The sequence below is a fragment of the Bufo gargarizans genome, chromosome 2 (assembly GCF_014858855.1).
Source record: "Bufo gargarizans isolate SCDJY-AF-19 chromosome 2, ASM1485885v1, whole genome shotgun sequence".
In the NCBI taxonomy this organism is placed as follows: Eukaryota; Metazoa; Chordata; class Amphibia; order Anura; family Bufonidae; genus Bufo; species Bufo gargarizans.
In genome coordinates this window covers 169,723,685-169,867,863 of record NC_058081.1, presented here as the reverse complement: position 1 = coordinate 169,867,863, position 144,179 = coordinate 169,723,685, and the positions used below count along the sequence as shown (strand labels likewise).

At 42.4% G+C, this 144,179-nt stretch overlaps 1 protein-coding gene across 1 annotated transcript; it reads left to right on the top strand.

The window, feature by feature from the left end:
* Positions 1-27,517: 27,517 nt before the first annotated feature.
* ZNF280D (zinc finger protein 280D) lies at positions 27,518-141,066 on the top strand. The gene is made up of 21 exons (XM_044279684.1): positions 27,518-29,261; positions 39,731-39,878; positions 65,755-65,817; positions 65,903-66,261; positions 69,095-69,209; positions 70,846-71,061; positions 71,663-71,848; positions 72,446-72,555; positions 91,806-92,035; positions 97,339-97,496; positions 103,221-103,321; positions 105,066-105,212; positions 105,397-105,531; positions 116,415-116,728; positions 121,217-121,357; positions 121,541-121,603; positions 122,570-122,688; positions 122,832-122,871; positions 127,034-127,079; positions 134,804-134,847; positions 138,731-141,066. Exons 2-21 carry the CDS (start codon positions 39,734-39,736, stop codon positions 139,272-139,274), a joined length of 3,276 nt encoding a protein of 1,091 aa, XP_044135619.1. The 5' UTR covers positions 27,518-29,261; positions 39,731-39,733; the 3' UTR covers positions 139,275-141,066.
* Positions 141,067-144,179: the final 3,113 nt, after the last annotated feature.

Below are 144,179 nucleotides of genomic sequence, written 5' to 3'. Positions count from 1 at the left end.
ATACATCCCATGCTGTGGTACACATTTACTCTAATGGTCCTTTCAGATGGACCATTGTTTCAGGCCATTATCGAGAATGAATCAAACGTTCCCGATAATTGCCTGATGGTCTGCATAAATGTAAGCTGCATTTACATGCAGCAATCACCTCCGCTGTATGGTAACAAGCGATCACTACGGCAATCTCTTGCCCCTACAAAGAATCATTGTGTCTGTTCATACAGGACAATCTGCTGCACAGAAGCAATGAGTTTTGGCGTTGGCTGAATGACACAATCACCCAATAAATGAGCAATTGGTCTTTCATCGGGTGATTGCTGGCACTTTTACACAGGTCAACTATCAGGAACAACTCTCGTCCCAGATAATTGGTCCAATGATCAGTCGGTGTAAAAGGACATTTAGGGGGTCACTTATGAAAAAATAAATTAAAAAAAGCCACTTTTTGGCATATTTTAGGCACAGATTTTTGTTGCAAATGGGGTTTTGTGACAAACAAAATCTGCACCTTTTCCCAGCTCACAAAATTTTTCCAAGGTGGTGAAAAAAGGGATGTTGTGTGGGCAGGGAAGAGGGCGGGTCGGCCGTCTCATTTACCATTTTCTATGCTGCTTTATGGAGTGGAAAATGGTCTTAAACTATGCCAGCAAAGGAGCTGGCATAGTATATACCATGTCACAAGGCCGATGGAAACAAGCGCCAAAGTTATGTAGTTGCCCGTGCCTCTACATAACTTAGGCGTATCTGCCACCAGCGCAGGGGTATTCAGACCAGTGTATAAATCGCCGGTCTTAATAAATGACCCCCTTAGTGTTTCAATATAATTATTATTGGTATCGAATTGTATAGTGTTACTGCTAACATCCACTAAGGTGCTGGGAGTAATACAAGCATAAAAGACATTACAACATTAAGGTTACCTTAATATGTAGCGGATTATAGTGCACTTTTTCAGTGTGGATTTTCGTGCATAAAATCCGAAGCATAATACAGTACCTGCAAAGTGAAGGAGATTGAAAAAAAATTTGGCTAGCAGAAATTGACCAGCATTTTTTATATATTTTTAGAGCAGATTTCAAGCAGATTTTCTGCATACAAATCTGCACAGTGTACAGGTACCCTAGTAACACACAAAGAACAAATGACTGCAGGGAAATGTATTATTGTTATCATGTAGAATCTGACATCTGACCTGTAATTGACTAAAATGTCTTTTATATAAATTATTATAACAGTATTGTTGTAGCTTCATTGACATTATCACCATAAACACATAGTGTCAACCCCTCTAATAATATGATACAACAATGTAAAACAGGGTAATTAAAAAAAACTATAAAAAAAAATAAAAAAATAAAGATTTAAATGGACTTTAAAATGTCCTTGTGACACCATTTACCAACAATGCAGATATACACAACCATCTAAGGCTACTTTCACATTAGCGTTTTCCATTCCGCTATTGAGATCAGTCATAGGATCTCAATAGCCGAAGAAAACTCTTCCTTTTTGTCCCTATTCATTGTCAATGGGGACAAAACTGAACTGAATGAAATGGAATGCACCAAAATGTATTCCGTTCGGTTACGTCCCCATCGCGGACAGAAAAACTCTGCAAGCGATGTGGTGCGGAGCAAGACGGATCCTGACACACAAGGTAAGTCAATGGGGATGGATCCGTTTTCTCAGACACAATAGAAAACGGATCCGTCCTCCATTGACTTTCAATAGTGTTTATGACAGATCCGTCATGGCTATATAGGACATAATACAACCAGATCCGTTCTTGACGGATGCATACGGTTGTATTATTGTAAAGGAAGCGTTTTTGCAGATCTATGACGGATCCGCAAAAAACGCTAGTGTGAAAGTAGCCTAATGTGCAAGGAGGCCTACTACTGACTTTCCCCTGCTAGAGATAAGCTGCCAATGGAGGAGTCTGGCAGCAGCCTACTCCACTCTACCTATTGAGATCAGCTGAGCATGCATGTGTATAGGCTATTTTTATGGGGGGGGGGGGGCACAGGAATACCGTAATGTGTATCCAGGGGTGTAGCTAAAGGCTCATAGGCCCTGGTGCAATAGTTCAGCTTGGGCCCCCGTCCCTCAGTGCTTGTTGGCAAGGGGCAGGGGAGCACATATCCTTCCTGCTGCCTGAGGCAAACATTGAAAGGGCACCCCCTCATGCCAAATTCTTGACCTAACCCCTTCCCTCCAGCCAGAGGTGGTAATTAACGGCATGCACTTTCTATAATGCCAGTGTCTTATGTGGCACAAGGGTCTTTGGGCCTCCTCAGGCTCCTGGGCCTGGTAGCAACTGCTACCTCTGCACCCCCTATAGCTACGCCCCTGTGTATGACCAGCCCATGTGTCTTTATACATTAAGATACACCTGTCCAATATCTATTCAGTCAGACCCATACCAGTCTAAATTTATGTGTGCAAGTGGTTTCATCTGCCAGAAAACTGATCTGACGTGCTAAAAAAAAATCCGCCTGCAGGTGTGGTAATTGAACGATATCGGAACCATATCCAAAGGAGATCTCATTATCGGATAGCAAACAGTTCTACAAAATACCAGGGTGTGTAAATAGCCAAGTCACAGCAATTTCAACATCTCTAGGATCGGCCTGATTGCTGAGATATCTTTGTACGTAAATGTGCACACACAGATCAACCCTACTTATAGTGATGCTGACATGATCTTTAGGCCTCAGTTAGAGGGTTGTAATGTGAGCGCATTTTAACTTTCATATTACAGCTGCAAATCTAGGCCTAACCACAGGTCTAATAATCCAAACTAATAGCATCATAGGGATCTGTAATGCTGTAAGCCCTGTTCATTAGACCAGTGGTCAGACCAGGATTTTCGACTTTAATATGAACATTAAAATGTGCACACATTATAGTGAATAAATGATCGTGGATGAGCAGTATATTTAATGGCATGGACAAATCAGATTCTACGAGATAAGGAAAGGCCTTTTTAAATCTCAATTTTTGACAGGACATAACCTCATCCATGGTTCTAAACTGAGGCTTTGCTAGGATCTAAGAAGATCAGGTGCATAGGCCCCCAGTAGAGCTGGGTGATTTTACATTAAAGCGGTTTTCCGGGAATTAAGAAAAGGAAAATACTTAAATATTACTTTATTTTTAATATATTCCCAAATACCTTTCATTAGTTATAATGGCTCATTTTGTCTAGAGAGCAATCATCAGGGGAAATAAAATGGCCGCTATCCTATTAGTACACACAAAACCTGTCCTAATCACACAGCAGGACAAGTTTCTTCACAACACTGAGCTAAAAAGCTGCCTCCTCTCTGTACATCATGTCTCCTCATGAACTCCATTCCTATGGCGATTCAGCTGAAGATCGTATCATCTGTATTTAGGATCATATTAGCACACACCAAACCTGTCCTAATCACACAGCAGGATGAGTTACTTCACAACACTGAACTAAAGAGCTGCATATCCTCCTCTCCTACTTGTCAGGTATTATGACCTGACAAGTAGGAGAGGAGGATATGCAGCTCTTTAGTTCAGTGTTGTGAAGTAACTCATCCTGCTGTGTGATTAGGACAGGTTTGGTGTGTGCTAATATGATGGCGGCCATTTTATTTCTCCTGATGATTGTTCCCCAGACAAAACAAATCATTATACTGTAACTAATGAAAGGTATTTGGGAATATATGTATAATAAAGTAATATTATTAATAATAAGTATTCTCTTTTTCTTAATTCCCAGAGAACCCCTTGAAGGGGATATTCTGGATTCATGGATCCAATGCCCTATCCTGATTATAGGTAATTAATTTCAGATTTGTGGAGGTGCGACGCTCGGCACCCACATCGATCAGCTTTTTGAAAGGGCTGCTGTGCTATTGTGAGAGCTACGTTCTCTTCAGTGTTTACCTGCAGGCTGTCTCCCTTGCAGGGGCAGTGCAATGTAATTACAACTGTTCATCCCATTCAAGTAAATGGGAGAGGAATCTGTAGTTCTACTGCACCACCACTACAATGTAAACGGCGCACAGGTAAACACTGAAGAGAACACAGCTCTCACACTAGCTCCCCAGTCCCTTCAAACATATTATCAGCTGGGGTGTCGAGAGTCACACCTCCACCGATCTGATATTGATGACCTATTACTTAGGATAGGACATGAAAATCACTGCATAATTTACAGTACCACCAAAGTGCATGTCATTTTACAAAATCTCATTCACACAAAATGGAAATTTACCTATTTTAAAGAGCCTCTGTCAGCATGATCAACCCTATTAAACCTGTCATACTGCCTGGTAGGGTTTATTATGTTGATTAAAACGATAGCCTTTACAGAGGAGGTAAAGATGGCTTTACAGGGCATTACTAGCACAGTGGACATTACTACTATTAAAGGGACACAATGGGCATTATTACTGTGAAGGGGTAACAATGGGCATTATTACTATAAAGGGGGCACAGTGGGCATTATTATGAAGAGGGCACAATGTGGATTATTACTATGAAGGGGGCACAATGTGGATCATTACTATGAAGGGGGCTCAATGTGGATTATTACTATGAAGGGGGCACAATGGGGATTTTTACTGTGAAGGGGGAAAAAAGAGGGCATTACAACTGTGAAAGGGGAACAGAGGGCATAACTACTGTGAGGGGGCACAATGTAGGCATAACTACTGTGAAGGGGCACACATCTGTACAAAACTACTGTGAAGGTTGTACAATGAGGGCAATACTACTGTGAGGGGGTACAATTTTTATAATGGATAGGGGGGATGCCAGAGAGGAACCGCCCTGGTGTGCCAAACACCCTAGGCACGCCACTGAGCAGGAGCCCCTCAGCTATGCTCTCCAGTTCCTGAGCTATGCTCTACTGGAAGCATAGCCTCTGAGCAGCTACTTTTTCATTAAACAAAACACTGGCAACTACCCTAATGGCCCAAGCCTATCCTCACCATCAGAGGCTCTAGTGAAGCCCAGGTAGTTGCTTAGTCCCTCCAGAGTAAAGCCAGTCAGTGGCACAGTGGGTCCACACCTGCATAACAAATCACAATGTATAAAGTCATGTTGCGGTAAGAAAGTGTTTTAATAAAACAATTTTATGAGGTATCACTATCCGTCTTAAAAGCAGAGAACCTCAGAATAGCTTGGATAAGTAAAAGAATTCCAAAATAATTACCACATAAATTGACATGTCAGAGGTGCAAAAATAGCCAAGATTGTGAAAAATGGCAGGGTCCTGAAGGGGTTACGTTCCATTTAAATAGATTACTTATATCATAGTAAGAAAAAGCTTGATGTTGTCATTTCCTAGAGTAAATTTGTGATTACTAAAGTATTGGCTAATTATGAAGGAGTTGTAGTGTGATAAAATGCGGGAGTCGGAGTCAGAGCCTTGGCTTACCGACTCCAAAGGCCCTGGTGGGAACACTATGAAAAGTCCGCTCACCTAGTCACTGACCTTAGCGGTAACCCACCTCAGCCAGCGATTGGCTGAGAGGGGATATCCAAGATTTTCCAGTGTGTGGAGTTGGGACAGTAACGCTTCCTTGTTATTTGTAACATGTTCTACACCCCCCCCCCCTTTTAAATTATCTCCAGAAAACCCCTATAGCTGTGTGTGAAAGCATCCTAAGGGTGCTTCTTTTTTGGAGGTGAAGTCAATTTAGTCACCTAATGTGACTAAGTCAGGGGAATATGGAAGCTCCTTAAAAATAATTTTAGGGAACTAGGAGAGAAGCTCAAGTCCAGCACTTGTTTTCTGAAATACCATCAGTGACACGAGCGTCATCAGACAGACAGTGGGAACTTAGAGAGTTAAGTAAGTGGCTCAGAAGCTGGAAGGAAGGTTTTCTGTTTATTGAGAACTGGGCCGACTTCTCTGTTGGCTACAGGCTCTACAGTAGGGATGGGCTGCACCTTAAGCAAAAAATGGTTAGACGGTTGGAGGAGCTTTGAAACTAGGATCTGGGGGTTCTAACTAATAAGGAGGTAGATAGTGTAGATAGCATGTGGGATCTAGGAGGGGACAGTGGGGATTTAATGGGGGCTGTGGTTAGTGAGGTAAAGCAGGTAGGTACCATCATGAAAAACGAGCTGCAGGTAACATGAACCTGTTAGAAGGTACCCCAAAAATATACAGAAGTTCACTTTCTGGGAACTGAATGTGAGACATTAAATAGTAATTTAAAATGTATTTTTCTGGAGGCTATGGTACTAGAGCAGGCAATGCCGTTCCACAATGTTTTGGAATGGATCCGAACGTGTGAATGGACCCTAATAATGTATATTCCATTAACTTACTGTAGATATGGTCCAAGCCAAGTTAAATGTGAACAAGGTTCTGGGTCCAGATAGATTACACCCTAAAGAGCTCACTCGGTCATTGCTGTGCCCCTGTTCATAATTTTTTTTAGATTCTTTAGGGACTAGTATAGTGCCAAGTGACTGGCACAAAGCATATGTGGTGCCCATATTCAAAGCAGGCTCAAGGTCCTTCACAGTTAAGGCTACTTTCACACTAGTGTTTTTTGCGGCTCAGTCATGGATCTGCAAAAACGCTTCCGTTAGAATAATACAACCGCATGCACCCGTCATGAACGGACCCGGTTGTGCTATGTCTTCTATAACCATGACAGATCTGTCTTGAACACCATTGAAAGTCAATGGGGGACGGATCTGTTTTCTATTGTGCCAGAGAAAACAGATCCATCCCCATTGACTTACATTGTGTGCCAGGACGTTTGGCTCCACTTCGTCAGGCGGACAGCAAAACGCTGCAGGCAGCGTTTTGGTGTCCGCCTCCAGATCGGAATGGTGAAAGGAGGCAAACTGATGCATTCTGAGTGGATCCTTTTCCATTCAGAATGCATTAAGGCAAAACTGATCCGTTCTGGACCACTTGCGAGAGCCCTGAATGGATTTCACAAACAGAAAGCTAAAACGCTAGTGTGAAAGTAGCCTAATTATAGACCAGTAAGTTTACTTCTGCTGTGGGAAAAATGTTTGAAGGAGTCTTAAAGGACTATATACAGGAGTATGTGACTGCTAATAATATCATAAGTGATAACCAGTATGGGTTTACTAAGGACAGAAGTTGTCAGGCTAACCTGATTTTTTTTTATGAGGAGGCGAGTAGAAGCTTGGACAGAGGGGCGACTGTGGATGTTGTGTTCTTGGATTTCGAAATGAGGAGGTGAGTAGAAGCTTGGACAGAGGGGCGACTGTGGATGTTGTGTTCTTGGATTTCGAAATGAGGAGGTGAGTAGAAGCTTGGACAGAGGGGCAACTGTGGATGTTGTGTTCTTGGATTTCGAAACTGTCCCTCATAGACGTTTAATAGTTAAAAGAAGATCTATTGGCTTAAAAAGTATAGTTTGTAATTGGATTGAAATCTGGCTGAAGGACTATGTCCAAAGAGTTATGGTCTATGATAGAAACATAGAATGTGTCAGCAGATAAGAACCATTTGGCCCATCTAGTCTGCCCAATATACTAAATACTATGAATAGCCCCTGGCCCTATCTTATATGAAGGATGGCCTTATGCCTATCCCATGCATGCTTAAACTCCTTCACTGTATTTGCAGCTACCACTTCTGCAGGAAGGCTATTCCATGCATCCACTACTCTCTCAGTAAAGTAATACTTCCCGATATTACTTTTAAACCTTTGCCCCACTAATTTAAAACTATGTCCTCTTGTAGCAGTTTTTCTTCTTTTAAATATTCGCTCCTCTTTTACCTTGTTGATTCCCTTTATGTATTTAAAAGTTTCTATCATATCCCCTCTGTCTCATCTTTCTTCCAAGCTATACATGTTAAGGTCCTTTAATCTTTCCTGGCAAGTTTTATCCTGAAATCCATGTACTAGTTTAGTAGCTCTTCTCTGAACTCTCTCTAAAGTATCAATATCCTTCTGGAGATATGGTCTCCAGTACTGAGCACAATACTCCAAATGAGGTCTCACTAGTGCTCTGTAGAGCGGCATGAGCACTTCCCTCTTTCTACTAGTAATGCCTCTCCCTATACACCCAAGCATTCTGCTAGCATTTCCTGCTGCTCTATGACATTGTATGCCTACCTTTAAGTCTTCTGAAATAATGACCCCTAAATCCCTTTCCTCAGATACTGAGGTTAGGACTGTATGACTGATTTTATATTCTGCTCTTGGGCTTTTACGCCCCAGGTGCATTATCTTACACTTATCAACATTAAAATGTAGTTACCAGATTTTTGACCATTCCTCTAGTTTTCCTAAATCCTTTTCCATTTAGTGTATCCCTCCAGGAACATCAACCCTGTTACAAATCTTTGTGTTATCAGCAAAAAGACACACCTTACCATCGAGGCCTTCTGCAATTTCGCTGATAAAGATATTAAACAATATGGGTCCCAGAACAGATCCCTGAGGTACCCCACTGGTAACAAGACCATGGTCTGAATACACTCCATTGACTACAACCCTCTGTTGTCTGTCCCTCAGTCATTGCCTAATCCATTCAACAATATGGGAGTCGAAGCACAAAGAGTGCAATTTATTGATAAGCCTTTTATGTGGGACAGTATCAAAAGCCTTACTAAAGTCTAGATAAGTGATGTCTACTGCACCTCCGCCATCTATTATTTTAGTCACCCAATCAAAAAAATCTATAAGATTAGTTTGACATGATCTCCCTGAAGTAAACTCATGCTGTTTTTCATCTTTCAATCCATGGGATTTTAGATGTTCCACAATCCTCTCCTTAAGTATGGTTTCCATTAATTTCCCCACTATTGATGTCAGGCTTACTGGCCTATAGTTGCCCGAGTCCTCCCTACTACCTTTATTGTGAATGGGCACAACATTTGCTAATTTCCAATCTTCTGGGACAACTCCTGTTACCAGTAATTGGTTAAATAATTCTGTTAATGGTTTTGCTAGTTCACCGCTAAGCTCTTTTAATAGCTTTGGGTGTATCCCGTCAGGCCCCTGTGACTTATCTGTATTAATTTTAGACAGCTGACTTAGAACCTCTTCCTTTGTAAAGACCCATGCGTCAAAAGATTAATTAGTCTTCCTTCCTAACTGAGGTCCTTTTCCTTAATTTTCCTTTGTAAAAACTGAACAGAAGTATTCATTGAGGCAGTTAGCTAGTTCTTTATCTTCTTCCATATACCTTCCTTCTTTAGTTTTTAATTTGGTAATTCCTTGTTTTAGTTTCCTTTTTTCATTTATGTATCTTATCGCCTAGTTTCACTGAATGAGCTAATTTCTCTTATTCCTGTGCTTTAGAAGCTCTTATAACTTGTTTGGGCTCTCTCTGCCTAATCTTATAAATTTGCCTGTCATCCTTTTTTTTTTTTTTTTTTTTTATAATTATTAAATGCTATTTTTTTTAGTTTTTTAATGATTTGGGCCACTACTGCTGAGTACCACAGTGGTCTCTTCCTTTTTTGCTTTTACTGACAAGCCTAATGCTATTATCTGTCGCCTTCAATAGTGCCACTTTTAAGTAGTCCCATTTCTCCTGGACTCCATTGAAACTGTTCCAATCTGATAGGGACTCGTATACCACTAATCAAATTTTAGAAATGTCTGTTTTTTTAAAATCTAAAACTTTTGTTGTTTTTGTGTGGTGTGACTCAGTCACTGTACTTACAGTAAACCACACTGACTGGTGATCACTAGATCCCAAGCTTTACCCTACAGTAATATCAGATACCAAATTCCCATTTGTGAATACTAAATCTAAAATGGCCCCCTTCTGGGTTGGCTCCTCAACTACTTGCTGTAGAGATAATCCCAGTAGGGAATTTAGAATATCTATACTCCTGGCACAACAAGCTATTTTGGTTTTCCAGTTTACATCAGGAAGATTAAAGTCTCCCATAATGAGAGCTAAAATGACATTGAAAGGGGAAGTTATCAACTAGTAGATCATCTAATTCTTTGACTTGGCTAGGTGGTCTATATATCACACCTACACGAGTTACCTTATGATTATCAAGCTACAAGGTAACCCAAACTGACTCTAAATTGGTCTTGCTAAGTTATATTAAATTAGACTTTTTGCTATCTTTCACATACAGGGCCACCCCTCCCCTTTCTTGCCTTTTCTGTCTTTCCTATATAGAGAGAACCCTGGTATTGTTACAGTCAGGTCCATAAATATTGGGACATTGACACAATTCTAACATTTTTGGATCTATACACCACCACAATGGATTTGAAATGAAACTAACAAGATGTGCTTTAACTGCAGACTGTCAGCTTTAATTTGAGGGTATTTACATCCAAATCAGGTGAACGGTGTAGGAATTACAACAGTTTGGATATGTGCCTCCTACTTGTTAAGGAACCAAAAGTAATGGGACAGAATAATCCTAAATCAAACTTTCACTTTTCAATACTTGGTTGCAAATCCTTGTAGTCAATTACAGCCTGAAGTCTGAAACGCATAGACATCAACAGACGCTGGGTTTCATCCCTGGTGATGTTCTGCTAGGCCTCTACTGCAACTGTCTTCAGTTCCTGCTTGTTCTTTGGGCATGTTCCTTTTAGTTTTGTCTTCAGCAAGTGAAATGCATGCTCAATCGGATTCAGGATCAGGACATTGACTTGGCCATTGCATAACATTCCACTTCTTTCCCTTAAAAAAACTCTGGTTGCTTTTGCAGTATGCTTTGGGTCATTGTCCATCTGCACTGTGAAGCGCAGTTCTGAAGCATTTGGCTGAATATGAGCAGATAATATTGCCCGAAACACTTCAGAATTCATCCTGCTGCTTTTGTCAGCAGTCACATAATCAATAAATACAAGAGAACCAGTTCCATTGGAAGTCATACATGTCCACGCCATGACACTACCACCACCATGCTTCACTGATGAGGTGGTATGCTTAGGATCATGAGCAGTTTCTTTCCTTCACCATACTCTTCTCTTCCCATCACTCTGGTACAAGTTGATCTTGGTCTCATCTGTCCATAGGATGCTGTTCCAGAACTGTGAAGGCATTTTTAGATGTTGTTTGGCAAACTGTAACTTGCCCTTCCTGTTTTTGAGGCTCACCAATGGTTTACATCTTGTGGTGAACCCTCTGTATTCACTTTGGTGAAGTCTTCTCTTGATTTTTGACTTTGACACACATACACCTACCTCCTGGATAGTGTTCTTGATCTGGCCAACTGCTGTGAAGGGTGTTTTCTTCACCAGAGAAATAATTCTTCGGTCATCCACCACAGTTGCTTTCGGTGGTCTTCCGGGTCTTTTGGTGTTGCTGAGCTCACCGGTGCGTTCCTTCTTTTCAAGAATGTTCCAAACAGTTGTTTTGGCCACACCTAATGTTTTTGCTATCTCTTTGATGGGTTTGTTTTGTTTTTTCAGCCTAATAATGGCTTGCTTTACCGATAGTGACAGCTCTTTGGATCTCATCTTGAGAGTTGACAGCAACAGATTCCAAATGCAAATAGCACACTTGAAATGAACTCTGGACCATTTATCTGCTCATTGCAATTGGGATAATGAGGGAATAACACACACCGGGCCATGGAACAGCTGAGAAGCCAAATGTCCCATTACTTTTGGTTCCTTAACAAGTGGGAGGCACATATGCAAACTGTTATAATTCCTACACCGTTCACCTGATTTGGATGTAAATACCCTCAAATTAAGGCCTCATGCACACGACAGTTTTTTTTCACGGCCCGCAAAAACGGGGTCCGTGGGTCCGTGATCCGTGACCGTTTTTTCGTCCGTGGGTCTTCCTTGATTTTTGGAGGATCCACGGACATGAAAAAAAAGTCGTTTTGGCGTCCGCCTGGCCGTGCGGAGCCAAACGGATCCGTCCTGAATTACAATGCAAGTCAATGGGGACGGATCCGTTTGACGTTGACACAATATGGTGCAATTGCAAACGGATCCGTCCTCATTGACTTTCAATGTAAAGTCAGGAGTCCCTTTACTTTCACACTTGTGTTCATAATGCAGACGGTGGCTCCGTTCAGAGCGGATCCGTCTGCATTATATTGTTAAAACATTTCTAAAGTGTGAAAATAGCCTCAGACAGATCCGTCCAGACTTTACATTGAAAGTCAATGGGGGACGGATCCGTTTGAAAATTGAGCCACAGTGTGTCATCTTCAAACGGATCCGTCCCCATTGACTTACATTATAAGTCTGGACGGATCCGCTTGCCTCCGCACGGCCAGGCGGACACCCGAACATAACTTGAAGCGTCCCCATCACCATGGGAACTCCTCTATGTTAGAATATACTGTCGGATATGAGCTACATCGTGAAACTCATTTCCGACAGTATATTCTAACACAGAGGCGTTCCCATGGTGATGGGGACGCTTCAGGTTAGAATACACTGAAAAACTGTGTACATGACTGCCCCCTGCTGCCTGGCAGCACCCGATCTCTTACAGGGGGCCGTGATCAGCACAATTAACTCCTCAGGTGCCGCACTGTAAGAGATCAGGGCTGCCAGGCAGCAGGGGGCAGCCCCCCTCTCCCCAGTTTGAATATCGTTGGTGGCACAGTGTGCGCCCACCATCGGGCCCCCCCCTTCCTCCCTGTATAGTTAAAAATCGTTGGTGGCACAGTGTGCGCCCACAATCGGCCCCCCCTCTCCCTATAGTAGTAACAACCATTGGTGGCAGTGTGCGGCCTCCCATTCCTCCCCCCCCCCATCATTGGTGGCAGCGGAGTTCCGATCGGAGTCCCAGTTTAATCGCTGGGGCTCCGATCGGTAACCATGGCAACCAGGAAGCTACTGCATCCCTGGTTGCCATGGTTACTTAGCAATAGTACAATTGTAGAAGATTCATACTTACCTTCTTGCTGCTGCGATGTCTGTGACCGGCCGGGAGCTCCACCTACTGGTAAGTGAAAGGTCTGTGCGGCGCATTGCTAAAGAACTGTCACTTACCAGTAGGAGGAGCTCCCGGCCGGTCACAGACATCGCAGCAGCAAGCAGGTAAGTATGAATCTTCTACTGTGGTGGGGGCGGGGGGAATGGGAGGCCGCACACTGCCACCAATGGTTGTTACTACTATAGGGAGAGGGGGGCCGATGGTGGGCGCACACTGTGCCACCAACGATTTTTAACTATAGAGGGAGGAAGGGGGGGGGCGATGGTGGGCGCACACTGTGCCACCAACGATTTTTAACTATAGAGGGAGGAAGGGGGGGCGATGGTGGGCGCACACTGTGCCACCAACGATTTTTAACTATAGAGGGAGGAAGGGGGGAGGGGATGGTGGGCGCACACTGTGCCACCAACGATATTCAAACTGGGGAGGGGGGGGTGGGGGGTCTGCCCCCTGCTGCCGGGCAGCCCTGATCTCTTACAGGGGAATATGATAGTACAATTAACCCCTTTAGGTGCCGCACCTGAAGGGGTTAATTGTGCTATCATATCCCCCTGTAAGAGATCGGGTGCTGCCAGGCAGCAGGGGGCAGTCTTGTACAAAGTTTGCAGTGTATTCTAACTAGAAGCGTCCCCATCACCATGGGAACGCTTCTGTGTTAGAATATACTGTCGGAAATGAGTTTTCACAAAGTGAAAACTTAGATCAGAAAAAGCTTTTATGCAGACGGATCTTCGGATCCGTCTGTATGAAAGCAACCTACGGACACGGATGCCAATCTTGTGTGCATCCGTGTTCTTTCACGGACCCATTGACTTGAATGGGTCCGTGAACCGTTGTCCGTCAAAAAAATAGGACAGGTCATATTTTTTTGACGGACAGGATACACGGATCACGGCCTCGGCTGCAAAACGGTGCATTTTCCGATTTTTCCACGGACCCATTGAAAGTCAATGGGTCCGCGGAAAAAAACGGAAAACGGCACAACGGCCACGGATGCACACAACGGTCGTGTGCATGAGGCCTAAAGCTGACAGTCTGCAGTTAAAGCACATCTTGTTTGTTTCATTTCAAATCCATTGTGGTGGTGTATAGAGCCAAAAATGTTACAATTGTGTCGATGTCCCAATATTTATGGACCTGACTGTATATCCCAGTCATTACTCCCATTGAACCATGTCTCAGTAACAGCCACTAAATCTACAGTCCTGATCAAAAGTTTAAGACCACTTGAAAAATGGCAAAAAAAAATCATATTTAGCATGGCTGGATCTTAACAAGGTTCCAAGTAGAGCTTCAACATGCAAAAAGAAGAAATGGGAGTGAGACAAAGAAAATTTGAGCATTCAATTTAATGAAAACAATGAATAAACTGAAACAGGCTGTTTTTGAGCTGATCAAAAGTTTAGGACCACACCTCCAAAAAAAAAACTAAACCCCCCAAAACAGAAATCCAACTTCCAAACAAACTCAGTAATGAGTAGCTCCGCCGTTATTGTTTATCACTTCCAAAATTCGTTTCGACATGCTTGATGCAAGCGTTTCCATGAGGCGAGTGGGAACATTTCTCCAAGTGGTGAAGACGGCCGCACGAAAGCCATCTACTGTCTGGAACTGTTGTCCATTTTTGTAAACTTCCCTTGCCATCTATCCCTAAAGGTTCTCAATTGGATTTAGACCAGGGGAACACACAGGATGGGCCAAAAGAGTGATGTTATTTTCCTGGAAGAAGTCCCTTGTCCTGCGGGAATTGTGTACTTTAGCGTTGTCCTGTTGAAAAACCCAGTCGTTACCACACAGACGAGGGCCCTCAGTCATGAGGAATGCTCTCTGCAACATCTGGACATAGCCAGTGGCCGTTTGACACCCCTGCACTTCCTGATGCTCCATTGTTCCACTGAAAGAAAAAGCACCCCAGACCATTATGGCGCCCACTCCACTGTGGTGCGTAGAAAACATCTCAGGTGGGATCTGCTTGTCATGCCAGCAACGTTGGAAACCATCAAGGTAAATTTTTTCTCAGAGAATAAAACTTTCTTCCACCATGTTTGGTGCTCTCTTGCAAAGTCCAAACGAGCAGTTCTGTGGCGTTCAAGGAGACGAGGTCTTTGAAGACGTTTATTGTTTTTGAAGCCCTTCAGTCTCAGATGCCGTCTGATGGTTATGGGGCTGCAGTCAGCACCAGTAAGGGCCTTAATTTGGGTCGAGGCTCATCCAGTGTCTTGACGGACAGCCAATTGGATCCTCCGGCTCAGTGCTGATGACATTTTTTGGGGTCTTCCACGTGACTTTTTTGTTCCATAACCCTCAGGATCATTTAAGAAATTCAAAATGACTCTCTTACTGCGTCCCACCTCAGCAGCGATGGCACGCTGTGAGAGACCCTGCTTATGCAGTTCAACAACCCGACCACGTTCAAAAAGGGAGAGTTTTTTTGCCTTTGCCATCACGTGTGACTACCTGACAGAAAATGACAATGAATCTACATCTTTGCCCAGATTTGGCCTTTTAAAGGCATGTGGTCCTAAAATTTGGATCAGCTGAAAAACAGCCTGTTTCAGTTTAATTCTTATTTTCAATTAATTGAATGCTCAAAAAATGTTTTGTCTCACTCTCATTTCTTCTTGTTGCATGTTGAAGATGTTGTTAAGATCCAACAATGTAAAATATGATTTTGTGCCATTTTTCCAGTGGTCTTAAACTTTTGATCAGGACTGTATTAGCTTGCCTAAATATAGCTTGCTGCATTCTCAAGTGCTGCATTTATAAGTGCAGCTGAGATATTCAGGAGATACTCAGGAGGTAATCCGGAGGTGGATACAATCTAAAAAAGTAAGATTTGTTTGTTTAAAATCTTTCCCCTCACTGAGGCTGCTGCCAGGACACCGCGCTGGCGCTGACCAGTGGATTTAGGGCACATGTGCGATATTATGGCGTACCATCGGCGATGAGAGAAGTGCATAATTAGCAGTGGGGCGGCACTGGGCTACGAGATAAGGGGCGCGGCTGGGCACAAACGGCCGTTGGAACAGCCCCTTGGGCACGCTAGTAAGGTAATTAGCATATTAATAAAACCGATTTTTATCCAAAATGAAAGGACAGGTGGTGGTAAAACCAGTATATTTTTAATTAGATAATGGAGACTGAGAGGATGATATGAACAGCTCCATATTGAAAATCTTGATGACAGAATCCCTTTAACACCTGAATCACCTATGCTTATTTGCAATCAGACAATAGCAAGAACCTGTCTAACAAATTCCTTACCTGTTTTGAAGCACAGTGTCTGAACATCCACCAAAAACACAGCTGAAGTTCTGTTTTGAAGCACAGAGTCTGAGTATCCAACAAAAACACAGCTGAAGTTCTGCTACAGTGGAAAACTTCTAAGTTAGTCTCCTGAATATGATTCCTATTCTTAATGGTCCCGGGTTATAAGTGGTGTAGCCCAAGGTTCAGCGCTGGTCCCCTATTATTTAAAATATTAATGATAACGAGGGTGGGATTAATAGCACCATTTCTATTTTTGTAGATGACATCAAGCTATGTAGTACTGTGGAATAGGTCTATGGAAAAATGTCCAAAAACTACAAGCTGTGATTGGGCATCAACTTGGCAAATAAGGTTCAATGTGAATAAATGTAAAGTTATGCATCTTGGTAGTAATACTCTCCGTGCATCATATGTCCTAGGGGATATAACACTGGGAGAGTCACTTATAGAGATGGATTTGGGTGAATATGCAGTTCAGTTCTGGGCACCAGTCCACAGAAGGGATGCCCTGGCACTGGAGAGAGTACAAAGGAGAGTGACTAAACTGATAAGGGGCATGGATGGTCTTAGTTATGAAGAAAGATTAAAATAATTAAATGTATTTAGTCTTGAGAAGAGACGTCTAAGGGGGGGAAATAATTAACCTATATATACACTCACCTAAAGAATTATTAGGAACACCCGTTCTATTTCTCATTAATGCGATTATCTAGTCAACCAATCACATGGCAGTTGCTTCAATGCATTTAGGGTTGTGGTCCTGGTCAAGACCATCTCCTGAACTCCAAACTGAATGTCAGAATGGGAAAGAAAGGCGATTTAAGCAATTTTGAGCGTGGCATGGTTGTTGGTGCCAGACGGGCCGGTCTGAGTATTTCACAATCTGCTCAGTTACTGGGATTTTCACGCACAACCATTTCTAGGGTTTACAAGGAATGGTGTGGAAAGGGAAAAACATCCAGTATGCGGCAGTCCTGTGGGCGAAAATGCCTTGTTAATGCTAGAGGTCAGAGGAGAATGGGCCAACTGATTTAAGCTGATAGAAGAGCAACGTTGACTGAAATAACCACTCGTTACAACCGAGGTATGCAGCAAAGCATTTGTGAAGCCACAACACGCACAACCTTGAGGCCCCAACAGCAGAAGACCCCACCGTGTACCACTCATCTCCACTACAAATAGGAAAAAGAGGCAACAATTTGCACGAGCTCACCAAAATTGGACTGTTGAAGACTGGAAAAATGTTGCCTGGTCTGATGAGTCTCGATTTTCTGTTGAGACATTCAAATGGTAGAGTCCGAATTTGGCGTAAACAGAATGAGCACATGTATCCATCATGCCTTGTTACCACTGTGCAGGCTGGTGGTGGTGTAATGGTGTGGGGGTGTTTTCTGGGCACACTTTAGGCCCCTTAGTGCCAATTGGCCATCGTTTAAATGCCACGGGCTACCGGAGCATTGTTTCTGACCATGTCCATCCCTTCATGACCACCATGTACCCATCCTCTGATGGCTACTTCCAGCAGGATAATGCACCAGGTCACAAAGCTCAAATCATTTCAAATTCGTTTCTTGAACATGACAATGAGTTCACTGTACTAAAATGGCCCCCACAGTCACCAGATCTCAACCCAATAGAGCATCTTTGGGATGTGGTGGAACGGGAGCTTTGTGCCCTGGATGTGCATCCCTCAAATCTCCATCAACTGCAAGATGCTATCCTATCAATATGGGCCAACATTTCTAAAGAATGCTATCAGCACTGACAATGCAAAACGGATCTGCCCCCCATTGACTTTCAATGGTGTTCAAGAAGGATCCGTTTGGCCAATGTTAAAGATAATACAAATGGATCAGTTTTGAACGGATGCATGCGGTTGTATTATCGGTGCGGATCCGTATGTGCAGATCCATGACGGATCCGCACCAAATGCGAGTGTAAAAGTAGCCTATGGGCCATACAAAAATATGCTGAAAAGCTGTTCCATGTAATATCCCCTCAGAAGCGTCAAGGCTTATTTACTGTATTAACTGTGAATCTGTCGAATAGATTACCTCTGGACATGGTCACAGCAGGAACAGTTGACGGTTTTTAAAAGGGCTTAGATGAATTCTTAAAGGGGTTGTTCGAGTTATTTTTTGTTCTTTGTATGTTTCTAACTAGGCAACTATAAGGACTTTACAATTCACTTAATTTATCTCCAGTTGCTGCTTTCTCAGATTTCACTGAGGGTCACATAACCTCTGATGTCAGCTTCTCTCCCTGCTCTGATGAGATTTTGTGCACAAGCCTGAGAGAGCAGATATGTGTCTGTACACAGGGGTGTAGCTAAAGGCTCATGGGCCCTGGTGCAAGATTTCAGCTTGGGCCCCCCTTCCCTCAGTCCTACGCCCCTGTCTGTACAAGAGATGTCACTGTGCTGGCCACACCCCTCTGCACTGCCATCTGCTCTCTCTCTGGATTCTTAACCCCTTCAGCAGCACAGACTCAGGGCTGAAGGCTTTACTGAGTAGCTGCAGGCAGTGAGGAGACAAATGCTGGGCACAGGAGGTGACAGACTAGAGGAGTTCTGCAGAGAATTGCAGGTAGGGAAAATATCCTGTGTATATTAGCAGTGTAATTGTACAGCTGGGACTTGTCGTCCTACACATACATGCTGCTGAGTCTCCCAGCTGTCAGGCATGTCACTCAGGGCAGCAGTGTTATTCACTCCCTTTGCAGAGCAGGAGGAGGGGCACAAATATTCATGAGGAAAACCTCAGAGATTGTTGTTATTGCAGGTAAACAAAGGGCCAGAAGAGAACCAGGGAAATTATGAAATATATATATGTTTTTTTGCCTAAAACTTGCTTATGTAGTTATATATTGCTGCTCGTCAGATTTACAGTGCTATATATATTTTTGCCATAACTTCGACAACCCCTTTAAATCCAGAGGAAAAAAAAAGAAGTCTAGTTTGAGAGCTGTACTTATACAAGCAGACAAACAACGCAAGTTTATGAGCGTTCGCATGTTTGATTTCCAGTGTGTGTTTGTATTAAGTGTGTGACTTTAGATTACGTGACTTGAGATTCAGGGACTTTAGGAGGGGACTACAGTAAGTAGTTCTTATCACTGCACTATATTGTATTTTCTCTCTTTTCTAGCGTAATCCCCATTTAGTATGTGTTCCATTATTGACAACGCAGTCCAGTGCACATATTGTCTAATGTATGCAGTCCTGGAACAGCCGTTTGAGGGTGCATATCTTTGTTCAAAATGTGAGCAAATTGCCTGTTTGGAATCGCACATCATGTCTACAACCGGGCGTGTTTCAACACTGAGAAGCGTAGACTATATGGAAAAAGAGTTTGCTGCTCACTGAGCAAGCACTCTATGAGGTAGATGTGGAGGAGGGTGGTAGCGAAGAGGCTCAGGAAAGTGAGGTAGGTAGCTGGATAACAGTTAGAAAGCAGGGTAGAGGGAAGAGTGCCAGGGAGGCTAGCTCTGATCTGACACACCCCAACAAGTTTGCAAGGTTGGCAGATGAGTCAGTCAGTCAGGGGAATGTCAGCTCCTGTAAGCAGGGTACCAGGATAGCAGGGCAGGCCATACAGGTGCTGGTAGTGGGAGACTCAAGTATTAGGGGCTCATAAACATCATAGTAAGCAGCACTATATACCCCACTATAGGGAAAAGTACAATTGTATCCGGTACCAATAATCAAGGTCCAAACGTGGTGCTCGCAGATCAAGATCCAGGCTAAGGGTCCCTTAGTATAGCACAAATTAAAAGAATCGGCAGCACTCTTACCGACCGCACCGAGACAGAAAAGAGAGAAGAAGAGACTCTAGGGGATGAGGGAGTAATGTCCCTATTATCTCACCCTGGTCTCACTCAGCCCAGGGACGCCCCCTGATGGTGGGGACTCCCTGTCCTCAAACCTAAGCTGGACTATCCCTGGCCTGACCCTCAACAACTGATATTGAAGAGATAAGGGGTTAATAATAGACTCTATAGGTGCTGTATGGTTGAAAGTTAGACAAACGGATACATACAAAAACTACAAGGACACACGTAAAAAAGACCCTATTAATAAAGGGGTCTAGCAATGGACTGTGTATACAACCCTTGGACTGCTAATTATAGCCAGTTAGGTACACTGTACATTCTACTAATACTAACAGATAACACTCCAAGACACACAGAATTACCCTGTTAATAAAAAAGGGTCTATGATTAAACTATGAATAATACCCCAACGCGTTTCCCCCACGTTGTGGGATCATCAGGGGGTAGGTATAACAAAAGTTATCTAGAATCCATCTAATGATGTCCTAGTGACGTATACAGAACACTAATTGGTGCATGTCCTTGAATACAGTGATTCCTGATTTTGACATGTATATCCACCTATAGATACATAGTGCACTGTTAGTGAATGCATCAGTTCTTAGCAATCACTCTTGCATGATCCTGTTCAAATGAATCAGATAAATAGAAAATATGGGGGGGGGGGGGGGGCACTACGGCATGATGTCACATATAGTCACAGACCAGGATGCATGAATGGACATATATTAGAGTCCGAGGTCAATTTAACTGGATTCCCGTATCGGTACCTGTGGAGAGAAAGTGCATATAGTATCCAACGTACGATGTTACAGAGTTATGACCACCATCAGCATTCCCCAGTGGCAAGCTTAGACTCACAGTAACAGGACCAGCTCCAAGCCTCAGCATGTATATCAATTGGCCTCATGCCAAATACATGTCACGGAAGGTGTACAGAAAACTAGAAGACACAAAATGAAGATCCGACTGACTGGATCCAAAACTAAGGAACAAAAGGGAGAGCCCTGCAACAGACCTGGGTCTCTCCCTAACTGCTCAGCCTATGCAAAATTCTCAATGGTAGATGATCGCATATCCTCGTACCTCGACTGTATAACACCTGAACACCCTATAATAGTGAGGGGACACGACCACTGGCTCCCTACACTTGATACGGAGGGAGTCAGGGTCACCTGGGATCCAGCAAACAGGAAAACACAAATGAATGAACAAAACTTATCTGTAGAAGACTCAGTAGTAGCATCCAGCATGCACACACTCCAGGAAGTTGTATAAACCGCAAAGTGATGCAGTATGGGAAGGGATTTAAAGGGAAGCAATCAGTGCAACTACATGACAGCTGAGAGAGGCTAACGAGATGAGAAAACGAAAGCAAAACAAAAAGGAACCTCAAGGAGGAGGTTCTGAAGAACGTCTGTCAGAGCTTCTCAGATGTCTGGTGGTGACAATACATCTGGCCTGTTAACATTAGAGACCGTGGTCACCAAGGAACAAAAGCAAGGGCTGGTAAAAATTAAATCCAGATAAAATCATCTTACTCACAGTTAGTTGTCCATGTGGTGAGGTAACCGCCCCCCTCTTGTCAGAGGACCACGTATCCCTATGCCGAGTGCCCCCTATTTATACTAACACCAATCTGTTTTGAATTTACCCCCTGTAGCAATCACCTGTTACAGACGCGCTCATAAGGCCCCGCCCCTTCCGGTCTGTGGATGCGCCTACTTTCGGTAAATAGAACGCAGGATGCCATCCACCGCCGGTCAACTAGTGCGGATGCGCCCGTGTGGCTCCGCCTCTTCCGGCCTATGGAGTGATTAGTTCCGGTTGGTGGAACGCATGCCGGCGCTCCGCTACAGGGGGACTCCTTAAGAATGCGCTTACCTAGAGCGAAGTGAAACTCAATGTTGTAACATATGGCCCGTTGATCCTATAACGCAGGTAAAGGGGCAGTTTGACAGAGACTCAATAAACAAGACTTGCCCCAAGTTAACCCTGTATGCTACGTAACTTGTACTATGGGCCAGATTGTACAGGATGATTGCGTAGATAAGACTACGAGGGAAAGAAAAAATGCATAAAGATGTTAAATAAGATATAATAGCAGATATGTTGTTTTTAAGATTTATAACACCCAGATATAGTCTTGTCCACCAAAGCATACCCTTGACATAAAGGGATGTGCTAAAATCAAAGAAGTTATACAATGTGTAAACATTCGGATGCTTTCTGCACCCAGGCCAATTAGGGAACACTGATAAATCAATTAATACCGGCCCAAAAGTTCCAGTGAAGAGAACTGGACCGGCCAGACAGGAAAAAGGAAAAAAAAAAAAATCTATGAATTAATTAGACAAAGGCAAGCAAAAAGAGAGATGACTGAAAAATAGGCCTGCTCACTGTGTTTACGGATTTAGTCAAAGAAAACAGGAGAAGGTGAGTCTCTCATTAATTCCGAGGGGGGACTGGGACCGAAACCGATTAATCCATTCACACTCCTTTTGAAGGATTTTTCTGTCCCAGTCACCCCCGCGGGGAGACAGTGGTACCAATTCAAGGACAGAGAATCTCAAGCAATTGGGATCCCCACCATGGCAGTCGTTAACATGTGAAGCCACGGGTGTCACGTTTTTCTTAACAATATCATTGATGTGTTTACACACCCTTCTCCTGAGTTCCCTGACTGTTTTGCCTATGTAATATAGCCCCCTTGCTTCTGCAGTTGACAAAATCTCTCACCGCAAAATTCTGTTTGGTTACGGAACACGTGATGATCTTAGCGGTCGATATATAATTGCATGCTTTACAAAAGCCACAACGGAAGACACCTATTGGTTTGCGGTCTAGCCAGGTCCCTTTCCCTGCTGAAGGTGTAAAATGACTGTGTACAAGACGATCCTTTATACTCCTCCCTCTACGATAAGTGATTGCGGGATACTCAGTAAGGAAGTCAGATAAGTCACAGTCCATCCGCAGGATAGGCCAGTATCTCCTCAGGACAGTCAAGACTTCATAATTAGCTACGTCAAAGGTGGAAAGGATATGCATGGGTTGACTGACGTTTATCCATATTCCTGGGTTTCGGAGCAAGGAGGTCCACACGGTTACTCTGTTGCACGTTTTTGAAGGCCTCATTTAAAACCGTTTGTGGATACCCCCTTCCCCTAAACCTGTCCTAGAGGTTCCTTGCTTCACTGAAAAAAGTACCATTCTCCGAGCAGTTTCTTCTGACACAGAGATATTGACCCCTTGGGATACCTCGTTTAAGGGGGGGGGGGGGGGGTCGGGTGGTGACTCTTCCAGTGGAGCAAGGAATTCGTGGCTGTGGCCTTTCTGAACATATTGGTCACAAGCCTGTCCGTCTCCTTCGTGACACATATATCCAGAAAAGTAATTGTGTGGGGGTCTGACTCGTAGGTGAAGTGAATGCCAATTTTGTTGTCATTAAGTCCAGAGATGAACCTTTAATTGCCCCCACCCCCCCCTTTCCATACCAAAAAGAGGTCGTCAATATATTGTGTCCAAAAAATAATATTTTCTGCCCACCAGACTGGTTGGTCGGGGAATACATGAGTGTCCTTCCACCAGCCCAGGAGGAGGTTGGCATATGTGGGGGCACAGGGGCTGCCCATAGCCGTCCCCCTGAGCTGGTGGTAGAAACAGGCATTAAACAGAAAAAAGTTGTGTGTCAAGGTGAACGCCAACAACTGCAAAATAAAAGTCATTATGTACCGCATATTGTGTCCCCCTTGTCTTCAAAAAATATTCCACAGCAATAAGACCATAATTGTGTGGAATGGAACTGTCGAGTGACTCTACGTCGATGCTGGCTAAGATACAGTCTGAGTCCAAATTAAGGGTATCTATCTTGTTCAGGAAGTCCATCGTGTCCCTAGTGTATGCTGGTAGGGACACGACAAATTGTCCAAGAACACGATCAAGGTAAACCCCACAATTTTGTGTGAGGGAGTTTACCCCCGACAGTATTGGTCGTCCCTTTAATGGTGTCGTGCCCTTATGTATCTTGGGGAGCCCGTAGAAAGTCGCTGTACATGGGTGTAGAGGAAAAAGAAAATCAAATTCAGATGGGCTAATAACCCTATTATTTAGGCCTCCCAGTAATACCCTCTTCAGGTCTTCAGAAAAAGGCAGAGTCGGATTTGATGCTAGTATTTCATATCCTCCTCTGTAACAGGGTTACAGTCTGTTTAGAAAGGATCGCCAAAACCGGAGAGGGGTCTGCCTTTATGTAAAGTCCTGTCTAAAGCCCACAGTGCGAGAAGACATAAGTGAGGGACATGAACATGGGTAGAGATACATGGAGGCAAAAACTATAATAAAATACTAATAGAAGTTTATTATAAACCATCTAATATACCAGAGTCCACAGAAAATCTACTACTAAACGAGACAGACGAGGCGGAAAATCATAATGAGGTGGTTATTATGGGGGACTTCAACTACCCAGATATAGACTGGGAAACTGAAACCTGTGGATCTCATAAAAGAAACAGGTTATTGGCAATAACCAAAGGCAATTACCTTTCCCAACTGGTTCAGGACCCGACTAGAGGGACGGCCATACTGGACTTAGTATTAACCAATAGACCTGACAGAACAACAGATGTGCAGGTTGGGGGACACTTGGGAAATAGTGACCATAAAGTGATAACCTTCCAATTGTCATTCAAAAGAGCGTTTCTACAGGGAGGAACAAAAATACCAAACTTCAAAAAAGCTAAATTTAGCCAACTAAGAGAGGCCATAGACCTAACTAACTGGGACAAAGTTCTCAAAAATAAAAATACAGCCACAAAATGGGATATTTTTAAAAGCATCCTAAAATCTCATTGTGAGAGGTACATACCTTACGGGAATAAAAGGTTAAAGGAACAAGAAAAAAAAAATGTGGATAAATAGAACTGTTAAGAAAGCAATAAATGACAAAAAGAAAGCATTTAAATCACTACAACAGGAGGGTAGCGAGGAAGCACTGAAAAACTAAAAGGAAAAAAATAGAATATGTAAAAAACTAATAAAAGCAGCCAAACTAGAGAACGAGAGATTAATTGCCAAAGAGAGCAAAACTAACTCTAAGATGTTCTTCAATTATATAAATGGTAAAAAGAATAAATCTGAAGGTATTGGCCCTTTACAGAGAGCGATGAGGAGAAAGCAAAGCTATTAAAAATAAAAAATCTCCATTGTCGTGGGCAAGTCCACTTTCACACTCGCGTTTTGGCACTTATTCGCGTTTCACACTCACAAGCAGTCCAAAATGGATCAGTTTGCATTCTAATGCATTCTGAATGGAAAAGGATCCGCTCATAATGCATCAGTTCAGTCTCCATTCCGCTTTGGAGATGGACACCAAAACGCTGCGTCTGATGAAACTGAGCCAAACGGATCCGTCCTGGCACACAATGTAAGTCAATGGGGACGGATCAGTTTTCACTGACACAATCTGACAAAAGAAAACGGATCCATCCTCCATTGGCTTTCAATGGTGTTCAAGACGGATCTGTCTTGGCTATGTTAAAGATAATACAAACGGATCTGTTCTGAATGGATGCAGACGGTTGTATTATCTGAACAGATCCGCACAAAACGTGAATGTGAAAGTAGACTAAACTGTTTGAATGTTTTCTAAGAGATGCCATCTTGAAGTACCTCAAGGAAAATAAGCAAATAACACCATATCAGCATGGCTTCATGATCAGTCATGTCAAACTAATTTAATCAGTTTCTATGAGGAGATAAGTTCTAGACTTGACAGCGGCGAATCAATGGATGTCGTGTATCTGGACTTCTCCAAAACATTTGACACTGTACCACATAAAAGGTTAGTATATAAAATGAGAATGCTTGGACTGGGAGAAAATGTCTGTATGTGTGTAAGTAACTGGCTCAGTGATAGAAAACAGAGGGTGGTTATTAACGGTACACACTCAGATTGGGTCACTGTCACTAGTGGAGTACCTCAGGGGTCAGTATTGGGCCCTATTCTCTTCAATATATTTATTATGATCTTGTAGAAGGCTTGCACAGTAATATATCAATTTTTGCAGATGACACTAAACTGTGTAGAGTAATTGACACGGAAGAGGACAGTATACTACTACAGAGGGATCTGGACAGATTGGAGGATTGGGCAGAGAAGTGGCAGATGAGGTTTAACACTGACAAATGTAAGGTTATGCACATGGGAAGGAATAATGCAAGTCACCCGTACATACTAAATGGTAAAACACTAGGTAACACTGACAAGTGTGGTAAAAGGACCTAGGAATTTTAGTGAACAGCAAACTAAGCTGTAAAAAACAGTGTTAGACAGCTGCTGCCAAGGCCAATAAGATAATGGATTGCATCAAAAGGGGCATAGATGCCCGTGATGAGAACATAGTCCTGCCATAAATCACTAGTCAGACAACACATGGAGTACTGTGTACAAAAGTGTACTAAAGTAATAACTGGAATCAAAATTCGGGTTATTTACTTTTGAAAAAAGAAGACTGAGGTGAGATATAATACCTATATATAAATATATAAGGGGTCAGTACTGAGACCACTCCCATCATCTATTTATCCCCAGGACTGTGACGAGGGGACATCCTCTGCGTCTGGAGGAAAGAAGGTTTGTACACAAACATAGAAGAGGATTCTTTACGGTAAGAGCAGTGAGACTATGGAACTCTCTGCCTGAGGAGGTGGTGATGGTGAGTACAATAAAGGAATTCAAGAGGGGCCTGGATGTATTTCTGGAGCGTAATAATATTACAGGCTATAGCTACTAGAGAGGGGTCGTTGATCCAGGGAGTTATTCTGATTGCCTGATTGGAGTCGGGAAGGAATTTTTTTCCCCTTAAGTGGAGAAAATTTGCTTCTTCCTCAGTTTTTTTTTTTTTTGCCTTCCTCTGGATTAACTTGCAGGATAACAGGCTGAAGTGGGTGGACAGATGTCTTTTTTTGGCCTTATAAACTATGTTACTAAATGACAGTAATGCATATGAAAATGGTCTCACTCCCCTTTTTCTAAAATTAGCATCCTCTCCTATCCCCTGGTGGACTTATGTCTTTTTAACTGTATTAACTATGCAAATATGTTTTTGTGGCATTTTTTTCAGATGTTTACTTTTCCAGAAGTATGCTGCCATTACCGAAAGCCAACAGGAAATATCTGGAGCTGGTGTTTTTACAGCAAAAAATGAAAAATGTAGAAATCTGGGTCTTACTCCACTTTTTCTAAATTAGTGTCCCCACCTATCCCTTGGTTGAACTCGATGGACTGATGTCTTTTTTCAACAGTATTAACATACATTACATAAACTATGTTTTTGTGGCATTTTTTTCCCCAAATGTTTACTTTTCCAGGAGCATGCTGCTATTTAAAAAAAAGCAACATGACGCCATGATAAAAACCCACTACAATTGTATAAAAAAACCTCCATAAAACACCTTTTCTAACATGATACATTTTTTCATAGTGGAAACTTTGTAAAACTAAAAGTGAAATTACATTTTTTTAAATCTGACACAGAAAAATTGTGATGTTCAACATTTTTAAAATTTATTTTGGACAATTAATGTCTTTCATGTTCCATCTTCATGTTGGGGATCATGGGTGTGGAGGGAACGATGTGGCATAGTCATGAAATCTAAGTTGGAAGATTCCATAAACTTCTGATAAAGATATAAAGTAAACTGTCACAGAAATTGAAGAAAAGGTTGCAAAGAGTGCAAATCACATTGCCCTAATGCATTAACTCAACCTAAATATGTGAAAAAGTATGTGTGTTACTATGACATTGAAAAACCACAAGCAGCTTCCAACAACTTTTAGAACGAACGACAAGCGCCCTCCGACAACTTGGAAAACCACAAGCAGCTTCCAACAACTTTTAGAACGAACGACAAGCGCCCTCCGACAACTTGGAAAACGACAAGCGCCCTCCGACAACTTGGAAAACGACAAGCGCCCTCCGACAACTTGGAAAACGACAAGCGCCCTCCGACAACTTGGAAAACGACAAGCGCCCTCCGACAACTTGGAAAACGACAAGCGCCCTCCGACAACTGTGAAAATCATTAGCGCCTTCCAACAACTTTGAAAACTAGAAGCGTCTTCCAACAACTTGAAAAAGTACAAGCGCCCTCCAACATCTTTGAAAACTACAAGTGCCCTCCGACAACTTTGAAAACTATAAGCGCCCTCCAACAACTGTGAAAATCATTAGCGCCTTCCAACTTTGAAAACTAGAAGCGTCTTCCAACAACTTGAAAAAGTACAAGCGCCCTCCAACAACTTTGAAAACTATAAGCGCCCTCCAACAACTTTGAAAACTATAAGCGCCCTCCAACAACTTTGAAAACTATAAGCGCCCTCCAACAACTTTGAAAACTATAAGCGCCCTCCAACAACTTTGAAAACTATAAGCGCCCTCCAACAACTTGGAAAACTATAAGCGCCTTCCAACAACTTGGAAAACTATAAGCGCCTTCCAACAACTTGGAAAACTACAAGCGCCCTCCGACAACTTGGAAAACTACAAGCGCCCTCCGACAACTGTGAAAATCATTAGCGCCTTCCAACAACTTTGAAAACTAGAAGCGTCTTCCAACAACTTTGAAAACTATAAGCGCCCTCCAACAACTTTGAAAACTATAAGCGCCCTCCAACAACTTTGAAAACTATAAGCGCCCTCCAACAACTTTGAAAACTATAAGCGCCCTCCAACAACTTTGAAAACTATAAGCGCCCTCCAACAACTTTGAAAACTATAAGCGCCCTCCAACAACTTTGAAAACTATAAGCGCCCTCCAACAACTTTAAAAAATATAAGTGCCTTCCAACAACTTGGAAGACTATTAGCACCTTTCAAAAAACAATCACCAACAAATTCAAAATAGTTTCCCAGTAAAATATATCTAAAAGTAATGCTGGGACCAGGTAGACGCCACATCAGTGTCCCAGGCTGCTGCTTCTTCCAGCTGGTGCCCTCAGTCATGGCGTCCTGGCAGTCTGTGGGCTCCACATGGGGCTGGTGCACTCCCCTTTCCATCGCACTGCGCCTCCAGCCTACAAATGGCGCTGTGCCGGGGCAGGACGGCACATGCTCCCCGGCCTGCGCGCCTCCAGCACACAAACAGCCTTGTCCGACCTACCATTACCCAGCATTCACCGCAGCGAGTTCACGCGAACTCCCCGTTAGCAGCCCCAGCGCGGTTTGCAAGCGCGTTATCTTCCAAGCAGCCCGAGCCATTGTGCCCTGCTGGCCGCCATAGCTACCACGGTAAGCCTGCTTTCATTCCATCCCCGCTGCAGCCGCCCGTCTCCGTGGCCGTTGCTCTAGGCCTCCGCTGGAGTCGCCGAGCTTAGGCACATCGCAGGGGGAGGTGGGTAAAGACCAGAGATGGTTTGCCGACCAGCGACTATGTCGGACGCCATCTTTGGTGAGCCGTGCCTGTTGTTGCCGCTGCCTGTACACACAAGGCTGTGTGTGGGGAGAGATTATTAAGCGTCACACGGACGAATTTCCTGTCATTAAGTTGACGTGCGTTATGTGTGGCGGCCGCCGCCGCTCGCCCTCCGAGCTGTCCGTGGTGGTGCTGCCGCTGCCGCCACACAAAAGGAGGATGGTGGCTGGCAGCGGAAGGCGAGGAGCTCCCCTCCCAGGCTCTGCTGTGTGTGCTACCTGCGCCTCTTGTTGACTGCTTCTTAATAAGTCGCAGCTCATCTGCTGCCAGCTACTGTACATAATAATAGTAGTAATGCGTGATTTATACAATCTCAGTTGCTGAGGAGATGTGGAGTCACAGTCCCGCCCTCCAGTCACAGCAGACTCAGGAGCACAGGGAGGTGGCACCGTGCCACATCAGGCTGAAGGAAAGTGCCAACCTGTCAGCTTATCTTCTGCCACTTTACAGCAGATACTAGAATACCTGTTATATTCTGTGCAAATGTTACAAAACTATTAAAGGACGTTTTCTCATCGTTCTGAACAATTTATTCCATGTATTTCACGTTTACCCGATAATAAATGTCTCTTGTTTGCACCCACCAGTTATCGTTTTCCACTTAGTGATACCTTTAGAAGACCACCTCTTTAAGAAGACCACCTTTATCCAGACCAGACAGGTTTTCAGTTCCACCATGTATTATACATAGGGGCCATCTTCCCTCAAAGACCACCCCCCCCCCCCCCTTATCACGACCAGACAGGTTTTCAGTTCCACCATATATTATACAGAGTGGCCATCTTCCTCGAGAAGACTACCCCCTTATCCCGACCAAACTGGTTTTTAGTTCCACCATATATTATACAGAGTAGGGGTGCACCGAAATGAAAATTCTGGATGCCCTTGACCGAAAACCGAAACTGCCTTTTTGCCCAAATACTTTTAAAATACTTTTTTTTTTTTTTAATGATTTTATAACAGTGCCATCCACAGACCTCCTCCCAGTCCCTCCCCGCTGATACATCGCAGCCTGCGATGCTGGAGCATGGCAGGCTGCGATGTCAAAAGGTGGCGGAACGCCGTTCCGGTGCGTTCCGCCAGAAAAAAAGCCCTGTATATAACCAACCATATTTTCTGCCGATATGTACCAATATCGGCCGAAATGGATTAGGCCCATTTTCGGCCGATATTTTCGGCCGCCGGAATTTCGGTGCACCCCTAATACAGAGTGGCCATCTTCCTCAAGAAGACCACCCCCTTATCCCGACCAAACTGGTTTTCAGTTCCACCATATATTACACAGAGCGGCCATCTTCCTCGAGAAGACCACCCCCTTATCCTGACCAAACTGGTTTTCAGTTCCACCATATATTATACAGAGTGGCCATCTTCCTCGAGAAGACCACCCCCTTATCCCGACCAAACTGGTTTTCAGTTCCACCATATATTATACATAGTGGCCATCTTCCTTAAAGACCACCCCGTGATCCAGACCCAATATTCGAAAATACATTTCTCTTCCACCATATATTGTACATATTGGCCATCTTTCCTCAAAGACCACCCCCTTATTCGGACCAGACAGGTTTTCAGTTCCACCATATATTATACATATTGGCTATCTTCCTCGAGAAGACCACCTTTTTCCAGACCACACAGGTTTTCAGTTCCACCATATATTATACATATCATACATACCCAATTTTCCAACAAAATTTATCTTCCACCATATATTATACATGGTGGCCATCTTCCTCAAAAACCATGCCCCGTATCCAGACCCAATTTTCAAACAAAATCTTTCTTTCACCATATTATATATATTGGCCATCTTGCTCGAGAAGACCACCCCCTTATCCAGACCCAATTTTTTTAATGAAATTTCTCTTCCACCATATCAAAGACCACCCCCTTCTTCAGACCAGGCAGGTTTTCAGTTCCACCATATGTTATACATAGTGGCCATCTTCCCTGAAGACCACCCTTTAATCCAGACCTGATTTTTCTATAAGGCCATGTTCACATTTCCGGCAGAGAGCAGCCTGTCAGATTTCACCGAATCTGGCAATGCTGGATTCTTTACTTCACTGCTGGATTCCCATTGACTGCAATGATGCCTGGCAATGATCTGGGCACTTAACGGCATAAATACCAGATTTCAGACGGATAAAAAAAACGTTGCATGCTATGGGTTTTGGTCCGGCCAACTGCCGTCATTTGTGCCAGATCAGGCAGCTGGAGCAGCTTGACCAAAATGTTAACGCAGCCTCAAATTTTTAGTTCCACCATATATTATACGTAGTGGCCATCTTCCTCAAGAAGACCACCCCCGTAGGGTCCATTCACACGTCCGTATGTGTTTTGCGGATCCGCAAAACACTGACACCGGCAATGTGCGTTCCACTTTTTGCGGATTGCACATCGCCGGCACTCTCATAGAAAATGCCTTTTCTTGTGCGCAATTGCAGACATGTTCTATTTTTTTGCAGGTCCGCAAATGTGGATGCGGACAGCACACTTCAGCCCCATTGAAAATGAATGGGTCCGCACCTGTTCTGCAAAATTGTGGAACGGATGCGGACCCATTTTGCGGACGTGTGAATGGACCCTTATACAGAGCCAATTTTTCCAACAAATCTCTCTTCCACCATATATTTTGCATACTGGCTATAGTATTTGAGAAGACCCCCTTCCCCCTCTAAGAACACCACTTTTCCATGTAGTTTTAGTTTTCTTAAAGGGCTTCTCAGGGAATTTATAAAAATTGTTAAATATTACTTTATTAGTATTAGAAATATATTCCCAAATACCTTTCATTAGTTATAATGGCTCATTTTGTATGGGGAGCAATCATCAGAGGAAATAAAATGGCTGCTGTCCCTATTAGTACACACAAAATCTGTCCTAATCACACAGAGGACAAGTTACTTCACAACAATGAGGTAAAAAGCTGCCTCATCCTCCTCTCTGCTCTACTTGTCAGGGATTATGGGATTATGATCCTGAATACAGTTTAATATTATCTTCAGCTGAGTCTCTGTAGGAATGGAGCTCATGAGGAGACAGGGAGGACGGACAGGACAGATTGGGGGAGATTTATCAAAACTGGTTTAGTTGCCCATAGCAACCAATTAGATCAATCACCAGTTTGGAATTTCCCCCCACTGTAGTAATGTGGGGCTGTGGTAATGAAGACTGCATTCAAGTGCTGATGCTCAATACACTCAGCGTCCTCTCTGTGCTTCATGTCTCCTCATGAACTCCATTCCTACAGATTCAGCCAAAGATCATATTAAACTGTATTCAGGATCATAATCCCTGACAAGCAGAGCAGGGGGAGGGCAGCTGTGTAGCTGTACCCTTAAAGGGGTTGTCTGGGTTCAGAGCTGAACCGGGCTCTCCATGGGGCTGCTTTCATTAATGATTCCACTACTCCCTTAAAAGACAGTTGCTATGGCTTGTCTGTTTCTGGCTAGGAAGACAGAGGGGCGGTCCTTCACACTGCATGCCTGCATTAGACTTCAGAATGAGGAGGCGTGTCTCTGAGTAATCCAATCTGATTGGCTGGCAGAGAGCTGCTGGCTACAGCAAGTGTATATGGGAAATGAGGGAAAGCAGTTTTGGCCTCAGAGAACTGGCAGAGGAACCATCTTGAGAAGGTCCTCATATTGTAAATGTTTAAACAGCTGTAAATAAGGGAAACACTCAAGGAAAAGAGTGGTGTGTGAAGAAACTAAAGATTGCTTTATGCATAATACTGCAGCAGTAACATATGGACTGGACACATTTGTCTCAGGCTTGGAATATTGGTCTAGAGACAAATATTAAAGGGGTTATCCAATACTATAAACTGCCCCCCCCCCCCCCCCCCATATGCCAGGCCCCTCGCAGGGAATATACTGACCCTGCTGCCTGTGCCGCTCCTGTTCCCAAACTGCTGCTGCTTCTCCCCGTGCGTGCGCCAATGAAAACATTTTGGGGGGGGGGGGAAGCAGGCAGAGGCTAGCCTCCCTAGGGCCACCCGTGATGCTAGGAAGGCTTGTCCCCATCCCCACCTGCCATTGGTTGCTCCCCTTCCCCCGGATGTTATCATCGGTGCACGGGGCGAAGCAGCAGAGGCAGTGTGGGGACCAGGAGTGGCGCAGGAAGCGCTGTAAATATATTCCCTGTGAGGGGCCTGGCATATGGGGGGGGTTTATAGTATTGGATAACCCCTTTTAACATTTAGGCTAGGACTTTACATCAGTTTTATATTTTTCACCACAGGCTCCCATGACTTCTAACTTGTGTGTGGTGACATTGAACTCCACAACAATTTCAGCCCCTTCTGGTCTAGTTAAGCTTCTGGTCTGCTAGTGCTGTTGGCAAAAATAATGCTGCATGCAGGAATTTGCCAGCCGTCGGGGCCGGACTGGGACTGAAATTTATCCCTGGCATTTTAAAACGGACAGGCCCACTTCCTGTGTGGTGCACTCCACCCCAGTTGATGGACATTACATTCAGAGCTATCACACATACAGGAGCATACAGCACTACATTACATCCAGTGATGCCTCCTCTAATGTAGATGTTCTCATTCCTCGTCTTCTCCATTAAAAGCAGACCGCCATGATGACATCTTTCCGCCACATCTTGTTTCTGCAGAGTTCATCACACTCATTGAAAGTTCGCTCATTTGGGTTTCTCTCCTCTCTTTGTGGGCATGTGACTAGTGATTGGCTTGAAGGGGGTTGTCTGACACAGTTCAATAACTTCTCGGTCATGGCTGATGCAGACAGGGAAGGCAGCGGGCTTGGTTAATGAACTGAGCGAGATAGCCAGCCATCTTCAGGATAGGTGTCTAATGTTTTATGGCCAGATTTAGAAACTGGCAGAGAAGCCGACCCTCCTACAGCATATTTGGGAAATTGGACACCTGACGTGTAACTTTATGTGGTAATAACTTTTGGATGCTTTCACTTATCCAAGCCATTCTGAGACTGGTTTCTTGTGACAATTGTACTTTATGTTAATGGTAAATTTGAGTTTATATAAACCACCTTTATTTCTAAAATCAAGTACCGTAGTAATTTTCTGAATTTGAATTTCTCTTCTTTTAACGCAGCTAGTGATACCTTATTATTACTTTACATTTCCCATATTTCTACTTTATACTGACATAGTTTTGAAAATGTCATTTAAATTTTTTAAGACATTAAAAGGCTTTGAATTTTGTGAAGGCTTAGGCTACTTTCACACTAGCGTTCGGGCGGATCCGTTCAGAACGGATCCGCCCATAATAATGCAGACGGAGGCTCCGTTCAGTACGGATCCGTCTGCATTATTTTAGCAAAAAAAAGCTAAGTGTGGAAATAGCCTGGGACGGATCCGTCCAGACTTTCAATGTAAAGTCAATGGGGGACGGATCCGCTTGAAGATTGAGCCACATTGTGGCATCTTCAAACGGATCCGTCCCCATTGACTTACATTGTAAGTCTGGACGGATCCGCACGCCTCCGCACGGCCAGGCGGACACCCGAACGCTGCAAGCAGCGTTCAGCTGTCCGCCTGTCCGTGCGGAGGCGAGCGGAGCGGAGGCTGAACGCCACCAGACTGATGCAGTCTGAGCGGATCCGCCTCCATTCAGACTGCATCAGGGGTGGACGGCTGCGTTCGGGTCCGCTCGTGAGCTCCTTCAAACGGAGCTCACGAACGGAATACCGAACGCTAGTGTGAAAGCAGCCTTAGATCTTTGTTAACCCTTCAGTAGTTCCACGAGAATTAAAGGAAAACTGAGATTACATTTCTAAATTTCACTTTTTTGGCTGATTTTTCATTTTAATCAATTGTTTCCTGTAACAGCAAGGGTTAACAGCGAAACTAAACTCAATATCTATTACCCTGATTCTGCAGTTTACATAACCACCCCATATGTGGCTGTCGACTGCTGTATGGGCACACGGCAGAGCACGTAATGGCTTTTGGAGGGCAGATTTCACTGGCATAATCTTCAGGCGGTGTGTCGCATTTGAAGTTACTCTGAGGTACCCCAGTGTGCCCACGCAAGTTGGAGAATCCTAAGCCACCATTACCTTTCCCAAAAAGCTATACCAGTCTTACACATGTATGTTCAGCAGAAGGTTGGGCCACTCTATGGGCATCTCTGTGTCTGGTAGAGTTCATGGAGTGGCTGGGTTTGGGGTGGCTCCAATGCTACACTGGGTGCTCCGGACACTGTCGAGGTGTCGCCATGTGTTGCTGCTCTCCGGAAGGGATGGTAAGACGTGGTGTACCCCAATGGGAATTGAGTCCATAGAGTCAGGGTCTGCAGGTAGCCAGTGTACTTCTTTACCGGAGGAATTCAGGTGCACAACAATACAGGCGAGGCTTCTCTAGTCTTTTCCCTGTCAGAAGAAGGGTTTGATGCTGAGGAAAGGCCCGAGCTAGCTGTCCCTCTCTTAGAAGGCTGATACCCTGGCCAAAGGCTGGAGGCCCACGGTCTGTGTCTCAGTAGTCTGGGTGGCTCCTTGTTCACAGGGCTGGTGACCCATGGTGTGTGGCTCAGCGTCCCCATCTTAGCATCTTTTTCTGGTCACTCATGCAGATGGCAGTCTTTCCCTCTAAGAACTGTTCCCTAACTGCAGAACACTAGGGGCTCTGACTGCTCTCTTTATATACAATTTCTAGCTAGACTGGAACCTTCTAGTAAGAGGGGTGGAGTGGAGAAACTCAGCACAAACAATTACAAAGTTACCACTCCCATCTGTCATAGACTTACATTAGAGCTTCAATGACATTCAATAGCAACAACACAGCAGTTTTTTCCCACCAAAAACAAGATTCCAGACGTAACAACAGAGCTAAACCAGACATTCAAAAGGTCAGTCTGTCTGGTTTAGATGGTAAACAAGTCTGGCTTTTCCCCTCCAAAACATTCTCTTCGACTTAACTGCACCCCTGCTCCAGGGCATTACATTCACCCTAGCGCTGACGTATGGAGTTGTAACTATGGACAAAGACAATATGTCATTCACAGCCCACTGGGTAAAATTCGTTCCAGCCCAGGCCTTGCTTGTCATCATGGGATTTCTGTACCAATGTCCTACTCTGTCTCCTCATCCTCCACCTTGTCCTCACCCTCCCCTCTAGGCACAGTTCACAGTAGTCCTCCATCATGTCACCTATGCAAACCTAGGCATTGTCATGCTGTTCTGCACCTTGTCACACTGGGGAGGATCTGCTCCACGTCATCAATAAAGGAATCGAATACTGGCTGTCTTCTCCCTAACTGAAGATAGGAACCATGGTTACTGATTACGGGAAGAACATTTTGTCTGCGCTACATCAGGGAGGGCTTATCTATATGCCCTGCATGGGGCACATCTTTAATCTGGTTGTCATTCGGTTTCTCAAGTCTTTCACTGAACTGCAAGAGTTGTTAAAATTGTCTGGGAAACTGTGCATGCTCTTCAGCCACACTTACCGTGCAAAACACGCCCCCTTGAGCTGCAAAGGCAAAATGCTGTTCCCCAGCATTGCCTGAAATGCGACGTTTCCACCCATTGGAACTCCACGCTCCATATGTTAGACAGCCTGCATGAGCAGAGGAGGGCGGTCAATGATTTCTTAATGCAGCAGACAGACAGGTTTACTCCCCAGTGTAATTTCCATCTTAGCCAGTGGCAGCTCATGCATGACACATGCTGTTTGCTCAGGCCCTTTGAGGAGGCCACTTTATCTGTCAGTCGGCAGAACTACGGGATGAATGATGTAATTCCACTCCTTCACATCCTGGAGAGGATGCTGAGAAATACAATTGGCGAGGGGACAGAAGTCGTGGCACCTACATCTCACAGCCACCTGAGCCCTGAGGAGGAGGACATACATGCCCAGGAATTTTATACACACCTAGCTGGTTTATCTGCCCAAGGGACAGGAGAGCGGTGACAAAGACAACGCAGATGATGCTGATATACTATGGCAGTATGCAGTGGAGATGGAGGCAGAGAGGACTCGCCTTTCCTCCAAAAATGAGAAACGAACCTTCATAAAAATTAATCAAGCGTGGATCAACCTGAATTTCCAGACAACGGTGCCTGATGCCACTAATAATCATACTGTAGTGTGCTAGCACACTGGAATATTTTGCAAAATGAGCCGTTACTTCTGGTCACGTGTTGCTGCCACCATTCTCATGCTGCCACCCACCTGATGCCACCCAATTTACTTTTTGTTTTGTTGCATTATCTCCCCCAAAAAATTGAAAAAAAAAGTGATTAGAAAGTAATATACACCCCAAAATAGTATCAGTAAAAAGTACAGATCACCCTGCAAAAAGTGAGCTCTCACGAAGCTTTTTTAGACTTAAAGGGGTTTTCCGAGATTTTTATACTGATAACTAGGGATGAGCGAATCAACTTCGGATGAAACTTAGCAGTATTGTCATGTTCGCCCCCAATAACAAATCCCAAAAAGCAATGGCAGAGTTGCCACATTATCTGTATCCTGCTTCCCAAAAAGTTAACTAAGAAGTGATCAAAAAGTTGTATGTACCTCATAAAAGAACCAATGATAAAGTTCTGTGGAGGAAAAATAAAATGTATGGTTGTCAAAAAAAAAGGCTGTACTGGTGTCCAGCACAGAAATCTGACCTCCAAAAACCATATGGCGCTCCTTCTCTTCTGATCCCTGCCGTGTGCCCATACAGAAGTTTATGATTACATATGGGGTGTTTCTGTAAACTGCAGAATAAGGGTAATAAATATTGATGTTTGTTTGGCTGTTAACCCTTTATGGCTCCTGTATAACAGAAACAGGACGGATCCATTATGCTGGCCATAGACTTGTGTTATGAAGGAATGCATAACGGAATGCCTCTAAAAGCATTTTGTTATGCATTCCGTCATGGAATTGTATTATGGTCTGTGGTAATTACTTCCATAATTCAGCATATACCCGAACTTCAAAACTTGAAGTTCGCTCATCACTAAATAAATTGTAATATCTGGCAAAAAATGAAATTTAGAAATTTTACTAAATTTTCCTTTTAATTCTTGTGAAAGAGATAAAGGGTTAACAACGTTTATCAAATCAGTTTTGAATAACTTGCGGAGTGTAGTTTCTAAAATGGGGCCATTTACGTGTGGTTTCTACTATGCAAGACCCACAAAGTGACTTCCAATCTCAATTGGTCCTTTAAAAAAGTGGATTTTGGAAATTTCTTTAAAAATTTGCTTCTAAAAATCTAAGCCTTCTAACGTCCTTGAAAAATGACATTCATAAAATGATGCACTCATAAAGTAGACATATGGTGAATATTAATTAATAACTACTTTGAGATATCACTATCCATCTTAAAAGCATAGAAATGAAAATTAGAGAATTTGTTCCAAATTTTCAGTAAATTTAGAATTTTTTTTGTAAATAAAGGTAAAACATTTTGACCTAAATTAACCTTGCACATAAAGTATATTGTATCACGAGAACATTCTCAGAATCGCTTGGATAAATAAAAGCTTTCCAAAGTTATTACCGCATAATGTAACACATGTTAGATTTGCAAAAATAGGCTTGGTCAAGAAGGCGAAAACTGGTTGTGTCCTGAAGGGGTTACAGGGGTTGTCTCGCATTATACACTGCTGGTTCCCATGGGTTGTGGCCACTGCTGTAGTGCAAATACGAGTTGGCCAGGCCGGGAGTTGCTGCGCATGCGTGTCTATGCATGGCACGGTCCTGGCCACCAGAGAGACCGGCTCCTTTTCTTATAATGTGGAAGCACAAAATCCACTGCTGGATTGCAGGGGGGTCATAACCCCTGGAAATGACAAGTGTCTAATGTGATGGCAAAATGAATCCAGCCAGCAAAGGAGACAATATGGACATTTACAATACATTAGTAAGTGGCTTGTGTTAAATTTGTCTGCATGATAAATGATATTTGCTGAAGTGAGACAACTGCTTTAAAGTTATTTATGTTCTGTCTTGTGATGTTTCATCCATCCATTCATTGACACTTGTATTATAAGCTAGGGCTGTATGTCATCTACCATGAGTTATGGTGGCCATCCCCCAAATTCCATGTTTCCCTAAAAATCCTCACCTTGTTATCCTTACAAAACAAGCGTGCACAGTAGAGCCCTGGACTAAATGGAATGGAATGTACTTTGTTGACAGGACAAATAGTGAAGCATACTGCAGAACCTCCATGGCCTATCTTGGCCTAGAAATCCATTATCTACAAATGTTTTTTAAAAATGGTAAAATATTTAATACTGCAGAGTTACTCGGTAGAATTCTTAACTCTTTCATTGTGTTTGTTTTTTAGTGAATGATGGCCGAATTGTTAATGGAATGTGAAGAAGAAGAGCTTGAACCGTGGCAGCAAAGATCTAAAGCAATTGTCATTGATGATGAAGATGACGATGAACCAATTTTTGTACGAGAGATTAGTGTTTCTAAAACTACCAATACAAGTAAGGCTTCTCTCTGCCTCTCCTCTCTCTTAATCCAGTTACATAAGTATTTGTAGAAAACATAGCACAAGAAGTGGATTCTTATGGTGGGTAGGTGAGAGGGACACTGCAACTTACGCTCATCAGCTTCTCTTTTCAAAAGCTGTGATAGTGAATAGTGTAAAGATGGCATTTCAAGCCTGTTTGGTAGCATACACATAGCTGTAAAGATGGATAGATATACTTAAAAATGGAGAATACTTGATAGTTAAGTACAATTAGCACAATTCATGTTCATTAACCACTTAATTTCTTTAAATATATATATCCACAATAAAGTCAAAAAGTAGAGACAGCACTTCAAAAATTAATGGACCCGCTTTTTTATTTTTGATCTACAGAGCTGTATGAGGGCTTGTTTTTTGGGACACACTGTAGTTTTTATTGGTACCATTTTTGGGGTACATACAACTTTTTGATCAATTATTAAACTTTTTTTGGGTTGACAAAATGACAAAAAAAAATTGTCTTAACCAAAACAAAACGACAAAGTTTTTATTGTCTTAACCATTATGGTGTTCAGAGCACAGGAACATTTTTCATATTATACAGCTGGCACCTGCAATGGATGGAGCAGGCTCACCGCAGCAACCCGCATTTAATTCCCTGCTCATAATGCCGTAAATGTATGGTACTATACGTTAAAGGGTTAATGGGAGGCATATGGTGTTAATTTTAAACCTCCATGTGTCTCATAATAATACTAAGTGACACCATAATTAACCGCATGTTGCTCATTACATGATGGGGTCACTTGCTTTCATTGTGAGGCACATGGAGGTATTACTGTAATAAGATCCTGGGCCTCACATTAATACAGGCACACAGCATAAAGCACATACCTGTAAAACTGTATGAAACCTCCTGCAGCAAGATCTTCCTGGATCCTGATAAGTTAAAGGACCTTTGATGTCATTACCATCTAACCAGTAACAAGTGAATGTTATTGGTCACATGGTGATGACATCATAAAAGGTCCTATAACTTATCAGGATCCAGGATCGCGGTGAATGGCTCTCTCCCCTGTCCTCGTATTGCCCACTGCCGACAGTCCCCCATCAAGCTACTATGTTATTTCATTGGTGGCAGTGGCTGGCCGCATTGCAGTGAGGAGGAAGGGACGTTTTCCTTCCTCCTCCACGGTGTGCACTGAGCTTTGCGTGCGCCATGTTCTCTTATAATAAAAGATTCAAAGGGTGGGTTCACGTTTGCTGCCTCCATTTAATGTATACGTAAAAAAAAAAAAGATACAAAAATGCAGCACACCATGTTCTTGTATCTTGCACAGTCCGGTAAAAAAAACTTTTTTTGCAATGGTTAAAAAAAAGTATACTTTTTTTTTTTATTAGAATTTTTTTTTTTTTTTTTTTTTTTACAATGGAACTGGTGAACAGATGCCACTGTATGGCATTAGTCTGAGGCATACATTTAAGGCAGGGGTGCACAACCTTTTTTTGGTCTGGGGGCCGCATTGTCACATCAGTCTATTTCAAGGGTCCGCAAATAAAATAAATAATTAAATAAATGTCATCAGCGCTCATATGCATTGGCCTTTTACACAAACCAGTGCAAAGTGACTGTGGAGGAATGATCACTATCACAGTCCTTCCTCCTTCATTTAGTTATATTGATAATTGATAGCCCATTCCTGATTACACAGGGAGATGTGCTGCAGATAATCGTACATCTTTCATCCTGATAAAATATGCAAATCAGCCGACAAACGAAAAATTCCTTGCTTATCGACTGATCAACTGCACGATTATACCGGCCAGATATGAGCGCTCCTATGAACACTTCCCAGTAATTGTCCTGAATATTGTGCTGCAGCGTGGCCCCTGAAACCAAAGAGTTAAACTTACCTGCTCCCCACTACTCTGGTCCTCCGAACTGTCCTTGAGCTGTTTACGCCTGGCAGTGCATGGACATGGTCACATACACCTCTCCAGCCAATGACTGGCTTCAGCGGTAATGTGGCCACAAGCAGCATATAACCACTGAAGCTAGTCATTGAATGGAGCGGTGTATGTGACCATGGCCATGCGCTGCCAGGTGTAAACGGCATAGGAACCAGAAAATGGAGGCAGCGGGGGCAGTGCAGACAACCGGAGCCTCATGGAGCAGCTAATTATGAATCTTCTATTTCAGGGGCCATGCTGCAGGAATTTGTTAAAAAATAGCGGAGACATTTCCTTCCATCCTGCCTCCTATTCCTTCCACCCTGCTTTCCTCTACTGCAGGGGACAGAGCTCACTGGTTATTACGGCTCCTCTTCATCTCCGGGTCCGGCGTCTCGCTCCCCTGTCTTCTCCGGCCCGTGCTGCACTGTCACCTGAAAGCGTGCAGCGTCAGGTCATAGTGCGCGCACTACATCCTGACGCTGTACGGGATCAGGACAGTGCAGCGCGGGCCCCATCAAAGAAGACCAGGGGTTGAGTATCGGAAGCGCTTGCTGCGCTTCTTCCCCGCTCCCGACACCTGATGCATACTAGTGCGCGCTTCTATAATGGAAACGCTCACTAGTATTCGCTTTATACGCATTATCGGTATATCAGCAAGGTTAGATGCTGATATCGATAATGTACAAAATCCTGAATATCGGCTGATAATATCGGTACTTACGATAATCTGTCGATCCCTAGTAAGCACTTTACCTTGCTAGTGGGGAAAACACTCATTGGTTAACGCTTTAGGCTGAGTTCACAGTAGGGTTGAGCGGTATACCGGTGGCAACGATATACAGCGGTATTAAAGAACAGCGATATGCCGATATCACTGTTTTCTAATAACCGCTGTATTTTTTTACGTCATAGGAGTGGTCATGTGCGCTGACCGCTTCTAAATCTGCGTCCGCCCGCCCCTGCACCTTGCATAGCGCTGAGAAGTACAACACATTACTTCCCTTCCCGCCACTTGCTCTTGGCTCCTTCTTGCTCCGCCTCCCATATTCAAGTCTCCAGACTCCATCCACAATCTGACATCACCGCCCATGACCCACCCGGGCCGGTTCTATTGTATGTGGCGAACTCTGTGTGAGTAGGGTGTCTCTGGAGATACCCTCGCTCGTGTGCTCTGATGACAAACGTATTACTTCCTGCAGCGGGCCGTACCCTGCTCTCCCTCCTTCTTGCTCCCATATTCAAATCTCCGCCCACCGACATCTGATGTCAGAATCAGAGCACACAAGCGAGGCAGCCGCGAGAAAAGTTTCTCCAGACTCCCTGCGAGCAAGAGTTCGCCACTTCGCCTGACTCCTGGCCTGCGAGGAGTGTCCAGGCAGAGGAACAGGAGTGAGTGAGAGACCCTAAAAAGCATAGAATAGTGTCATAAATAAAGGTGGTATGTCAGACTGTCTATGTCTTCTGTGTCCCTGGCCTGGTCCTTCCCTTCCTGCCTGCAAGCTGCAGTTAGTCTCAGCACATTGATTTATAATAGCAGGCATTAGGGAATAATGAGTCCCCAAAACATGAGCAACAAGAAGACATTACTGTATGTATGGTGGCCTGTGGCCACAAGACTTTATTATAACATCTCCTTGTGGCTGCCCCCATACAGTGTAACGTCTCCCTGTGGCTGCCCCATACAGTGTAACGTCTCCTTGTGGCTGCCCCCATACAGTGTAACGTCTCCTTGTGGCTGCCCCCATACAGTGTAACGTCTCCTTGTGGCTGCCCCCATACAGTGTAACGTCTCCTTGTGGCTGCCCCCATACAGTGTAACGTCTCCTTGTGGCTGCCCCCATACAGTGTAACGTCTCCTTGTGGTTTTTTTCTTTTAAACGGGTATTTATCGCAATATATATATATCGTTATCGCGATAAATTTCTTAATATCGTTATTGTCTGAATATTTTTGATATCGCCCAACCCTATCAGCGTTCAGCCTTTACGTTCTCCTGCTTCGTTTAAGAGCAGGAGAATGGAAAGGACGGATTCGGCACATAACTGAGCCGAACGAAGCCTACAGACCCCATAGACTATAATGGGGTCCGTTAGGTTTCCTCTCAGAAGATGATTTTGGAGCGGAGACAAAAGTTGTGCGCGCACAACTTTTGTCTCCGATTCAGATAGGTTTCCGCTCAGAGAAAGATAACAGACCCCATTATAGGCTCAGTTATGTGCCGAATCCGTCCTTTCCATTCTCCTGCTCCTATAACAGAGCAGGAGAACGTAAAGGCTTAACGCTGATGTGAACTCAGCCTTAATGGCCAGGCCTGAAAAGGCTCAATGACCAGACACTTTTTTTTTGTGATTTAGCGCCTGTGGTGGTTCAAACTGTTGTAACTATCTTATTTGTTGGACTACCAAAATAATTTTTGCAACAATTTTTTACGTTATTTTTTTTCAAACTATAGCTCCTTATTCTTTAAATATGCAAACGAACACCAAAATAAATTATTATAATTTAGTTCCTTATTTTGTGTAGGCTGTTTTGTTATATAATATGTATAGTTTCACGTGAATTGGGCGGTGATAGTGACGGTTTTGGTGTGGGTGTTTTTTCTTTTATGTAGGGCTGCAGCTAACGATTATTTGAATAATCGATTAGTTGCCGATTAATTTCTACGATTAATCGGGAAAAACGACAAAATTACAAAACAGAGAGGTTTATATGATCTTACTTGAAAAATGATGTTCAAAGGCCATATTAAAACAAATTGTGGACGACACTATTATGGGGGATCTGTGGACGACACTATTATGGGGGATCTGTGGACGACACTATTATGGGGGATCTGTGGACGGCGTAGTTATGGAGAGGGGGATCTGTGGACGGCGTAGTTATGGAGAGGGGGATCTGTGGACGGCGTAGTTATGGAGAGGGGGATCTGTGGACGGCTTAGTTATTGAGAGGGGGATCTGTGGACGGCGTAGTTATGGAGAGGGGGATCTGTGGACGGCGTAGTTATGGAGAGGGGGATCTGTGGACGGCATAGTTATGGAGAGGGGGATCTGTGGACGGCATAGTTATGGAGAGGGGGATCTGTGGGCTGCGCAGTTATGGAGAGGGGGATCTGTGGGCGGCGCAGTTATGGAGAGGGGGATCTGTGGGCGGCGCTGTTATGGAGAGGGGGATCTGTGGGCGGCGCTGTTATGGAGAGGGGGAACTGTGGATGGCGCTGTTATGGAGAGGGGGATCTGTGGGTGGCGCTGTTATGGAGAGGGGGATATGTGCACTGTTATGGGCATAACAGTGCACAGATCCCTTTCCTCATAACAGTGCACAGATCCCCCTTCCCATAGCAGTGCCATACACAGACCCCCCCTCCTCCCCATAGCAGTGCTATACACAGACCCCCCTCCCCATAGCAGTGCTATACACAGACCCCCCTCCCCATAGCAGTGCCATAGACAGATCCTCCCCCCTCCCCATAGCAGTGCTATACACAGACCCCCCCTCCCCATAGCAGTGCCATAGACAGATCCTCCCCCCTCCCCATAACAGCCCCAGCGCTTATAAGTCTGACTAATCACTGCATCTTTATTTTACCTTTTTACAATGACGCTCCTGTAACAGCCAGGCAGAGCGGACGGCGGCGTAACGTCACTCACGTGACGCACCTGCTCCGCCCACTTCATGAATGAAGGAGGCGGAGCAGGCGTGTCACGTGAGTGAGTGACGTTACGCCGCCGTCCGCTCTGCCTGGCTGTTACAGGATCGTCATTGTAAAAAGGTAAAATAAAGATGCAGCGACCGCCCGCCCGCATAGCAACGAATCGGCGATTATTCGATAACTGGATTCGTCGACAACGAATCCAGTTATCGATTACATCGATTAATCGTTGCAGCCCTACTTTTATGTATTTTTTTTTAATCTTTTTTTTATTTTAACGTAATTTTTTATATATTTCTGCTACATAATATGTCCCCCTAGAGGTTATAAAAAGATTTTGCACTTTTTCCTTTTTATTTTTTACTTTTATTCATATTTTTTTAAAATATTTAATTGTATTTTTTTTATAATTGGTTTATTACTTTTTTTTTTTATATATTTTTTTTTTATATGTCCCACAAGAGGTCATAAAAATACTGTTGGAAGACAATGAACATATTTAATATTTTTTCCTTTTTTTTTTCCCATTTGTATTTCATTTTATTTATTTTTTTAATACATTTTTCCCCACATAACATGTCACCCATCGGGTCAAAAAAGAATGTTGGAGGACAGTGAACACTCTTTTTATTTAGCACTTCCTATTTTTTTGTAATTGTTTTATTTTTTTTATTTTTTTTTCTGCCACATAATATTTTATTTCTCTTTTTTCTTTTATTTGTATTTAGTATAACTTTTTTTATTTATAATTTTTTTTATATATTTCTTTCCCGCATAATTTGTCCCCAAGAGGTCACTGAAAGACCTTTTGGGAGACAATGGGAGACTTTTTTTTGGTACTTTTTCCACTGTAACTGGAGCATCCAAAGAAGCCCCAGTTACAGGGAAACATGTGGGTGCTTTTTATTAGGGCAGAGCTGATCAGGATCTACTGACCCTACTGGTTTTTGTATACATTAAAAAGATGGGAAAAACGTGATGTAAACCCACCCTAAGCTGTGCAATATCACAACTTATTATCCAAAAAAATGCCAATTCCAGTATCGTATCGAACCAGGTATCAAAGTATCGAAGAACTATCAAGACTTCGATACCTGGTGCAACCCTACTGTGTTTCACCAAAAACAAAAAAGCAAATCGGACACTGCAAAACTGAATTACATGAATTAGAAAATTGAGTTACCGTATATAAATATAATTTAAATCTGCTTTGTGTTTTCTCCTTGCTGGAAGAAAACGAAGCATAAATGCAGTTACGTTGTTGACCTCATTAGACCTTTTTATAAGAGATGCAACTTGGAGCTGATCAGGTGATTCCCTCATTTTATGGTTCCTTACTCCCAGTAATTAGGCTGTTTAGTGTTATTAAGACATCTAAAAGGGGATCAAAGTCTGGAAATTAGCAATCTATAATTAAATTTTTTTAAAAAAAATACCTGTTATTTGTATAAATGTGTATTGGTTTACATTTTTCGTCTGTGTCAAATAAGTTGTTACATAGCTGCAACCGTTTTCACGTTATAATTCCAGTTACTAAGAACTGCTAACATTTCTCTTAGTTTTGGAAGCTAATTTATCTGAACCTTTTCCTTTGTCATTATGAAAAATGATACCACTCAAAAGGCACATCCAGGCAATGACATGGACAGGTTTACTAAAGGGAAATACTGGGAAATATTTACAATGGAAATTACATTTCTATTTAAACAAAATGTACACAGCATGCAAGGGCACTGTTATTTACTTACTTTTGTGAAAGGTCATTATACTAAACATATCGGTATACAGAGTATTGAGGTAATGTCCTGTCAGATAAGGGTCTCTTTACATCTGCAGGTACTTAAAAGAGTTGTGCAGAAATGTGGGGGGTGGCCAGACACTTGGCTGAACTTATAAAGGAAAGATGACTTACCTGCTTCCCGGCACCAGCTCCACGCTTCTTCTCCTCCAGGCCTGCAAGGCTCCACTGGGCTCCTTCAATTTCAACATCCGGTTTGGAATCGCCGCAGCCAATCACTGGCTGCTTTGGTGACCATCTCCCCTTGCGTCATGTGACAATTTGTCATAGCATAAGGGGAGCGGATTACCACCGCAGCGAAGTGATTGGCTGCAGCAATGTCAAACCGGATGTTAACATTGAGGGAGCCCAGCGGAGCTTCACAGGCCTAGAGGAGAAGGGTCGGGGAGCCAGTGCCAGGAAGCAGGTAAGTCCTCTTTTCCTTTACAAGTCCGGCCAAGTGGAAGGGTTTGCCAAACCCCCACCCATTCTTGCACAACCTCTTTAAACACTTGATGGAAAGAGACCCATATCTGACAAGACATTACCACAATACTCTGTCATGCTGAAGATCTGGTCATGACACAAACATTCCACATCCATCAGGAAAGGAGTTTGGACATAAACACGTATTAAAATTTGTTTGTTCCAGTTATCTGAAGGTCCAGTTGACACAGAGTTGAGCATTGCCACCTCAAAATCAACTTACAAAAAATACCTCAAAACAGCCACCAATTCATTTCAATGAGAAGCAGCACTTGCTTTTTTTCCCCCCACATGAACAAAAGAAGCGTGGAAAAACAGAACCAGCGCGTCTTATATTGGGGTAGAATCCACGCTGAATCTCCCATAAAAATGAAGGGAAGCATTTTTTGTTGCAGATCTGCGCCAAAAACCTCAAGCTGAAAATGCAGCTTTGTATAAAAGTAAACACCCATTGGTTAAAAAAAACATGCATAAAAAAGATGTGAAAAAACGGTTGAAAAAAAACCTGGAAAAACGTGCTGATAAAAAAACATGCATGGATTCCGTACTGATATATATATTTTTTCCTTTGTTGTAAAACTGAATCCTGGCAGCATGTGAACATGCCCTAGGAGTTGAGTGCATTTGTGGTGTCTCCTCTTCAGGCTCCTATCTTCCATTTCTACACATGGTGTAGGACAGTTTATTTGGTCTTTATTGGTTTCAAATATTGACTTGTCACATGTAAATCTGGAATTTAATCATTCTTGGGTTTGTAATCTCCAAACTTGAAAGAGGTTGTGCAAGAATGCCAGAAGGGAAATATCGCATGTAATCGAGATAAAGTGTAGGATGTGTTCTGAGATACAGTCCTGATCAAAAGTTTAAGACCACTTGAAAAATGGCAAAAAATCATATTTTACATTGTTGAATCTTAACAAGGTTCCAAGCTGAGCTTCAACATGCAACAAGAAGAAATGAGAGTGAGACAAAACATTTTTTTTGAGCATTCAATTAATTGAAAATAACGATTAAACTGAAACGGGCTGATTTTCAGCTGATCCAAATTTTAGGACCACATGCTTTTAAAAGGCCAAATCTGTGCAAAGATGTGGATTCATTTTCTGTCAGGTAGTCACACGTTGTGATGGCAAATGCATCATTTCTTAAATGATCCTGAGGGTTATGGAACAAAAAAGTCAAGTGGAAGACCCCAAAAAATGCCATCAGCACTGAGCTGGAGGATCCAATTGGCTGTTTGTCAAGACACTGGACGATCCTCGACCCAAATTAAGGACCTTACTGGTGCTGACTGCAGCCCCATAACCATCAGACGGCATCTGAGACTGAAGGGCTTCAAAAACAAAAAACGTCTTCAAAGAACTTGTCTCCTTGAACGCCACAGAACTGCTCGTTTGGACTTTGCAAGAGAGCACCAAACATGGGACATTCAAAGGTGGAAGAAAGTTTTATTCTCTGATGAGAAAAAATGTAACCTTGATGGTCCTGATGGTTTCCAACGTTACTGGCATGACAAGCAGATCCCACCTGAGATGTTTTCTACGCGCCACAGTGGAGTGGGCGCCATAATGGTTTGGGGTGCTTTTTCCTTCAGTGGAACAATGGAGCTTCAGGAAGTGCAGGGGCGTCAAACGGCCACTGGCTATATCCAGATGTTGCAGAGACCATTCCTTAATGACTGAGGGCCCTCGTCTGTGTGGTAACGACTGGGGTTTTTCAACAGGACAACGCTACAGTACACAATGCCCGCAGGAGAATAACATCACTCTTTTGGCCCATCCTGCGTGTTCCGCTGATCTAAATCCAATTGAGAACCTTTGGGGATGGATGGCAAGGGAAGTTTACAAAAATGGGCAACAGTTCCAGACAGTAGATGGCCTTCGTGCGGCCGTCTTCACCACTTGGAGAAATGTTCCCACTCACCTCATGGAAACGCTTGCATCAAGCATGCCAAAATGAATTTTTGAAATGATAAACAATAACGGCGGAGCTACTCATTACTGAGTTCATGTTTGGAAGTTGGATTTCTGTTTTGGGTGGGGTTAGTTTTTTTTTTTTTTTGGGCGGTGTGGTCCTAAACTTTTGATCAGCTGAAAAACAGCCTGTTTTAGTTTATTCGTTGTTTTCATTAAACTGAATGCTCCAAAAATGTTTTGTCACACTCCCATTTCTTCTTGTTACATGTTGAAGCTCTACTTGGAACCTTGTTAAGATCCAGTAATGCTAAATATGATTTTTTGCCATTTTTCAAGTGGTCTTAAACTTTTGATCAGGACTGTATTTCTGTTTTGTACATGTGGGGTATCTGACGTGTATACTAATCCTAGTTTTAATCTCATTAGTAGTGCACCCTACATTCTGCAGTTTACAGTGCAAGCTATGGCATATGTAGTATTGCACTACAGATATTAAAAATACAATTAGTCGCAGTCGAGTGGGTATTTTTCATCGCCCTCATATATCCACAACAAACACATCTTGCATACCCGCATTTGTAGCTGCTTGTGCATTGAAGACATATTGAGATGTTGAGATTTAGGTTTAGCAGAAAAAAACACAAACACAATTGGTTTGTCCTTAATAGGTTTTTTCTTTTTTTGCGTTAGTAAAGACGCTCCTAGTTTACTAGCGGCAAAAGCATGGGCTCCATTCAGCCTCCTCCATCCAGGGCGGTGTCAGACTGAATTTCCTTGGGCCCACCTGAGAAAACGATTCCAAGGGCCCCTCCTCTGTGTACACATGAAATATATACTTATATGTGTATGTTCGCTTTTAAGTAATTTTAACATTACACATTCAGGACTTATTGGTAAAGTTTACTAGTATATCTGATGGTTATTGGTTCTAAGAAAAGCTCAAAATTATCTTCTGTTAGGCCTTAAGGGCCCTTTACACTGGCCCGAGAATCCCACAGATAGTCGCTAATGAACATTCATAGGAATGCTCATTAGCGATTATATGGTGGTGTAAATGTGCCACTGATGAACGAGCAAAATGCTCATTCATAAGGTAATAGATCATTCATGCAGTCACAAAAATCATTGTTTGCTATGTAATCCCGATCTCCAGCCGGCAAACAAGAAGTCATTATGGATACAAGTGATGGCTTTAGTGATCACTCCTCCCCATACTGTGGAGGAGATCGCTGCATTTAAATACAGCAGACTCCTTCGCTGACGAGAAGGCGATTGTTCCTGACAAATGCCTGCTGGACCTTTAGAAGCCCTGTTTTATAAGGTCTCCTTATTGTGTCAGAGCTTGAGCCCACTGGAGGATACTCTAGTCCAGCCGTGATCTAGGGTATCCACAATTCTGTAATCTTGGTGAAATATGTTCAGCCTCACAAGAAATTGTTAAGTTGCTCAAGTAAATTTCCCAAGCAGTATGTTGTGGATCACATGGGAAGGGTGACATGATCTGTCAAACAGTGTTGTATTGCCTGACATCTTTTAGCTGCAGGTGACATTATTACCCCAGCCAGAGGATCACCTGGCAATGTCAAATCAAGAAAATAAATTCTGGATGTATTAAGGGATGCAGAAAACCAAGTTAATTGCGGTTTAAAAATACATCATCAAATTCCGGTATGGCCGCTACATCACCTGAATGAATTTGCACTTCTTGTAAGGCTAGTTTCACACTAGAGGTAAATTCTTCCGGCATACTGTTAAGCGCAGCGGTTTTCTTCCAGCTGATTCTCTACATATTTGCTCATACTATCTGAGATTAATACTAGAATTAGGAAACAAATTTCAGATGTTCTGTAAAAAACAGAAATGTCTCAGAAACCAACTTACACTTTAAGTTGATACACGAAGACGATGTATCGTTGTTGATAGTTCAAGGGGTGGAACGGGTTAATGGACCTGTGGTTATAGAAGAAAGCTCCTGAACAGGGAGACCTTCTGGATGTTTGTTAGGATACTTTCACACTTTACTGTTGCCGGATCCGGAAATCCATATGCAAATGGCTATCATTTGGATCCGGATGCGGATCAGTCTGACAAATGCATTGAAATACCGGATCCGTCTCTCCCGTGTCACCTGGAAAAACGGGTCCGGTATATATTTTTTTTTTCACAGTTTGCATGCATGCGCAGACCGGAAAACCGGATCCGTCAATGCGGTAATTTCCTGAACTCTGGTACCGGATCCGGCATTAATACATTTCAATCTGGCAAGTGTTCCAGAATTTTGTCTGGAGGATAAAACGCAGCATGCTGCAGTATTTTCTCCGGCCAAATACCGTAAAGGGGACAGAACTGAAGACATCCTGATGCATACTGAACGGAATGCTCTCCATTCAGAATGCATTAGGATATGACTGATCAGTTTATTTTCTAGTATTGAGCCCCTGTGACGGAATTCAATACCGGAAAAGTTTAAAGCTAGTGTGAAAGTAGCCTAAAAAACCTGTGTTCCTAATGGTATGAAGAGAAAGCATTACTAAGTATTTGTCTTTTCTATACTGACACATCTTGAGTTTTGTCTTGTACTGTGGCTACAGATATTCTTTTGAATGAAAATCTGGCAGGGTTATCTTAGCAGTTTTCAATTATTTCTTAATTATGTTTAACACATGCCACACATTTACTGGATTTCTGCAGCTATATATTTTTGTCTCTTGTACATTGCATTGCCATGAGGATCAGTGTATCTAGATCTGAAATGCGTAGGCTGCTTTGTCTGTCCTGTTGTCCCCAGGGTGCCTTCATTTGTGGCAGATTTTGTTGCAGAAAAATTCCTGCAAAGTATCATCCAGAAGTAAGAAAATGAGCCCTCTATGAAATAAGAAAAAAACATGTAAAGGACTAATTTGCGGAACCAATACAAGCAAAGGGGAATTATTTTTTGCTTGTTGGGATTTTGGTCATATTTGTTTCTGTTTTTGTTGTTTAAAAGAAAAATAAAATAAGCCTGCAACATGTAATGTGTCTGGGTGTATACACTGCCATACAAAAGCTAAAGGCATAGCTGGTAGTGCCCCAGAATGACTACAATAGTGCTCAAACCACTAGATGCTATCCTCTGCAACGTATGACCTCATTCACACAGTGCTGTTTTGGCCAGACTTTTGCAGCATTGATTGTAAGCTAATACCAGGAATGAATCTTGCATAAGGGAAATGGGATGAATAGATATATATTTTTTTTCTTCTTCTTTGCATCTATCCCTAATTCTGGCTTCAAAATGATGATGTGTGCATAGGCATTGCAGAGAATGATTGTGTAACCGGTTGAGCATGGTCATACTCTCAGGTCATGTTTTATCTATTTCTTGAAAGAAAAAGGAAAAAGTCTGGTACCGTGTTAGCCAATAGAAAAATAGTTTAGTGCTCTCATTCTATTGGCTAACACGGTACCAGACTTTTTCCTTTTTCTTTCAACCAAATGGAGGATACCATAATGTACCGTACACAGATGGAATTAAAGAATCTTCTGAAGAAACTGGCACACCTGGACAGCGACATTTTCTTTTTAACCACATGCAAGAAGGAATATTTAATCCCCAAAGGACTTTGCTTAAAGAATCCTATGCTGCACACCTACAACACTCCTTATGCACAACGTTTATGCTACAGGACTTCTGAAAGGCTGCGGAACCACCTTATTCATGTCTTCTACATCTCCAAAAAAAAGATTCAAATGGAAATACAAATGCTAAAGAGCAAACTTACCGAGAATTTGGTCCTGCGAATGCAAAAATACTACAGAACACTACAACTATATTTGATAGACAACAAGAAAAAGAAACTCCACAGACTTCGACTTAGAGCGGGGCGGTATTCACACACCAATCGAGTACAAGCCAAAGCTAACAGGATGGATCAGAACATCGATCAGGAACCTGGTAAAGTCAGCTGTGTCATCAATCTGTCATCATACGAACCGAATAATGTGGAACTCAAGGTGCTCTCCAGAGGACTCTCATTCTGCCCTACCAAAAGTCTTGACAAAACAGAACTCTGTAGTGACATGGAGGAATATTTTAGGAGATTAAGACTAAAAGAGTTTTTCCATGACAAACAGGAGAGAGAATACTCAAACAGCCAAACACAATTGGCACTGGTGGACAAAAAACAGTCTGACTGGACCCCTCCCCCTGGCCGCAATACCATTTTGGACCAGTACATTGACTCCTTTAGAAATGTAGTACAGTCTACAATACTGGACAAACATATAAAAGAAACATTCAACATCAACATACAGGAAAGGAGGGCGATTCAAACCTTAAAAAACAACAAAGGAATCACCATAAAACCTGCAGATAAAGGTGGCGCTATAGTCCTTTTGAACACTTTGGACTATATAGAAGAAGCACACCGACAACTCAGACACACAATACTATATCAAAATGGAGGGAGACCCAACTCGTAAATATTTAAAAGAGTTGAAAAAGGTCATCAGAGGTCTTCCTGCAGGATCCACGCAACTTTTAGACTTGGTACCTGAGAATCCCAGGATTGGAGTATTCTACATGCTTCCCAAAATACACAAAGCAGGGAATCCAGGGAGGCCGATCATTTCAGGTGTGGGAACCCTCACTGAAAAAATCTCAGGTTGGATAGAGGGCATCCTGAAACCATTAGTGAGGAACACAAAAAGTTATCTACAGGACACCACTGACTTATTGAACAAACTGTCAGCCATAGGTCCCCTCCCTAAAGGCACAATCTTGGCAACCATGGATGTGGAATCCTTGTATTCAAATATCCCGCACAATGATGGATTAACTGCTTGCCAAGTATACTTGGAGGCGAATGGGATCGTCTCAGAGTCTGTACTACAACTGACCAAATTCATCCTCACCCATAACTATTTCTCTTTTGACAAGGAGATATATTTACAGTGTACTGGGACTGCCATGGGCAGTAGAATGGCACCGCAATATGCAAATCTGTTCATGGCAAAACTGGAAAATGACTTTTTGGTATCCTGTCTCAAAAAACCCTTGGCCTATTTCCGTTTCATTGATGACATCCTAATAATCTGGACCGACTCTGAACATGAACTGATAAAATTTCATGAACAATTCAACAAATTGCATCCCACCATAAACCTGACCCTCAACTATTCCCACACAGAAGTCAGCTTTCTGGACACCACCATAAAACTTCAAGACAGCTCAATACAGACATCCCTGTATCGGAAACCTATTGATCGGCCTACATACCTCAAATGGGACAGCTTCCACCCCAAACATATTAAAAGGTCCATCATCTATAGCAGTGGTTCTTAACCTTGTTGGAGGTACTGAACCCCACCAGTTTCATATGCGCATTCACTGAACCCTTCTTAATTGGAAAAATTAAATATGATTTTTTCAAATCAAAACATAGGTATATATTTATACATAGGTGCACAAAGTGAATAAAACCATTAAAGAACAAAACCATAAAGAACAAAGAACAAAACCATTAAAATATGATTTTTACACAAAAATAAAAACATAATAATGAATATTTACTGCAAATCAGTGTGACTTCTGCTGTTGTCTTTCCGAGACCAGGTCAGAAATGCGCGGCTTTACCTTGGCAAGTGCCACTCTCATGTCATTTTCGCAACAAAGTCTGTTCCTTTTCTTCGTTTTTATGTCCAGCATCCTTGAAAAGGATTGCTCGCAAAGATATGTTGTAACAAACGGTATGAAAAACTCCAGAGCTTTCTTAGCAATAACAGGGTACGTTACCATTTGTTGACACCAAAACGTTGAGAGCGTTGTTGTTCTGAAGAGTTGCTGTTGAACCTGGCTCTGCTGAAGTTCAATGATTTCATCGAGGTATTCATCATTGACATCTGTTGTCTCAACACTAAATGTGAACGGCTGTCTCACCCATGCTGGATATGACTCTCTTGTAGGGAAGTATCCATCAAGAGACGTTGCAAGCTCATCTAAGTGCGTGGCAATTGCTTGCTTCAGTTCCGTGGGTACAGAAATGTCTCCGATTCCAGATACATCTTCGATCTTACTTACACAGTCGTCTAGCAGGGGAAAGTTTGCGAAGTTATCGTTCTCTATTCGTCGATTCCATAACAGTAGCTTTTTTTGAAAAGCCTTCAGGTTTTCTTCCGCTTCGATGATGTTGACTCCACCGCCCTGCATCTGTTGATTGAGATGATTTAGAGCTGCAAAGATATCAGTCATGTACGCTAAAATGAGAATGAACTCAGAATCTTTGAAGCAATCTGCATGACAATGTTGGTGCTCTTGCAAAAACAGGGCTAATTCCACACGCACAGCAAAAACACGATTCAACACCTGTCCCCGGGATAACCACCGAACGTTGGAATGGTACAGAAGTACCTCAAATTCAGATCCCATTTCTTTACACAGCTCCCTGAAGATGCGGTGCCTCAGAGCACTATTTCGCACATAGTTCACACATTCCACTACAATTTTTAATACTTCTGCCAGTTTTGTAGGCAAGGTTTTTGTTGCCAATGCATGCCTATGCAGAATACAATGCGTAACAATGATGTGTGGTGCATCGGCTTTCACTAGCGCACCAAAACCAGACTTTCTTCCCAGCATGGCTAGAGCTCCAGCCGAACAAACTGCAGAAACCATATCCCACGAAAGATTGTTGTCTTTGAAGAAGTCACCCACAAGTTTCTTCACATCGGCTGCCTTAGTTGTTGTTGTAAGAGGCTTACAAAATAAAAACTCTTCCTTTTATCACGTCGTCTTTCACATAGCGCACGAATACTGCAAGCTGGCTTAGATTGGAGACGTCTGTGGTCTCGTCGAGTTGAAGGCTGAATTTTGCCGGGCTTGAAATCAGATCTGCAACTATTTGAGCCAAGATGTCTTTGCTCATGTCCTCTATTCTGTCGCTGATGGTGTCATTTGAAAGAGGAATTTGGGATAACTTAACTTCAGCCGCTTTTCCCAGCATGATATTTGCCATCTTCAACACAGCTGGTTTTATGAGTGTTTCACCAATGGTGTGGGGTTTGCCCTGCTTTGCGATCAGGTAAGCAACTTCGTACGATGCTATGAGGATCGGTTTGTTGATGGGTACAAAGCCGAGAACAGGCAGACTAGCCTTTTCATCGAATCTGGCTCTCCTCACCTTTAATTCAGCGAGCGTTGTGTTCTTGTATTTTCCATCTCCATGCAGCTTAAGGAAGTGTTCACTTAGTTTTGCCGGTGCTAGACTAGAATTGCTCAACTTGGCATTGCAAATCATATAGTTAGGACGCTGACTCCCATCCTGTTCCGTTATACATGTGAATCCATATTGTACATATTCGTCCGACCACTTTCTTTTTTTGCTCAACATAGTTAGTATGAAGGGATAGGCCAAGCGATGTTGCGTGATCACCTGCAGCCAATGATGGACAAGCGGGGCGAGTCGGGTGTGTGTCTTGACCTCCAGGGCCGGACTGGGGATACAAAGCAGCCCTGGAAAAAAAAAATCTATGTCAGCCCCATAAGTCACTGCGCCTAATATACTACTGCCCCCCCTCTCCACTATCTAATACACTGATGATCCCCCTTCCCCTAATACACTGATGATCCCTCCTTTGCCTAATACACTACTAACCCCCTTCCCCTAATACACTGCTAACCCCCCTCCAATACAATGCTGACCCCTTAAATACAATACACAATAGGTCCTCCAAGCCCCTTTACTCTTACCTGTAGTACAACAGGTCAGCTTAGCTCAGTGATGCCGATGTCTGTGTGCAGGAGGGACAGGATGCCGCCGCCGCCACCACCATGCTGTGCAGTTACTAGATCCGCCGCCGCGCAGCCGCCGGATATGACCTCATGTCGTCATATGCCGCTCACATCCGGCGGCTGGCGGAAGCAAAATCATAGCGCTCGCTTGGCTATTCTGAACAAGAGCCGCAGCGGGCGCAAAAGGAGTCTGAGTAACAGGAAATAAATATTTTCCTGTCTTGTGGCAGCCACCTATCAAAGCGGCCCCCCAGGGCCGGCGGCCGAACCCGCAAGACTGACTCACCGAACCCCTGGGGTTCGATCGAACCCAGGTTAAGAACCCCTGATCTATAGTCAAGCCGTCAGATATAACCGAATCTGCTCCAGCCCATTAGACAGGGATGAGCATTTACAATATCTGAAAAGGACATTTTTACACCAGGGCTACCATCCTGCTTCAATTGAAGATCAGATCACAAGAGCCACCAAGATCCCCAGAAGTCAACTTCTCCAATACAATGAAAAGAAACAGAAACAGCGCATACCTCTGGTTGTGACCTACAACCCACAACTAGAGGTACTGAGGAAAACTGCCAAAAAATTACATCATGTCCTACGTAAGGATGAACGACTAAAAACAATCTTCCCAGACCCCCCCCTTACTAGCTTACCGACAACCTCCAAATCTAAGGAACATTTTGATCAGATCAAGTTCAAGGCCAGGTACCACAGAAAAAGGAACCCATCCCTGTAATATAAGAAGATGCAAAACCTGTTCCCATATAATGACAACAGATAAGATCCGGATCCCCAACACACAGCAGGAATATAGGATCGCTGGGACATTCACATGTTCTACATCTAATGTTGTTTATCTGATTCTCTGCACTAAATGTCCTGCTAGAGGCCTCTACGTTGGAGAAACAGGACAGAGACTCAATGCAAGGATGAGGTCCCACCGCCACACAATTAAAGAGAAGAAGCTACACTTTCCCGTGGCTAAGCATTTCTGTAGCCCAGGACACATATGAAAGTTCTCATATTAAAAGGTAACTTCAAATCCCAAAAAGCTAGAAGAATTTGGGAATACAAATTTATAACACTGCTTGACACTTTGAATACTGGACTGAATTTGTCCCCGGGATTTATGACACACTACAAGATCTAAAGAGTCTTCTGAAGACATAGTCGGGGCACCAGGTCTCTGAGATAACATCAATTTAGAGACCATAAAACTTTCACACCCCTTATCTGTAAGCTAATTTAGGACTCATTCTCAAGATCTTTAGTATGTTGCATTTTTTTTTTTTTTTTTTTGTTTTTTTTTCAAATGTCCATTCATTCCCCCATGCCTCTGTTCTTATTGTGTATATATATTGCTGTTTCTTCATATATTCTTGTGGTACGCCTGATGAAGAGACTGGTGATGTCTCGAAAGCTCGCTATGTAACATTACTTCTATTTTTGTTAGCCATTAAAAGGTATCAACCCTGCAATACTCTTATTTTGTTTCTCTTTATGAGAGCACTAAACTATTTATTTATCTATTTCTTGTAACTGTAATGAGTGCCAGGAAAACCTTTCCTAAAGGCCCGTATTTTCAACTTTCCAGTAATAGGACTGGTTGCCATTTTTAACAGAAATGCTCAGCTGAACCATACTTTCTAAATCCTACTCTCATTATAGTCTGGATCAGAAAACAGCAGCATCATGGGAAGCTTAGCCTGCTCATAGGTGCTTGGTGCAGTCAGGGCGATCAACAAAGCTCAGCGAAAAACATCAAATTATAGAATGGGAACTGAGCTGGATGGAGACTTCTTTCGGCTCTGTCCACTTTTCTTTCTTTCTTTCTTTTCTTTTCCTCCCAGAGCTGCCACAAACAGCTGACTAGTGAGGTTGTCAGGTGTCAGACCGCCACCAGTCTGATATTGATGACTTGTCCTGCGGATAGGTCATCAATATCTAAAAGTGGGAGGGGGAGGTTTATTTTCTTCTTTATTCATTACAGTGTAATCTTATAACTTTGTTATTCTCCTCAATTATTATTCATACTATGTTCAATATAATGAAAATAATATGCTTATAGGTACAACCATCACATATGCCAAAAGAGGACTATGTTGGTGGTATATGTCATGCCCATGGATTTCTAGATTGTATACCACAAACGCTGTGTATACCACAAGAGCCTTACAGCATATTGAGCTATACATTGCATAGTAGGAAACAGATCCACGCACAAAAAGATACCAAAGGAAAAGAGAACCCTGCCCTCAGAGCCTATAATCCATGAATTTGTCTATTCCCTAATGAAAATGATGCCACCCCCCATCCAGCTGTGTTAGAATACATAATTTAATAGATTCCTCTGAATGCTCGCAATATGCCATCGCTGCACACGTCTATAGGTAACCCTAAAGACTAGACCTAAGATTGTCTGTTTGTTTTAGTAGGATACTAAATTGGTGAAATATAAAGTTTAATCAAACACTAAATTGGATGCAGATTAGACTGTGAAGACACAGAGCTCACAAAAAGCAATAATCGCCAATACTGGTTTCCGCCACCTATTTAAGTATAACTCACTGCAAACTGGGGACGCTAAAATTCGAAACAAAAAATCTTTACTGTAATAAATTTAATTAATACAAAAGGTGAGATGGAGCCACTAAATGCATTAAAACTGTATATGTATACCAATGATACACTAACAGAGCGCAAACACATAAACCAACTGCTCAGCTACCCACACAATAACTGAGATCAGGGCATCAGTGATAATGGGCAGAACTTAGTACCAAGTTTCTTATTCTGACCTGTACCAAGTTTACTAGCCTGTAATTTAATAGCTCAAATGGCTGCAATGCCTAATAGAAAGAACATGCTGTGTCATTAGCAATGTATATTATATCCTGCTGTACATTCCACTCTTGCTGCCAACCAGGAAGCTGGAAGTCAGCCCGGCACGCACGCTCCCTACCTGTTAAGCTATTTGTTACAAAAGTTGCACAGCCAATTAACAGGGGTGACAACACCTAGTTATAAATTTATTCATAAGACTACCTTTACACATTGCAAATTAAGCATGGATTTTCATGCGGAAGAACTGGAGCGTGATACAGTACCAGCAAAGTGATTTGATAAATCTCATATACACTTTGCAAATTTTTTTTCCATGTAGAAATTGACCTGCCATGTGGATTTAGAAATCCACAGCATGTCGGTTGTTTGTGCTGATTTCACCTTTTGCAATGCAAGGGATGAGATCGGGGCAAAACCACATCAAAATCTGCAAGTACCATATGCGGATTTGGTGCAGCAATGGAGAGAAATCTGTGCAGAATTTTGGTTTGACAGTCCACACCCATGTGCAGATAGCCTAACTTTCCAAGGGAAATAACAGTAAAACAGAAAAGATTCTTAGGCCAATTTCACACAAACACATTCAGAATGGGAAACATGCTCCGTGTGAAAGCTGCAGGGGCTGATTGGGAACTTAAAGGGGTTTTGCCATCACAGACAATGGGGACATATCACTAGGATATGCCCCCATTTTCTGATAGGTGCGGAGGGCGCACTGCGCAGCTACACTCCATTCATTTCTGAGGGAGCCTCATAGAAATGAATGGAAGCGGGGTCCGCGCATGCGCGATGCGCTCCCATTCACTTGGATGGAAGCATCACTTAGTGGTGGCCAGACCCCAGGAAACCCGGGGTTCTCCAGCCACAACTCTCCCCGCTCCGTTCTCGTTGTAGGTGCTCCTAACAGGCAATGGGGGCATATCCTAGGCATATGCTCCCATTGTCTGTGATGGGAAAGCCCCTTTAAAGTGGCCTTGGGAATAAAAACTAAGGCCTCTTTCACACGGCCGTTGCGGAAACATGTGCGGGTGCGTTGCGGAAACATGTGCGATTTTTCCTCGCAAGTGCAAAACATTGTCATGCATTTTGCACGCGTGTGAGAAAAATTGTGCATGTTTGGTACCCGAACTTCTTCACAGAAGTTCGGGCTTGGGATCGGGGTCTGTAGATTGTATTATTTTCCCTTATAACATGGTTATAAGGGAAAATAATAGCATTCTGAATACAGAATGCATAGTAAAATAGCGCTGGAGGGGTTAAAAAAAATAATAATTATTTAACTCGCCTTAATCCACTTGCTCGCGTAGCCGGCATCTCTCCTGTCTCTTTCTTTGCTGATTGTAGTCAAAGGACTTGTGGTGACGTCACTCCAGTCACATGATCTTTTACCATGGTGATGGATCATGTGATGACCGGAGTGACGTCACCACAGGTCCTTTGACTACAATCAGCAAAGAAAGAGACAGGAGAGATGCCGGCTACGCGAGCAAGTGGATTAAGGCGAGTTAAATAATTATTATTTTTTTAACCCCTCCAGCGCTATTTTACTATGCATTCTGTATTCAGAATGCTATTATTTTCCCTTATAACCATGTTATAAGGGAAAATAATAATGATCGGGTCTCCATCTCGATCGTCTCCTAGCAACCGTGCGTGAAAATCGCACCGCATCCGCACTTGCTTGCGGATGCTTGCGATTTTCACGCAAACCCATTCACTTCTATGGGGCCTGCGTTGCATGGGGCCGCTTGCTGCGATTTTTACGCAACGCATAAGTGATGCGTGAAAATCACTTCTCGTGTGCACAGCCCCATAGAAATGAATGGGTCCAGATTCAGTGCGGGTGCAATGCGTTCACATCACGCATTGCACCCGCGCGGAATACTCGCCTGTGTGAAAGGGGCCTAAAAGTTGCCCCATGTTGTAGGCGGGTTCAAACTGACAGACGGGCCAAAACAAGAAGGCGGGGATAACCAAAGCAAGTGTGGCCTGCAATACTGTAGTGCAGCACAGTATGCCACCCCAGCAGAACTAAATACCACAAGACAGCACAAAGTACTGCCACCCCCCAACCACAGTATTTAACTGTATTACCATCATGAGGACAGTAATACAGTTGAGTTCAGGAGGGCACCTGCGGCTGTTGAGCATCAGATCATTATGTACCTTATGTAGGATCTGTGGCCAATCTGCTCCTGGACAACTGTATTTCCCAGACTGAACATTGCTCCTCTAATGCGAACACGCAGGATTATTATGATCTTTGATGTTGTGAGTTCCTCCCTGAATGTATGTCTTCTATACCATCCTCACTGCATTATGTGAGTACAGCTCAGTAGACCTGCAGTTGAAAAGGAGCGCACAGCATTAGGGCTGCAACGAGTACTCGATTAAATCGAGTAATTTGACACGAAAAAATCCTCGCTGCACAAAATTTGTCTGATTCGTTTGTGTCACGTGACCACGGAGCGGACATGAAGCACTTGCTATTACTCCCGCTCCGTGGTCTCCCGCAGGCCCGCAATGCACTTGGAATACTCGCCTTTCCAGCAGGGGGCCTCCGGATACTCCACAGCATGTCCATGGTCCCGCGCTGCACTGACCTCCTGACATATGCACGCTCTGACCTGACGTGCTGTGACGTCAGGCCCAGAGGAGCGCGGAACGATGGAGTATCGGCGGCACCCTTGCTGGAAACTTAAGTTGGTGACACTGAGGGGGTAGGGGCGCGACTATGGCTGGGCACCCGGAGTGCACAGTGTCATAGCAACCAATGACTCTGTACACTCCGGCTGTCAGAAGGGGGAGCGGAGCGGATGGCACTGGGGGGGAACTGATTCACTTGGGCTTATTGCACAGGGGGGGGGGACAAAGGGTGTTGGGGACTGATGGCAGGGGCTCTGAGTTTTTATAATGGAAAACAGTCTTAATTCATTTTTTATCATAGGAGTACTCGATTAATCTTAAAAATAATCGGTAGAATACTCGATTACTAAAATAATCGTTTGCTGCAGCCCTACACAGTGTCATAGATCATTATGATACTGTAAGTTTGCATCAGAGGATTAGTGTTTGATTCAAGGAAATACTGCTGTCACACAGAGTGTACTTCCCAGACACAATACTGACAGAATACTGTCTTGTGAAATTAGTCTGTAAGATGGTTTGGTTAGTAATTTTATGTCTTGCTTTAAAAAACAAAATACAAGTTTCTTCTCATTAATTTGGCCTAAAAAGGTAATCACTGAGGGAAAAGTAATAGGTGGTGAAAAGGTATACGTCCTACCTATTAGTAAGTAAAGCAAATATAATTTAGGACGTTAAAACAAATACAACAAAAGTTAGTCGTCTGTATTAATAATGCACAAAAGGGTGTATGCCCAAAAGAACATCGTATGTAGTAGGCTTGTAGGCTTGTCAGTTTTAGCAGGGCTTTAGGTATCCGGTGTATGAGTATTTCCACCATCAGGAACTGCTCATACTGGCAGGAGTTAGGGAAAGGCCTAGGGATTACTAGGAGGTTACTATCCCTCTTCCTTAGCTTTTGAGGCCTAGATAGTTGTCTATTCGTTGTGGTGTGTATTTGGTGTTTTCCCTTAACCTATGACTGTATATTTCTACTGTCCTTAGTAAGGTTGTTGCGATACCAAAATTTGTATTTGATTTCGATACCATAAAAAAGTATTGCGATACTCCTATACCATTCGATACCACGTGCATTCCGCATTTAAAAAAAATTGTGAATCGCGCCTTTTTTTTCTTTTTCTGTTCCGGTGTTCACCGCATAAGAGATTTTAATTTTTTAAATATTTTAATAGTTTTGATGTGGCAATATGTAGCTCGGCGCCCAGGGATTTCACTGCACTTATTCCTGGGAGCCGCTCTGTTTGCCCACTGTGGCCCCTGGTATATTCTCCCGCTCTGTATGCTAATTGCTAGCATTGGAGCAATGGGGAGGAGACTGCCCTTTTTCTCAATGGGTGTTCCTTCTCTCTGGCTGTAGCGCTGTCCAATCAAAGCGCAGAGCGTCACAGCCAGGGTGCAGTGAGATCCCTGGGCCGCTCTACATATCCTGATAGTTAGTTTACAATGTTTGGACCCATGAAAGGTCCTCTACTATCATTGGTGGTGCAGTGCGCCTGCTCCTCTCTCTTCTTTTTGGCAGCAGCAGCAAAGGGGGAGGGGGAGAGTGTCTCCTTCTCCCCTGTGCTTCTGAGGGAACATGAGCGCGCTGACAGCAGTGCGCTCCATGTTCTCTGATGCTAGGCTGTGCAGTAGGGCAGCCTAGTATCGATAAATGTCAAATCCCGGTATCGTATCGATAGCGGGACAAAAGTATTGATTGGGTATCGATATTTTGATACCCGCAACAACCCTAGTCCTTAGGGGATGGCAAAGTGCACGGCCATCCTCTGAGTGACGTTCCTGTATCCAGCTGTACTCCTGTTGCTCTCATTGAGCCCGGCATTGGATACATTATTTCTGTCCAGGGGTTTGATCCTTGCAGGCATCTGTGTTATGGTGGCACAGTACATACCGCATATAACTGATTATTTATGCTCTCTATGATGCCCGTTTCTCATTCTCTGGATTAGAGGTATTATCTTTTAGTGTGTTCACCTGACTGACAGACAAATAACAGGTTTTACCTATGCAGTCACTGTGAACCACACATGACCTTATAGTCAGCCTACTACATACGATGTTCTTTTGGTCATACACCCTTTTGTGTATTATTAAGACAGACGACTAACTTTTGTTGTGTTAGTTTTAACGTCCTAAATTATATTTGCTTTATGCCTAAGAAGGTTCCCAAATTATGAGTAAGGCCTCATGCACCCGATTATAGCAGGTCCGTGTTCATATTGTGGCCCGCAAACAGCAGGTCTGCAATATATGGGCCACACTGTAACACAGACTGCAGTTTGCGTTCCACTGCGCGGCCGACACAAGGTCGTATGCATGAGGCCTAAAGTTATGGTAGAGCCCAATAAGGTAAACCTATGATTTATACCAAATGTATTATTTTCCACACATTTACAAGTACCCCAAACAGTTTAGAAAAGTGTGAAGAGAAAGGAGATGGCTAAGAGGATTTCTAAAATGTTCCAGTTGTTTTTATTAAACGTATGAAAATTATTGGTGTACATGTCAGCCAGAGTATTCCTGACAGACGTGTTAATCAGCGGCCTCAGGTGAGAAATACTAGATCTCTTGGGATTCGGGCTGCAGCTATCGACTATTGAGTATTCTATCGATGAACCCAATGATTAATTGAGTACTCTAAAAACAAAAAACTTATTAAAATAATGTTTTTCTTTATAAAAACTCATCAGCTGTCCCCCTAGTGCCACCAGCTTGCCACCCCAGTGCCACCAGCCCCCCCCCCCCCCCTGTATATTTACACACACACATTCGTTTAGTATATTGCCATTTTTAGCAGTTTGTTTTTTAGTCCAAATATATTTACTTGAATGTGATTAATTTTAACAGACAAGGCAACTGAAGGTCAGCGTGGTTCATTTCAACAGACGGAGAATGGTGTGCCTAACAGAGGTAATTTATATTCTTAAATATTTAGAATTATTCTAATACTATAAAGTGAATGTAACCTTTTATCGATTTGTTTCCTATTCTGTAGGAAGCAGTGCATTTCCGGTGTCAAACAACCACTACAAATCCCCTACTGCAACACACAACGTAACTCAGCCGGTCACTCCTATATTCCAACCAGTTACTAGACCAGTAACTAGTTCTGCAATTGTTCATCAACCACTGCCAAGACCTGTAGGCACGCAAGAGCCTTTGAGGAGACCAGCAACTGGAAGTATGCCAGCACAGCACCAGCCTAGGACACCAGTCATGCAAAATGTCTGTAGACCTCAGACATTTGTTCCAAACCCTCTTCCAGTATGTAGAAACCCTACAGTTACTTCAGTGTCTCATCCATCGATTCGACCTGTTGCCAACAACACTGCACAGCCATTAATGCTAAATCAGGTAAATGCCAATAGCTTCCTTTTAAGTTGTCAATGAAACTAGTTTGATGCAAACGTCTTCAAGCAACTAAGCGATAAGTATATACACTACTCACGAAAAGTTAGGGATATTTGGCTTGTGGGGGAAATTTCAGGATTAACCTAAAATTCCCTCTAACCTTTACAGGTGAACTTTATGTGACCATCTCCAAACTTTTGAATGCACATGTCCAACTGTACAATGTTTCAGTACTGTTTTCACAATTTGCTGTTCTCTAACGAGGATCTGAAAGGGGTTGTCCGGGATTGGGGACATTGCTATAATCGTACAAGTGCAGCATATACATTAAATACAAGTAGGTAGTACCTTGGGCACAGATTTCTGCAGCCCCGTTTTCATCTTTCAAATTCATGGCCGGAAGTTACTGTTTTCTTCTCCTCATTGACGTACTGGGTCCCTTGCAGGCAAGCAAAGCTTCCTCTTCCGCTGCTCAAGGAGCTTTAGAATGAATGGCGGTAAATATAGATGAGGGGCGGAGTTACAGCAACTGGCCGTCATCCCGCTAAGCCCCGCCCCTCCATCTCGTGACGTCACCTAGCAAGGGGCTTTAGAATGAATGGAGGTAAATATTGATGAGCGGCGGAGTTACAGCAGAACAGAAAGACAGCTCTAACCACCTGATGCTGCGCTGCCCCAGGACCCACAAGACAGTGCAGCCAGAAGTTAGGAAAAGATAAACAGATATATAAACAATGAGTGGGGGACCGTTGGAGCCACATAGAAGTGGCAAAAATAGCGGAAAATATATGGAGCTCTTTATTTAGATGTACATTGTGAGTAAACGTGTTTTTATTTATATATATATATATATATATATATATATATATATATAATATATTTTTTTTACATTTGGTCCCGGACAACCCCTTTAACAGCAGAATTCACAGCAGGTGTTTAATCCATGAATCGCCCAATAAATTTCCTCGCGCAATTAGAATTGGTATTTAAACAGTCCTCCTCATCATGATGTTCACATTTTGACGTCATAAGACCAAGATAACACCTAACAATTGATCAACAGTACCTCGCCATTGCTTGGTGTCAAGCAGGAGGTTCTCAGACGGAAGTGTCCACTGAGCTTAGAGTGTCATCAGCAGGTTGCAACAGAGATGCAGAGAGACTGGAAGAGTCACAGAAAGGCATAGAAGTGGACGTCCTTTGTCCACATCCCACATTGATGACCACTTCATTGTTTACAATGCCCTGCGGAACCGGATGATGAATGCCAAACAACTCCAGGCACATTTAAGGGAGGTGAGAGGCACCCAAGTGTTAGACCATTTGAAACCATTTACATCAGCGTCGTCTGCATGCTAGATGACCTGCAAGGGTACCTGACCAAACCACCAGGCACAGGCGTCATCGTCTTGCACGGGCAAAGAAGCATCTACACTGGACAAAGGACCAATGGGCCTCGGCGCTGTTGACTGAGCAGAAATGATGGCCGCCAACGATGTTGGAGACGTCAAGGAGAGCGCTATGCATCAGCCTTTGGTGGTGTTAGTGTGGGCAGGTGTCTAGTCAATACAGAACTGCACTACACTTTGTGAATGGTACAGTGACAAGCCCATACTACTTGAATAACATAATTATTCCAGTCATTGTGCCTCTGCATGAACAGCACAGGTCTAATTTCATCTTCATGGCACAGCTGCTGGAGACTGGGGTACCTCAAATAGAGTGCTTGTTTGAAATGAGGAAATCCCCATTGCATACTTCTACTTAAATGCCCTACTTTTATTCTATAAATTCACTGTAGCGTGAACTTTTGACTTTTTCCATAAATTTCACCCAAAAGCTAAATATCCCTAACTTTTTGTGAGTAGTGTATATGTATGTTTTGTTCTCACTAAAACTCTGATAAAACTTTGCTAAAGTGTAGGTTTAAATTTCATTTATTTGCCCTTTAATCCCATTTTAAAGGATTCTTGTTGTTATTTTTTTATGTAATTGGATTGGTCTGACTAAGTTTACCTTAGTTCCGTAGTTAATACTTACGTATAGGTATTGAATTACCTAGTAATTGCAGCATGTTCTTTCCGCCCACAGACATTTCAGTGGTGCGGCTAAAACAGCCTTGCTAGGTGTCCTCCGTCTCCTATCTTCTATATACAGAAGACGGAGGACATAGTAGTGGGTAGTCCCAAACGCTGCATGCGCGTTCCCGTCGGACCGGGTTAGTGGCGCGATATTTGCGATAAAAATTCGCGATCAACTACTCAGGAGGAAGAGGGCATGTTTAAGTCTGGAGAAAGCCAATTGGTTGGGGTGAGACTGCGCGTTCCTGAGATGAGCCGAATTAATTCTGGGTAGTTAGGGAGGGAGGTCAGCCTCAGGGTAAGGGTATCATCGGCCATCTTGAAAGGATAGTCAGAAAGAAGTCTTGTGAGGAACGGTTGCTATGGACGGAATCTTATTTAGTGGTATGTGAACACAATAATTAGTGATTATGGATTTATAATTTTGTTGTATAATTAAAGAAGGCAATTTATATAGAAGCCATAAGAGGAAATATCCAGTCAAAATGATTGCCTGATATGGTTGGTTCACCATTGCGTTTTCCTAAGCCACCACTAATTAGCAAAATTAAATCTTGGAGTCTGATTTAAAGGGGAATACCCATCATATGCTATAAAATGAAGACCAATAGAGACACCACCTCAGAGATTCATTCCACCAGCAACAACAAAGGGGCAGAATTCTCTCTTTTTTTAATCTTCCCTTAAAAAAAAAAAAAAAAAAGTTTACAATGACTTTACTTGTTATGTTCATGTGTACAATTTTTTCCCCTCAGGGTTACATCATTAACTCTCCCCAGGTTTCCTCTAGTAATTGTAATGTAATGTATACATTGCGGCCAAGCACAGCATTAACACAGTTCCAGAATGTGCAAACATTCACTGCATCAGGTATGGAATCCTTTTCATTATTTTACAGTTTAGTTTAGGGGTTTATGTAATCCTATAAAACTTCTATTTTTCATTTATTTATACTGCAAAATTGCTCATTATTTAGTGTTAATTGCATGGTTTAATTGAGTATTTAGCGCTCTAGAGATTATATATACCTTCGTAGTCATTTCTGTTTGGTGCTAATGCATCTAAAATGTAAATAGGTCTTGATCGAACGTTTCCTCTTATTTTGTGTACACAGGTTCTATGCAAACCTGTCATGGTAACGAACATAAAAAAATAAAAATAAAAAAAACTGAAGTCTGATTATGCATGCTTCCATTAGCCTCCTACTGCTCAGACTACACTGGGTTTGTTTGTTGTCTGTTACCATGGAGATGCATGGCGCTGCATAGAGCAGCCGACTCAAAACATTAGGAAATTTTTCCTTTAAAACCTAGCCCAAGGTTACTTATTTTTTCATGCATTTGGACAAAATAAAAGGGGTTGTGAAGGCATATATAGCCTTTAATAAGCACAAGTAATCCATTTTTCAACTTGACATTTGTGTTACTACATTGTTACACGTTGCTTTTCATCTGTACTGCATAAGGAGTGATTTGTAACTTCACATAATGAATGCTATCAGGTGTACTGTATGCGTTGATCACTGTATTTTACTTATATAAAATGTAAAAACGCTTCTATTACCATGGCTCTGTTCATGTTTGTTCTGATGGGTTCAAGTTTTAGAGGATCCATGATGCATATGGTAGATATCTGCTGCCAGCAGTGGCTATGGAAACCTAGTGTAATGGAACCCTTGCATCAGCATGAATAAAGCCTTTGTTTCGGTATTCTATAAAATACATGCTGCCTGGTGTGTTTTAGGCTTGTTTCAGCCATTAAAGGGATTGTGCAGGGGTTGATGACCCATCCTCGGGAGTCCCGTCAATCAGCTGTTTGAAGAGGAGGCGGCACACTATTTGAATGCTACTTCCTCTTAATTACACTGCCCATAGTCTCGTAAGCGAGTGTGATCACAAGTACTTGCTCCATTCACTTGAATTACAGTACGCTGCCGCTGCAAGGGGCGGCGATGCTTAGTGTAATGAAGAGGAAGCAGCTCTCGCTTGGAGCACCGCCTTCTCTTTAAATAGCTGATTAGTGGGGGTTCCGGTGAGTTGTCAGACCCTCACTGATTAGATATTGTTGACCTATCCTGAGGAGAGATCATCAATATAAAACCTCTGCACAACCCCTCTAAGGCTAGTTTCACACTAGCGGCAAGAACCTCAGGCAAGCTGTTCCGGCGGGTTAACAGCCTGTCGGATCTGTGCTACCGCTAGTGCACGTGCGCCCCCAGACTACCAGGGCGGGCCGAGAGGTGGCTGAAATAAAAGTATGACATGTTTAAAGAAAGCTACACACTGGATACATGTAAAGTTGTAAATCCACTGATTGATTAGCGTGGGGCACATTGATTATTAATCTGGGCATGTTGGCATCCTTCCAGAATTAAATTAATTGTACATTTCTTTCCATTTGATAAAGATTTGTTAGCATTTTTTGTAGGCTATAGGTTTGAAACAAAGTCAAACATTCCTTATGACTAAGTGGTTTGTGGTAAATGTAGTATTCTTGTTTGTTACAGGAATTTCTGCTCCATTAGTCCGGCCACTGCAGCCATTACCCCAATTCCGCCCTGTTTCAGCTCCAGCAAGGACAGCACCCACTTTTATTCCTAGACCTACTCCTCCTGCCCCATCGATGACACAAAACGTCAACAACCTAGGACCAGGACTTCACCAACCTTTACTACTGCATTCCCAGAAAGCCCAGCAAACTAGATTTTTGCAAAATTCAGCAGGTATCAGAATGGACTTTAAAACGTGAAATGTAATTGATTTTCCCAGGATCTGAGCCCACGTTGCCCCTAATGTTGCATAACAGGAACAGAAATAACAATGTACTTCTTATAAGGGCGAAAATAGGTCTGATGAAGCACATCTATCATTTAAAGCAAAATTATGAATTTAGTCATTCTGGTAGTGTACTGTATCTAATTCCCATATTTTAACTCTTTTTGACTATATGCCATAAGATTATGATCTGTGCGGTTCTGACCTCTGGGACACCTTCCCATTGATGAGAACCAAGTTAATGGGACTGTGTCGACGTTCCCTGCACAGTGGTTGGTCTGTAGTTGTCGCTGTGCAGAAAATCTTTGAAGGAACTGCTCCTTCACTCTAAGGGTTGATGTCAGACCTACATTACCCGTAAGTTACTGCATATCCTAGCAGTATCCCATGACCTAGTGTATACTGCCTATTTTATACCTTGTCTTGTATATGTTTATGGAATAAAAATAACTTTTCAGTCTTCATATGGTTTAGGATGCTGTATGGATGAATGAGGAGTTTTCTTTATGAAAAATGTGAAAAAAGTAGCATGTTTTTATATTTTTAAAGCAATCGCTGGACGAAATGAAAATGTATTAGTGGAAAAACGGCCTTCTCCTGTTGACTTGACTAATGACTCTCCAAAAAAGACCAAAACCAATGAGAATATGACAGATACAAGACCAGTTGCAGTATCTACTACAGCATCCATCCCAATGTCGTCAACTACTTTACCACAGAATTCTCCTGCTAAAGGTATTTCAAAATGTCCATTTATATGTTCTTTGCTAAGGGTACTTTCACACTTGCTGCAGAGTGATCCAGCAAGCAGTTCCGTCCGCAGAACTGCCTGCCGGATCCGACAATCTCCATGCAAACCGACTCCATTTGTAGATCCGCATCCGGATCCGTCTCACAAATGCATTGCAAGAGCGGATCCGTCTGTCCGTTTGTCATGCGGACAAACTGATCCGTTTCTATTTTATTTTTATTTTCTTCAAATTTTTAAAGGTCTGCGCATGCGCAGACCAGAAGGACGGATCTGGCATTGTGGTATTTTTAATGCCTGATCCAGCACTAATACATTTCAATGTAAATTAATGCTGGATCCGGTGTTCCGGAATTTTGGACGGAGCTAAAACCGCAGCATGAGAAGTCAAAAAGACTGAACTGAAGATATCCTGATGCATCCTGAACGGATTTCTCTCCATTCAGAATGCATGGGGATAAAACTGATCAGTTCATTTCTGGTATTGAGCCCCGAAGAAGGAACTCAGTGCCGGAAAAGAAAAACGCTAGTGGGAAAGTTCCCTAAGACAATGGTTAATGGCTGTTTTGTCTTCCTGTATTTAGGTACTAATGCAGTTACAACTCCAACAAAAAATGGAACACCATTCCCTCGAGCATGTCCAAAGTGCAACATACACTTCAACCTTTTGGAACCTATGAAAAAACACATGACGGTAATAAGGCTTGCTGTGTGTTGCAAGCAATCAGATATTTAGGAAAGAAAGGATATGTGAAAATAATGTATTTTCTAGTCAGTTTTATAAACCTGTTATAAATTGTGGCATGCTAGTAATATTTGAGTTTCATTGGACAGTTCATATCTATAATAATGAAGTGTGTCAGAATATGTCACCAGTGGGGGTTTGTACTGTGTGCCCCTCACTCTCTAATTTAGAAAACATTGTTATTCACGGACCAGCTAAGGCATATTCTGACATCTCTCAGTAACAGGGCAGAAGAACTACCAACTAAGGGCTCATGCACATGAACGTATTCTCTTTCCGCTTCCGTTCCGTTTTTTTTTGCGGACAGTATGTGGAACCATTCACTTTAATGGGTCCGCAAAAACAACGGCAGGTACTCCGCGTGCATTCCATTGCTCTTCCCGCAAAAAAGTATAGCATGTCTTATTATTGTCCGCAAATCGTGGTCCGAGGCCCCATTCAAGTCAATGGGTCCGCAAAAAATACAGAACGCACACGGAAGACATCCGTATGTCATCCATATTTCATCCGTATTTTGCGGATCCATACTGTAGAAATGCTATGCCCAGCCCATATTTCTCATGTGTTTGGTGATTAATAAGTTACTGTTTCCGTTTCCGATCCGCAAAAAACAGATCACATACGAAAACCATACAGATATGTTTTGTGGAATAACGGAACAGAAGAGGACTTATATCAGAGAAAAAAAACTCTGATACGGAACAACGGATCCATGAAAAACGGACCACAAAACAACGGTCGTGTGCATGAGTCCTAATACACAGTAACATAGTTTGTAAGGCAAAAAAAAGACACCCGTTCAGCCTGTTATCCTGCACGTTGATCCAGAGGAAGGCAAAAGACCCCCATGAGATAGAAGCCGAATTTCCTCATTTTAAGGCCGAATGCACACGGCCATAGCAACCAATGACGCCGTGCGCTCCTGCTCTCAGCATGATGCCAGGCCGTGATACCACGGACCGCTCATGGCTGTGTTCCACGGCCGTGTGCATTCGGCCTAAGGGAGATTTCAGTTATCAGAGTCACTTCCTGGATCAACGACCCTTCTCCAGAAATCCAGTAACTATAACCTGTAATGTTATTATCCTCCAAAAATACATACAGGTCCAATTCACCATCACCACCTCCTCAGGCAGAGAGTTCTGTTGTTGTCATAATCCAGTAATCAAGAAATTGTTATGACCCTATAGGTGGACATACACTGCAATTATTTATTCAATTTAGACTATTTACATTTAGCAATTAAACTAAAAAGTAAATTTTTATGTATGAGTGTCCAAGCGATCTATGCGGCCCATTCGAGTTCCTCCATACCTAACTCTATGGACCTCGCTTTGTGCACAAGGGCACAGTCATGCTGGAGCTGGAAAAGGGCAAAATACTGTCTTTTGATACTGTAGCATTGACATTACCCTTCACTGGAAATGGATTAAAGATGGAGAAACTGCCCTGTACGAATAAGGGCCTATGCCCAGCTTAAGGCCGTTTTCACACAAGCATATGCAGGACGTATTACCTGTCCTTATTACTCTAATTTGTCAGTGCCTGACTGTGGGTTTGATCGACCCAAACTCACTATCATAGATCCCTATGATGCTGTGAGTTTGGGTCAGTTAAACCTCTAGTCTTGCCATGACACACTTGAGTAATAGACTGATAATACGTCCAACATATGCTCATGTGAATCCGCTTAAAGAAAGTTGATCATAATAGGCACTTATATTCTTTGTAAACCAAATCTAAAACAATTGTACACAACATAACTATTTTTTACTTTATTTGTGTGGTTTAATCCTGTTATCGAAATCCTTAGATGAAGAGATGCTGTGGTTCCGTAGAGGCAGGGAACAGTTACATTAGATAATTATTGAACCATGATCGGTGATTCTTGTGGGGAGGAGGGGGCTGGAATCTGTACTTCTTTGAGAATCTTGACAAATTAGTAGGACTGGGTGAAGGATAACACTGCTTATTTGTACAAAGTTATTTAGCACCTCCCATTTTTTACATTTAGACAAACTAGAAAATACAGTTTTATAACTTCCACAAGGTGGTTTGCAAATCAGATTTTTAAATGTTTTTTTTTTCCCCCCTAAAGTCTGAGACTATTTACATTTATTTATTTTTCCTCGCGTTCCAGTAGCCACAACGTTTTATTTTTTTGTTCACGTAGCCATATGAGGGCTTATTGCTGGAGAAATGCATGTTTAACATCACCATTTAATTTACCATGTCTTGCATTGGAAAACAGGGAAAAAATATTATTTGTGTGGTCTAGTTGAAAAAAAAACTTTTTGGTGTTCATAATGCACTAAGAATGACATGACATCCTTATTCTGCAGCTCACTTTTACTTAAAATAAAAACCTTTTGTAGGGGACCAGCTCTCTTTCGGGGGTCATTCTCCCAGATCTCTTCAGGACACCAAGTTTAAGATCCAAACACGGTCCTTTATTGCGGCACATCCGCATAAACAATAATACAAAATAATAAACACTCGCCCGTCCAGGCTCTAACTAAAGATACTGTAATATTCCTGACTCACCTAAGTCCCTGTTCACACCCTGTGAACACATGCGGCTTTCTCAGCCAATGTCCCACAGCCTCCTGGCTGTACAGAGCACAGTACGCCCAGTGTCTAAGCACACATGGGGATTAGTGGTCTCTCAGCCCTCCTGGCTTGGACCACACAGAGCCTCCAGCCCTCTGTCCACAGGCAACACACTTCCCCCTTGCTGACACCATGGGAGGTGCCTTATGCCAACCTGAGTACCTCCAGCTGGTCTCGCCTGCGGTGGAATAGTGGTGTGGACTGCACTATCTACCCCTTCCTTGCCTCTGACCTGTGTGAGACCTGTCGCTGTCTCACACCTTACAGTATGTACTAATTTTTTATCACTGTTATTCAGTTTTTGAGGGGAACAAGGTGACAAAAAAATGGCGAATCGTGTGTTTTTTTATGTATATATTTTTTTCTGTTTTGGCAGTCACTGCACATGACATTTTTTAAAGTATTTTAACCCCTTAAGGACATAGGCCGTACAGGTACGCCCTTGTGCCCTGGTACTTAAGGACACAGGGCGTACATGTACGCCCTGTGCATTTTCGATCACTGCCGTGCGGCTGGCAGTGATCGGAACCCGGTGCCTGCTCAAATCATTGAGCAGGCACCTAGGCTAAATGCGCGGGGGGGTCCCGTGACCCCCCCATGTCGGCGATCGCGGCAAACCGCAGGTCAATTCAGACCTGCGGTTTGCTGCGATATCTGCAGTTTATGATCCCCGCGGTCCCTGACCGCGGGGATCAGAAACTTTAGGATTCAAAACTTTGTCCAGTATTCCTCCCCCTGCACCCCTGAGTTATTTGGGCACGGTGGGAGGTGCAGGGGGAGGGTTGCGGGCGGTGCGGGAGGCGGGCGGTGCGGTAGGCGGGATCGCGATCCCCCGCCCGCCTCCCATTGCGTAATCGTTGGCGTCTAGTGGGTATACCAGGGTGCCAGCACATTGCTGGCACCCTGGTATAAACGGCTGACATCGGTGATGCGATGTCAGCCGTTTAACCCTTTCCATACAGCGGTCCGTACGGACCGCTGTATGGAAAAGGTTAACAGTAAGAGGGAGCTCCCTCCCTCTCCCATCGGGGGCTGCTGTGCCTTTGCAGTCCCCCGAATGGAGAGGGAGAGAGCTCCCAGGCAGCCCCCCCAAGCCCCGTCCTTACCCTTCCCCGTCTGCGCAGTTCTGACCATAACTGAGCAGACGGGGAAGGTTCCCATGACAACAGGACGCCTTCTCAGGCGTCCTGCTGTCCATGGTTCTGAACAGATCTGTGCTGAAAGGCATAGATCTGTTCAGACAAAGTGTAAAATACAGTATAGTACTATATATTGTACTGTACTGTATTATGTAGACATCAGACCCACTGGATCTTCAAGAACCAAGTGGGTCTGGGTCAAAAAAAAAGTGAAAAAAGTGAAAAATAAAGTAAAAATCAAAAAACACATTTATCACTGATTAAAAATGAAAGAAATAAAATTCCCTACACATGTTTGGTATCGCCGCGTCCGTAACGACCTGATCTATAAAACGGTAATGTTACTTTACCCGAACGGTGAACGCCATAAAAATAAAAAATTAAAAACTATGATGAAATTGGAATTTTGCCCACCTTACTTCCCAAAAAAGGTAATAAAAGTGATCAAAAAAGTCGCATCTATGCCAAAATTGTAACAATCAAACCATTATCTCATCCCGCAAAAATCATACCCTACCCAAGATAATCGCCCAAAAACTGAAAAAGTTATGGCTCTTACACTATGGAAACACTAAAACATGATTTCTTTTGTTTCAAAAATGAAATCATTGTGTAAAACTTACATAAATAAAAAAAAAGTATACATATTAGGTATCGCCGCGTCCGTATTCACCGGCTCTATAAAAATATCACATGACCTAACCCCTCAGATGACCACCGTAAAAAAATAAAAATAAAAACGGTGTAAAAAAAGCCATTTTTTGTCATCTTCCGTCACAAAAAGTGTAATAGCAAGCAATCAAAAAGTCATGTGCACCCCAAAATAGTGCCAATCAAACCGTCATCTCATCCCACAAAAAATGAGACCCTACTTAAGATAATCGCCCAAAAATTTAAAAAACTATGGCTCTTAGACTATGGAGACACTAAAACTTTTTTTTGTTTTAAAAATGAAATTATTGTGTAAAACGTACATAAATAAAAAAAATTGTATACATATTGGGTATCACCGCGTCCGTGACAACCTGCTCTATAAAATTACCACATGATCTAACCTGTCAGATGAATGGTGTAAATAACAAAAAAAAAAAAAACGGTGCCAAAAAAGCTATTTCTTGTTACCTTGCCGCACAAAGTGTAATATAGAGCAACCAAAAATCATATGTACCCTAAACTTGTACCAACAAAACTGCCACCCTATCCCGTAGTTTCTAAAATGGGGTCACTTTTTTGGAGTTTCTACTCTAGGGGTGCATCAGGGGGGCTTCAAATGGGACATGGTGTCAAAAAAACCAGTCCAGCAAAATCTGCCTTCCAAAAACCGTATGGCATTCCTTTCCTTCTGCGCCCTGCCGTGTGCCCGTACAGCAGTTTACGACCACATATGGGGTGTTTCTGTAAACTACAGAATCAGGGCCATAAATAATGAGTTTTGTTTGGCTGTTAACCCTTGCTTTGTAACTGGAAAAAAAATATTAAAATGGAAAATCTGCCAAAAAAGTGAAATTTTGAAATTGTATCTCTATTTTCTATTAAATCTTGTGCAACACCTAAAGGGTTAACAAAGTTTGTAAAATCAGTTTTGAATACCTTGAGGGGTGTAGTTTCTTAGATGGGGTCACTTTTATGGAGTTTCTACTCTAGGGGTGCATCAGGGGGGCTTCAAATGGGACATGGTGTCAAAAAAACCAGTCCAGCAAAATCTGCCTTCCAAAAACCGTATGGCATTCCTTTCCTTCTGCGCCCTGCCGTGTGCCCGTACAGCAGTTTACAACCACATATGAGGTGTTTCTGTAAACTACAGAATCAGGGCCAGAAATAATGAGTTTTGTTTGGCTGTTAACCCTTGCTTTGTAACTTGTAAAAAAATATTAAAATGGAAAATCTGCCAAAAAAGTGAAATTTTGAAATTGTATCTCTATTTTCTATTAAATCTTGTGCAACACCTAAAGGGTTAACAAAGTTTGTAAAATCAGTTTTGAATACCTTGAGGGGTGTAGTTTCTTAGATGGGGTCACTTTTATGGAGTTTCTACTCTAGGGGTGCATCAGGGGGGCTTCAAATGGGACATGGTGTCAAAAAAACCAGTCCAGCAAAATCTGCCTTCCAAAAACCGTATGGCATTCCTTTCCTTCTGCGCCCTGCCGTGTGCCCGTACAGCAGTTTACAACCACATATGAGGTGTTTCTGTAAACTACAGAATCAGGGCCAGAAATAATGAGTTTTGTTTGGCTGTTAACCCTTGCTTTGTAACTGGAAAAAAAATATTAAAATGGAAAATCTGCCAAAAAAGCGAAATTTTGAAATTGTATCTCTATTTTCTATTAAATCTTGTGCAACACCTAAAGGGTTAACAAAGTTTGTAAAATCAGTTTTGAATACCTTGAGGGGTGTAGTTTCTTAGATGGGGTCACTTTTATGGAGTTTCTACTCTAGGGGTGCATCAGGGGGCTTCAAATGGGACATGGTGTCAAAGAAACTGTCCAGCAAAACATGCCTTCCAAAAACCAAACGGCGCACCTTTCACTCTACGCCCCGCTGTGTGGCCGTACAGTAGTTTACGGCCACATATGGCGTGTTTCTGTAAACGGCAGAGTCAGGGCAATAAAGATACAGTCTTGTTTGGCTGTTAACCCTTGCTTTGTTAGTGGAAAAAATGGGTTAAAATGGAAAATTAGGCAAAAAAATGAAATTCTCAAATTTCATCCCCATTTGCCAATAACTCTTGTGCAACACCTAAAGGGTTAACAAAGTTTGTAAAATCAGTTTTGAATACCTTGAGGGGTGTAGTTTCTTAGATGGGGTCACTTTTATGGAGTTTCTACTCTAGGGGTGCATCAGGGGGCTTCAAATGGGACATGGTGTCAAAAAACCAGTCCAGCAAAATCTGGCTTCCAAAAACCATACGGCGCACCTTTCACTCTACGCCCCGCTGTGTGGCCGTACAGTAGTTTACGGCCACAAATGGGGTGTTTCTGTAAACGGCAGAGTCAGGGCAATAAAGATACAGTCTTGTTTGACTGTTAACCCTTGCTTTGTTAGTGGAAAAAATGGGTTAAAATGGAAAATTAGGCAATAAAAGGAAATTCTCAAATTTCATCCCCATTTGCCAATAACTCTTGTGCAACACCTAAAGGGTTAACAAAGTTTGTAAAATCAGTTTTGAATACCTTGAGGGGTGTAGTTTATAGAATGGGGTCATTTTTGGGTGGTTTCTATTATGTAAGCCTCGCAAAGTGACTTCAGACCTGAACTCGTCCCTAAAAATTGGGTTTTTGTAAATTTCTGAAAAATTTCAAGATTTGCTTCTAAACTTCTAAGCCTTGTAACATCCCCAAAAAATAAAATATCATTCCCAAAATAATTCAAACATGAAGTAGACATATGGGGAATGTTAAGTCATCACAATTTTTGGGGGTATTACTATGTATTACAGAAGTAGAGAAACTGAAACTTTGAAATTTGCAAATTTTTCCCAATTTTTGGTAAATTTGACTTTTTTTTATGCAAAAAAAAATATTTTTTTAACTTTATTTTACCAGTGTCATGAAGTACAATATGTGACGAAAAAACAATCTCAGAATGGCCTGGATAAGTCAAAGCGTTTTAAAGTTATCAGCACTTAAAGTGACACTGGTCAGATTTTCAAAAAATGGCCTGGTCCTAAGGTGTAAAAAGGCTGTGTCCCTAAGGGGTTAATAGTCCATTGTTTAGATTTTATTTATTTTTTTGTTTATTTTTTATATGCAACATTGGGAAAGGGGGGTGATTTAAATATTTTGGTTTTTTTATTCTTTAACTTTAGAAGAAAAAAAACATTTTTATTTAATAATTATTAGCCCCGTTAGGTGACTAGAACCTGGGATCTTTTGATCTCTTGTCCTATTCACCATAATAGTGTTCTATTAGGGTGAATAGGATTTTGACATGCTACCTGCTGAGCTGTGCCTCATGTACAGCTTAGCAGGGAGGTTACTACGACAGCCCGGGAAGCCTTAGCAGGCCCCAGGCTATCATGGTACGTCAACACGGCCGTGTGCCTGCTGGATCATACAGCCAGCACCCAGCCAGCACAAAGTTATTTAGCACCTCCCATTTTTTACATTTAGACAAACTAGAAAATACAGTTTTGTAACCTCCACAAGGTGGTTTGCAAATCAGATTTTTGAATGTTTTTCCCCCTAAAGTCTGGGACTATTTACATTTATTTATTTTTCCTCCTCGCGTTCCAGTAGCCATAACGTTTTATTTTTTTGTTCACGTAGCCATATGAGGGCTTATTTTTTGCTGGAGAAATGCATGTTTAACATCACCATTTAATTTACCATGTCTTGCATTGGAAAACAGGGAAAAAATATTATTTGTGTGGTCTAGTTGAAAAAAAAACTTTTTGGTGTTCATAATGCACTAAGAATGACATGACATCCTTATTCTGCAGCTCACTTTTACTTAAAATAAAAACCTTTTGTAGGGGATCGGCTCTCTTTCGGGGGTCATTCTCACAGATATCTTCAGGACACCAAGTTTAAGATCCAAACACGGTCCTTTATTGCGGCACATCCGCATAAACATAAACAATAATACAAAATAATACTGTAGCAACATGTTCCTTACAATTGCAGGCGCATAAAGCCGCACATGTACAGCATTATGCGTTAGGGCCCTTTCACACTTGCGTTGTCCGGATCCGGCATAGAGTTCCGTCGTCGGGGCTCTATGCCGGAAGAATCCTGATCAGTTTTATCCTAATGCATTCTGAATGGAGAGAAATCCGTTCAGGATGTCTTCAGTTACGGAACGGAAAGTTTTTTGGCCGGAGAAAATACCACAGCATGCTGCGCTTCTTGCTCCGGCCAAAAATCCTGAAGACTTGCCGCAAGGCCGGATCCGGAATTAATGCCCATTGAAAGGCAATGATCCAGGTCCGGCCTTAAGCTAAACGTTGTTTCGGCGCATTGCCGGACCCGACGTTTTATCTTTTTCTGAATGGTTACCATGGCTGCAAGGACGCTAAAGTCCTGGCAGCCATGGTAAAGTAGTGGGGAGCGGGGGAGCAGCATACTTACCGTCCGTGCGGCTCCCCGGGCGCTCCAGAGTGACGTCAGGGCGCCCCAAGCGCATGGATCACATGATCACATGGAACACGTCATCCATGCGCACGGGGCGCTCTGACGTCATTCTGGAGTGCCCCGGGAGCCACACGGACTGTAAGTATACCGCTCCCCGCTCCTACTATGGCAACCAGGACTTTAATAGCGTCCTGGGTGCCATAGTAACACTGAAAGCATTTTGAAGACTGCTCCGTTTTTCCGGATCCGGCGTGTAATTCCGGCAAGTGGAGTACACGCCGGATCCGGACAACGCAAGTGTAAAAGGGCCCTTAAGGAGTTAAATGTACAGTCAGAAAATGAATCAGATTTTTATTAAAATACATTTTATTTTATTTTTTTAGATTAAATAAAAAAATATATACATTTATGTGATGATTTATGTAAAATAAAAATCTTTCCAGATTCCAATTGTCATACTGGCCACTGGAGCTTACACAGTAGGCTGTCATTTCCTGTTTTCTATAGCTCAATTTTCTGCTTTGATGTATAGACTGGAATAGTATGAGCAGAGTCATCTCATCATTAGAGTGTGGGCAAGTTTATGACAGCTCTGTTGTACTGCTGGAGGCCAAACTAAGGCAGGATAGCAACACAGGTAAGGCATAAGGCATAGCCTTAGAATAGGCCATAAATATCAGATTGGTGGGGCCTGCCTTTTATTACCTCGGTGACTTAACCTGTTCATGAACACAGACATAACTGTATGTCACCGGTGTGAGAGGTTATAGAATGGAATAACAAAGCTGATCCTGCTTAATACTCAGCAGGTGGGTGGCAGCTTTGTTATTCTTCTGACACTCGACAACTCTGATCCCGGTCATTTAATTCCTCAAATTCTGCAGTTAGTAGTGACTGATCAGAGCCTCTGTGGTGACATTGCGGGATTCCATTGGTTGCTATTGCAGCTTGGGGCCTTGTGAAGCCTCCCAGGCTTGCCGTAGCAGTGCATTGAATGGGATAACAAGCTAATTCCACTCCATATTCAGCAGGTCCAAGCTGTGATTTTTCAGAATGTGCAGTCAGTAGAGACTGATTGGAGCCCCTGTGGTGAAATAGAGAAATTCAAATCAGTTGTTATAGCAGCTTGCGAAGGCTCCGAGGCCTGCCATAGCATACTGCCTGTTTAAAGCACATCTATCAGCCTGATTTAACCCTAGTAAACCAGACCTACTGCCTGGTAAGGTGATTATTCTGAGTGCAACAACAACAGCAGCAAACAGAGGTGTCATTTTTGGGAAAATGTGTACTTTTATTTTTGTGTTAATGAGGTGCTCAGGAGACGAAGGTGCTGGCCTAGCTTCTTGGAGCACCGCTTCACATACTTCTGTCCCTCAATCCCCCTCTCGCACTGATTGAAATTAAAATTATTAGTAGGGATCGACCGATTATCGGTTTTACCGATATTATCGGCCGATATTCAGGATTTTGAAAGTTATCGGCATCTATTTTGCCGATATTCCGATAACTAATCGGGAACACGGATCGTGCTGCTGTCAGCGCGATCCGTGTTCCCTCAGCAGCACAGGGCAGAAGGTAGCAGTGTCTCGCTCCCCCTGTGCCGCTGCCACCAATGAGAGGAGGGGAGACAAGAGGAGGGGAGAGGCTGTGGCCACTGCACCACCAATGAAGATAACTCTCTTATTAATTCATATACAGGAGGCGGGAGCTGCAGAATCACATAGCCGGCTCCCGACCTCTATGACAAGTAGCTGCAATCTGCAGTAGTTAACCCCTCAGGTGCAGCACCTGAAGGGTTAACTGCCGCGGATCGCAGCTACTTATCATAGAGGTCGGGAGCCGGCTATGTGATTCTGCAGCCAGCTCCCGCCCCCCAAACCCCAGTATTAAAAACATTGGTGGCGCAGTGCGCCCCTCCACCCAAGCCCCCCAGTATTAATCATTGGTGGCAGTGTCCACAGGGTCCCCTCTCCCCTCCTCAGTGGCAGTTCCCATCGGAGCCCAGCAGTGTATGCCTGGGGCTCCAATCGGTTACCATGGCAGCCAGGACGCTATTGAAGCCCTGGCTACCATAGTTAGCTCCCTGCTGCCGTGTGCACAGGGCAGCAGGGAGAGTGTGAAGTCCTATTCACCCTGATAAAGCTCTATCAGGGTGAATAGGACAAGGGTTCTAGTCCCTAAGGGGGCTAAAAGTTAGTGTAAAAAAACAACAAAAAAAACAACAAAAAAAAAAACCTTCACGTTACCAATAAACATATTCATTTTCAGCAGATTTGTGTAGGATTTTATTTTATTTTTTCAAGAATGAAAATTCACAGAAAATGTATACCGATAATCAGCTATCGGCCTGAAAGTTCACAGATCATTGGTATCGGTTCTAAAAAATCTATATCGGTCGATCCCTAATTATTAGTAACAAAATATTACTAATAAAAAAAAACAGCTCACTCCACATCGCACAGTTTTTTAAATGGAATAGAAATATTAAAAAGTTATCGGTGTCAGAATATGGTGATGGAAAACAAAACTTTATTTCAAAGGTTTTAATCTATTAAAAGGAGCAAAAGAATAAAAACGAAATAAATTTGGTATCACTGTAACCCTAGTGACCCGCAGAAAAAAGCGATGTAATTTTAAGCGCACAGTGAATGCTGTAATAACACCCCCTACCCTCCCCCTAAAAAAATGTATGGCAAGTTAAATGATGGAATAAAAATAAATACAACTTGCCCCACAAAAAAAAAGTAAGCAAGCCCTCATCTAGCTTTGTGAACAGAAAAAAAATATATCACTTTGGAAGGTGGGGACAAAAAAAAAATGGATGGGGTTTACGGGGCTGCAGAACTCAAGCAGGAGTCCCATATCATCTTCATTATTTACCAGGCAGAGTGCCATACTTTTGGTGGTGGCTGTGCCTGGTATCGCACTTCACTGCCGTTCACTTGAAACTACAATACAGCTACTACCAAAAGTATGGCACTGTACCTGGTAAACTATGAAGCAGATGCTGATAGGAGACCAACCCCCACAGATCTGACATTAATGGGCTGTCTTAAGGATATGTCATAAATAATTTATTACTAGAAACCCCATTTCAATCTAATTAGTTGCATAGTTGTTAAGGTCGGAAAATGACAAAAGTCCATCAAGTCCAACCTGTAATCCTGCTATATCGATCCATGGAACAAATCCCTGGATCAATGTCCATCTTCCTTTTAAAAAGGGAAAGGGTGTGTAGAACAAGATTTCTATACATTGTCATAACCCTCAATGTTATTTTGAATTAAAAAGTAATCTAAACCTTTTTTCTCGCCCAGTTTCCTTGGGGGACACAGAAGACCTTGGGTATAGCTCATCTCCATAGGAGGCGTGACACTAAGTGAAAACTGTTAAGCCCCTCCTCCACAGCTATACCCTCAGCCTGGAGAGAGAGACTGCCAGTTTTTAGCTTAGTGTCCAAGGAGGCAAGACACTCCCTGCTCTGCAGGGCTGTTTTCTCCTTGTTTAAATTTTAGATTTTTACTTTTTTTCTTTCTTTTTTGTTCCAGATCATCAGGGACAACAGAGACGCACTAGACCTCTCTGTTTCTCCCGGGGTTGAGCTGCGCCAGTGCCGGTCACCGCACTGCTGCCTCCCCCACAGAAGGCAAGGTGGATCAGGGCAGCCTAGCTCCCTTACATCCCGCCAGCGCAAGGGTCGCCCGCACGCCAAGCCCCTCTTCCAGCGTCCTGCCACTACGGTGCCAGTAGCTGAAGGGGCGACCCTGCTGGAATGGACCGAGGGTGAAGACGGCTGTGGTAAGAGAGTGGCTTCTCCAGCCCTACGTCCCCCACCCAATGGTCTCCTGCGTGCCTGACCCCCATACTGGGCCTCTGGACCCTTCCCCTGCTGGACATAGGCATGGGGTGCTGCTGTGCGGCAATCTGCTCCCCTTTTCTCCTGGCCTCATAGGACATGCTGCTAGTGAGGGGACTATATCCTGACCTCTCCGTCTCTGGGTCCCCCCCTGGCATCTGCGCTTCCCCCCATCTCGCCTAATCACATTGGGCTTACCGGAGGGGCAGGACGCTGCAGTGGAGTAAGGAGGACCCCTTACTCTTCCGGCCGGCGGGGTGGGCTCCCGCGGCCAGCGAGCCGCTATTCCGGCCCTCCTGTCTTTTCTGGCGGCGGGGTGGGCTCCCGCGGCCGGCAAAACCGCATTCCGGCCCCTGTTTTTTCCGGCCGGCCGGGTGGGCTCCCGCGGCCGGCAGAACCGCCACTCCGGGCCCCTGTATCTTCCGGCCGGCAGGGTGGGCTCCCGCGGCCAGCGAGCCGCCATTCCGGCCCTCCTGTCTCTTCTGGTGGCGGGGTGGGCTCCCGCGACCGGCAATGCCACGTTCCGGCCCCTGTCTTCTCCGGCCGGCCGGGTGGGCTCCGCGGCCGGCAGAACCGCCACTCCGGGCCCCTGTCTCTTTCGGCCGGCGGGGTGGGCTCCCGCGGCCGGCATTGGGCTTGACTATGCCCCAGCAGGTGCCGGTCGGCGGGGCTCCGCTAATTGGTCCCAGGCTTAGCGGCCTGCTGGGCCGCAATCCCGACCGGCCCGCGGGGTGGGCTCCCGCGGCCGGTTTGAACCGCCATTCCGCCTCAGGTCCCGGCGGTATGACGGGCCGGACTCCGCAAATTTAGCCCCCGGCTTCGCGGCCTACTAGGCCGCACTTTTCCGGTCTCTGGTGGAGGGGGCGGGAACTTCTCCAGGCGCGATTTTTTCCCGCCTGGAGGTTCCTCCGCCCTCAGGGGATCGCACGCCGCCCTCCAGGCCGGATCCCTGTTAACCCTTTGGGTGCAGGCCGGCTCCCACAAATGGGTCTGTATAGTTGGCCCCCCTTTTTTTCTTTTTTTCTCCTCTCTCAGGGCCCCTATATAGTGGCTCCCCTTTAGCCTCAGAAGCTGGGTTTAAATGAAATATAAAAAAAAAAAAAAAAAAATTTTTTTTATAATGATGCAATAATTAATAATAGATCATGATTTCTATTAGACTGCGCAGGACGCTGCAGCCTCATCAGTAATGCTGCATGTCTGCATGACCTCTTTCCTCAGGCGGCATGGTGTTGCGCTCCCAGCCTGCGTCGCTGCTAGGGCATTTCCCCTTTTAGGCGGTTTTTTCTTGCCTCTTCCAGGATACGGCGCTGGCCAAGTGCATTCGGACCTTCTGTAGGCAGCATTCATCGTCTCTCCAGTTATGGTGCCTGCCATGTGCATTCCCCCCCCTCCTAGGCGGGCTACTGCACTCTCCCTGGCTGGCCATGTGCATGACCCCCTTCTTAGGCGGAATACTGCACCTTCACCGGATACGGTGCTGGCCATGTGCACGACCCCCTTCCATCAGCGGAACGCTGCACTCTCTGGATTTGCTGCCGGCCATGTGCGGGACCCCCTTCCTGGGCGGAACGCAGCACTCACTGGATTCGCTGCCGGCCATGTGCGTGACCCCCTTCCTGGGCGGAACGCAGCACTCTCACTGGATCTGTTGCCGATCATGTGCATGACCCCCTTTTTTAGGCGGAATACTGCACTCTCACCGGATACGGTACTGGCTATGTGCACGTCCCCCTTCCATTGGCGGAATGCTGCACTCTCGCTGATGTGCTATGATGTACTTATGTACTATGTTATTGTGCTGCACTCTCACTGGTTTCGCTGCCGGCCATTTCTTGGGCGGTATGCTGCACCCTTGTTGGATTCCCTGCCGGCCTTAGGTATGCCTCCTTCCCTCAGGCAGCATACATACATCCCTCTGTCGTTGGTTGTTTCCTCGCAGGTACGTTGCTGGCCACGTGCATGTACCCCATACATGGCAGGGTGCTTGCACTCTCGCTGGATCCGCTGTCGGCCATATGCATGGCCCTCTTCCGTAGGCGGTGTACGCACTCTTGCTGGATTCTCTGCCAGCCCGGGGCATGCCTTCCTTCCTCAGGCGACATGCACACATCCTTAGTGACTGTGTTTGTCTCTTGCCGGTACATTGCTGGCCATGTGTATGACTCCCATGCATGGCGGTGTGCTCGCACTCTCCCTGGATGGGATGCTGGCCATGTGCTTTACCCTCCCTTTTTCTGGGCGTTGTGCTACACTCTCACCGGATACATTGCTGGCCATGAGAATGGCCCTCTAACATGGGTGGAACGCTTGCACTTCCATTGGTTACGGTGCTGGCCTTGTGCGTGACCACCTCTCACTTCAAGGGCAGAATTTGGCACGCTCATGAGATTCACGGCTGTCCTTATATGGCTGTGCTGGACTTGTACATGTCCCCCTTCGTTGGCAGAGTAGTTGCACTCTCGCTGAGTTCAGTGTTGGGTGTATTATTGCACACTCATTTAATGCTAGGATATCCCTGTGCATGTTCCCCTTTCGCTAGGTGGACCTCCTGCGTTCCTGCTGGTTTATAGGGTAATGTCCTGCTTCTCTGAAGTAGGTACGGCCTTAGGCATCACTCCCTTTTGGGACGGGTCTTTGCACTCTTGCCGACTGCTGTTGGCCAGGTACAATTTCCCCCCTTTCAGGGTGGACTGCTTGCGTTCCTTCGCATGCTATGCTAGGTTTGTGCATAACTCCCTTTCAGGTTGCACTTTGCAATTCCGTACATGCTGTGGCACTCTGGGACGAGCCCCCCCCCCTTTTTTCTAGGTGGGTTGGCCCTCTCGCTGCTTACGGGGCTGCTCGTACGTATGCCTCACCTGCTTCCTGCGGCATACCTTTGTTTCTTGGGAGACGATGCTTGCCGCCAGCCTTGCACTCGTCCCTAGGGAGTTCATTCTGTCCTCCTGACCGGACAGGCTCTTTTGCTCTCTGCTGCACCGAGCTGCCAGGGAGTGTTCGTGGGTCCTAGATGCATGCCCATGCGTCCTTCTGCGGCATTACTTCCCTGCGCTAGTGGTCACATGGTCGAGAGTGCTGTTGTCTGCAGCGCCTCTCGAATTCTTCGTTGGCTCTGGCAGGACTGCGGTTCCCTTGCCTGCTGCAATTTCCTCCTCTTCGGATGCAGTGTGGTATGAGTCCGTCCTCTTGGCGCCTCTACGCTTCTGTCTGATCTGCTACCGGGTTCGGGCTGCTCTTCTCGGGAAGGTCACCCGACTTCTCTTGGGTGCTGGATTGCCCAGGTCCGGGGACCTCCGCCTTGGGTTCTTCAAGGTATTCGCCTTCTGCGAGACGGTGGACCGGGCGTCTCACAGTGTAGCGGGTTCTGCTTTTGAGTCCTATGGCTTCCCTGTTGCCCACTCCTCCTCCTTTCGGTTGGAGGGTGTTTTGTCGGCCTCTGTCTCGACGGCCTTATCTCGCCGGCTTTGTTCGGCTCCCGCTCTATACGAATCACTCCGATGTGGCTTCTCGCCAGCCTTCGGGGGCTGTATTTTCACTGTCCTCCCCTCTGGGGAGAGCATGATTGTTCATGTGGATGGTTCCGGTGTTCCTTTTGGCCTCGTACCGTCTCCCTTGTTCACGCTGGCTGTATTAGCTGTGTGCCTATTTACCGAGTCTACCGCGTTCTGTCCCCCCACTGAGTGCAGATTGCGTGGCCCGTTCTAAGACGATGGTCCTGATGTAGACTTGCTTTTCTCGATAACTTGGGGGGACTACCTCGGTCCAGATTGTCCTTTGATCTCCCTCACCGGGACTGTACAACGTGGTTGCATCAGCATGGACTTTAGCCTGCCTTCCCCTCGCGTCTGGCGGATCCTTTGGGTTCTTTCCCTCTGTCCTCTGCTCCTCCACTCGGGTGGATACGGGACAATGTTGTTCGAGGGCCGACGGGGCTAGTTTTGTCGACCCTTGTGCCCGTGTTACTGGTCTGCGCCTGATCACATTGGGTTTTCGCCTGCTTGCCAGGCGACTGTCCACTCCTGGCTGGGTTTCGTCCAGGATCTGTCGTAAGACTTAGGTTTTTTTTTTTTTTTTTGTCTGGGGTTCTGTGGGAAGCTGTGCATTCCCCACTCTGAAGTTCTTTCCCCAAGGTTCTGTCTTTTCCTTGAGGTGTCAAGTGTCGGCGCTGTTCTTCCTCTTCCAGCGTTCCCGGCCCTCTGGCCTGCCAAGACCTTCTTCCTCGGAGTGGCTCTTGGTTCCTCTGTACTGTCCTTCGGTACCGCCCTGGGGACTGTATTCTGAGCTCTCGGCGCTCCAATCTTGTCCTTGGAGCCGTTACAGGAGTTCTCTCTATCCCTTCTGTCCTGTACGGTTGTGTTCCGTATCAGTCGTGTCTCTGACGGGTGCCGGATGGCCCCTTTTTTTGTTACGAGCTTTCTGTCTTTTCCAGGACAGGGCTGTTCTGCATCCCGTTTCTTCCTTCCTTCCTTCTGAAGGTGGCGTTTGCCTTTCGCTTCAACACCTCACCTATTTGGACGTTGTTTGGGCCTTGCCGTTTTTACTTGGAGATCTCCGACTCTTGCAGACGTTCGGCCTCTTGGGTTTCCAGGAGGTCTGTGCATAGGGTTGACAGACTCCAGGGTGTTTTTCCTCCGCTTGATCAGATTGGCTGTTGCTGAGGTTACCGCACCTAGGGCAGGATTCTGTCTTTGGTGTCACCGTTCCTTTCACCAGAGCGGTCGGTGCCTCCTGGGCGGAGGCATTGGGCTTCGGCTGGGCATTTGGGCACGGCGGCCACAGGTCTGCCTTGCACGCCTTACTGAGTTTTACAGGGTGCATACTCTGGCGGATGCTGCCTTACCCCGCCTGGGTTTACAGGCGGCGGTTCATTGATGCCTTTCGGGTGCTTCACCTTGGTGCTGTGGTCCCTCCCCCTTTTGGACTGCTTTTGAACGTCCCAAGGTCTTCTGTGTCCCCCAAGGAAACTGGGCGAGAAAACGAGATTTTTGTATAACTTACCAGTAAAATCTCTTTCTCGCTCTTTCCTTGGGGGACACAGCACCCACCCATTCATTGTTTTTTCTCTGTGCGTTTTCCGAGTTTTTGTTACCCGTTGGGTAGTTGGCTTTTTGGTTCCTTGTTGGTCTTTGCCTTTTCTCACTGCTTGGACACGCAACTGGCAGTCTCTCTCTCCAGGCTGAGGGTATAGCTGTGGAGGAGGGGCTTAACAGTTTTCACTTAGTGTCACGCCTCCTATGGAGATGAGCTATACCCAAGGTCTTCTGTGTCCCCCAAGGAAAGAGCGAGAAAGAGATTTTACTGGTAAGTTATACAAAAATCTCGTTTTTGAAGTCATCCACTGTATTTGCTGTGACCAGCTCCTGCGGCAGGCTATTCCAGAGATTCACAGCCCTTACTGTAAAGAATGCTTGTCGCCTCTTATGATTGATTATTTTTTTCTCCAGGCGTAGTGAGTGGCCCCTTGTTTTTTGAAGGGCTTTACCACAGAATAGCTTTCCTTGATATTAGGGATCATTCACAAGACCATGCGTGTCGCAAATTGGGGTTCATAATGCACGGGCACCGGACGTGTGAATCCTGTATTGTGGCGAGGACCCATTGACTTGAAGGGTCCACGATCTGCAATATACGACTAAAGATAGGACCTAAAAGCCGACTGAAGTGCTTTGTAGTGCTTCCGTGGGCTTCTGATCTGTGTCTCCACTCCTCGCTGTATCGGGAGATTCATGAAAATTCACACGGTCTGTGCCCGTATATTGTGGACTCGCTGTTTGTCATCCGCAATATGGTCATGGACTGCTTACAGTTGTGTGACTGAGCCCTTAAAGAGGACCGTTCATCAGAAAAAAGTATGTAAACTGACTATACCGACGTGTAGAGCGGCGCCCAGGGATCCCCCTGCACTTACTGTTATCCCCGGGCGCCGCTCCGTTCTCCGGTTATAGCCTCCGGTATGTTCCTACTTAGGCTCCACCCGGGGGAACTTGGGCTCCACCCAGGGGAACCTGCCGGCGTCTCTTTCTCCTATGCTGTAGCGCTGGCCAATCGCAGTGCTCAGCTCATAGCCAGGCTATGAGCTGAGCGCTGCGATTGGCCAGCGCTACAGCATAGGAGAAAGAGACTGCGGCAGGTTCCCCCGGGTGGAGCCTAAGTAGGAACATACCGAAAGCTATAACCGGAGAACGGAGCGGCGCCGGGGATAACAGTAAGTGCAGGGGGATCCCTGGGCGCCGCTCTACACGTCGGTATAGTCAGTTTACATACTTTTTTCCTGGTGAAAGGTCCTCTTTAATGAAACTAACAATACTTGAGTCACTTCTTTTAAGAAAAGATGGCAGTTCAGAAAGAAAGTTCCAGTCATCAAATTTAAAAAATAGCTCTGTTTTTATAGCATAAAGTACATCTACTTAGATTTTAATTTTTTTGGGGTGTGAGTGTGTGTGTATATAGATAGATATATATATCTCTCTATCAGGATTCATTTCTGATCCCTTAAACCTCCCATTTCTACTTATATTGCAGTATTGTTGTCCAGAGAAAATGCAATTTATTTTCCGTGGAGTAACAATCCCTGATGCTTCTAAACTACGAAACACAATGGAAGATCATGAAAAAGGAAAATTGATCATGCTTGTTAGCGACTTTTATTATGGATGTTATTCTGGAGATCATCAGCTGGTACAGCAGGAGGAGAAGACTCACAGCACTTTCAAGTGTTTCAGCTGCCAAAAAGTTCTCAAGAACAATATAAAGTAAGTGAATAGTTTCCAAGCCTGCTACAGGTTCATGGGCTTATGTGATATTTGCTCGCTTTATGTTTGAATGATTAAGTTCAAAGTCCACATTTAGAAGGACCTGATCAAGAAGAGTTATCCCAAGTATCTTTAGTGCATGTTCCTGTGTGATGTTTTGCCTGCAAGCCTATAAGGCCTCTTTCACATGAGCGTGGCAGATTGGCTCCGGATGCGTTCAGTGAAACTCGCACCATTTTGCAAGTAAGTTCAGTCAGTTTTGTCTGCAATTGCGTTCAGTTGTTCAGTTTTTTCCGCGCAGGTACAATGCGTTGTGATGCGTTTTTCACACGCGTGATAAAAAAACCTCAATGTTTACAAACAACATTTCCTAGCAACCATCAGTGAAAAACGCATCACATCCGCACTTGCTTGCGGATGCAATGCATTTTTCACTAAAGCCCCATTTACTTCTATGGGGCCAGGGCTGCGTGAAAAACGCAGAATATAGAACATGCTGCGTTTTTCACGCAACGCAGAACTGATGCTTGAAAAAGAATGCTCATGTACACAGACCCATTGAAATGAATGGGTCCGGATTCAGTGCGGAAAACTCACTTGTGTGAAAGGGACCTAATAGTTGTGCAAACTTTTCGTTGCTAAGTGTGACAATCAAGAAGAATCAATAAGAAGAGTTTTTTTTATTTTTTTATCTGGTGGCTGGAACTTATTTTCCTTCTGCGGTTCTTCTGGTTCCCTGGATTATCCGCTAGAGCAGGTTGGTTGTGACTTGGTTGATTTTATAACTTACATCTAGCCCTCTTAAAATCACGTGATCTCTGGTTCATATACAGGTCCTTCTCAAAAAATTAGCATATTGTGATAAAGTTCATTATTTTCTGTAATGTACTGATAAACATTAGACTTTCATATATTTTAGATTCATTACACACCAACTGAAGTAGTTCAAGCCTTTTATTGTTTTAATATTGATGATTTTGGCATACAGCTCATGAAAACCCAAAATTCCTATCTAAAAAAATTAGCATATTTCATCCGACCAATAAAAGAAAAGTGTTTTTAATACAAAAAAAGTCAACCTTCAAATAATTATGTTCAGTTATGCACTCAATACTTGGTCGGGAATCCTTTTGCAGAAATGACTGCTTCAATGCGGCGTGGCATGGAGGAAATCGGCCTGTGGCACTGCTGAGGTGTTATGGAGGCCCAGGATGCTTCAATAGCGGCCTTAAGCTCATCCAGAGTGTTGGGTCTTGCGTCTCTCAACTTTCTCTTCCCAATATCCCACAGATTCTCTATGGGGTTCAGGTCAGAAGAGTTGGCAGGCCAATTGAGCACAGTAATACCATGGTCAGTAAACCATTTACCAGTGGTTTTGGCACTGTGAGCAGGTGCCAGGTCGTGCTGAAAAATGAAATCTTCATCTCCATAAAGCTTTTCAGCAGATGGAAGCATGAAGTGCTCCAAAATCTCCTGATAGCTAGCTGCATTGACCCTGCCCTTGATAAAACACAGTGGACCAACACCAGCAGCTGACATGGCACCCCAGACCATCACTGACTGTGGGTACTTGACACTGGACCTCAGGCATTTTGGCATTTACCTCTCCCCAGTCTTCCTCCAGACTCTGGCATGAATGACATGCAACAGTCCAGTGCTGCTTCTCTGTAGCCCAGGTCAGGCTCTTCTGCCGCTGTTTCTGGTTCAAAAGTGGCTTGACCTGGGGAATGCGGCACCTGTAGCCCATTTCCTGCACACGCCTGTACACGGTGGCTCTGGATGTTTCTACTCCAGATTCAGTCCACTGCTTCCGCAGGTCCCCCAAGGTCTGGAATCGGTCCTTCTCCACAATCTTCCTCGGGGCCGGTCACCTCTTCTCGTTGTGCAGCGTTTTCTGACACACTTTTTCCTTCCTACAGACTTCCCACTGAGGTGCCTTGATACAGCACTCTGGGAACAGCCTATTCATTCAGAAATCTCTTTCTGTGTCTTACCCTCTTGCTTGAGGGTGTCAATGATTGCCTTCTGGACAGCAGTCAGGTCGGCAGTCTTACCCATGATTGCGGTTTTGAGTAATGAACCAGGCTGGGAGTTTTTGAAAGCCTCAGGAATCTTTTGCAGGTGTTTAGAGTTAATTAGTTGATTCAGATGATTAGGTTAATAGCTTGTTTAGAGAACCTTTTCATGATATGCTAATTTTTTTTGATAGGAATTTGGGGTTTTCGTGAGCTGTATGCCAAAATCATCAATATTAAAACAATAAAAGGCTTGAACTACTTTAGTTGGTGTGTAATGAATCTAAAATATATGAAAGTCTAATGTTTATCAGTACATTACAGAAAATAATAAACTTTATCACAATATGCTAATTTCTTGAGAAGGACCTGTATATTGCTAAAGTATGATTCGTCAAAGCTCTCAATGAACTAGTCTCCACAGAGGGTAGAATCTATGGCATATTGGTGACCTTACCATATAAGGACAGTGTAGACCTCCGTTGTTGGTTTCTTCACGTCAATGGCAGTGTACAAGTTTTTGTAAGTCCCCTAAACCTACTGATTATGGCCATATATAGTAATAATGGCAACAATGATGACAGATGTATATTGCTTTGTATCTGTTGGTTAAGGGGCACAATGTCATCGCTCATAAGTTACCCCCCTGTGTTTAGTGAGTTGTTTTCAACCAGAAATGAAAGTTGCCTCGGCTACACTATGTCATCCAGATTAATTACATTTCACGGCTATGTTTCGGGACTACAGATGAATAATTGTATTTTTGCTGTGATAAAGGCTACTATTTGATTGTGCTGTTTTGATTGAATAACTTCTGCTTTCTAAATCAGCAAAAAAAAGACCTTGTGATCATCTTCATTAGGGAGACAGGTTTGTCTCGAGACCTCTGCTTGGCAGAGAAGGTCATAGTTCTTCAGCATAGAGAAGCTGAAATGGCAGAATGCGAAGCTGCAGAATGGCTTAAGTCTACAAAGGGCATAGTCTGCAAGCTAAAATGAACAGACTTGCCTTTGCTAGTATCATTAAGGAAAACAAAAGCTTTGTGTAATTGCAGGCATTAAAATCGCTATTACGTACACTTAGAAACAAACTTGCAGGTTGAAGCACAGGAAATTTGTCTTGCAAGCAGCAGGAAACTAATGTATGTAGTCAAGACATATCAGTCATGACTTTTTGGCTACAGTAAGTCTTTTTTTCCCTTGTGAAACAGCACAGGACCGTAATGGGTAATTTTGACAAGAATTTTAGTTTACTAGGATTTGTTCGGGGCCTCTATTTGTTTGGGTTACCTGGAATATTGAATATACCCTACAAGCAAATTATTCTATGTCTTGCCAATTAAAACCAAATGTATTATGATAACTATATTCATCTTTGCTTACCTAGGTAAATTATAAAAACATATTTATTTCCTGTAATGGGGTATTCCAGGATTTGACTATTGAAGGCTGGAATTAAAGTAAAAAGGATTAGTACTACAGTAGCCACCTCTGTCCACTACCCAATGGGCACCACTGTGTAGTTTCAGAGCTGGAACTACCCCAAAACAGATGATCTTGGGGGATGTCGAGCTCCTGAGGATCAGGTATTGATGGCCTACCCTGAGGAAAATCCTGGAATACCCCTTTAAGCTGTTCCAGTTATAAGTGTCTTAAATAGTATTCGAAAGCCAATCCTTTTTATACACTTACGGTAAAAATTCTTCCATGTCTTCAAGTGTAAATCTGTGATGCAATTAATACCTGTTTGCATTTCAGCCATGTACAAATGAATTGTGTGTCCAGAATAATGATACCACAGTAGATTACTAATGTATTTGCAGTTCCTTGTCTGCCATTTCTAGAGGTATGTAAGTAAACAGTGGAAAGTCTTAACTACCAGTATGCTATAACTAAGGGCACTCCAGTGTCTGAAATGCGTAAGAGGTTATTCTTTGTCCTGTTACAATTTTATGGAGGTTATTTAACTCCTTAAGGACTGAGCCTATTTTCATTTTTTCATTTTTAATTTTTACTTCCCACATTCTAATAGTGCATAACTTTTTTTTTTTTTTTTTTTTTTCGTTCACATAGCCATACGAGAACTTGTTGTTTTTTGTGGGATAAGATGCATTTTTTAAACATTTCTTTTTGTGGAAAAATTTAAAAAGAAAACAAAAAACACAAGGTTTTGGGGTTTTGACATTATATCGTTCAATGTGCGCTAAAAATTACATGACGTCCTTATTCTTTAGCTCAATAATATTATGGCGATACCAAACTTCTATAGTTTTTATTTTGTTTCATTCCTTAAAAAAAATTAAAACCTTTTGAAAAAAAATCCCAAAAAATTTTGCATCGCCATTTTCTGACAGTCATGAGGTTTTTTTTTTTATATTTCGGTCTACAGAGCTGTATGAGATCTTGTTTTTTGCGGGACAGACTGTAGTTTTTAGTGGTATTATTTTTGTGGTGCATACAACATTTTAATCACTGTTATTCAATTCTTTGGGGGGACAAGATGACTAAAAATGGTGAATTGTGTTTTTCATTTTGTTCCATTACGGCGTTCACTACGCAGGAAAAATTCTAAAAATATTTTCGGATACGGCAATACCTGATATGTTTATATTTCTATTGTTTATATATTTTTATATGTAAAATTGGGACAGGGCGCTGATTTAAAGTTTGATCCCTTGTCCCATTCACCCTAATAGAGATCTATTAGGGTGAATGACATTCTGCCGCACACCCTGCTGAGCTGTGCCTCTTGCACAGCTTAGCGGTAAGTTTACCATTACAGTGCTGGGAAGCTTTAGCAGCTCCCAGGCTGTAATAGTAACCAATCAGAGCCCCACAATTTCACTTCGGGGCTCTGATCAGAATGCACTTAACAGGTGCCGCAATTGCTTTTGAACGCAGCATCTAAAGGATTGAATGACAGGGTTTGGCGTAATCGCCTGTCCACGTCATTGCAGCCAGGTGCTCGCAGCAGCCCGCTCCATACAATTCCAGGCGCATAATGCTGCACAGGGGTTTATAAAGCCTGAAGTTCTTATCCTATGAAATGCTGGAATTCTGTTTCTAAACAATGATAGTAGCCAAAGTCTTTCATTGTAAATTATAGTGTTTGTACATGTTCATATTTATTTTTGGGAACTTGGCTTATACAGACTTATATGAACTTTTATTATGTAAATCTAGTTTTTCAGTTTTTTAGAGATCAATAGATATATTGTTGATAATTTTTGCAGTTGTTTAACCATATAATTTTATCAACATTGCACCTGTTTTTGCTTGTGTATGATAGATTCATGAACCACATGAAACATCACTTGGAGCTTGAGAAGCAGAGTACCGAAAGTTGGGAAAACCACACCACCTGCCACCACTGTTACCGCCAATTCTCTACTCCCTTCCAACTGCAATGCCACATTGAGAGTTCTCACACATTAATTGAATCGACAAGTAAGACCTCACAGAAGCTCCTCTCATATGTGTATCCTAGTTTGGAAATAGATGATAGAAACCAAATATTCGGTGTCATTCAAGTCTTTAATATTTTTTTATGTTTGTTTGTTTTTTCTTTATCTTTAGCTTTAATATAGCTGATAATTATATCCTTATTTTTTTGTTTAATACATTAGAAATCTGTGGGAACAAATTGCAGTGCTAACTTTTTGTAAAAGTGCTACTCAAACTGTTATTCTGGCATCTATAGTGAGGCACACCCAGTTCTTGCTGCCCAAGTGTTTCATTTTTAACAGGACAGAGCCTCTGTCTCAGAACATGACAATTCTGCCTAAGCAGAGGCGGTCTAAGGGTCCATTCACACATCCGCAAAATGGTTCTGCATCAGTTCCTGCAATTTTGCGGACCCATTCATTTTCATGAAAATGCACTTCCGTTTGGCGGCCCCGCAATAAGATAGAACATGTCCTATTCTTGTCCGCAGACACGGACAAGAAAAGGCATTTCTAGTAGAGTGCTGGCCATGTGCAGTCCGCAAAATGCGGAACGCACACGACTGGTGTTCGTGTTTTGCGGATCCGCAATTTGTGGACCGCAAAACAGTTGCGGACGTGTGAATGGACCCTAACAATGATTGCTTCTTGCAGGAAAACATTGACCTGTAAAGATTGGTACAGGAAGTTACAAGTGTGCAAAAGGCACATTTATAAATTCCTTCAGAAGAGGCAGGGGCGTGGAAAGGTAAGTGTTGGGCTGTGGGGCACTGTTGCTAAGAAATATATACCACAGCATGCTATGCACACCATATTTCCCTAATTTTGATTACTGTGGAGGTCAAAAAAGATACTTTTGGAAAGCCGTGTTGTGTAAACTGTGTACTATGGTAAGATCCTACCCCAAGTGCTTTGGACCTTGAATGTGGAGTAGAGGCTACCATAGTTTTTTTTCTCCCCAGTGATGTGGTGTACCTCCATAAGGGTTTGTATCATATCTGTTCTATATAGAAGAACATTTGTGAGCAAACAGTGCTTCCCTTCAGTTTGATGTAGCAGTGAGACAGTGAATCACAATCTGGGATAAACATTCTAAACTCTTTCAAGCCTACACAACTACACACTGTGATAGTTAATCAAATCCATGTAACTTACCATCCATATACACAAAAATTGAGAAAATGTATCACCTTTATAAATGTCTCATAGAAAAACATTGGACACTCTTGCAAGCCTACACGACTACATACTGTGACAGTTAAACCAATCCATGTAATTTATCATTCACATACACAAAAAACAGAAAATGTGTCACCCTATAATGGCTCATAGAAAAACAAGCAAGGAAACCTCAGACTTGCATGTTGACTATTTGTGCACAATATACAGCTTCCCTGCATTCATGTAGGAAGAACATGTATTTGGCCAAACTTTCAGTCTTTTGAGTATAGCCTTACCTTGGGTTTGCCTATTCAAAATGTGAAGCAGTTAGAGGTTGTATGCAGTGGATGTTCCTCACATTTGAATTAAAGGGGTTTCCCAGGAATTAAGAAAATGAAAATACCCCGGTACTTAAATATTACTTTATTATAAATATATTCCCAAATACCTTTTGATTAGTTATAATGGCTCGTTTTGTTTAGGGAGCAATCATTGGGAGAAATAAAATGGCCGCCATCCTATTAGTACACACTAAACCTCTCCTAATCACACAGCAGGACAAGTTACTTCACAACACCGAGCTAAAGAGCTGCCTCATCCTTTTCTCCTACTTGTCAGGGATTATGATCCCGAATACAGATGATAAGATCTTCAGCTGAATCTCTGTAGGAATGGAGTTCATGAGAAGATATGAGGTACAGGGAGGATGGACAGGACAGACTGTGGTAATGGAGACTGCATTCAAGTGCTGCTACTCATTAGCCACATCCCTACCTCCTCTCTGTACTTAATGTCTCCTCCTGAACTCCATTCCTACAGAGATTCAGCTGAAGATCTTATCTATATTCAGGATCATAATCCCTGACAAGTAGAGCAGAGAGGAGGATGAGGCAGCTCTTTAGCTCAGTGTTGTGAAGTAACTTGCCCTTCTGTGTGATTAGGACAGATTTTGTTTGTACTAATAGGATTGTGGCCATTTTATTTCTCTTAATGATTGCTCCCTAGACAAAACGAGCCATTATAACTAATGAAAGGTATTTTGGAATATATTTATAATAAAGTAATATTTATGTATTTTAATTTTCTTAATTCCCGGAGAACCCCTTTTAAGGCATGCAGTATATATATCACTTATGATGCATGTATGTTTGAAGTTTCTGTGATATTCTTCAACTGTTTCTTGTCCTGCACACCTCCACTGGGGAAACGGATAAGGGCTCATGCACGCGGCTGTAGCCTTTTTTGCGGTCTACAAAACACAAGATACCGGCCGTGTGCATTCTGCATTTTGTGGAATGGAACGTCCAACCCATAATTGAACTGTCTTATCCTTGTCCATGATACGGACAAGAATAGGATGTTTTATTTTTTTTTTACAGGTGCTGCGGAATGGACATATAGATGCGAACAGCATACGGTGTGCTGTCTGCATCTTTTCCGTCCCAATTTAAGTGAATGGGTCCGCGTTCGACCCTCAAACGTGGATCGGATGTGGACAAAAAAAATGTTAGTGTGCATGAGCCCTAACTGTTATTTCAGCTGAATAGAAAGTATTAAAAATCACTAAACGATGTGTTGGTATGTATCTAAAAATATATCAAATTTCACTGCCGGTATAGATAATAAAAAAAATAAATCTTTATTCTGGATTCTTTAATTAAAATCTTTTGATGGGCAGCTGCCCTTGTACCACAGGCTCTACCTCTCACTGTAAAGTCCGTTCAGTCCCTTATCAGTAGGGGCAGCATGCATCGCTCATCTATGTTTTGACTTTTGATGTCAGTTGCGCGGCCCCTCACCACCTTTGTTTTGTTTCATTGTTGGCACCGTAACACCAGGGAGTATCGCGTTCTTCGCCGCGTGTTCTCACATGTATTACTCTGATACATTGTGTGTTAACTACCAACACATTGTATCAGTTGTTACTTAGACTGCTCATACAGTTAGCTTTTGGTGTCGCCTATTCATATCTGAGGCTCCTGATGATCTGGTGAATACCAGAGAAACGCATTTAACGCGTTAGATATAACAGTTTAAGCTACGATAAGTATATACATACTCTTTGGTGATGCATTTAGACAACTAACCGCATCAGATTGATACTGTGGTAGCTTGGGTTTTCTCAGGCAGGCATCACATACATAAGAACAGATGCATTTGTGGTGCCTAATCATATACATTCCGGGTGCATGATTTTTAATCATCAATAGTGATTTACCATCTCATGTATTCTGGAGGACATACAGATTCTAATATCAGAACAAATATATATATAGCCCCGGTCCGCTTTCTATTCATACCTCCACATTTACAACAATATATGGATTGTTGTACCATTTTATAGCCCATGTTACGATCGTCAAGGGACTTTACAGTGAGAGGTAGAGCCTGTGATACAAGGGCAGCTGCCCATCAAAAGATTTGAATTAAATAATCCAGAATAAACATTGTCTCATACACTAGGCCAATATACATTAACATGATTGTCCACTGCATAGGTTAACATAGTACAGTGATTGCTAAACTCCGGCACTCCAACTGTGGTGAAACTACGACTCCCAGCATGCTCCATTTATTTCTATGGAGTTCTGAGAACAACCGAGCAAGTTTACATTTTGAAAGTTGTAGTTTTGCCACAGCTGGAGTGCTGGAAGTTTGCCGTCTCAGTAATAGTAGATTGCTTGAAGAAATCTGTACTAACTGTGACGTATGCCTCCAAATTATACCTTTGTGAGAAGCCTCAGATTCCCCCTACAAAGTGTGAATAGAGCCATAGAGTTTTTGCATTCTAGTCTATGGGTGATGAATGACTTAACAGACGATAAGATTTGTTTTATTTTGTGCTGTTACATTATGGTTTTTCTCCATTCGTGTCTAAAGGTTACATTCAGAATTCTGATTTCCTGTTACCAGGAAGCTCAAAACACTGTTACACAGTCTAGCTAACGCCATAGGTCACCTATCTAAAGTGGAGAAAAGCTGTTGTCGGTTTTCAGTGGCAAGCAGCAGAAGTGTTTAAGGGGAAATAGTACGGTAATTAAAGAGCGGCCTATTATTTTTTTTATGTTAAAGAAGCACTCCTTCAAAAATATTTATTTTCTGACTTGTTAGAAAGGTACATGATGTAATCTGTGGTGAATGTAATCTTCTTACCAGTGACCGTATTTGTGAGTTATAACCTCTCTTATGATCCTCAGCAGTGTCATGTGACTGACACTCTGACTCTCCAAATAACACAGCATCTTATGTGTGGACAGGAAGTCAGTTTCTCTATGTATTCCTATGGGAGCCTCAATGTCAGTCTTATAGGGATGAATAGAGAAGTAACTGACTTCCTGTCCTGGGTCAGTTGGAGATCAGAGTGTTGGTCACATGACCAGGCTGAGGATCAGAAGGGAGATGATAATGCACAAATGCAGTCACTGGTAAGATGATTACCTTCATTACAGTTTACATTATGTACCTTTCTAACAGGTCAGAGAATAAAATATTTTGTGGGAGTGCTTCTTTCAACATTAGAATTTAGCATTTTTGGTGATTTTTGTTTTAATTTTCCTTATCACTCTCTGTAATAAATAAAAAAAACTATCCTAATTGATCTTAAAATCCTGCAGTCCTAATAGAATATGTTATGACTTTCTGTTCTGTATGGATTACATTTCAGCAGTCATCTTATCACAGGCAGGATTATAATGACAGATATCGCCTTTATATAGATAACACAGGATTCACCATTCATTATCGATGAAGGTCACAGTTTTTCTATTCCCTCCCTGTATAATGTCCTCTCCACAGGTCACAGATCATGCCTATGAAACTCTCCCACAGATGTCGACAAGTCATCTCTTGTATATTGTGCTATGGTCCATGGTGGCTGCTGTAAAGTGTATCTCAAAATGCTGTTAAAGGGGTTGTCTGAGATTTTGATATCCACAGCATAGGTCATTAGTATCAGATCGACAGGGGTCTGCCTCCCGGCACTCTCTCCAATCGGCTGTTTTGAAGAAGCCTCAGCGCCCCAGTGAGTGCTGCAGCCTCTAAATAGTCAAGTGATGTCATGTTCATTGGTCAAATGGCCTAGGCTCAGCTAAGTCACATTTAAATGAATAAGGCTGAACTGCAATTCCAAGCATATAAAATGTACGGCGCTGTGAGGAGGCCACAGCACTCACTGGAGCACCGCAGCCTCCTCAAACAGCTGATTGTGGGGATACTGGGTGTTGGACCCCTGCCAGTCTGATATTGACCTAACCTGAGGATAGGTCATCAATATTAAACATCCAGAAAACCCCTTTAACAGCAGTTCAGGCACAATGGCAGCCCCAATTATCTTTACATAGAAAATAGAATTTTAAAATCTACAATCCGAAAATAAAAACGTATTAGAAACATATAGATCACCATCTGATTTTAATTGGCAGAAAAAATTAGGTGTGACAGTCCCTTTAATTAGTTTTGTGAAAACTAATAAAAAGAGATCTAGTGAAATGCATAGCTCACTTATAAATGTCAAAAGTATCATTTCTAGCATCTTTCATTTAACAAAATAATTTTGTTTTTGTTGCAGCCATTTGCAAGATCTGTGAATTATCATTTGATTCTGAACAGATTCTTTTACAACATATGAAAGACAGTCATAAACCAGGGGAGATGCCATATGTTTGTCAGGTAATGACTATAAAATGTTGACTAGATAGCTACTGCTAGAGGTACATACTGTATAGGCCCCATTCACATCACACTCCTATTGAAAGATACTTTTTTTCTAAGGGTACTTTCACACTTGCGGCAGAAGATTCCGGCAGGCAGTTCCGTCGCCTGAACTGCCTGCCGGATACTGCAATCCGGACACAAACTGATGGCGTTTGTCCAACGGATCCGGATGACATGCATTGACATACTGGATCCGTCTCTGTTCCGGTATTCATTTTTTTGCATTTTTAAATGTCTGCGCATGCGCAAGCGATCAGTATTTTTGTCCGGAGAGGAAACTGCAGCAAGAGGGACTGAACTGATGCATCCTGCTCTCCATTCAGAATGCATTAGGATAAAACTGATCAGTTTTTTTTTCCGGTATTGAGCTCCTGTGACGGAACTCAATACCGGAAAACAGAAAAGCTAGTGCGAAAGTACCCTAAAGATTATGCAGGAAAAAGATATAAAATGCTGAATACTTTAAGCTTGCATATGTGAGACATGTGAGCGTTGATTTGCAGTTATGGCTTTTTGTACTTCTGCATCCAATTTGTAGAATTATGCCCTAGCTGACTATACCACGTGCAGCCAGGGTGTAAATCTAAAGGTCCCTTTACACGGGACGACAGAGCAGCAGATTGTCGGGAAGGAAGTGTTCCTTCCCGACAATATGCTGCTCACTGGTGGAGGAGACCTCTGCATTTACATGCAGCGATCTCCTCCACAGTATGAGGAGGAGCGATCGCTAATGTCATCACTCTTTCCCATAATGACTCGTTGTTTGACGGCAGCAGACTATGTGTACACACCACAATCTGCTACCGGTAAACGACAATTTTTGTGTGCGCGCAAATGATTCAATTACCCAATCATTCATCGGGTAATCAGCGGCTCATTTACACCCCTAGATTATCTTTTGGAATATTGGCCCATGTAAAGGGCCTTTTATTCTTTCCATAAATGGCAAATTGTTCTGCACAGTGACTGCCATAAAAGAGATAGGGCTGACATAATAACAAGTCGTCTGTACTCAGATGAGAGCAAAAATTACTGATAATCGCACTGCTCAAAATATATAATACTTGGACAACAAAAAAAAAAGAAAACTTCCTAATTTTTCCGGCGTTATAACGAATACATATTTTGGGCAAAGTACATGGTATCGCTATACATAGAACAGTTAGAAGATTGTACTTTGCTATAACCAGTTTTGGTTAAAGCAATTGTATTAGATAAGAAAAAAAGAGGAGTATGCTTTTTACTATTTGGTAATATTTCTCTACATAAAACTATTAAAATTAATACCAGTTAACTTTTGTTACCAAAGCCCCATATTAAAGGAAACTATATTTAAATAAAGCAAATAAATAAATATATATATTCACCTTTAGAATATGCCTTTCCAGAGGTGAAATTTTGCTGTGGGCATTCAGAAAGGTTAATCTGAAAGGTTAAAAGGACTGTAACAATTCAGTGACCCACATGTATCAAAATAAGCAAAAAGGGACAAATACTCTGATCAATTTGTGCCAGTATGATACATTGTTGCAATATACAGTTTCCTGTGCAATAAAAAAAATGCACAAGCTTTGCAATTATCAAACACTAATAATGTATCCCAATGTATTTTCAGGGTCTAGTAAAATAAAAAAAATCATGGTCTTTTACCACCGCAGTAGGTGCCACTTTTTGTTAATATTGTTTTCCTTTCCTGTAGGTGTGCAATTACAGGTCTTCAATCTTTGTTGATGTGGATAATCATTTTAGAAATACTCATGAGAACACCAAAAGTTTGTTATGTCCATTCTGTCTGAAAGTTATCAAGTCTGGAACGCCTTATATGCAGCATTATATGAAACACCAGGTTAGTCATATTACGTGGGTTATCAGTATAATATTAAATATTATAATAACTTTTAGCAGCGCAAATATTAGTTAAGAAAATTGCTGTAGTCTCCTCCCATAAACATGATGCTCATATGAGCACAATTTGTGTTCTTGTATCCAAAATATTCTGATCCTTACATGCAAATGTTTCTCTATTTCAGAATAAGGGGGTATATAGATGTACTAAGTGCAGACTGCAGTTTTTGACTTGCAAAGAGAAAATGGATCATAAAACTCAGCATCACAGGACATTCAAGAAGCCGACACAATTAGAAGGTCTTCCTCCAGGAACAAAGGTGTGTTGAGAGACATTTTTACCACATGACAGAATAGGTGAGCTCAGGCCATACGCAGCCATTCAAATACATACTTTTAGGGTACTTTCACACTCGCGTTAAACTTTTCCGGTATTTAGTTCCGTCCTAGGGGCTCAATACCAGAAAAAAAAAAGATCAGTTTTATCCTAATGCATTCTGAATGGAGAGCAATACGTTCCGTATGCATCAGGATGTCTTCAGTTCAGTCACTGTATGGTTTTTGGACGGAGAAAGTATTTTCTCCGTCCAAAATTCCAGAACACTTGCCGGAATGCCAGATTCGGCATTATTTTCCTTTGAAATGAATTAATGCCGGATCCGGCCTCAAGTGTTCCGGAAAAACTGAACCGCAGACCTTTAAAAAATGCTGTCCGTTTGCATACAGATTTCCAGATCCGGCAGGCAGTTACGGCAACTGAGCTGCCTGCCGGAATCAGGCAATGCAAGTGGGGAAGTACCCTTAGGCTGGGTTCACACCTGAGCGTTTTACAGCGCGTTCCTACGCGCTGTAAAACGCTCAACAAGGAGAAACCAATGATTCCCTATGGGAATGGTTCACACTTGGGCGTTTTACAGCGCGTACGATCGCGCTGTAAAACGCCCGACACTCCAAAAAGTACATGAGCGACTTTTGGGGCGTTTGTGGCCATAGGACACTGTAGTGAATCACACAAACGCGCGTCAAACGCGCGTTTACTATTACAAAAACGCGCATAAAAATGCGCGTCAAAAACGCGCGTAAAACGCGCGTTTGCGCAACGCTCAAGTGTGAACCCAGCCTTACTCTCACACTTGTGCTGCATTGTGTATTTAAGCTACATTATGCTTTTTAGTTTAAACTCTGCCTTTTGTGTTGTTACTGGTAACTTTTTTCTTTTTTTTTTTTTTTGTTGTTTTAATACCAGAAATGTTGTGAAGATTGTAACATTTATTTTGTGGTGATGGTGGAATTAGTTGGAATTGATGGTAGTTAAAGGGGGCCTGTCAGCAGCTTCAGTCATGTCAAACTGCTCACACTTCATTGTGGGACACACGCACACAGATAATACGTGGTGTTTTTGTGGCTGCAATGTCACAAAAACAAAGTTTGGGCTGTATGCGAATTAGCTTTCCAAGTGCCCAGGGGGCAGTGTCTGTTGCTCCCAAGTGCACAAGCCCTCTGGCGTTACTCTGTAAAACTCCTCCCATTTATAGCAGTTAGCCTGCCCAATGTCCTTGTGACGTCACTATCTTCACCATGTGAAATTCCACGCCTGCACACACCAGCGCTGGCCCAGGCATGTGCCATATTATTCCCAGTGTGGACAGCGTCATCATTTCAACCTAATGTGCATGCGCCAGTAATGCTAGAGGACCTAGGCATTTGGAGCGACAGACACCACCCCCTGGCCACTTGCAAAGGAGTTTTTAGAACATTGCAGCCACAGAAATGGCAAAATAAGGTACCATGTATTATCTGTGTGTGACACCTACAATGTGGGGTGAGTCGTTTGTCATGACTGAAGTTGCTGACAGACTCCTTTTAAGGAAAACTACAAGTGTTCTCAATCCTCTTACCCTAAGTTCACACCTGAGCGTTTTACAGCGCTTTCAAACGCGCTGTAAAACGCTCAACACATGAAAACCAATGCTTCCCTATGGGAATGGTTCTCACCTGGGCGTTTTACAGCGCGTACGATCGCGCTGTAAAACACCCGACGCTCAAACAAGTACTTGAGCTTCTTTGGGGCGTTTTGACGCGCGTTTGTGGCCATAGGACACTGCAGTCAATGACACAAACGCGCGTCAAACGCGCGTTTACTATTACAAAAAACGCGCGTCAGGAACGCGCGTTTGGGAAACGCTCAGGTGTGAAAGCAGGGTTAAAGTGGTTGTCCAGGACATTTAGAAATCTGGGTACGTGATAAGACTGCAAAATAAGTGTTATGGTGGGTATTCTTGGCCCAATTGTTGGGCAGATTATCTGGCATCAACATTTCTACGGACGCTTGTTCCCGATAATCCATAATCAGCTGATCACCCGATGAAGGAGTGAAACTCGTTAACCGTTGAAACAGTCGTTCATGCAGGCAACTAAATTCTTGCCCATAAACAATGCTGCTACTGAGGACAATTGCAGTAGCGATCGCTTGTACTCATACTGTGGAGGAGACATGCAGAGCTTCACCTCCTCTGAACAAGCATTGGCTGCTTCTATGAGCGTGTAAACCTGCCTTTTGTTTTTGTTACTTTCCTACAGATATGACATTGGTAGCTACCCACACGACCAGTGCAATCAGTCAGTGGACAGTGCAGATAGTCACAATGTCATCATTGAAAGACAGCAGCAGAAACCAGTGTGAGCAGTGTGCTAGAGCTGTGGGGGGAATTTCCCTGGTGACAACTTATTTTAGAAGTGAAGAAATCCCCAGCAGCCCTTTAATGACTCTTATTCAATCTTGCATTATTAGAGTATTATACAATCTTCAGGATGCGTTTCACCTGATACACAGGTAATAGATACCGATAACTATGGAACACATACAGGTGCTGCCAGACGTTTTTGGCTCCAATAAACATGGCGTGAATGAAAGTAAACATGAAAATAAACAATGCGTAAAGGATACAACGTAATTCTGCAATCGTGACAAGTGATACAGGATCATATTAACGTTGTGGAGAAGGAGAAATAGGATACATTTATCAGCGGAGAGCTCAGTCAAGTAAATGTAGAATCTCATAGTCTACTTAACTGTTTAGGCTGTGTGGTATCCAGTGTATGGATCTAATAGGCGTAAGCAATGATTTTTTAATATCTCCTCCCCTTCTTGGTTGTTGAATCTGCTCCACATTCTGAAATTTGAGCTGTGAAATTGAATGTTTGTTATTGTGAAAGTGATGGGGTATTGGTAAGAGTAGATTACCCATCCAAATCGTCAATTTACTGATAAAATCTTTAAAGAGCCTCTGTCAGCATGATCAACCCTATTAAACTAGGCCTATTGCTTGGTAAGGTTGATCATGCAGAGTAAAACTGTATTTCTTTTCTATCTTGAATGGTTGCTGACAAATGTGTGCTTTTATTTTATTCCAAATCGGGCAGTTGGAGCACTGCTATGCCCATCGATGCTCAGTACACTCCCTCTCCACTTTGATTGAGAGGGCTAGATTCCTTGCTAATATAATTGTAAAGCATTGGTGTTCAAGCAAATCATACATTCTACTAGGAATGCATAGTTTTGCTTATACTTGCTTGCCAGCGCTCATTGGTGGTAGTGGACCATCTGCAAAGGGAAGCGAGTGCTATGTGGAGTCAAGAGTCAAGTACTTTGCAGTCCTCCCAACAGCTGTGCTTCTCTGCTGTGTGTGAAGACACTGGCGCCTTTTACTCCTGGGTAGACCGACACGCCATCAGCTTTACTCACAGCCGAGGAGAGCAGCTTCTGGGAGTATTCCAAGGTAAGTATTCTGTTGTCTCCACACAGCGCTTGCTTCCCTCTGCAGAGGCTTTACTGTCACCAAGGGGAGCTGACTATCAAAGATAATGCATTAAGCATTATCAAAATCATGCATTCCTAGTGGAAAGCATGATTTGCTTGAACACACTGCCGCCAATGATTTACAGTCAGGCTCGGACTGGTACACAGGGGTACAGGTTAATCCGGTGGGCCCCTGAGCAAGGTGAGTTCCTAGTTTCCCACCCCCTGCACAAGTGGCACATAACACATTAGATTTACTGCACAACATACGTATATTTAATGTACAGCACCTCAACCAGCCTATGTTAATATAAAAAACTTGTTAAATAATTTATTATATTTGAATGTATCCGTACGATGGGCCCCCAAAATAAATTTTGGTGGGCCCTACATGCCCCAGTCCGACACTGTTTACAGTAATTTACAACTATAGATTGGCTTTTTGTTACAAATCAGAGGAGGAATTTTAAATTCTTCAACCAAGGGGTAAGATTTCTGTAAAATAGGCCAATGTTTTTTTGATGATCTGGGCAATTTTAACATTAGGATGAAATTTGTGGGTAAATGTTATACGGGGACCTGTTTCTGTGACATTACAGGGGTTAACAAGTTCCGCCCTGGGGAGAGTATCTACTTCTATGGAATATGTCCATTTCTTCCATCCTTTTCTCATACTGTGTGGGATCTGAGCAGTGCTCCAGACTAAAAAAAATACCTAGTAGCCATTGGCTCCTGAACTGAAAAATTTAGGAGCCAAATAAAATTTTTAGTCGCCAAATCGAAACTGAATCAAAATTTTGGCATCGTGACAACGCTACGTCGATCAGATCGGCGTAGGGTTGTTTTGATACCAAAATTTTGATTCGCTTTCATCACCATAAAAAAGTATTGCAATACTCAATACCGCGCAAAAAAAAAAAAACACTACAAAAAAAGCAGCGTGCATTTCGCATTTTTTGAAACATTCGGCCCATAATAGAACAGTCCTATCCTATTTTTTGGGGTGACAAGGTGACTAAAAAATGGCGAATGCGGCATAGAGTTCCGTCCTAGGGGCTCTGATGGAGAGTAATCCGTTCAGGATGCATCAGGATGTCTTCAGTTCAGTCATTTTGACTGATCAGGCAAAAGATAAAACCGCAGCATGTTACGGTTTTATCTCCGGCGAAAAAAACCTGAAGATTTGCCTGAATGCCGGATCCAGCATTTTTACCCATAAGAATGCATTAGTGCCAGATCCCGCACTAAATCCAGACCCATTCACTTCTATGGGGCTGTGCACATGAGCGGTGATTTTCACACATCACTTGTGCGTTGCGTGAAAATCGCAGCATGCTCTATGTTGTGTGTTTTTCACGCAACGCAGGCCCGCCCCATAAAAGTTAATGGGGCTGCGTGAAAATCGCAAGCAAGTGTGGATGCGGTGCGATTTTCACGCATGGTTGCTAGGATGAAAGTCTATTCACTGTGTTATTTTCCCTTATAACATGGTTATAAGGGAAAATAATAGCATTCTTTAATACAGAATGCTTAGTAGAAGGTCAATATAATAAACATTGGTGGCGCAGTGCGCCCCCCCAACACCCCAGTATGATAAACATTAGTGGCCCAGTGCGCCCCCCCCCCCCCAAATATAATAAACATTGGTGGTGCAGTGCAATCCCCCCCCAACACCCAACACCCCAGTATAATGAACATTGGTGGCGCAGTCCGCCCCCCTCAATAAACATTGGTGGTGCAGTGTGCCCCCCCTCAATGTAATAATAGCGGTGCAGTGTGCCCCCCCCCCTCAATATAATAAACATTGGTGGCGCAGTGCGCCCCCCCAACACCCCAGTATAATAAACATTAGTGGCGCAGTGTGCCCCCCCTCAATATAATAAACATTGGTGGTGCAGTGCGCTGCCCCTCAATATAATAAACATTGGTGGCGCAGTGCGCCCCCCCTCAATATAATAAACATTGGTAGCGCAGTGTGCCCCCCCCAACACCCCAGTATAATAAACATTGGTGGCGCAGTGCGCCCCCCAATATAATAAACATTGGTGGAGCAGTGCGCCTCCCAATATAATAAACATTGGTGGCGCAGTGCGCCCCCTCCCCCAACACCCCAGTATAATAAACATTGGTGGCGCAGTGTGCCCCCCCTCAATATAATAAACATTGGCGCAGTGCGCCCCCCCTCAATATAATAAACATTGGTGGCGCAGTGGGCAGTGCCAATGAGGGTTAAAAAAATAAATAAAAAATTAACTCACCTCCTCCAATTGATCATCTCCTGTTCTTTCTTCAGGACCTGTCAAAGGACCTGTGGTGACATCACTGTGCTCATCACATGATACATCACATGATCCATCACCATGGTAATGGACCATGTGATGAGGTCAGTGACGTCACCACAGGTCCTGAAGAAAGAACCGGAGACTGGGTAAAAAGACTAAAAAGTCTAGTCAACATTTGTAAATTCTTAGTCGCATTGGCGACCATTTTGGTCGCCATCTGAAGCCCTGTCTGAGAGGAAATGTGATTTAGGAATAGTTCTTTTTGTAGCACTCTCATAGTGTCAAATACTATTCCTGTCAGTATTCTTTCTGAATAAACCAGTTTAATGTATTCCTCACGCATCTTTCCATGTTGTGATGTCCAAGAAGTTCACACTGTGTTAGTTATAGGTTATGGTAAATTTCAGACCATGGCATGCCTTATTCAAGGATTCAAAAATGTCCCAAGGGTCTCAAGTCGCCATGCCCATATGCAGAGTATGTCCTCGATATATCTCCACCTTATTTATGCAAACTGTTGAAACTGCACGTCTTTGTAAGCATATTGATTTTCAAATGTAGACTAATTTATTTGCATAGGCCGGGAACCAAGTTTGAGCCCATCGTGGTCCACCTTGAACTTTTCAACATCTTTTCACATTACACGCACAAATTTAAATGTATTTTATGTGATAGACCAACATAAAGTAGCAAGTATGTGTGAAGTAAAAATAAAATGATACAGGTTTTTTTATTTATTTTTTATAAAAAAAATCTGAAAAGTGTGAGATGCATTTATATTCAGTCCCCATGAGTCAATACTTTGTAGGACCACCTTTCGGTGTAATTACAGCTGCAAGTCTTTTGGGGGTATATCTCTACCAGCTTTGCACATCTAGAGGCTGAAATTTATGCCCATTCTTCTTTGCAAAATAGCTCAAACTCAGTTAGATTGGATGGAGAGCATCTGTGAACAGCAATTCTCAAGTCTTGCCTAGGGTTGGGCGATATCAAAAATATTCCCACGATACCGATATTAAGAAATGTATTGCGATAGAGACATATATAGCGATGAATGCCCATTTAGAAGAAAAAAAAAAAACACTTGGGGCCACAAGGAGATATTATACAGTATGGGGAGGTGGGCCACAACGCAACATTATACTGTATGGGGACTGCAAAGAGACAGTATACTATATGGGGGCAACAAGGAAACATACTGTATAGGGCTACAGGGAGACATTGTACTGTATGGGGCCACAAGGAGACATTATACTGTATGGGGCAGCAGGCTACAAGGTGACATTACACTGTATGGGGTGGTGGGCCACAAGGAGATGTTATACTGTATGGGGGCCACAAGGAGACATTATACTGTATGGGGCAGCCACAAGGAGACATTTTACTTCATGGGGCGGCTGGGGCCAAGGTGACATTTTACTTCATGGGGCGGCTGGGGCCAAGGTGACATTTTACTTCATGGGGCGCCTGGGGCCAAGGTGACATTTTACTTAATTGGGCGGCTGGGGCCAAGGAGAGTTTATACTGCATGCTGTCATGCTTGTGAATTGATGTACACAATTTTGGGGGCACTCAGGCTGGCACTGTCATGCTTGTGCTCTGGCTGCTTTGGACATGACCAATAGCTGTGGATGGGATTTATGTGAAAAACACTCTCTAAAAAAAAAATAGGGGGAAAAAATAACAGACTTCACCTCACATAAAACCAAAGTGACTTGCACAGCAGTTTGTTAGAACTGTATAGAAAAAACAACAGACTGAAAGGGCACTCAAAATATTCAGATGGAGTAAAAGGATAACAAAAATGTATTCAAAACTGTGTCCGCAGGTTCGTGGAGCCTCCATTAGCATGCAGCTTGTTTGTAAAAGTATATATAAAGTTTAATGTATAAAAAAAAAAAAAAAGCCTGTTCGCCCCCTCCCTCCAGTGCACTTACAGCAGCGTCCAGCCCTCCTCGCTTGCGATTTATTTTTATTTTTTTATCCTAACCCTGCTTTACACTTCTCCACAACTTTATCCCTGACCTGTCTGGCGTGTTCCTTGGTTTTCATGATGCTGTTTGATTAATAATGTTCTCTAACAAACCTCTGAGTAGAGATGGACAGTTCGCAGTGTTCGCCTCCGGGGGCCGTTCTCGGAACTGCCTGCTCCCGGAGACCGCATTTCATTTCAGACCGGCTCGCGCAGAGGCACAGGTCAGGACTTACCTGTGCCTCGCCGGACTTGTCAGTTAAGATGGCAGATCGCATGTGTTCGCTAGCCATCACTGCCTCTGAGGCCTTCACAGAACAGCTGTAGTTATACTGAGAATAAACTACACATAAGGTTGACTCGATTTACTAATTAGGTGACTTCTGAAGGCAATTGGTCGCATTGGATTTAAATGCGCAACACACTTTGTTTATTTATTAAACATTTTGAAAACTGTATCATTTTCTTTTTCACTTCACACATATTTGGCACTTTGTGTTGGTCTAGCGCAGTGGTGGGCAAACTTTTTAGTCAACTGAGCCAAATATCAACAAAACCGCGATTGAAACTTCTTTTAAGAGCCAAATTCCGGACACTCCGCTGATGATAATCAATATGAATAAGACAACTAGCATAGTATGCGCATAAATCCATCAGGGTGACATAAACTTCAGGTGAAAACATAAAAAGACTATCACCCACAAAAGACGCACACTATATTGAAATTGCCTCAGACGGCACCCTATTTTTGTGGCGCTTATTAACTAAACTGCAATAAGCTAACCTTTCTACAGTTTGATCATTGCATTGTCCATTGGTGAATTATAATACATCACTGCATTGCCTTTGGAGTCTGCACTTTTTATGTTGACTTCGGACTTTGGGCATGATAGAAATGATTTCTATGTCTCATGTTTTTCTATATTTTTATTGCGTCAACAGTACCAGTGAGGACTATTAGTGTGTTTTTACATATTTTTATATATACTTTCTGTTGTTTTGATCTTGATTATTATTTTATTTTATCTTTTATAATTTTTTACGTTTATTAAACGTGTATGCAGAGCCAGTGAAAGGTGTGCACGCCTATTTTATTTCTTTTTCTGTTTAAATAGTTTACATGCCAAATAATTTAGAGTCACCTGTAGAAGGAGGTAGCACACTTGACGTATACTATGGCGTCACGTTCGTAGCACAGCAAGCGCCTGCGGCGGTGTTCCGTTATGTTTCCCTACCCGGGAACTTTCACTAGCCTCATCACTTCCTGTTGTGATGCAGCACGTTCCGACGTTTGGAAGGAGGTGTGTACACCCAAGTGAAGGCGATTACTACGGCTTCCTGTGTGATGATGCGCGTGTGCTAATAGTGGGAGGAAATATTGGCATGTGATATGAGATGTACACGCCCTCTCCAGCTTTGCGGAATGCAAATGCGTTCCACAGGCAAGAAGACTGTAGTGCGTGCGTCACAAATGAGCAGGAGGGGTTGGTCTTTTGGCTATGTGGGAGCCCGCAACTGTAAGAGCAGCATTCAAAGGGCTAAAGAGCCACTTGTGGCTCGCAAGCAGCGGTTTGCCGACCACTGGTCTAGCGCATAAAATCACAATGAATACATTTAAGTTTGTGGGTGTAATGTGAAAAAAATTTGGAATACTGCATGAATACTTTTTCAAGGCACTGTTTGTGTCACCAAACAGAAAATTATTTTCATATAGTACATAAGGGTGTCCCATATGGATTCCCATTGTATAGAATAATTACTGATTTGTAGCAAATCAGAAAAAGATGCTTTCCATTCCTAGTGGTCGTGTACAAACTGATTACCCTAATGGTTACCAACCAGCTATTTCCCACCTCTTATGATCACTCTGAAAAAATGTGATGTATCCAGTAGAAAGGATTTGGTATTCTTCACCAGTGGTTTCAGTGCTTTTTCCAGCTGATGAGGATAGTATAGAATTCATGGAGGCTACGATAAGGCGTCCAGGGAGATCAATAAGAGATTAATGCACAGGAAGGATGTAAAACGCTGACGTCACTAGTGAATGATTCATCAAGCAAGTGTACATCTTTTTAGCAATCCCTTTCAAATCTGAGTTGGTCCAATGATTTCATACATTTTTTTAATAGAACACACAGGATTGTTATCCAAAACCTTATATATGGCATTCTCTGAGAGTTGACACAATGCTTCAATCAAATATTTATCACAGTCCAGCTACAGACCCTCCTTTGTCTGCAGTTTTTATTATTAATTCCTCATCCTCCACTAGTGAATGTGTGGCTCGTCTCTAATCAGATGTCATATTACTGTTTGTGTTTTAGTTACAGTATGTACAAATGCCTCCACAGGACGATTGTTTTTAAGGGAAATAAAGGTGCTCAAATTCTCCAGTTGGAGGAGGTCAGACCCTTCATTGGTGCCAAAAATGTCGGATGTCACCCGTATGTGATCTGTAGTTGCCTGCATATATTACCTATGTTTCACAGTGTGTGTCAGTTAAAAAAAATGCTTGGACGGGACAAAATGCGTCCTGAAGATTGTATAATACAATGTTATAAAGCAAGATTGAATAAGATTTGCGGCTGCTGGGGATTTCTTCACTTGCAACATTTTCCTAGCCCCGTGTAGCAAACATATTATAGTCGGGTGCTGACCAGAACTCTAATTGCTAAAACTTATCACATTTCCTGATCATCCATAATTCCAGATTTCTGAATGGCCCAGGCAACCACTTTAATTAGTGAAAAGTAGACTGAAATCAGTGGTTAACCTCTCCACTGAAATGAAATGTTGGGATTCATTCCTTCCTTAAAGAGGTTATCCGGGAATTACTATTGATGACCTATCCTCTGGATAAGTCCTCAATATAAGATCGGCGGGGGCCTGACTCCGAGGACCCACGCCGATCAGCTCTGGTGAACAGCGCCTCCCTGAAGGAGCTGATCGGCAAGAGGTGCCGGGACTCCTACCCCTGCCTTCCCTGAGGATAGGTCATCATTATATTTAGCCAGATAACCTCTTTAAATGAATATACAAGATCCTTGACTTAAGTGACTCTTCAGAAATATCGGATTGATATGTCTACATTTAAACATGTATAACAGTAAGGTCATATATATGTAAAATATTTTTGTTTTATAACTTTAGGTCACAATTCGAGCGTCTGTTGGAGCTCTTTCAACTCCAGTTTCTTCCCCCACTTCCTCTAGTCCTAGAAATCCACCTACAACTCACGTTAACCCTCCTCAGATACCTCCTCAGATACCTCCTCCTATACCTCCTTACATACTACCCCAGCCACCTCCAAAAATGCAAACTATAAGCCCTAAAAATAATCTGACTCCAACAACTAAAAAACATGCACATTCTTCAAAAATTAAGTCTTCTGCTCCAAAGAAGCCTACGACTCCAAACACCACAAGAAGAATTAAAATGATCAATTCAGCTCTGAAAGACATAAGGTAACTTCCCTACCATAGTATCAAAAACATAGTGTTTGTGTTAATAGTGTTATACATATGCCATGATTTGGGGATTTTATGAATTGGATAATACAATGGAATTGCCCCATAGTATGAAGAATTGCAATTCAGAATAGCTAATTCATTGGTCTAGACTTGAACATGTAATTTGTTTGGATCCCCAAACTATTAGATACAGTTTTGTAATTTGTTTGATTTAGAACTGCTTCTGAAAATAGTAAAGGAGTGATACGTGGTGCTCCAAGAATAGTAGTCAAGTATAGACAAGTGTGAAAGGGATTAAAATAAGAGCTAGGAAAAAATGCCTTCATTGTCTAGTCCAGGGATGGGCAAACTGCGGCTCTCCAGCTGTTGTAAAACTACAACTCCCAGTATGCCCAGTCTAACTACAGCTATCAGCCTACAGCAGGGCATGATGGGATTTGTAGTTTTAAATCATCTGGCATGCCGCAGTTTGCCCATCCATGGTCTAATCTATCATAATGTCAGCCTTTCAACAATGTTTCCTTTGTTGCTGTTTAATGCACCTACTTTTGTATTGCTCTAATGATGTGTGTACATCTCCCTTTGTCTGCTAGAACACTAGTTCTCGTTCCTCATTCTCTATTGATTTGATTAGGGGGAAAAATGAAAATGAATTATTTCAATTTTAAATTCCCATCTCACAAAGTGATGGCATAGACATCTGTAATGCTTTGTATGCGGCAGTAACACTTACAAGATTATTCTACCAGTACAACAGATTCAGAGTCACATGTCAAGTGGTGATGTGACAGTGATTATTTTGAGTTTGTGATCCAAAGATGATCATATAGATTTAGAAGATGGCGGTGCACTCTGTGTATGATGGGAGGTGCTGAAGGATCCCCATAAACCAGATAAACAGATCCAAAGATTCTCCAATTTGCTCCTCAGAAGAAAATGGAGGAGATTAATCAAAACTGGTGCAAAGATCCCTGGCAATCATTTACGTTGAAAAGTGGATTCTTATTGGTTGCTATGGGCAATTAAGCCAGTTTCCCATTGCATCAGTTTTGATAAATATCCCTATAGTCTTTTATTGATTTACAGGAATGGTTGGTTTTCAAGGTTCAGTTCAAGAAGCATCATGTAGAATACATGTAGACAATCTTTCTTATGTGAGACACTTCAAATTTTCGATAACTGCCGTGAGATTTCATTCCGACTAACCCTTCCTCTCAGTCACTCATATGGTGATGACAGGAGGCAAGGAAATGGTGTCTATAGCATCTGTACATTTAGGGGCAATATTTATTGTGTTAGACACTTCAAATTTGCACCTATCTTCTACATGATCTACCTTGAATGGCAGACCTTGGAAACTGATCATTTGTGGAAACAACAAAACATATTCTCTTCTGAAGAGCAAATTGGAGAGTGGTTTGGATCTATTTATCTGTTTTACAGGAATCCTCTCCTTCAAACAGTACCTCCCATCATACACAGTGCACCCCCATCATTTGTTTTGCATACAAAGGTGATCATAGTGACAGTTTAGTATGCATGCTTCGTGTCCGTTAGTATTTGTGTCCCCTCACTAAGGCCTCATGCACACGACCGTGCAAACCGTGGATCTGCAAAACACAATTATCAGCATTTTTCTGGCTATTTGAACTGAGCTGGATATTTATGTCCACAAAATGGACAAGAATAGGTCATGTTCTGTAATTTGTGAAACAGCCAACGCTTGACGTGTGCTGTCTAGATTTTTTTCAGAACCATAGAAATGAATGGGTCTGTGTGCGATCTGCACGTGGACTAAAACTACGGTCGTGTGCAGGAGGCCTTAATCCATGGCTGGAAAAGCTGTTAAAGAATATCTGTGGTGATGTTCAGACAAGCTATACAAGCCAAAAATAAAGGTTTTCATGAGTCAAGATTGCTGGCACCCGATGGGTGGTCCCTTTTATGTGCAGTGCTCCTGGCCGTCTGCATTGAATAATCCGAACCTTCTCCCATGTACTCTTGACCGCTCTCCTGAATGTACATTAGTGCTGTTACTCAAAACTAAAGGAAGGGGCTCAGGAGCATTCAATGCAGAGAGCCCGGAACACTGAACCTGAATTGGCCGCCCAGAGGGAAACTGCCCATAAATTAATTGCTTTTAAATGCAGTGGCTTAACAGGCCAAAGAAACATTGTTTTAGAGTCACGAGAGAGGATAATTAAAGGGCTTCTGTCACCCCATTAAACCGTTTTTTTTTTTTTCTTTACTAATAATCCCTACACTGCGATCTCATCATACATAAGCTAATTAATGATTTTCGTTCAGTAGAATTTGTTAAAAATCGATTTTTGAAATATGTAAATTACCTTGCTACCAGCAAGTAGGGCGGCTACTTGCTGGTAGCAGCCGCATCCTCCGATGGTAATGACACCCCCTCTGCTTGTTGATTGACAGATCCCGTCCGCTGGTCCTTTCTCTGCTGGCCCTGCCTGTTTTGATTCAATATCTGGCGCCTGCGCCGCGGCCGTACCTCTCTTCAATCTGAGCAGGCGCACTGAGAGGCGGCCACTCGCTTGGCCGCTCGCTCCTCAATGCGCCGGGTGTAGATGTGACTTCATCGGCGCAGGCGCATTGAGGATGGAGCGGCCGAGCGAGTGGCCGCCTCTCAGTGCGCCTGCGCAGATTGAAGAGGGGTACGGCCGCGGCGCAGGCGCCAGATATTGAATCAAAACAGGCAGGGCCAGCAGAGAAAGGGCCAGCGGACGGGATCTGTCAATCAACAAGCAGAGGGGGCGTCATTACCATCGGAGGATGCGGCTGCTACCAGCAAGTAGCCGCCCTACTTGCTGGTAGCAAGGTAATTAACATATTTCAAAAATCGATTTTTAACAAATTCTACTGAACGAAAATCATTAATTAGCTTATGTATGATGAGATCGTAGTGTAGGGATTATTAGTAAAGAAAAAAAAAAAAACGGTTTAATGGGGTGACAGAAGCCCTTTAAGTGTAGAACAATCTTTTAACATTGTGCTTGTGTAAACCAGGATTAGTAAGAGGCCCGGATTGTCTGAGATAATAAAAAAAATTTTTGGACAAACCCTACCATGGTTTAAAATGAATAAATAAATCTATATTCACCCCTTATCTCCAGTGCAGCAGCAGTGACCTGTCTGGATACAGTACACGACTGCTGTGACCAATCACTGTCCTCAGCAGTCTGCTGCCAGGTAAATTGATTGGTTGCAGCTGTCATGTGTCTTATCGCAGCACGTGTGACATGTCGAGTGATGTGCAGGTATATGGAATGTCAGTGCTGCAGCCAGTAAGTGTCCTCAGTGGTAGATTGCTAAGGACATTGATTGGCTGCAGCGGTCATGTGCTATCTTCAGGCATGTCGCTACTGCTGTTTGTAAACAAGCAGCAGCAGGAGAACCAGACCAATGCCACAGAGAATGACACTGGAGACTGGTGAAGATGTAGATATTTTTTTTATTTGAGATTTTTAATGATCCCTGCCAATTAGTTTTTTTTATACATTGTGGTGTTCAGTGATCACTTGATTTTAATAAAATAAAAATGTCTGGAGTAACGCACAGCTTTATTTCAACTATTTTGATGAGAAAAAAAAAAAAGCTTCTCTCCAGTGTAATTTTAACCTTTTTTCTCTTTTTTTTTTTTACTCACTTTATCTGCTATTTGCCACTTTCAGACAAGTGAGTGTCACGCTTCGGACTCGCAGCGCAGCTCCCATCCTGAACTCTTAGCAATGCCCGGGGTCGCATAGCATTTTATTGATTTATGATGCTATGTAAACCTTAGAGGTCTGGAATGTACTGGATAACACTGACATAATGCTGTCAGTGTTATCCAATACATTCCAGAACTGTAAGGGGGGATACACAACATCATAAATCAATATAATGCTATGTGATCCCGGCAGTGCTGGAAGTTCAGGACGGGAGCTGCGCTGCGAGTCCGGAGCGTGACACTCACTTGTCTGAAAGCGGCCTTTTTCATATAACAATCAGGCAGCTATATCTCCCAGAAGTGCAATATTAACCCCTTCCTCCCCTGCATAGACAATAGACCCTCACTCACAGCACCAGAGATTTCACCATAATATGTATGTCACATCCCCCATTTATTTTCCCCACTGTCTAGAGAGAGATATAACTATATATTTCTATGAATTTAGACATAGAAATGAATGAATGAAAGGTGTCTAGGCCGCATCACCTGCTTCAATATGACATCCCAATGGTAGCACTGACAGGAAGAAGAGAGTAGGCAAACTACTGAGCATGTTAGTCCACCACTTAATGCAGACGATGAATGAGAATTTTGACCATGGTGGCACTACTAGAGAGGAAAATGTACATAGAAAACCCTACAATATTTTTATTCCATGTATATTGCCATAATACTGCATTTAAAAATGCCTTGTTAATTGGATAAACCTTTTAAATACTTGTTTAACTGTGCTCTTTGTATTTGACTAGGGTTATCCCAGGAATACATAACTGCGTCGAGTGTCACCGTCAAGTGGTAGATTTCGACGGTCATTTTCACATGTATATGCACTGCAACAAATGCAAGTTCAGTACCAGCTGTAATAAAGCCTATACAAACCATGTAATGAGGTAAGGGGGCGGTGCCGAATTTTCTGAAATAAATGTCAAGATGTTGCAAAGAAAACTTACCATGCATGGCATGCACAATGTGTCGGTGCTTGGATTCTTCTTTCAGGATGATAGAGTAAATGGTAAGATCCATACTTTACCATCATACTTAAAAACAAACAGTCTTTTGTTCTCTTCATGTAGATATCATAGCAAGAATTCCAGCAAGCGTTCCAAGGCTTCTAAGAAGGGCCCCAATGACAAGAGGTATGAAAGATTTAAAGTGGAATTCTCGCAATATATTTGATGAGATAAAATTTGTAGGCTTCTCTCACACCTGCTAAGTAAGACGTGCCAGAAAGTGAATGTCGACCTTTTAAAACCATGCCATATTGGAGTTCTGTATCAGAGAAGGGAATGAAGCTCCAGAGTGCTACAAATATATTAATAAAGGTGTATTCCCACACACAACATCTAGTACCTATCCACAATATAGGTTATGAATGTTAGGTCGTTGGGGGACCCCCACCAATCTTTAGAATGGGGGACCAAAGTGCCTCCTTCCTAATCTGCAGTGATTGAGTTTCTTTTTGTTGGGTTTTCTGAGTATCCTCCGGATAGGTCATCGGTATCTGATCGGTGGGGGTCCGATTCTCTACACCCCTGCTGATTAGCTGCTTGAAGAGGCCATGGCCTCGTGGCAGCTTACCCTAGACAAGTGATGTCACATTCATCAGACACATGGTCTAGGTGCAGCTCAGTCCCATTCAAGTGAATGGGGCTGAGATGTAATACCAAGCACATCCGCTATCCAACCGACAGAACTGTGCTTGGAGCACAGACACCTGTTAAAAACAGCTGATTGGGAGTCCTACAACCACCAAGCAGATAGTGAGGACCTATCCATAGGTCATCATTAAAAAAAACACTCAGAAAACTTTAATACAAATCTATGGGGATATATGGAAACGGCATGAGAGGACCAGGAAAATCTGGTGCCCCATACTAGTCTGAGGAGAGTCAGCAGCGAGCCTAACATTTGCACATTTCCTGCGGCTAGGAGATAAATGTTTGTAGGAAAAACCCTACACCTCATATTTTTGGACCTAGAAAATAATAATGGAATACGATTGGAGGCACACTTTAATGGCTGTTTTTGATTGAGGGGAAATAAAAAGAATTTGCTTTCTTTTATAATATGTATATTATATTGTCATATGTCTGCTCTATTAGGCGTATAACCGTGGTGTGCCTGAACTGTGATTTCCTGACTGACGTTTCTGGTTTGGATGACATGGCCAAACATTTGAGTGAAAATCCTGCTCATTCATGCCAAGTGGTCACAGAAAATGGTAAGAACAGATTGTCTTGTGTGTTCCTCATTCATTTTGTTGCCCTTTTCTCATCCATCTTTATTATTTTAATCGTTGGTATTGTAAATAGTGGCATTTTTTTTTTTAAAGTGAATTCATATTTTTTTTTCTTTTGATCTCAGTTTCCATACTTTCCTCAACTCATGACGGAGACATGTCTATGTAAGTTAGACTTTTACTTACTGCCCTTAAACTACCATAACGTTAGAGTTTGGCTTCTAGGTATAGCATATAGTTTTGTGCAGCATAGCGCTTCATTTATTTTTTATAAAATGTTAAGAACTTGTTTCCGTTTTGTCATACATCTAAAAGTCTGAAATATATCTATAGAAAGTGGTTTTCCCACAAATGACTTTTCTCACCTATCCACAGGATAGGTGATGTGTGTGGTTCCTGTTCACTAACTTTGTCAGCCCCATTTGAATGGGACACGCCACTGAAGATTCACAGTCATCTGTTCAGATCCAATCGGATGATTATTTTGGGTTTGCTAGTTTTCTGCATAGTGCTTCCCATTGATTGACGGACGGTACTTGTACTTTTTCTAATCATTTAATCTGAGGGTCAGCGGCGTGTAGGTGAGGTCACCACAGCAGTGATATTCATTTGTAGTATAGTTCATCAGAGGCTTTCTGTCATTGTGCAAAAAGCGTAGCAAAGGCAGGGAACTCATCATGGTGCGGAGGGTTGGAGTCATGAGGAATACACAGTCCGGCAGACAGTAGCTTCCACACAGTGCTTGGCAGATTCTTTTCTTTAAGCTGCCAGGATAAGGAGTTACCACTGAAGAACTACAAGGAGAAATATGGTAAATCATTAAACTGTTGCCTTTCTTTTTTTTTTTTTTTACATTTAAATCAAGTGTTTAACCTAGACCTAGGAAAAGAGACACAGTATACATTTTTGAAACTATAGTACAAAAGAATATACAGAATATATCGACATAGGAGGACTCTCTACCTCTTCCTGTTTATCGGAGTCAGCGGTGTACAGAAAAGTCTCTTTTAAAGGAAATCTGTCACCTATTTTGAGCATATAAAACTGTTAACATAGCAATGTTCAATAGAGCACCTTCATTCCAGCAATAGTCTTCTTTCTTTTATTCAAGTTTTCATTTAGATCAAAAAGCGATTTTTCTGATATGCTAATTAAGCTTCAAGGTGCCCAGAGGGGCGTTATTACTCTCCTCTAGTAGCCAGTAGTGCCCAGCCCGCCCTTCTTCCAAGCCCAGAACGCCTCCTAAGAAATAAATTTACTCCTACATCCTTGCCGAACGGCAACGCCCCCTCCGCTACGTCATGTAATTTATTCACCACTCCCACGATCCTTGCGTCCTCTTTTCTTGCCCTGCGCAATCTCGCGCAGCCGCAGTATCGCTGACTGCCTGCGCTGTACGATACTCCGGCTCCTGAGGGCAACAGCCTCAATAGTGTCACTGGGCATGCGCCGAGCCCAGTGACGTAATCAGAGCGCTGTTGCCCTCAGGGGCCGGAGCATCGTACAGGCGCAGGCAGTTAGCGATACTGCGGCTGCGCGAGATTTCAAAGGGCAAGAAGGAGGACGCAAGGATCGTGGAGTGAATAAATTACATGACGTAGCGGAGGGGGCGGCGCCGTTCGGCAAGGATGTGGGAGTACATTTATTTCTTAGGAGGCGTTCTGGGCTTGGAAGAAAGGCAGGCTGGGCACTGCAGGGGGGTTGGCGTTACTGGGCTCTAGAGGAGAGTAATAACTCCCCTCTGGGCACCTTGAAGCTTAATTAGCATATCAGAAAAATCACTTTTTGATCTAAATGAAAACTTGAATAAAAGAAAGACCCTTGCTGGAATGAAGGTACTCTATTGAGCATTGCTATGTTAACAGTTTTATATGCTCAAAATAGGTGACCGATTCCCTTTAAGTGCACAGAGAAAGGTGTGAACAAGCCTTAACAGAGCTGAGGGGATTTATTCCTCTTCAAAAAATGTTTAATGGATAGATAAATGGATGTTCAGTTATTTGGAGAAAATAATAGATGAGCTGCCATGAATTGTAGATCTGTTAACATTGCATTACATAGATGGAAGTTAACCAGAAAAATGTTAGGTGGTAGCTGTGTCATTTACTTCTGAACATTGGAATGTATGCTGCGTAGGTATGCATTTGTGATGCCTTTTAGTGATCAACCTATTTGATAATGTTGTTTATTTGGTGCTTACAGTTGTAACAGGATAGTGTGTAGATCTGCTGTGTTAAAGTACACTGGCCTATTTCTCTTTATTTTTTATGCTTTTAGCTGATATGCAATCTGGTAATAAGTTGCGTTCTTTCATAAGTATAGGCACAAACACTATCCTACTTATGTTGCACCCAAATAATCACATAGCACTTAATCTCTTTCACTAGGTGAGATGATTACGAAGGCAGAAACCTCACAAAATATATTGGCCAAGTATGCTAAATGTTGCAGAAGTGAACATTGTCATGAATCATTTAGGCCATGATAAATAACCTCACAAGACAGGTGGCTAGATACAACTCAGTTCAGCACATAAAAGTGCCTTCATTGCTACCGCAACTAAATATTTTTTTCCCAGGTATATCTAAAACCAAGAGGTCCTTGTTAAAGGTTAGCTGACTTCTAGAACTGATGACTTTACTGAACGCTCATCTCAGACAATCACCTTAACGGTGTGTCATGAATAAATATGTCATAGTGCTTCAAGGCTGGCTTGGTACAGTAATTATTGGAGATTGATGAGGTTTATGCATAATTTACACACTGTATAGTATATAAAGATTTTCTATAGCAGTGTAAGCTTGATGGAAAACAAAGATCTAAACGGCCAATAGTTAACTTTTTATATATATATACAGGGTGGGCCATTTATATGGCTACACCTTAATAAAATAGGAATGGTTGGTGATATTAACTTCCTGTTTGTGGCACATTAGTATATGTGAGGGGGGAAACTTTTCAAGATGGGTGGTGACCATGGCGGACATTTTGAAGTCGGCCATTTTGAATCCAACTTTTGTTTTTTTCAATAGTTAGAGGGTCGTGACACATCCAACTTATTGGGAATTTCACAAGAAAAAACAATGGTGTGCTTGGTTTTAACTTAACTTTATTCTTTTATGAGTTATTTACAAGTTTCTGACCACTTATAAAATGTGTTCAATGTGCTGCCCATTGTGTTGGATTGTCAATGCAACCCTCTTCTCCCACTCTTCACACACTGATAGCAACACCGCAGGAAAAATGCTAGCACAGGCTTCCAGTAGCCGTAGTTTCAGGTGCTGCACATCTCGTATCTTCACAGCATATGCTGTGCAGCACCTGAAACTCCCAATAAGTTTGATGTCACATTACCCTCTTCCTATTGAAAAAACTAAAGTTGGATTCAAAATGGCCGCCATGGTCACCACCCATCTTGAAAAGTTTCCCCCCTCACATATTAACTTCCCGTTTGTGACACATTAGTATATCACCAACCATTCCCATTTTATTAAGGTGTATCCATATAAATTGACCACCCTGTATATAAACTTTTCTTTAATTGAAGTTTTTATAATTGTTAGCAGAGATTACACAATACACATACAAATAATCCCATCATACAGAGATAAAACAAACACCCTACCCCCCGAGAATCCGCCAGCCATTTATATATGTGGTCATGCAATCATAGTGGTACCTTCTCTACATGTTGATTGTGAAGTGAACCATTTAATCCACAAAACCATGACCCTGCAACCATCCGACTGGTCTTGCATTTATGTTTTTAAATGCGTATTTTCTTTCAGTTTTATTATGCTTTATGCATCTCGCATCATAAACTACTTTTTAAAAGTTTAACCTTTTAATCTGCACCTTTCAAACTATCACTTTCTTTTAATATTTCTTGCCTTGCTGCTATTTTAATGTACTGCTGGTTGCCTACTACCCTTAGAAACAAATTATACTCCAGATTGACACTCTGTATAGCGCATCATGGGAGATTTTGTGCACTATAATAATAAGGCTTTGACTTGAGCCTTCAGTTAAAATGGCTGCTAACATTTCCCTATGTATTGTGTAATTATATTTTATTGATTGATTTTGCTACATGTATGGGAGTACAGTGCAGTGCAACCAAGTATGTACAAATAACTTGTTAGCATGCGTCATATTTCTGGTTGTGCAGTTTTATTTTGGTTCCTAAGTATGCTTTATCATTGTAAGCAACTGTATGAACTAAGACATTTTATGGTTAGCAATTATTTATTATGCACTTTATATTGAAGTGTAATTGCACCTGAAAATTGAATGTAAATAGTATTGTTGGATGTATCTTTCTTTCTAGAGCAAGACTTCAATTTGCAATAGAACGGAAGAAAATCCTTGGACAGGTATGGAAATATTTTGCTCATTGTTATCGTTATATTCTAGTGTATAGCCAAGCATGCATTTATGTTGCATTTTGTAAACTGTACATACTGGTATTTTAATGGACATTTCTCATGAAATGTCCTCCTTCATGGATGACACATTTTATTTATTTTACTCATTTTATATAGCACTAGCATATTCCACAGCACTGTACAGCGTGTGAGCCCTAATGGGGACAGGGAGCAATGAACTCCAAATTAACCACAAGGATAACCACAAAAACAGGGAAAGCATACAAATTCTGTGCAGATGTTGTCCTAGCTTGGATTCTGACCCAGGACCCCAGCACTGCAAGGCACCAGTGGTAACTACTGAGCCACCATGCTCAAAAATAAAGTTAAATGTAAATGAATGTCAAAAGCAGAATGCTTACAAAAGGGCTACGTTTTTTACGACATTATGCGCCCACAATTTGTATGGAGCAGACTGCTGCAGTGAGCCTGCTCCATGTGCCGGCTGTGTCATATAGCCGCCGAACCCCATCACAGTGAACGTCGTGATGTCAAAACCCAAAAAACATTGGCAAAATTTTTATTTTATTTTTTTGTTTTTTCCCTGTTTTCCAATACAAGATATGTTAAATTAAGTGGCGGCATAAAAAAAATACATCTTGTCCCGCAAAAAATAAGCTCATATGGCTATGTAAACGGAAAAATAATAGTTATGGTATTGGAACGTGGGGAGGAAAAATTAAAAAATTAAAAATGATAATAGGCCTGGTCTTTAACCCTTAGGATTACGGAGGTTTTTTGTTGTCCTTTTTCTTCCCTATCTTCCTTGAGCCATAACTTTTTTATAAAAAAATTTTCCATTCACATAGCTGTATGAGTACTTTTTTATAAAAAAAAATTTGCGGGATAAATTGTATTTTCTAATGCCACCATTTAATGTGGCATACAATGTAGTGGGAAGCGGGAAAAAATTCCAAATGGGGTTGAATAGGAAAGAAACAAAATTCCTCACCCGTTATATGGGTTTTGTTCAATTTGTGGTAAAACTGACCTGTGCCCTTCATTCTCTGGGTCAGTACAATTACAAAGATACTACATATATATATATATAGGTTTTTATGTCTAAACTTTGAGGGGAAAAAAATTTATTTTTACATCACCATATTCTGACCCCCATAACTTTTTTATAGTTTTATCTACTGAGCTGTGTGGGGGCTCATTTTTTTGCGGGAAAATCTGTAGTTTGTATTCATAATTTTGGAGTGTGTGTGACTTTTTGATCTTATTTTTTTGCATAAGAAAAGCAATGAAAAAATTGCAAATTGGCAATTTTTACCCTTTTTTCCGTTACGCCATTTCGGCCATGGTAATGCCCATGATGTTTATATTTTTTGTTATTTATGTATAGGAAAGGGGGGTGATTTTAGTATTTTACTTTTTTACGATTTTCAAGGTCGTATTTCAGCCTACAAAATCCATTTTTTTAATAGTTTTTTTTATTCTGAACAATCATGGATTTTTTTGATCCATTAATTGTCCGGAATTTCTCATTTCTTATGTTGGCCTGCTGGCCAACATAAGAATTGCAGCTTTAATACCCTGAGTCTCTTCAGCGAGACCCAGCTCATTGAAATCAATTAACGGCTTCCCCATTGGCCGCAGAGGACAACAGTAAGAAGCCCGGAAGCGTGAGCTTTCGGGTTTTTCACCCTTTAGATGCCGTGCTCTCACTTTAATGACAGTGATTGGCATTATTGCCGTTCATGGTCATTAGCCACGGGTCCCTGCTGTTTGAAACAGTGGAGACCTACCGGCAATGATGCTCGCTGCACGTGGGAGCAGGCACCTTTTTTGCCCATCGCTCGAGCGCCGTACATATCCTTTTTTTTCTTCATTTTTTTTTCTAATTGTATTGAAGAGGCTACTGAAAACTGATGTGTACAGACCAAGTAGTGCCACTTATTATTAGTCTTGGTGAAAACTGCAAGATTTTAGGATTAAAAAAACAACTAATTTGGGACATGGAAAATTAAAAATCCCTTCACCAAAAATGTATTCTAAATATGTTTAATCCCTTAATGACATGCGCCGTGTGTCTCTTCACCTCCCAATTTTTATTTTTTTTGTATAAAGTTATTTTAATTCCAGAATGATTTCAATAAACTAAAGATTGACTCTCAAAAAATGAGCCATCACACAGCTCCTTTGATGGAAATATAAAAAAGCCATGGGGATTACAATATGGAGAGGCATAGAAGAAAATCAGTTACTTTTTTTTCAAAGTTGTTATTTTTGTAAGTATTAAAATGCAAGAAAAGCTACATAAATGTGGTATCGCTGTCATTTGAATGAAGGGAACGGACATTTATACCGCATATTGAAGGCTGTAAAAACGAAACCCATAAAACTATGACAGAATTGTTTTTTTTCTTGCCAGCTTCCCACTACATCTTATGCAATAGAAGTCCTGCAAAAAAAAAAGTTATGATTCCAGGAAGGCAGGGCGTAAAAAACAAAAATGGAAATCAGTACTTAAGGGGTTAACATAAAAACTTGATTTAAACAATAGGTCATTTTCTTATGACTCATTCCCTTTAAGAATGACTCAATGGAACTGAAGACTGTCCTGTGAAATTATTTAATTGATTTAGATAAATAAGTACCAGCACAGCAAATTAATTCATCATACCTTTCTGTCTTACAAGTTTTTTAATTTTTTTATATATTTCTGCAAAACTATTGACTTGGTTACTTTGACCCCAACTAGTACATGTTTTATTTCAGGAGTATGATTTGATAACTTTTCTTTTTTTAAAGGATAACTGTCATATTTTCATCAAAAAAATCTATTTTAGCACATGTTACTGCTGCACCAGCATTATGCATAAAGCAATCTTTAGTTTCTTCGCTTACCACTGTTTTCCTTGAGTTTTCCCCTTAGTTATGGCTGTTTAAATCCTACATTATGAGGATCTTCTCAAGATTGCTCCTCTGCCAGTTCTCTGAGGCCAAAACTGCATTCCCTCAGGTCACATATAAACTTACTGTAGCCAGCAGCTTCTTGCCAGCCAATCGGATTGGATTACTGAGAGACACGCCTCCTCACTCTGAAGTCTAATGCAGGCATGCAGTTTGGAGGACTGCCCCTCTGTCCTCCTAGCCGGAGACAGATGAGCCATAGCAACGGTCTTTTAAGGGAGCAGTGGAAAGGGACAGGAGACATTAATGAAAACCGTTATTATAAGGTAATTACAGATCTTTTGACAATCATTGACAGACTAACTCAGGTATACATGCCTAGCTCTAATAAACTAGCAAATAAAAAAATATGACCGTTATCCTTTAAGGAGCTTATCTTTTTGAATGCCCATAATGCAGGAATACGAGTCTAAAGTGCTTCCTCTGTGCAGATACAACAACAGTTTTTATTACTAAATATTGCTAATTTTGCTAATTTCTCCAGTTTCAATACATTTGCAAAGCTTAGTGGACAATTACATAGGAATGGCAAAGTGGTGGAACCAGATGTCAACTAGTAAGGTGTGTTGTCCAGACAGTACATAGAGATGTTTGGTTTTTCATGACTAGAGAATTTAGTTAATATTTTTGGGCAGTTGATGTCTTCCATGCAACTGGCCATCACAAAATCTATATATTTCCTGGAACCAAATTAACAATCCCTCAAACCATATCCGAACCCAGATGTAATATACAAATTCTGTGTATACGTAACAAATAATGCAATAACAGGGAGAGAGGACAATGCAATATAGTAACATATTAGTGACCAGTACTGGGCTTGTTGGTGGATGGCACTTGTACAGTCTGATATCCTGACTCGCAGGTGACGCTAGGGAGGCTCGTCCCCGTCACTGCCTGTGACTATTGGCAGCCCCCCCCCTTCCCCAATGCCGGTGCTGGGGAGCGAGGGTGCAACGCGGGTGCTGGGGAGCGAGGTAAGTACATTGTGTGTGAGGGGCCCTGGTATATGTGGGGCATTTTAGCGGTCAGATCGCCACTTTAATATTAAATATAATATTTTATTTCATCAATACACAAAAATCTAATAAAACATTAAAAACAAGTGTCAAAGGGGAGTCCAGGCTGTATAAGTATGGTTTATAGTAGAATATCAAGTAATTAGATATCGCCTAACAGGTACACCTAATATAAATAAATGGAGACATACTCCAGTATATAGTACAATGTGTCACATATGTTCAATTAAGTATATAACAGTGACAACTAATAAGAAAAGCTATGCATATATTCAGTAACAATAAATTGCACTATTAGTATCCTGAACATTTTTCAGTCGCATTCTATACAAATCGGACAGAAAAGAAATGATGGAAGTATTCTTCTCTAAAGACATTCCAGTAAAAAGCATTAATAATGTAAATACAACTGCTCGCACTGTTTTGCTAACCTAATTTTAACACAAAGGTCCGAAAATTCAAGTAGTCTGTCAGCTGAAAGTTTGTAAATCCTGCAATTTGACATATAGGTATACAAAGGGTAAAGTGCATGTGCCAATATGCAACTAGCAATACTGATCAAAGTGGCACACTGCAATGATGTTTAAAAAATAAACACCATCTTGAAAATGCCATCTTACAAAATACTAATAGTACACGTTACATACATAAAAAATAACCAGTTCCAACCAATAAATAGACATAATACAGACCCAAATCTGACACACATGGATACCCCAACACGTGTTTCACGTTGCTTTCTTGTATTCTTAATTTTTTTTTTATGTATGTACTGACCTTGTACTATTTTTATTTTGCATTCCTTACAATTTGACATTCTGACCCTTTTAGGCACTCACCTTGTGGATGATGCCCTTTGATTACATGAGTTGTTTTTTTTTTTTTTTACAAGTTGTCGTTTCAATAAAGATTTATTTTTATTTTTTATATATACATCATATAGGTATACAAATAAAAAAATTCCCCTTCCCGATTAATCTCTATCCACTTTCTAATCTAAACATTTTTATTGAAGGGGTTTTCCAGACTCCTGATGTTGGTGACCTTTCTGTAGTTAGGTCATCAATGTCTAATTGGTGGGAGTCCGGCATCCTGCACCCCCTGCTGAACACAGTGAGAGAGTTGGAAGCAGATGGCTCCATTCCCGTGAATTGGAGCTGGGCTACAGTGACCTGGCACAGCCAATACACTTTGACTTGAGCTGTGCTTGTGGGTCAGTTCAAAGTGGTGGTTTCGGCAGCTGTAGGTAACAACTGATCATGGGAGTGCCAGGCCCCCAACAATCAGATATTGATGAGGATCGATCATGAATATCTGGAGCCTGGAAAACCCTTTTAACCTCTTGGGGACACATGACGTACCGGTACGTCATGATGTCCTGGTACTTAAGGACACATGACGTACCGGTACGTCATGTGTAGTTCCGATCACCGGTGGGCGGTGATCGGAACTGGGTGCCTGCTCAAATCATTAAGGATGGTGATCGGTGGTGGACATCACCTCTCAGGATCGCTTCTGATTGGCTGCAGCGGCGGGCAGGCGGTTTAAATTATTGCGCTGCATCGATCTCTAGAGCCAGCCCCCCCCCCCCCCCCCCATATCTGCTTAGCACCCCCCTTCTGATCCTCCACGGTGCCAAAAGGTATTTAGGGAAAGGTTAAGGACAGGTTAAGTTAGGCAGGGATATTCAGGGAAAGTTAGTGGGAAAGAGTTTTTACGCCCAACAGTTCATTGCTCAACACCCGGGCTCCTTTTTGGCTAGGGCCGGTGGCTTGACTCCGGTCAGTGCAGCCGAGGTGAGGGCGTTTTGGGGCCTCGTGCTGCACATGGGCCTAGTCAAAAAACAGTGTCAGGCATTACTGGAGTGGGGATGTCCTCTACCAGACCCCACTTTACAGTACAGCCATGACACGCTCCTGGTTTGAGGCCATCCAGAAATGCCTGCATTATGCAGATAATGCCTATGACCGCCTTTACAAAATCAGGCCGGTCATCAATCACTTTGGGGTCAAATTTTTGTAGGCCTATGTACCTGGAAGTGAGGTCGCTGTTGATGAGTCTCTCTCATTGCTTTCAAGGGGAGACTCATTTTCCACTAGTATGTTGCCTCTAAGCGGGCGAGGTATGTCGTAAAGCTGTACAAACTTTGTGAGAGTACCTCAGGGTACACTTACAAGTTTCGTATGTACTAGGGGCGAGATTCCCGTATTAAAACCCCAGAATGTCCCCGCACTCTGGGTTTTAGCTGGAAACTTGTGTGGGACCTTATGCACCCACTGCTAGATAAAGGTTACCACCTTTACGTGGATAACTTTTGTACTAGTATCCCCTTGTTCCAGTCCCTCGCCGCCAGATCCACGTCCGCTTGTGGGACCGTGCGGAAAAATCTGCGCGGCCTCCCTATCCACCCCCTCCAGGTACCTATCCCCAGGGGTGAGACCTGTGCCCTTACCAGTGGAAACATGTTGCTGGTCAGATATAAGGACAAGAGGGATGTCCTTGTACTGTCCACAATTCATGGTAATGGCATCACCCCTGTCCCTGTGCGAGATACAATCGGGCTTGAGAACCATTACCGCGGTATCGTCGACTACAATCGGTATATAGGAGGAGTTGAAATACCCCATGACCTAACCCCTCAGATGAACACTGTAAAAAAAAAAAAAAAAAAGATAAATACTGTGCCAATACAGCAATTTTTTTGGCAAATTTTCCATTTGAAACCGTTTTTTCCAGTAACAAAGCAAGGGTTAACAGCCAAACAAAACTTTATATTTATTACCCTGTTTCTGCAGTTTACATTCCTTGCGTTCCTTTCCTTCTGCGCCCTGCCATTTGATCATACAGCAGTTAATGACCACATATGGGGTGTTTCTGCAAACTGGGGCAATAAATATTGAGTTTTTCTTGGCTTTTAACCCTTCTTTGTTACTGGACAAAATGGATTAAAATGGAAAATTTGCCAAAAAATTTAAATTCTGAAATTGTATCGCTATTTGCCATTAACTCCTGTGGAACACCTAAAGGGTTAACAACGTTTGTAAAATCAGTTTTGAATACCTTAAGGGGTGTAGTTTCTAGAATTGGGTCATTTATGGGTGGTTTCTATTATGTGAGCCTCACAAGGTGACTTCAGACCTGAACTGGTCCTTAAAAATGGGTTTTTGAAAATGTATGAAAAATTTTAAGATTTGCTTCTAAACTTCTAAGCCTTGTAACGTCCCCAAAAATAAAATGTAATTCCCAAAATGATCCAAACATGAAGTAGACATATGGGGAATGTAAAGTAATAACTATTATTGGAGGTATTACTATCTATTAAAAAAGAAATAGAAATTTGGAAATTAGCAAATTTTTCAAAATTTTTGATCAATTTGGTATTTTTTTAATAAATTTTTTATTTATTTTTTTTACTCCAGTTTACCAGTGTCATGAAGTACAATATGTGACGAAAAAACTATCTCGGAATGGCCTGGATAAGTAAAAGCGTTTTAAAGTTATTCACACATAAAGTGACACTGGTCAGATTTGTAAAAAAATGGGCTGGTCCTTAAAGTAAAAAGCAGAGTAGAGAGCCCGGTCCATAAGGGGTTAAGCAGGGCAACAAAGCAGGGTAAATTACTATGATTGCTGTTTGTTTCATAAGCTATGTAGTAAACAGTTTGCACCTTATACATTCGTTGAGCTGTTTTATATGAATATAATATTTTCTGATTATGATCTTAATGTCTGCAGGAGAAAAAACCTGGCTCACATGTTGATGCTGCAGCAGATGAAAGGTACTTCTGATTATGTTCTTGTTATTGAACTTTTAATGTGGTATTGCAGCTGTAGTGTCTTGTAGTGTTATGCAGTTTTAACTAGTTATTAGAAGGATTTAGGATTTCCCTATTGCTCAAGGATTAGATGTGTTCAACATCCATAATACTCTAAATTTAATGACAGTAAAAAGCAGAATTACCTAATTGTTCAGTGTGATTTACACACAGAAAGCACTTTTTGTATATTTTAAAGTGCATCTTCTAAATTGTTTTTACTGCAGAGATTATATATTTTATATATACACAACAAAATAGTTACATTTTGTGGACATTTTAAAAGATGGGTTCACATACACACACCCTCTGATCTATAGAACGAAGAGCTTGTAGAACTAATCAGATCATGCATCCCCAATTTCATTTGTCTTGCGCACACAAACAAATATTCAGAGCAAATGTTTATCAGACAAATCAAAGCACATCATCTATTTACATTGCCACAAATATACATGAATGTAGCAGCATACAACATGTAATCAGTAGGCCATACTGTGCAGCACAACCACACAGGGTGAAAATGAAATGGCATACAGAGTCCAAATAACAGAGCCTCAGCAGGGGGAAATGAAAATACAACAGAGCCATAGAGTACTGTAAAGTTATCTGCACCATGTAGGGCTATGTACACCCTAAATAAGAGTATATCAAACTTTGAATAACACAGCCATACAGTTCATTAATTATTAAAAATCAAATGAATTGGTCATATTAGGCACAAATAATGGTGTGCATATATCGGTTTCATAAAATTGCCACATGCCAAGTTTTGGCAAACTATTACGCCAGGATCAAGACCCTAACTCCTAAATTAAACACTAAGGACCGGTTATATATTCGCTTACGGAGACAAAAAAGGTCAGGCATACACTTGTTCATTTGTCCAGACCCTTGCAGACTTAGTGTCCATTCACACAACCGTTTATTTCGGGCCATAACCGTTATGCAATTTAGTGGATCGGATGCAGACTTGTTTATTTCAATTGGACCGTAAAAGATGCGGACAGCACGGTGTGTATGTCTGTTCCGTGGCTCCACATAAAGTTAGAACATGTCCTATTCTTGTCTGCAAATACAGGCATTTCTATCATGGAGACGAATGTTCCGCTCCACAAAATGCGGAAGGCACGCGGCTTGTATACGTGTTTTGCGGATCTGCAATTTGCGGTCTGCAAAAATGCATAAGGCAGCGTGAATGAGCCCCAAGTGCTCATGCACACAGCAGTTGCCGTTTTTACAATCAGTATATTGCGGATCCGCAAAACACGGATACAGGCCATGTGTGTTCTGCATTTTATGGAATGTGCTGCCCTGTATAGAGCTGTCCTGTCCTTGTCTGTAAAACAGACAAGAATAGGACATGTTCTGTTTTTTTGCGGGGCCGCGGAACGAACATATGGATGCGGATAACACATATTATTCCCTGCTTCAAACAGCACGTTCTCATATAATCTTCTCTTGTCATCACCACTCATCTCTCAGCAATATCTTATCCTGCAGCATGACTCTTCCTACTCCATAGCTTTATCTAATTTCAGTACCAGTGCTCCCTCAGTACACCATCTCACCTCTCCCCTTGCAGCACCGCTCACCCTCCTCACAGTATCATCCCTCTATTCCCTACTGCGCTACTTTATTACTCCCTCCCCTCCCTCCACCTTACAGCACCGCTCCCCACTCGACCCCTCCTTACAGCACAGTCACGCCCTCACCCCCCCCGGAACCATCCTACCATCTTTCTGCTGGCAGCCCTACTACTTTTTACTATGTTGCAGGAGCCTTACACAACTCTTACCGTTCCTGCAGAAACACAGGTCGTAATTCCATAAAGAGAATTATTCTCATGAAAAGTGCAGTTTAATCTACCAGCAGCATGTTATAAAGAAGGAGGAGCTGAGCAGATTGGTATATAGTTTTGTGACAGGACCATCTCCTTGACTGGTAAAGTCCAGAATGGGGTAGGATTTTAAATGAACAAAATGCAAGTCACAACACAACTAGTCAACATGCTGCTTGCAGATTACACTGCACCTTCAATGTAACAGGCTCTTGGTGGTGGATATTATCCTTCCAACCCACATTTAATCTTATGATATGACATGTGACAGGCAACACTGAATAACAAAATTTAGATTTTTTGAAGAAAAAAATTATTTTGTGCAGAAAATTACATTCATTTCAACAATGCTTATGTATTTTTTTTTTTATTCACTAGGAACTTTATGTCATAGTTGGGGGTAGAAATCAGCAAAACAATCCACCAGATTGTAGAATTGCCAGTCAACAGCAACCATTTGTAATGTGCTTTCCACGAAGGCCTCAAAGTGCAGCCCATAGAATACACTGGGTGAATGATTTTGCCTATAATTCTCATACATTTACCAAAAGCAAAGCCTCAAATCTGTCTGCCTGATTTGGCAAATAAATCCTAATGGCAGACAAACTGCATACTTATTCGCAAATGTGTAAACCTTGAATGAGGCAAGTGGTGTATTAACTTCTTGTAGGAATATGTTGTCACATATCCAGTAGTTACGGCCAAATTATTTAATTACAGTATAAATACTTATATGTAGTTTATTATCATGCTTTTAGGATGAGGCCGGCGACCGGGAGATTCTCCTGTAATCCGTGCATCCAGTGAGATTCTAAACATAGGCCAAGCCTCTTAATCAGCCTATGGAAATGAACAGACTGACTAATCTCCTCCAAATCGCATTTAGCTCAACACCGGCAAATGTATTTCATCACAAGAGTCTCCAGGGCTATGTGTGTGGGGCACATTTACCTTTTATAAATGTTAATATCTAGACGATAAGATGGTAAACCAACTAAACCGCACTCTGTACAGCATATAACCTAATTACATCCTCTACCATGGAATGATCTAAGAGGAACATTTGAAGGGCACCTTAAAAGATACACAAGTGTAAAGAAAATGTTTTTGTTTTTTTTAACATTACACACCGTTCTGTAAGTTTACAGTCTTCTTTAGGGTATGAAATTTTTGCAAAAAATTTAAATCTCTCTGAAAATCCATAGTGTAGCTTTACACTTCTGTTTAATTTTTTTCAACTGATTTAGGCTACTTTCACACTAGCGTTCGATCGGATCCGTTCTGAACGGATCCTATCATATTAATGCAGACGGAGGCTCCGTTCAGTACGGATCCGTCTGCATTAATAACTTAGAAAAAATTCTAAGTGTGAAAGTAGCCTGAGCGGATCCGTTCAGACTTTCAATGTAAAGTCAATGGGGGACGGATCAGCTTGAAGATTGAGCCATATGGTGACATCTTCAAGCGGATCCGTTCCCATTGACTTACATTGTAAGTCGGAACGGATCCGCTCGCCTCCGCACGGCCAGGCGGACAGCTGAACGCTGCAAGCAGCGTTCAGCTGTCCGCCTGTCCGTGCGGAGGCGAGCGGAGCGGAGGCTGAACGCCGCCAGACTGATGCAGTCTGAGCGGATCCGCTCCATTCAGACTGCATCAGGGCTGGACGGAGGCGTTCGGGTCCACTCGTGAGCTCCTTCAAACGGAGCTCACGAACGGACCTATGAACGCTAGTGTGAAAGTAGCCTTAGTCCAAAGAATGTGTGGCATTTTGTGTTTAGATATTTTATTGCAATCTATGGAAATATTGTCAGCAGGCAGTACTGAAAAGTAGCACTAGAAGTGAAAGGAAGAACTGAATTGTATTGAAAGGAAGCTTTGCTCAAAAGTAGCTTTGACATAATCCAACATGCTTCAGGAAAAAAGTACAGGAGTATTTTTCTTTTATAACAGGTGATGGTTTAGAGTTTTCTCTTTTTTTATTCATGCTTGTTTTTTTTACTATTTTAGCAAGGAAGATGAGTGCACACCAGAGGCTACAAAGAATGAAGACAATTCACGTGGAAGCAATATGACCTCTCCAGGCCATACAAGTAACACACACATTGCATCTGTGAAGCAGGTAAATGCAGCCATAGAAACGCCAGGCAGCTGCTCTCCAAAATCAGAAGAAGGCGCTGAACTGATAGACTCGTATAATAAAGATGACTGTGATATTGTACAAGAGAAGGCGTCCTTAGAAATGACTAGTACAGAACCAAGCAGACATGCAGATAGCAAAACAATGACAACAGAGAAAGCTGAACTGTGTCCAGAGCTGAATGAAGATCATCCAGATTCAGATCTTGCTAGTGACAATGTTGGGTTTGAGCAGTATTTATGGAAACAAGCCCCAGATTCTGTGAGTTCTGACATCAGCGAACCAAGCAGCATTCATCTGGATCCATTAACTCCTTCAGAGGTGTTAGAGCACGAAGCTACAGAAATCCTACAGAAAGGGGCTATTGTTGCATCGCAGAAAGGTCGAAAAGAAGAACAAGCTGAAGAAACCTAAGACGGTAGCGCAAGTATTTCTGCAGTGGTGACAAGGAAAGAATAACGTGAAGCAGGTTTTTAAATTGCAAGAAGAGTTGGAGACATTCCTATAGAAGCACTAGCTTACTAAGTCCGGTCGTAGATGAATGGGCTATTTTCCAGGTGACTGCCACAAAGCAGTATTGTGCTGTGAAAGCAAGACAAGGAAGCATAAAGGACTGTTGTTTTTAGAAGTACTTTTAACATCAGTGTTATCACTGCATTTTATAGGGCAGCTAAGCAGTATTGAAAACATGTTGGTATAATATGTTTTAAGTTGGCTAGGACAGAATAGAAGCGCTCTTTAAGCTTGAGTCATACGTCAAATGTAACAGAAATAATTCTTTTGTATACCATTCTTCTTTTCTTTTTCTTTTTTCAAGAAAAGTATCAAGCTTTACAAGGTGGATTTCAAGTAAAAGAGTTTTTTTTTTGTTTTGTTTTTTGTTTGTTTAGTTTGGCAAAGTCATCATTGCTATTTTTAAAAAGGGTTTTATTAGTTAGAAAAAAAACTATGCACCCGAACAGGTGTAATCCTGCCAGCCTACTCTTATCTTGTTTTAAACTTTCAATGAAAGTGCAAAAATACATTATTGACATGTTTTTTTGTATATAGTTATAAATATATACATATATGTATGTAGGAAACATTCATACTGGAGTTGTAAATTCTTTGGAATATGGAACATAACGACCAAGTATTATACTCTAATTCAGAGCACATAAGCTCAAGATAGCATCTAGTTGTCAAAATGACAGGATGAACCTCACTTTTAATACCCTGAACATTATTGCCTTTTGCAATAAAATGTAATTCATGGTAAATAATAGGAATTACACTGTGACCTTGCTGTGAACATCTGAGCAACTCACTATACATAGGTCTGACATCATAGAAGCAGCCAAGAAACTTCTGACAAAAGAAGACTAAGGATTAGCGACCTTGATACATAAGTGTGAGGTTCTTGACGCCCGTTATTTGTGTAAATAACAATGCTTAAAGTGAAGCTCCACTTTGGATGTGATTTCAAGATCTCTTAAAATGATTGCTTGTGTTATGTAATTATTGAAATAATTTGTTAGCTGTGGCTGTAGTATGGTAATGGATCAGAGGGCAACCGTAGACCCCAGCACATTTATCATTTACGTCAGTTTTGACGCTTGTGAGGACTGAAATCTACACCAGCTATGAACTGGCGTAGATTTCAGTTTAGGTGCACGGACTGCCAGAGGATGCGCCTAATTTATGAAGAGGCCTGCACTTCATCATAAATTAGGAGCATCCTCCTGCTGCGCAGGGGATATCAAAATCTGGCACGAAACGCCGGTCTTTGATATATTCCCCCCAAAAACTTTATTGACATAATGGCAACCTATTGCGCAGAGCTTTTACAATCATGATGAAGATAATATACTGTAGAACTATAGTCCAATACTGAAAGCGGACATCCTACCATGATTCTTCTATTAAGACCTTACAAAGTATTCTTTACAGTGCCTCCAATGTGCAGCTTCACTGTAAGACGCAAGATAGAGATGCACCTGCTGCTCAAATAGAATGAGAAGGACTGACACTTGATTGATGTGTTTAGTGTGTATGCATATTCTCACTATAGTTTGCTTCTCAATACTAGCCAATGCCATTAACGTTAATCTACCAGTCGATAGGTTTAAGAATATTTCATTTTGTTAATTTTTTTAATGGATATTTTAAAGTAGGGTTGTTTGCTGTAAAAAGAAAATCATTCTTTTAATAAATGTTTCCAACAATGCCTTGTCTTCATGAGTATTTTTTTTTCTTTTCTACATGAAAATGACAGTAAAATCACAATTATACAAATTTTGGTCTTTAATCGTTTATTTAAACCCTCTCAATATGCTGTCAATTCAAAGTGAAACATCAGTTCAACAGATCAGTTGCCTTTTATACAGCAAAAGTTAAAGGGGTTGTCAGGGTTCAGAGCTAAACCCGTGCATACCCACATTTGCCTCCAGACAGGCCCTGTGATATGTTACGCTGCTAGGTGGAGGCTTCCGATGCCCTAGTCCTAAACTTGTTGCTGTTGTGCATGGCAGACGTAATAAAGCTGCGACTGGATGACAGGAAACATACACACTTGTCTGAGATGCATATCTAGTTTTTAGTAACAGGAAGAAGTTTGATATGACAAAAGTGAGAATAAGAGGGGGGGGGGGTGCATTTGTGAAGTGGAAACATCAGAAAAAGGCTTGAGTTATGTGTTGGGCTGCGCTCCTGTCGTAAATATAAAAGTGCAGCCAGAAGAGCAGGTGCTCCTGTAAGTTTTATTCTGTTCTGGGGCTTTGCAAAAGAGTCTTCAAGCGTCTCGTGGTTGCTTAGCCTACAGTGCTTTCAGCCCCCCTTTTAAAGGAAATGTGTCATGAAAAAGTTTCTGTCAGTTGAAATAAGATAGTAACACATACTGTATCCTTTTTTTGTAATGTTTTTATTTTCTGACTACTGATTTTTATTTTATTTTTATTCAATTTACTGAACATTATGGGGGCGGCTGTCTTGCCTAATCTGTTCTTAACAACATTTAGAAGTATAAAAAAAATTGCTTTACGACAGCCCCATGGGCCATAGACACAATGGTCAGGAGGGGACCTCACTGACTTCTGTGGGAGTTTTCTAGGTATGTTATGTGACCTGTGCAGAGATCATTGGTGATATCATTACAGGTAGCATTAGAATGACAGCTAAGCAGATAACATCAGTAAAGTGATCTGTGTAGACCAAAAAGTGGTGCTTATTATTAGGCTTAGTGTCCAGTGTGAAAACTGCTGGATTATATAGTTTTTGTTTAACCCGACCAGCACCGTACATGTAAAGATGGCACCTGCTCGCAAGCAGAAAGAACACCATAGACACTGGGTGCCTGCTGTTTTTAACTAATGGAACAGTGGTAACTCTGATCGGGGACTTTCAACCCTTCAGATGCCATGGTCAAGTGTCACCACAGTATCCGAACAAGCAAAAACCCGGAAGCGGGCGCTTCTGTGTGTTCTCTGGCTCCCCCGGCGAGGATCGGGGGAGACAATGCAGTGTGCGGCCACTTCTGTCCTCCTGAATGAACAGAAGCTTCCGCACATTAGTTCCTATGTAGCCCCTGCCTGTTGGAAGCAATTTGATTGCTTCTTATAGTTCCCTATAGGAACTATAGAAGAGTGTAAAAAAAATAAAAATAAAATGTTTTTAAAAATAAGAAAATTTATAAAAATATAAAAATTCTAATCACCCCCCCTTCCCCAAAATTGAAATACAAAATATGTAAACAATAAAAAAATACACAATATGGGCATTTCTGCATGCAAAAACGCCCAAACTATTAAATATAAAAATATTTTTCCCATACCGCGAAACAAAAAGTCAAAATGGCTGATTCAACTTTTTTTTGTAGCTTCAGCTCCCACAAAAAAAAAAAATATATTTAAAAGTGATCAAAAAGTCATACACACCCCAAAGTGGTATCAATGAAAAGTACAGATCACCCCACAAAAAATTAGCCCTCACACATAACTACAAAAAAGTTATAGGGGTTCCAGAATATGGTAACTAAAAGAAAAGAAATAGTTTTCATGGTTTGTTTTTTTTGTTGTTTTTTTTTCAGTATTAAACCTCCCAAAATATACATACGTGGTATTGCTGTAATAGTACTGACCTGGAGAATTAAAGTAACAGATCTGATTTACAATATAGGGAAGCCATAAAAACGAAACCTATAAAACTTGCGTATTTTTTTCCAATTTCACACCATTTTGAATTTTTTTTCCAGCTCACCACTACATCATATGCAATATTTAATGGTGGAATTAGAAATTGCAACTTGTCCCGCAAAAGAATTTACTTTCATATGGCTATATTAATGGAAAAATAAAAAACTTTATGGCCCCAGTACAGGCATAACACAGCCATCTGAAAACTCCCCTAATGACATTGGGGTAGCGACTACATGGGAACTCCTCTGCAATAAAGGGGGCAGGGTAGTAGACCAAATTTCATAAAGGGATATGTTAAAACATCCTTAAATGTATCTGGTAACCGTTAACCCAACTTCCTGAGGAACATGCATAGAGCTCTGTACGTGAACATATTCATAAGTGTCAACAACACATTGCAAAAGTGTCTCTTCTGCATGAAATATACACAGAGACCTGAATTTTTCCATAAGGTGTTCCTGGTTAGAGTTCTACACCTTCACTCTCTCCACATTCCTTATTTAAGTGCGTAAGGAAGAGGTGAAGGCTACATGATCCATTCATAATGTAAACTGATGTCAAGTTGAAAGTAAAAATTGTTTATCATGGTGTTTTTGAGAGAACATGTCTCAGTAATACATTCTCAGTATATGAGAAGTGTGGGGGGGGGGGGGCATAAAAAGTCCCGTAATGAGGCAAATAGGTCCCACTAAGTGTTCACACATTGGTAGTTCTGTAGAGCATACTACAAATCTGAACTCTACAGTAGCATGTGTCAGAGCTGAATTAAAATATTCCTCTAGGACCAGAGTCTTTTCCACAAACCTCTCCAGGTCTAACAGGAATTTCTTCAGGAAAGCAATTAGGCTACTACTGGCTGGGGAAACAGGCAAATGCCCTCAAAGATGATGTTATTTGTCCTTCACTGTCTCAGCATATTTTAGTCTCTAAACCTCATCTAATGTGTTAACTAAGAGAACAATGAAAATCATGAAAATGCTGGATCTATGAAATGACAGACACTAACGGTGCCTGACAGACTCCATTGACTAACAATGGAGCCTCCAACCCAAATGTTAACCCAACCTGCATACATTTTTTCTGTAACTAATTGGAACTATCATTTATGAGACCAGTCAGTGGACAATAAGGTAACTTCTGGCTGACA

What these genes read in the sequence shown, in the direction of transcription:
- ZNF280D (XM_044279684.1), top strand. Translation starts at nt 39,734, where the DNA reads ATGATGGCCGAATTGTTAATGGAATGTGAAGAAGAAGAGCTTGAACCG. An exon ending in ACAGAATTCTCCTGCTAAAG is followed by an intron (nt 71,849 to 72,445) that starts GTATTTCAAAAT and finishes TCCTGTATTTAG; the next exon opens with GTACTAATGCAGTTACAACT. An exon ending in GTCTTCCTCCAGGAACAAAG is followed by an intron (nt 105,532 to 116,414) that starts GTGTGTTGAGAG and finishes TTATAACTTTAG; the next exon opens with GTCACAATTCGAGCGTCTGT.